The sequence below is a fragment of the Borostomias antarcticus genome (assembly GCF_949987555.1).
Source record: "Borostomias antarcticus genome assembly, chromosome: 6".
Taxonomy (NCBI): domain Eukaryota; kingdom Metazoa; phylum Chordata; class Actinopteri; order Stomiiformes; family Stomiidae; genus Borostomias; species Borostomias antarcticus.
In genome coordinates this window covers 10,022,264-10,149,763 of record NC_140239.1, presented here as the reverse complement: position 1 = coordinate 10,149,763, position 127,500 = coordinate 10,022,264, and the positions used below count along the sequence as shown (strand labels likewise).

The window sequence follows — 127,500 nt, the reverse complement described above, 5'->3', positions numbered from 1 at the left end:
AAAAACAACTCAACTATGAAGCAGAATCCCAGAGAAAGTATGAAGCTCATCCCTAACCCTAAAACCTATCCTTAACCCTAACCCATCCCAACCTTAAAGAAGTAGTAAAGGGAAAATGCATGTTTATCCCTGTTTTAAGGTTACTTATGATCATATACAATGGTTCAGAACAAAACGTTGACAAAACTAGCACTTTTGAGAAAGTCTGATAATTGCTCTACCACCGTTTAGGTCATACAATGGATGTGGGTGGGCGCCTTGAAAAATCATTCAAAAACATGTTAAACTCTTGATTTCAAAGACAAGAAGCTCACCGAGGGGGTAATTGGTGTCCGTTGGTGTTCTGACATCAAATTTGCCGCAAAGTATGAATCCTGTAGGGTTTTATTGATCATTTTATGAAATCCATTGACTTGTATTGAAGCGACCGTTGTATATGTGTAGATCAATCCGCAGAGGGGATTCAGGAAGCGGAACTACTTACGGTAGCTATTGTTATTGTTTATGTTGCTAGGCTGCCTAGTTTGCGGATGTTTACACACGTATGTGCTGCGACTAAATAGTTCTATGCTAAAAATTAAAAAAAAAACTTTCCAGATGAACTAGAATCTTACTTTGGTAACACTTTATAATAATGATCTGTTAATTATTAGCTCATTATTATTAAATGTTTTATAAATCATCTACAGATCATTTGTGAATGTTTAACTAGTATATTTACAAAATATGTATGAATCATTTACACATGTTTATAAATGATCTGTTAATGATAAGTTAATTCTTAACGAATGTTTTATAAATGCCTTATAACTGATCATTAATATAAAGTGTTACCCTTACTTTATGGCGAATTATATGTCAGAACGCCAACTAACACCTTGGTGAGTTTCTTGTCTTTGAAATCGAGAGTTTAACATGTTTTTTGAATGATTTTTCAAGGTGCCCACCCACATCCATTGTATGACCAAAATGGTGGTAGAGCAATTATCAGACTTACTCAAAAGTGCTAGTTTTGTCAATGTTTTGATCTGAACCATTGTATATGATCATAAGTAACCTTAAAACAGGGCTAAACATGCATTTCCCCTTTACTACTCCTTTAACCTAACCCCCGACAGTTAACAGGTTAGGGTTACGTTTGGGATGGGTGAGGGTTAAGTTTAAGGTTAGGCAGTTAAAAACTGCCTAAATCTGATGTGATAAACAGTAGCAGTAGCAGTAGCAGACAGACACACCTCTCTGATAGGGAAAAGTTTATTCCAGTCATTCTGTCTGTAAACCCATTGTTGTCAGATGTGCTGTAGTTGCCATGGCGAAATTTGAATTGTAGTGGACCCACCTGGCCCCAAATTACATCACATTAGATCCTCTATCACAACTAACCATACTGTAGGAGATGGAGAATTATTCCTTCACAATGGGTTTGATGTTGAGTGTACATGTGCAAAAAAAACATGATTATTCTCACTTAAGGAGAACATAGAAGATGAAGAGCATTTTTATCTCCAGGGGACAATTAAGATGGAACATCGTCTCCCTGAAGATTTGGGTCTGTGTGTCGTGTGGTCACAAAGAGAAATTGAATCTGTCACAGAGAGATTAATTGCGTTCTTTTGGAGAACAGTTAAAGAGTGTGTGTATGGTCCATTTTTATCTCATGCACTCTCTATGAGAAATAGAATGACTATTCTTGGGTCATCTTCATCTAAGCAGCCATTTATGAACCATTGATTAATGGTTATATCCTATATTTAGTGTCAGAGATGTACTGACGTAAAGATGTAGGCCTATGCCTATACTGATCTCTTTAGGGTCTCGTTCTTGGCATGTTCTGCAGGTTAAACACTTATACCTGGAGATCCTGCTTGTTGTCTGCTAACAACATACGCTGCAAGTCTGAGGCCAGGCAGAGACGTAGGAATCACTAAAGACTAGGGTTTTCTAAGAATATTCATGGGAATTAACGTGAATTTATGGGAATGATGGGAATTAACGTGAATAAACGGGACATTTATTTACGTTTTTCAGTTTATTCCTGTTAATTCCCTTTACATTCTCATTCATTCCCATGGGAAGTTTGTGAATATTCCCTGAATTTTCCTACCCTACAACAGATGCTCCACATTTTACGGCAACTTCACATAAAGCTACAAGACATTGTAATGGGAACAGAGCAAAACATTTGTGTGCAACGATCGAACTTCATCGCCATGGTCTTTTATCAATAAAGTTTTAACGCGACAGAGCACACGATGAACGGTTGTGGGAGCTTTTAGAGAGAGCTTCTCCCTCCTGGAGCGGGAGGAGATGCAGCAGATTCTCACCGAGGGCCTGCAAGAGAGCACTCTGTAAGACTGACAGATGGACCTGGACCCAGGTGTTCACTAGCCAGCGAATGAAATCGCGTGATTCGCGTGCTCCCCGCGCTCCCCGCGTCTGATTGGCTTGTGGGCATTCCACTCGGCTTCACTCTCCTTTCCCGCCGACATTTGTAGAAGACTCATTGTGCCTGTAGGACTGCTAATGTGTGACAAGTTTTAATGTAATTTCAGGCGACAAAGTAACCCTGTAGATTCCTAATATGTGGTCAGTTTACCGAAATAAGGCCTGTTTTTAAATGTTTGTGGAGATTCCTGGCCAGGGTCTGTTTTCCACTTTCACTTTTAACCTCTCCAGTTTGGACACCGCCACGCGACGTTCGCCTGGAATCTGCATGGAATCACCGCAGTCCATTTTATGCAAATTAACTGCAAATCCGTGTCGCCTTGCCTGAGCGATTCCCCCGCCACCAGAAGATCATTCATTTCGCCTTCCGGCACCCGCTCTCCATTGGTCTGGAATTGGAGGCGATATTTTTGTCCAGACATCGCTGGCTAGTGGACACGGTCTGTTAGACAAAGGCTTCAGCGTGGGCCTGTAGTCGAGCGCTCGGTATGGTGAGAGACCCAGGTGTTGGGGTTAGACGGCTCTGTGGGGAGGACGGGCGGGAGAGCGCTCTCTCGGCTAGACGCAGGTGCGGACACAGGTCCTGTTATTGTATAAACAGGTCTGCAGCCGCTGATGGGAGAATACGTTTCTGGAGGCTTTCGATAACTCAAACTGTAGCTCCAATAAATCGCAGAGATGAGGAAGGGGGTGATAAATAACTGTGGAGAAAAAATGTCCTTCCTGTCACACTGTAATCCATTGTAATACATGATGGAAAAGCGCCGGGGCCACCTGGCTCTCAATCTTCATCTGTGCGTCTGAATGAAATCGCCAGTTTCTCGAAGCCCTGGCACCATGTCATGTAGCCTACAGAATGAAGCGCACACACACACACACCATGGCATTACTGATACTCCCCACATTCTGGTTTCTATCAGTATTTGTCATAAGATGTCAGACGTGTTTTCAGTCCAAGTCTAAGCTATGGCTATTCACTCCTGACACACCGCTAAATCACTGACTCAGGGGGGCGGGGGGGAGTAGCAGCATAAAAAAGGGACATCAGGGAGTGCAAGATATATATGTACCTGCATACATTCAATATGTACAAATATATACAGTATAACTATACAAGTATATAAGTCAAGAAGTATACATACATACATACATGCAGGGGCGGCGCATGCACTTGGCATACAAGGCAATTGCCTAGGGCGCCGAGGCACTAGGGGCGCACAAATCCCCCCCCCCCTGCTCAACAACAAATCTTGAATCGGAATTGTCTGTTATTGTCCTATTTTGCCTAGGGCGGCCAATCGCCTTCCGCCGGGCCTGCATACATACATACATACATACAGGCTATCTAGGTATAGGCCTACCTACAGTAGTAATACACATGTGATCTAATCCTTTATCATCCACTGGAGATACTGTACATCTAGTAGGTACTGTATATTTACACATAGTAGGTACTGTATATTTACACCTAGTAGGTAATGTATATTTACATCTAGTAGGTATTGTATATTGACACCTACAGTACTAGGTACTGTATATTTAATCTTAGTAGGTACTGTATGTTTAGACCTAGGGGGTAATGTATATTTACACCTAGTAGGTACTGTATATTTACACCTACTAGGTACTGTTCGCTTATACCTAGTATGTACTGTATATGTACTGTATATTTACACCTAGTAGGTATTGTACTGTATATTTACACCTAGTAGTTATTGTACTGTATATTTATACCTAGTAGGTACTGTAGGCCTATATTTACACCTAGTAGGTATTGTACTATATATTTACACCTAGTAGGTACTGTATATTTACACATAGTAGGTATTGTACTGTATATTTACAACTAGTAGGTATTGTATATTTAAACCTGGTAGATACTGTATATTTACACCTAGTAGGTATTGTACTGTATATTTACATCTAGTAGGTACTGTATATTTACACCTAGTAGGTACTGTTTATTTTCACGTAGTAGATATTGTACATTTACACCTAGTAGGTATTGTACTGTATATTTACATTAGTATGTATTGCATATTTACACCTATTATGTACTTTTTATGTACACCTAGTAGGTACTGTATATTTACTCCTAGTAGGTTCTGTATATTTACCCCTAGTAGGTATTGTCAATTTAAACCTAGTAGGTATTGTACATTTACACCTAGTAGGTATTGTACTGTATATTTACACCTAGTAGGTACTGTTTATGTACACCTAGTAGGTACTGTATATTTACACCTAGTAGGTATTGTACTGTATATTTACACCTAGTAGGTACTGTTTATGTACACCTAGTAGGTACTGTATATTTACACCTAGTAGGTACTGTTTATGTACATCTAGTAGGTACTGTATATTTACACCTAGTAGGTATTGTAAATTTAAACCTAGTAGGTATTGTATATTTAAACCTAGTAGGTATTGTATATTTACACCTAGTAGGAACTGTTTACGTACACCTAGTAGGTACTGTATATTTACTCCTAGTAGGTACTGTATATTTACCCCTAGTAGGTATTGTCAATTTAAACCTAGTAGGTATTGTAGCCTACATTTACACCTAGTAGGTATTGTACTGTGTATTTACACCTAGTAGGTACTGTTTACGTACACCTAGTAGGTACTGTATATTTACACCTAGTACGTACTGTATATTTACACCTAGTAGGTATTGTATATTTACTCCTAGTAGGTATTGTATATTTACACCTAGTAGGTACTGTTTATGTACACCTAGTAGGTATATTTGCACATAGAAGGTACTGTATATTTTCCACTAGTAGGTGTTGTACTGCATATTTACACCTAGTAGGTACTGTAGCTACTGTATATTTACACCTAGTAGGTATTGTACTGTATATTTACTCCTAGTTGGTACTGTATATGTACACATAGTAGGTACTCTATATTTACACCTAGTAAATACTGTATATATACACCTAGTATGTACTGTAAAGTACATCTAGTAGGTACTGTATATTTACACCTAGTATGTACTGTATATGTACATCTAGTAGGTACTGTATATTTACATACTAGAATGTAAACTACAGTGTAATCTATACTATATTCTATAATGTAAATAGTGTAAAACATAGTGTAATCTGTAATACAATCTATAATGTAAACTATAGTGTAATCTATAATGTAAACTATAATTAATTCTCCCAGGTCTCATAACATGAATCTAACAGTGTACATGCCAGTTTTAGACAGACAGACAGACAGACAGACAGACAGACAGACAGACAGACGACAGACAGACAGACAGACACAGTAGTAGATTATTTTACTGATATATTCTGACAGGTCTCACTCAGAGAAGCATGATAGAGGTTGTATCTGACCAGCTGTGTCCCAGAGACAGGAATCAGTCTCTCCTACATCACAGTCCTTCTAATCAGGTACCTCATACTGTTACAAGTGCAATTTTTCAGACAAGTGGAAAATTACAAATGACCTGTTAATGATCTACACATTTTAATGAGGGGTCACAAGGAGAATGTACAAATCTCTTCTTGTGTGTGTGTGTGTGCAGAGATCCGTGAGGCCTTCAAGGTGTTTGACCGGGATGGGAACGGCTTCATCTCGAAGCAGGAGCTGGGCATGGCCATGCGCTCCCTGGGGTACATGCCCAACGAGGTGGAGCTGGAGGTCATTATACAGAGACTGGACATGGACGGTGAGACACACACACACACACACACACACACACACACACACACACACACACACACACACACACACAAACAAACAAACAAACAAACAAACAAACAAACACACACACACACACACACACACGCAAACACAGAAGCATCCCCCACCCATACCTATAGTCAGATACAGCCGCCTCATTGGTCAACCCCTCCTTCCTGTCCTGACCGCCAGGCGATGGCCTGGTGGACTTCGAGGAGTTCGTCACTCTGCTGGGGCCCAAGCTGACGGCCGCTGGCGTGCCTGACAAGTTCAACGGCACCGACTTCGACTCCGTCTTCTGGAAGGTAATCATTAGGCTGCTTTCTGCTCGGAAGCTGTCAGAGTTTACCCTGGACGCCGCGGGCCTGTCAGTCACCGAGGCGATTACGTGCACGGCCTTTTGTGGCCTTAAAAAAGGGAAAATAAACTAACAAATGTAATTGCCAGATTCGGGCCGATCGTTAACGCTACCATGTAACCACCTGCTGGGCTGGCTCCTGAAGCCGTCGCTACGACAACGACGAAGTTACTTAGCATGCGTCTGTCAGAACCGGATCCTTCTAGGCTTTTAATAAATACCCACCTGGTGTGGGCCGTTGCTATTATCTCAGCAATTACAGTCAATTTAGATCTGGAGAGGGATCCGTTTCGTGACAGTTTTAGATAATGACTCTCTCTCCCGCGCGCACGTGTGTGTGTGTGTGTGTGTGTGTCCAGTGTGACATGCAGAAGCTGACGGTGGAGGAGCTGAAGAGGCTGTTGTACGACACGTTCTGCGACCACCTGTCCATGAAGGACATCGAGAACATCATCATGACGGAGGAGAACCACATAGAGAACCCTGAGGACTGCCAGGTGGACATAGACAGTAAGGAGACGTTACACTCTGGAGAACATGCATACAGTACACACACACACACACGTACACACATACTCATACATACACACACACACACACACACTCACTCACTCACTCACTCACTCACTCACTCACTCACTCACTCACTCACTCACTCACTCACTCACTCACTCACTCAAACACACACTCACTCACACACACACATACACACACACATTCTACTTTTATCTGCTTCTCAGTTTTCTGATTTGTTCGTTTCTGATTTGTTAGATAATTCATCTGGTTTTGAACCCAAAATCAACGCTCATCATCTAGGCGCAATCATGTGGCATGCGTCTCCTAGCAGTGTTCCTCCTGAGTGATTGTGCTCAAACTCTTGCGCTCCTGCTGATGAGATTTCATCATTCGGAAATTACAATATAAATTCCATTTGGCTCAAATATCTGAAGTGCACTGAGCACTATGATGAGATTTTCCCCGCCACTGCCATTGTTGCTCTCGACACGAAGTGAGGCGAAGTACAGTATTTGAGTGTGAATGACTGTAGCTGATTTCCCTCTTCTTCTCCCTCCACGGTTTCTCTCCTGGTCTCTCTCCTGGTCTCTCTTCCAGCCTCCAGCCCGACTCAGCAGGTCAAGCAAACCTGCGTGCGCAAGAGCCTGATCTGTGCGTTTGCCATCGCCTTCATCATAAGCGTCATGCTCATCGCAGCCAACCAGGTGCTGCGAAGTGGCATGAAGTAGGCGGGGGCGGACGGACTACAGAAAACACAGCTGGAGCCCACCTGGACACCAGACTGAGAACAGACAGATAAACAACAACGACGATGACAACAACAACAACAGACAATCAATATCTACAGTACCACACCGCCAGATCACGTAAAGGCCGGGGTCAGTGTGACTTGGCCTCTTGGGGCATATTTCCCAACATGCTCTGCTCTCTGAGTGGGAGCCAATGAGAAGTGTCGGTGTCCAGGAGGACGGGGGTCCTGTGTGCATGAAGTGCATGGATATATCAGTCGTCTTGACACATTTGTAAAAGTTCTTGTCAGTGTATATCCATGTGACTGTGTGTACCAGGGCGTGTCAAATACTTATACACAACTGTGACTCATTTTGTGTTTTTGGGGATGTGCTGCAACAACTTAAAATGTCAGTCTTTCAACTGCATGAATTGAAGGGCTGTTTAGCAGGCGACACACGCTCGTAAACATAGCTTTGGAGACGCACTGTAATCAATTTGCTGTGAGCTCTATCCTCCCTGACCATCCCCTACCCCTCACATCTCCCTGCCACAACCAGCCAGCAGCTACAACACAACAGACCTGAAAAACTCATTCAAAATAGTCCTTTCACATTCCTAGTGTGCTTGCACTTGATAATATCCTACTAGCTCTACTGGGCAAGCCCCCGCCGTCGGTAAATATCAAACTACTGACTTAAAATTCAAATGGTCGTAGAAAATAGTTTAAAGCAGAGAGTAGTTATTTCTTTAGCATATACCTTAAAAAAATGACAATGTAAAATGAATTTGTCTCAACTACTGGTATTTAAAGGAATAGTGTTTCCATCTTGTTTTGGTGCCTGCTGAAAGCAAGACAATTTAAGGCTGTACAAACAGTGTTTAAACAACGCTATACAGCTGAAGGATTTGATTAGTTACTCTTTCACACTGGTCTGATTTGTATAATAGTCCATAACACTAAACAACTAACTAAACAGCATACATAGTATGCATACAGATGTTATATTACTGCACAGTTATGTGTTAACGCTGGGGTATGTGAGTGTGATGGAATGTATTTGTGCTCTTCTGTGGTCAGTCCAAATACATTGCTGTATAGAGCAATAAAATACAAGTATACTGTACTGTGCATGTCCCAATTGAATAATCAGACATGACATAGTTATGTTATGATCTGTTAGGACATGTTCATTGGGAAGTTATGCTCTCTGTCAATCGGCATGACTGGTACAAAACTAGCCAAGCTATGACAAATGGACAGCACCATAGCAATATCTTTTCAAAAAGGGACAATTTTTACATACCTTATGAGTTATATAAAACAGGCATGAAGTGCACTATCATCTCAAAGACACTGCTGATAACATTGTTTTCTACAGCTCTCCTTCCCAGACTTAGACAGTAACCCTAACCCTAACCTCCGATTCCCAGACTCAGACAGTAACCCTAACCCTAACCTCTGATTCCCAGACTCATACAGCGAACGTCTGCAATAAAACGATGTCTGGATATCACCTTAGTTATCACGGTGTTCTGTAGTGTTGTGCATGCCGTTGAATAGTGTCTGTGATACCCTAACCTTAACTCTAACCCTAACGCTAACCCTGCCCTAACACTAACCTAATTATAATGTGCCAATTTCAACCAAAGTTGACCACTGAATGCAGACATGTCTTTTAAGACAGAATGATATGTTACTGTATGTTGGTGGAAGCACAGTCACCTGTAATGGTGTGTGTTGGGGTCTGGTCATACCATGTCCTAACACATCAAACTAAACCACTACTATACAGAGGTCCATCTGTGTGGTTGAAGGCGTTTATATTGCGGTCCTTGTGGGCAGTTCAAGACTTTCATACGTTGATTTTTACTTTTTTCTGTGCTCTCTTTGGCAGCCTGCCAACATGTGGGTCTAACAAACGCAGCAGTTCACAGAGAAACTGGGATTAGGATTATCGGTCCAGTCGGGGGCCAGACGGGATGATAATTATCAAACGTGTCTAGGCCATTTGTCAGTGTCAACGCTGCAAAATGTAGAGAGAATAAAGTAGGCGCCCTGCTTCAGTAGAGAATAAAAAAACAAATAAAGTTCTGTGTTCCAGCGTTGGAGCTTTAATAGAGAGTTGTGCAATGGTACAAGAATGGTTTACTGACATGAGTGGGCTCCGTTCCAATCTTAAGAGTCCCCCCCCCCCCCCTCCCCCCCTTGTTTGACCATAAGAGTGAAATGGTATCGTACGCTGAGTGACAGACACAATGTCATCTTGTAGGAGATTTGAAGGGTCACTGGGAAATGTAGTTATATGATTTGATTCTTTGCCTTATCCTCTGAGAACCTTTGGCATCGTACGTTTACATAAATGTTTCCCATGAAACATAGTTTATTAGCAAAGTGTATAAAGTATAAACCGATCAAATATTTATTTTCTTTTTACAGATGAAAACAATGATAATGTACAGTAATGTAACAATGTTGATAGTCTACTACTGAATGTTAAAGATTCATTAACTGTAATTTGATACTGCTGTGTCTCTGGATCTAAATATGTTATCAAACTTGTGACTTTACGTTCATTGGTCACGTCATATGTTCTTACCTGTCTGTGGAACGATATTTCACATGAATAAAACCATATCAACCAACCATCCCTAGTTGCACAACGATCCTTGTCGATTCATACAATCTACTATCACAGACAACATTGCTTTGGGATGGCAGGTTGCAGAGCAGCGTAGTTTGACAGGGTGACACTTCTCAGGATCAGTGGATTCATGGATGGCTGATCCACCTCTTGTCTGGCCAGAGTCAGAGGCTCTCTGCTCCATCTGTCATCTGGGATTTATTTTTTCTTTGATGACACACACACACACAGCACAACATTTCTACACACACAAACACACACACACACATACACACACACACAGCACAACATTTCTACACACACACACATACACACACATCACAACATTTCTACACACACACAAACACACACACACACACACACACACACATACACAGCACAACATTTCTACACACACAAACACACACACACACACACACACAGCACTTCTAGGCTGTGTGTGTGTGTGTGTGTGAGAGAGAGAGAGTGTGAGGCCGTGATCTATCCATTGATGCACAGTTGAATGTGAGCCTCAGACTGTGAGTCCAGTGAAAAGGGGAGCCGTTTGAATCTCTCCTCAAGTATTAACACTGCTCCCTAGGCTGCGTCGAACCTGCATCTTTCCCTCGGGAGCTGTTGGTTGGAGCTCAGCCAACCCTGAAGGCCGTTGGGGAGGTTATAAACTGAACTAACAAGCTGGGTGCTGAGTCTATGATGTGTTTCTCAGAGCCAGATTAAGTCCAATACCACCATACAAGGTCAATGCTTCAACAGAGAATCTCAATGGAATTGGCATTATCTGACTGTTTCAGTCTTATCGGCCATTTGAGAAAGCCGTCTATCTCGGAGGCATTGTGGTGCTTGTGGTCACACCCCTATTTATTTATTTATTTAGCCTTTATTTAACCATAGTAAAATCACACCGAGATGTCTTTTTCAGGTGAGCCCTGGCCAGGAAAGCAGCACATAATTCCAAAACAGATAAAACACACATCACAACAGATAAACAGAAAATAAAAACACCAGCTCAGAACAGCCTAATGTCATCTCCATGCACCATGTACAAGGCCACTTAAAACATACATATCGTTGACAGCAGCTCCGAAATCTGAGTTTTAAAACGGTCAATGGATATGAAGTGATCTAGTTTCAGGTCCTTTTGCACCGTGTTCCAAGATGAGGGGGCAGCATATCGAAAAGCCCTTTTACCGAGGTCAGACTTTAAGTGTGTAATGTTGTACAATATGTGGCTTTGTGATCGGAAGCTGTAGTGACTGTGATTCTGTAATGTGAGTAACGTGCCTAGATATGTTGGTAGCTGACCCAAGATCACCTTATACAGGAATAAGTAGAAATGGATTTGTCTCCTAACTGTAAGTGATGTCCAACCTGCTAACTGATACAAGGAACAATGGTGTGTGAGGTATGTAGAGTTTGTTACAAACCTCAAAGCTCCATGGTACAGTGTGTCTAAAGAATGTAGGCAAGACTTCGAGGCATGCATATAAAGGATATCACCATAGTCTAGCAGTGGTAAAAAAGTGGCTGAGACAAGGCTTTTTCTAGCATAAAAAAAAACAGGCCTTGTTTCTAAAGAAAAACCCAAGCTTCAGGTTAAGCTTTTTAAAAAGCTGTTGGATGTGGGACTTTCATCAAGAATGAACCCTAAGTACTTGTATAATGACACTCTCTCTAACTGCTTGTTTTGCAAAATGACCAACTTTGGCAAAGAGTGATTATCCTTGAGTGTTGAACGTGTAAATGACATTAATTTGGTTTTCTCAGCATTTAGGACCAATCTCAGCTGAGAAAGGTTTTCCTGAACCACATTGAAAGCTGTTTGTCGAGAGCATCATATTGTGACTCACATGTCTCTGCCCCTCTAGGTCTGGGTACGGTTTGGATTCATAGTCCATTAGGTCTGGGTATGGTCGTGATTCATGGTCCGTTAGGTCTGGGTACGGTCGTGATTCATGGTCCGTTAGGTCTGGGTATGGTCGTGATTCATGGTCCGTTAGGTCTGGGTATGGTCGTGATTCATGGTCCGTTAGGTCTGGGTATGGTCGTGATTCATGGTCCGTTAGGTCTGGGTATGGTCGTGATTCATGGTCCGTTAGGTCTGGGTATGGTTGTGATTCATGGTCCGTTAGGTCTGGGTATGGTCGTGATTCATGGTCCATTAGGTGTGGGTACGGTCGTGATTCATGGTCCATTAGGTCTGGGTATGGTCGTGATTCATGGTCCATTAGGTTTGGGTATGGTCGTGATTCATGGTCCATTAGGTCTGGGTACGGTTGTGATTCATGGTGCAATCCCGTCTCTTCTCGTCTCTCGCTCAACTCTTCCCAACACATCAAATAAAAGGGTCTTTGTTTTAACAGCACAAAATCAAAGTAGATATAAGAAAATTAGACCTTTCCAGTATATATTCCCTCAATCTGTGATCTGTCAAATTACCAGATTGAGAGTATTCTTGTCGCCAACAACAGCTGTGTCATCAATCAATCAATCAATCAATCAATCAAAGCTTTATTTGTATAGCGCATTTCACACCCAGAGGCAACACAATGTGCTTTACAGAGAACAAGGGAGGTGGGCATACGACCCACTCTCTACATATTCCAGAGGGAAGCAAAAAAACAGTAATCACCCGGGGGCCAGATAAGTGAGCTGTAAAAATTCTTCCCTGACCCCTCTCAACAAGGCGATCGAGCAAGCTCCAGGAGTATGTTTGTCTACCGGCTAAGAACATTTATAAAGCAATACATTGCATTAAATTACATTTCAGAGTGAGAGAGGCTAAAAGCATCATAGGAGAGAGAATATTGTAAGGACATGCTACATCATCCACAGCAGACACAGGGGTATCTATCGGACTTCGGGAGGTCTGCTGGTGACAGTGGGGCATCCACTGGACCTGGTTAGAAGATAGGAGGGAGAGAGAGAGGCACTAGGGAGAGGGAAGGCAGAGCAGGGTTAGTAGCACATAGAGCCATACAGACCACACAGATATTGAAACAGGCAACCTGGGGCAAGCTCCTGGAATATAATGGCTAAGTACATTTAAAGAACAATAAATAACATTAAATTAAATTTTCGGAGCAAGAAAGGCTAAGAGCATCAGGTCCAGGCTTAAGCCGGATGTGGACTGATGTGTGTCTGTGTGTACGTGTGTGTGTGTGTGTGTACTTAATACTACGATATCCACAGCTCCGCAGCTGGCACTGGACCTGGTTAGAGGATAGGAGGGAGAGAGAGAGGCACTAGGGGAGGCAGAAAACGGTTAGTAGCACACTGAGTCATTGAAGCAACACAACAGTCAGAACAAGCCTGTTTCAGGATAACCAGCTTCTGTACACTACTTGATATACATACATTGCATAGCAGGATGAATACCAATGTATACAGAGGATTCACAGGTAGGTTTGAGGCTGCCTTTCTGTGTCTCAAGGTCCTAGCTAGTGATTGTAGGCTAGGTCGAAAAGGTACGTCTTGAGGTCTCGCTTGAAGACCGTTGTTTCGGCCCTTCTTAGGCACTCCGGTAGGGTGTTCCAGAGGTTGGGGGCATAGAAACTAAAAGCTGCCTCTCCATGTTTCTTGGTCCTGGCTTTTGGAACTGTTAAAAGTTCAGTGCCTGAGGATCTAAGTGGTCTGTTTGGCATGTACTAAACAAGCATGTCTGAAATATATTCTGGTGAGTGACTGTGGAGAGATTTATAGACTAGTAATAGTATTTTAAAGTCTATTCTAGAGTTGACTGGTAACCAGTGTAGTGATTTTAACGCTGGTGTGATGTGTGCCCTTCGTCTAGTCTTAGTGAGGACTCTTGCTGCAGCATTCTGTATTATTTGTAGCTTAGAGATTGCTTTCTTTGGTAGGCCTGATAGTAGAGCATTGCAGTAGTCCAGCCTGCTTGTGATGAAAGCATGCATTAGTCCTTCGGTGTCAGCCTGAGAGAGAAAGGGTTGCACCTTGGCAATGTTCCTTAGGTGGTAAAAGGATGTCTTTGTAATATTCTTGATGTGGTTTTCGAAATTAAGATCTGAGTCAAATATGACACCTAGGTTTTTAGCCTGGCAATTTGTGTCAATTTCCAGAGTTTTTAAGTGTGCAGCTAATTTCTCCCTTTCAGCTTTTTCTCCAATGATCAGTACTTCTGTTTTGTCCTGGTTTAGTTGGAGGAAATTATGTGACATCCATACATTTATATCTGTAATACACTTGACAAGGCAGTCAACCAAGCTGTAGTTACTGGGTGTTACGGAAATATAGAGTTGAGTATCATCTGCGTAGCTATGGTAGCTAATATTGTGCCTCCTGATGACACTGCCAAGGGGCAGCATGTACAGGCTGAAGAGTAGAGGTCCTAGGATTGATCCTTGGGGCACCCCACAGGTCATAGGGATCTTTCCTGAGCTATATTCACCGAGGGCAACGAAGAAATCACGACCGGTTTGATAGGTCTTAAGCCAATTTAGGACTGGACCAGAGAGGCCAACCCACTTTTCCAGTCTTTCGATGAGGATTGCATGATCTATAGTATCAAAGGCTGCACTCAAGTCCAGGAGGACGAGAACAGAAAGCTCTTTGGAGTCAGCATTAATTCTGAGGTCATTTACAACTTTGACTAATGCCGTCTCTATGCTATGGTGGGCACGGAAGCCGGACTGGAAAAGGTCAAGGGTACAACTTGTAGCTAGGAAATCATTAATCTGTTTGAAAACAATTTTTCCCAGAATTTTACTCAAAAAGGGAAGGTTGGAGATTGGTCTAAAATTGCTAAAAACTGAAGTGTCTAAGTTGTTTTTCTTCAGTACGGGTCTCACCAGAGCAGTCTTAAGTATTGGTGGGAAGACACCTGTAGATAGGGAGTCATTAACAATGGATAAAATGTCATAGGATACAGAGTCAAAAATAGTTTTGAAAAAATCGGTGGGGATGGGATCCAGCAGGCATGTGGAGGTTTTGAGTTTGGATACTACTTTTCTCAACATTTCTGTGTCCATCAGTGTAAACAGGCTCATATGTCCATTACATGGAGGGAGAGGATCTGTGAACGGGTTGCATGGCCTTTCCTGAGTGATATTCCTCCTAATATTCATAATCTTATCTCTGAAGTAAGCTGCAAATTCCTCACATTTGGAGGTAGAGAGCAGGTTATCAGGTGTTTTTACGGCAGGGTTTATTAGGCTATCAATTGTTGAGAAGTATCAACTCTTGAATTATTTCGGTTGATAGATATCAATTTTGAGAAGTGGTCTTTCCTTGCATTTCTTATTGCTTTATTAAAAGCAGAGAGATGTTCTTTGAAAACATCATGGTGGACCTGTAGCTTGGTTTTTCGCCATATACGCTCAGAACTTCTGCAGGTTCTCTTTAGTTGATATGTTTCCTCATTTCGCCATGTGGCTTTATTATTGGTTGTGATCCTTTTCAGTTTAATAGGTGCTACAGAATCCAAGGCTGCCCTCACTCTGGTGTTAAAGGTGGTTGCCAGGTCTTCAATAGTTCCTAAGGGCCCCACTTCTGGAGTTGATAAATTGTTTGTGGTCATTATTTCTCTAAAACTATCGGCTACTGCGGAGGTAAGATAACGTTTCTTGATAAAGCGCTCAGTACTATTTTTGACTTTAGGAACCAATGCAGTGAAGAAGATACAGAAATGGTCGGAGAGGGCGAGGTCACTAATAGAGGAAACAGTGATAGTCAGGCCCTTAGTAATCACTAGATCAAGGGTGTGGCCGCGGTTGTGAGTTGGCTCAGAGATATGTTGGGTAAAATCCATGGAGTTTAGGAGGTTGATAAAGTCCCTAGCTTTCGAGTCCGCCTCAGTGTCTACGTGTATGTTGAAATCTCCAATGATGATAATCTTATCATAATTTGTATGGATGATGGACAGGAGTTCTGAAAATTCTGTAGAGAAGGCAGGGCATTGTTTGGGAGGCCTATACACGGTTACTGCCAGAACTGGGGGCTGGCATTTTAGGATAATAGCGTGGTATTCAAAAGAGGCGAAATCATCAAAGGAGATGGTCCTGCAGCTGAGGGCATCTGTAGCTATGGTGGCTGTTCCTCCACCTTTTTTCCCACTTCTGATAGATTGAAAAAAGCTGTAGTTAGGAGGAGAGGCTTCAATGAGGGCTGCTGATCCATTTATATTTAGCCAGGTTTCAGTTAGGAACATACAGTCTAGTTTACGTTCACATATAAGATCATTAATGAGAAAAGTTTTGCTTGGTAGGGACCTGACATTTAGAATCGCCATTGAAATAGCTTCCGGAGAAAAGGGCTGGCTCGCCTGACTAGTAGGCCTGGATGGTATATTCACTGGAACGGATATCAGGTTTTTTATATTAGATCCACCTGACTGTTTCATGATGGTAATAGGGGTGCGGTGGGAGATAATTCGCTGAATGGCATATTCAGGTGGGCAGAATTAGTTTATAAAAATATAGACGTCGCTATGCCAGGTCTCAGTGAGGGGCAGGGAATCAAGGTCTATGGTGATGGGGCGCTGGTGAGATGGAGCTGGTGTAGCCAGACCCGCGGGTACAGGAGGTTTATGTTTGGCAGTAGGGTGGTTGAGACGGGTCGGGCTAACCCCACATCAGACGCTGGAAGATCTCAGCGTCAGGTCCATATTCATACTGAGCAGACGGGCACCTGACCTACTAGGATGAAGGCCGTCCCTGGCGAAGAGGTCCGAGCGGTTCAAGAAAGTGGTGAAATTATCTATGAAGGGAAGCTTCAACTGGCAGCAGTAGCCTTTCAGCCAGATGTGGAGCTGACGGATCCTACTATATTTGGCATCACCATACCGGGGGGAGGAGAACGGGCCAGAGATGATGCAGGTCTTCCTGACGCCTGAGCAGTGGAGATCAGGGCCTTGAAATCCTCCTTCAGCCGCTCAGACTGCTGGAGCTTGATGTCATTTGTTCCGACATGGATGATAATGGATGAGGCCAGGGGATAATCTGCGAGGAGTGATGGGACAACAGTCCTGATGTCCGAGACCTTAGCTCCTGGGAAGCAGCAGGTCCGGGCTTTCGGGACCACTACATGGCGCACCATGGAAGATCCAATGACGAGCACAGATGGGGGGGCGGGATCAGTGGCGGGCCCACTGGGCTTAGGGGACTTCCTTTGCTGCCTCACACCTGAAGGCCAAGTGGTAGAGGGTGGGGGCCGGGGGTCCCCTCGGTGGACTGGGCTATGCTCAGGCCGGGGAGCAGGCTTATTAGCCTGGCTATTATGCCGCTCACCAACCAGAGAGGTATGGGTGGGCTGCGGAGTATGGGTATGGTACTGAGTAGGGCAGGGTGTGAAATGAGCCCCAGTAGCAGGGAGCCAGGACGAGGAGCTGATGCTAGTATCCTTGGACCTCTTGGGTACAGGCTCGGCCAGTAAAGCAAAGCTATTCCTCAGTTGGAGGGTGTCGTCGTCGGAGGGTTGGGAGGGGACCCTGGAGGTTTCCCTTCCTCGTTTCCTCCTAACAGTGGTCCAAGGGGTGGGGCTTGAATGCTTGGGTCTGGCTCTGAGTCTGGGCCAGGATTTCTCACTCAGGAGGAAACTAAAATCCACATCCCCACCCCTGGATGCCGCCGACGGTGGAACAGTGGGAGGCTGGACGCCGACATCTGGGTCGGGTAGCAGTGAGTCCAGGAGATGTTCGACTTGATGTATAGAGTGTAGAGTAGAGATCCTACCTTCCAACTCTGAGATTTTTAGGCTACGCTGGAGGCAACCCGAGCAGTTAGGGGCGGTAGGGTGTGGAGCCATCGCAAGACTCGTTAAAATAATTGCGGAATTAAAATAAGAGGATAAAACCGCCAATCTATTTGCTAAAAGCAGGGCTCAGCTGCTGGCTTGAGCAAAACAACGCTCAGCAAGCTGTAAGACCAACGAAAACCAGAGGACAACCAACCCAATCTACTTGCTAAAAGCAAGGTTCAGCTGCTGGCTTGTAAATCCCGCTCAGCAAACTGTAAAACGAACGAAAACCAGAGGACAACAACCTTAGTCTACTTGCTAACGCAAGGCTCAGCTGCTGGCTTGTAAATCCCGCTCAGCAAACTGAAGAACAAACGAAAACCAAGACAACAGACCTCGAGATCCAGACGTCGGACTCTCAGGTACCACCAATATTAATGCGCGATTTTGAGAACGGAGGTATGGTATGCAGGTGGATAAAACTGGAAAAAAGCAATGAACCTGCGATGCTAGCGGGGAGAGGGAGTGCTATTTATGTAGTAATGCTAACGGGGAGGTAGGGCTACTTACTTAGCTGTGCTAGCAGGGGGAGTGGGGGCTGCTAACTAGCAGTGCTAGCCGGGAGAGTGGGGGCTACTTACCTAGTAGTGCTGGTAATACTCACGCGATCTACTGGGAGCAAGGCACGGCCTCCGGTGTGTTGGGTTGGTACTGGAAAGGCAGGGGACGGCTGTCCCCTGTTGGCTAATGGGCTATCCCAGTCAGGAGCTGGTTAGGGTTGGCTAGCCGCGGTCTTGGCCTGGCTAGCCGTTTGATCTAGACTTGGGGCTCGATGTCCAAGCGTTGGATCCAAAAAATCGAATTATTGTGTACCGCCAATGTTAGTGCGCAGTTTTAAACGCGGAGATATGGTATACAAGTGAAGAAAACTGTATAAAACAATACACTTTGGGAGAGCTGGCGAGCGCAGCAAACTTAGACTACTTCCTGGTATGGAAGTACCCAGCTGAGTGGATTTGATTTGAACAGCTGTGTCATGTAACCTCTTCTCCCAGTCCTTTAAAGCAATGTGACATAAGTCCCAGCATGCCACGCGTCAAGGTAAATAACTGGTTTCCTCTTTCCCACAGGGGGAGAACACAGACATCCCTATGTCCTCCATGTCAACATTCATTAATTGTTTCCCAGCGTAAATGCTGCCAGGTGAACACTAGTGTTGACTTTTGTTGTCTTTTATTATTGTCCTTATTAAGCTCTGCGTTGTGTTTTGATTTCAATAAAAGACGACCCCCAATCTCACAGAATACCACACAGTCCAGTGTATCCTTTCTCAGGTGTACACGGGACACGGGATTTGAGTCCAGACAGCATACAGAGAGGTCAACTGTACATTAGACTATATGCCATCGTCTTTTGTATGTCAAACCTTCTGGAATAAACAGCTTTTGATGTCGCTCAAATCCTGTGTTGGAGAGATTCATTTGGAATACAACAATTGGTGCCGTGACAACCCGGATCGGACATCAAACCCTGAGAAAGTCCAAGACTGGTCGTTAGCCAAAGCAGACAGCTACAGCCACGGGAGACGCCTGGCAGTGCAGCTGTGACCTGAACGACACGGACAGAGAATCAGACCCAACAGGGTGAGTGGGTTCGGTATCCCGATCATAAAAACGAATCAGTAAATCTCAAATATACCACTCATAGTCTCTCAACACGTAAAACGAACCAGTGCTGGATGTAAATGTATTTCTACATGTATAGCTACATGTCTTATGTTTGTAATGCCAAGGTATATGCCAAGCCGCGCGCATTGTTTTGTCTTGGGAAGCATTTCCCTATATGTATGCTGTCGTGCACAACAGCAGCTGTCCACGTGAAATAGGGTGGATGGTGTTTTTCTACTAAGGACCAGGTGGCTCCTTATGAAGGCCCGTGAGAGATCAGGGTAGTGTTAAAGGTAAACCTGTGCGGGACACAGGGGAATTGCCTTAAAATTTGACCCGCAGGACTTTCACATCTTGGGGTGCCTTCCACATGAAAGACTGTGGAAGGAATATGTTGCCCTTAAGACCTTCTTAAGGTAGACCTGCAGGACTTCCACATCTTGGGGTGCCTTCCACATGAAAGACTGTGGAAGGAATATGTTGCCCTTAGGACTTTCCTAAGGTAGACCTACAGGACTTCCACATCTTGAGGTGCCTTCCACATGAAAGACTGTGGAAGGAATATGTTGCCCTTAGGACTTTCCTAAGGTAGACCTGCAGGACTTCCACATCTTGAAGTGCCTTCCACATGAAAGACTGTGGAAGGAATATGTTGCCCTTAGGACCAGTGTTAATTTCGTTGACGAGAACTATGACGAAAACTATTCGTCAACGACATTTTTTGGGTTATCGTCACGAGACGATAACTAAATAAAAATGAATGTATGATGACAAAAACTATGACTATATCTATTCACATTTTCGTCAACAAATAAAAACTAGACTAAATGGTTATGGAGGGACGTATGGGAAAAGTTCAAATCAGAATGTCGAGGTTCGGGATGTGCGCAGTTGGATCATGGATGTATTAATAGAACGAGTTGGATGCAACCTACAGGTAGCCTGTGTGTATTTAGCCTACATTTGAATAGTACCGTTGCTACATCGGCCGGCGGGAAGTCAACTAACAGCACGACTGCTGCGCCTGAACTGTTCAGTAAATGACCACAGTTCAGAAATGTCTTTGTCAACGTTCGCACACACCGGGAGAAAGAGGAGAGCAGACATCTGGATAAACTTCATATTTGATGCAAAGGAAAACAAAACCATTTGTAAACCGTGTGGGGTGAAAATGACGGGCAAAAATAGAACAAACTTAAAGCGACATTTGGAGAACAGTCATCCCGAAATTCACGAGAAGGTAAGCACCCCCCCACCCCCGGCTAACGTTACTGTATTAGCTAAACCCAAGCTGGTGTGTTTCTGAAATACTTCAAATACAATACAAGCTAAAAGAAACCAGTGTTTCACGTAGGTTTGTGGCGGGGGAGAACTGAAGTGTCTGATCATTGCAACGCTAACGTTAGTGGCTAGCTAATGTTAGGCACAGGTTAGCTAGCAACAAGTGGGGCTATGCTTGTGGCGGCTGGCGGGGGTATCTAGCGTTAGCTAGTCTGGGTAAGCTAGCTAAGCAACTACTGCTGCTGTCTAATGTTATACTGTAGCTAGATGGACACGAACAGTTAGCTACCTGGCGCCGCCATAGCCCCTCTCCTCCGGTGACGTTAGTTAGTGATGTTAGCTAGCCTGACTAGCCAACTAGTGCTGACATGATAATGTTATAGCTTGCTATATCAGGCACAAACACAGTTAGCATCAGACTTGGGGAGAGGAATGCTTCATTATGAAACTGTCTGACAGAAGCAGCCACGCTTCTGTCAGTCTGCCCCAGGGCAGCTGTGGCTACAGATGTATCTTACCACCACCGGTATGACTGTCTGAATGAATACTGGACTCTGTAAAGCGCTCTGGGTTTCATGAAGGGCGCTATATAAATCCAACTTGATTGATTGATTGAACTAAGCCTGTTAAATTTGAGTTGTCTAAATCTATGGTAGATTTTGTCGACTAAAATCGTAATGATATTTAGTCAACTAAAACTAGACTAAAACTAAAACAAGTCAGATGACTAAAATATGACTAAAACTAAATGACATTTTAGTCAAAAGACTATGACTAAAACAAAATCATAATTTGCTGTCAAAATTAACACTGCTTAGGACTTTCTTAACGTAGACCCGCAGGGTTTCCACACCCTGGGGTTGCCCACCGACGCGACATGATCCGTGGGTGGTTCACTTCTAGGGACCGGCGTATCCTTGAGAAGGCCCCCGTGAAAGACCGGGGTTTTGGATAAGTTTGTGATTTATTTTTATTGTTGTATATGGAAGCTAGATGTGTATGTATGTATGCATAAGGCCTGTGTGTATATATATACAGTCTAGGGAAGCGTGTTGGTTAGGTCACTGTGATAAAATCATACTGTGTGTGACCCAAACCTTATCTGCTCAGCAGAAGTGCTGGAGCCGTTTCTTCTCACTCACCGACTCAGCCCCTCCCTTACACAGCCACAGAGCCAAACTACAGTAAGCCAGTCGCTTGACTATCAGCGAGAGCAGAGTAGGCTTAGGGAGGAGAGTTGGAGGAGGAGATAGAACACCCGTCAATGACGGTCCGAGGTCTGTCTCATCTTACCAAAGAGCGCCTGCCCCACTGACGGGGGCGGGGCTGACAATGCCGTCAGATGAGGACAGAAATGACGAGAGGTTAAAGGAGGAGCCCGAGTGACACCCTAACTAAAGCAATCACCACCAAGGTCAAGAGAGTTGAGGAGAAAGCCAGAGCTCCAGAGAACCCATTCAGAGCTAGGGATGACAAACAAGAGCGTTGTCATCTTTGTGGGAGCTGAAGCTCAGAGAACAGCTTTCGCCCTCACACGGCTCCCCCATTATTCAGCAGCTGATGCCGCTCCGTGTCTGAGGCCGCTCTGTTACAAAAGCCAGAAGGCCTGTGTGTAACAACCACCTTGAATGGACGCCAAAACATGTAGAGTTCCTCCTTGATGCGAGGGGGGGGGGGGGGGGGGGGGGTGGCTACCGTCACTCCTCATTGCTGCCTAGAGGGAACATACACCATGATGAGAGAGCAAGGCATGCATGCATTGGTGAAGAGGGGGGGGGGGGTATTTTGGATGAGGAAAAACCAGGCCATTCCTGCTGGAATTGGGATCTGGGTCTCTCACGACCTCTGTGTGTGTGGGACCGGTAGGATAACCCCTTCTGGGCCTTGATGATTCATCCCCTCAGTTCCCACAAGGGAAAGTTAAATGGAGTTCGAGTTGGGTAAACAAACCTGACTTAGCAGAGTTGCCAATCTTGGTAAAGGACAGAAGTGATAGAAGGTTTCTGAAGAAAACTCACAGGGCCTCCAAAAGCCCAGCGTGGCCTGTGTTGAAACCTTCAGGTGAATAGCGCCTCTGCAAAAGGTTGAAGTCTGGAAACGCAGCGGCTCTTTTAAGAAATGAAACAATAAGGATTTTGCAAAACCATAATCTCTAAATCTGGTCTGAGTGAGAGAGAGAGAGTGAGAGAGAGAGTGAGAGATATGCTATCACAATCAGAGTCGTGGAATTAATGACTGTCGCAGTTTTCTTGTGTTTTTCTGTGCTAACAGGTGGAGTTGGAGAGAAGGAATTCCGGGTTGACTTGGGACACGAGTGATCAACGTGTGCCGGAGTTCAACAGGGAAGACTAAACTACTCCGGGTGGAGACGTCAACGACCAAGACGGGACTTTTGAACTTTCACACCACACAGTAACCACATCTTCCATTCACAGCTTGCTGGTCAGGGACAGGACGTCGATGCCAGTGATTGTGGAGGGTGTAGGTTATTGTCATACTGTGAATAAAAACTCCAGGTTGCACTTGAGATATACTAATTAAAACGGGGACAGGGGTATTGTGAAGGGTATTTTGTTAAAAAGGTTCTGTATCTCTGGGCCGGGGACACTCGGATTTGGAGTAATTTTCCTTTCACAGCAGAGATACACACAGCAACTAAAGAACGTCTCTTAGGGAGAAGACACGTCGATTTCGAACTCACAGACTTGTGTTGGGTGGTTTCAAGTTGCTATCATGAAGGGTTTGTGTCTTATCATCCTGTGGTTTTCCATGGTTAGACCAACACGTCAGCCGTGGAAAACCTCGCTTTGAAATTGGGCTTATGAGGTAGCTACGTCAGTCAAGAATGTGTCATCATGTTTTGTGTGTAGGCAGATGCCAGACTCCCAAGCAAGCGGAGTGCCTCAAATGGCACACCCCTTTAACTCTACTTTAATGCTACGATACATCAACTGTTCCAGGGAAGTAGCAGATGCTGAATTAGAAAGAGGGATTGATGAATATTGATGAATTTGGTTGATTTTCTGAGAAATGTTGGTTTAATCTGATCCTGTTAGCTGTTCCTAATTATAATGATTGACCTCTGAGTATGGCTGTAGCTGGAGCTTTCTGTAAGGAATGGTGTCCCTCTTCCATAGACTTATGAGATAAAGATGACATTCCATGGCTGGTACACTCTGTGCCAAACAGCAATTGTTGTGGTTAGCGCCAAGGCGGCGTAGGTTAACTTGACAAAACAAGGCCACATAAGAGACCAGAAAGACAGTTCAGACACACATGTTCAGGCAGGCCTTCGGCCATCTATAACGCCTTGCTGCTCGCAATGTTGTTGTTTTATCTGTTCTGTGTTGTTTTAATCTTGTCTCGTGTTGTATTGCCATTTTAATTTATTACTGTAAAGCACTCTGTGCATCCGTGCTGTGAAGAGTGCTATATAAATAAAGCTTACTTACTTACTTACTTACAGTCTTATCGGAGAAGAGACAAGGGGGGGGACACTCAAACCACATAAGAACGTTGCAACGAGACCAATGCTTTGATTTGAGTCCAGACAGCATACAGAGAGGTCAACTGTACATTAGACTATATGCCATCGTCTTTTGTATGTCAAACCTTCTGGAATAAAGCTTTTGATGTCGCTCAAATCCTGTGTTGGAGAGATTCATTTGGAATACACCTGAGAAAGGAGACACTGGACTGTGTGGTATTCTGTGAGATTGGGGGTCGTCTTTCATTGAAATCAAAACACAACGCAGAGCTTAATAAGGACAATAATAAAAGACAACGAAAGTCAACACTAGTAATCGAAGGGTAATAACTAACAGAACAGAACAGAATCTTTTCTGGTCTTGGAGAGCGAGGCAATCGCACACCCAGCAAACAGCCATGCAACAAAAAGGATGGTAGTAAGGAGGCGAGTCCCTGTTTGATCACTCAGACCCAGAGGCGTTTGAAGGGAAGAGAAATGAGAGAGGGAGTCTCTCATAGAAAAGTTAAAAATGAACATGTGTGGGCTGCGAGGAGAGAAAATGTGAAATACCAGAGGGACAGGTGGACAGATGTTCCTCTGAAGACAAGCCCCGCCCGGATACGTCCTTGATCTCTGCAGATCCAGTGACTCAGCGTTCCTCGGCAGTACTGCGTCAGGCAGCAGAAGTCTACAGCTGTCCCTGGAGCTTCTCTTAGCCTGGCAAGCCATGGCTGATCAGCCTCCTACAAAAGTCTTTATCTAATTTTTAAAAGAACAACTCAAGATTTGACGTGTGTAGCCAGAGATCAGGATATTTGAGTCCCTGGGAATGAATGTACTGTAGGATCAGTTTCCTACTTAAAGGTATTTTCTGTGTTATCTTTCAAGTTATTCTCTGTTGAGCTCATCATAGACTGTGTCTAATGTCAAGATGGAGAATGTTTCTCCTGGAACACGGTTGATGACTAATCACAGAAATGTCATGAGTTTGCTTGTACAGATGGTGTTCAAACAACCGACAGCAGTAGCTCTCCTTCTGCCGATTGTGTTTGATTACAGAAACATGCCCAGCGGCTCTGCCTCATATCTCCACAGGAGATGCTGAATAAATGTTGATAATCTGGATTACTCCTACACCTCCTCCAAGTCTGCTTTGTTTACTGAGTGGTAAGAAAGCAAACTCAGCAGATTAAAGGACTTCCTCAGTTGAATTCATGTGGTACATCACAGCTACATTACAGCTTCTGGGATTGTGTGCAGAGCAGGTACGACTGGGATGGTAGTGGAAATAAATCTGATCGAAAGTAAAAGGATTTGCCAAGGTCACTCAAAAAGGTTACGAATTTTATTAAGAAAACATATGAGCGCAAGGACTTCAGGATAACGCACATGAGTGGTTCATCCGACAGAAGTGTCCGACTGGTGTTGCGTGGTCTTACATTAAAGCAATACACGGATATGACGCTTCCAGAGATTTGATTGGCTAACCCATCTGTACACGTCATAATAAATGGCGGACATCATCAACAGTGGTCAAGAGTTCAGTCATGTGATATTAGAAAGTGCAGTACATCTTTAATAGGTTTCAGGTAGGGACAATAGAACAATGGAAGGTTACTGTGTGCCCCCCCCCCCCCCCCCCCCCCCGGGATGCCTTCCTGTTATAATGATAAAACCACAGCAGGGGTGTTTGGAATTGCAAAAGGTAGAGGACAGGGGTGTTTGGAATAGCAAAAGGTAGAGAACGGTGAGCAGGATGCTACAACAATAGGTTTAGGAAAGGAAGGACAAAAAGGCTGAAATCTGAAAAGCCAAGGCCAGTTGTCTCTAGAAATTCCATGACAGATGTGAGATCCATACTGGAGGTTAGGCTGTTGACTTTGTAGCAGATTATGGACATGACAAATGTTCTACAGACCATATTGTGAGACCATCTCACTGATTGGAATGTTGGTGATACCTGATAAAGATCTTGCAGGCCAGGGACATCCTGCTCTCCCCATCCCCTGTGGTAATAAACCCAGGCCACACATTCCAAGGAAGACCTCTCAACAGCAGGCTCACACAGTGAGAAAAAGGAATGACATTCTCTTTCTTGTTTCTTTAATAACGTGAAATTATTTTCTTTAACTATATGATGCAACCACCACGAGAATAAGCCCTGGGCTTATTAAGATATGGACATTGATGCATTGTATTTGTAACCAAGTATTACTGTGTGTTGTAGATAACTGGTTATATGCTGCAGATAACTGGTTATATGCTGCTAAATCAACCTAGCAAAGTTTGGTATTAATCTGAAGCTAAAATCATGAATCAGTTGAATATGCATGTTGGGGAAATGTAATATCATTGAAACCATAACAGGGATATTTGATGATTCCAGACTCCTAAGAGAATCTTGGCTCCCCTTTCATGACGGGAGCAGGGGTCACTCTGTGTGACCAAGTGACCAATTGGTGCTCTTTATGCAAACAGGACATGCCTCATTTTCTGGCCCTTTTTAAGTAGGGACCAGACAGATGATCTCTCTCTCAAAGTCTCTCTCTCTCTCTCTCTCTCTCTCTCTCTCTCTCTCTCTCTCTCAAGTCTCAAGTGTTTCTCAAGTCTCTCAGGGTCTGTGTTCTCCAAGTAACACTTAACTCCAGGATCCAAGCTTGTGCCTGAATGATGAAAATCAATCTGTATCCGTGGAATTGCTGAACTGCTAGCTAAGATCTCTGTAGTCGACACCAGGGTCTTTCCCGACACCAGGGAATTTCCACAAACTCTTCAAACAATCTACCTCTGGCGAGAGCAGATGTTTTGATTGAGACATGTGCAACTTTTGAACTCTGAAACTGAACTCTAACCTCCGCGAACATCAACATTCACAACAGTCTACCATCACTGTGTCAACGGGATCGCAGGCACGCTACACCCTGCATCAAACCGAGTGACCGACCATCAGTCACTATCTATCTATCTACCTATCTATCCATCCATCCATCTCACTGCTAACCTCTCCTCTCCTGCAGTGGTCATGAGCTAGTTCGCTCCCCAGTGACTCCAGTCATATAGTCTGTAGCTTTTACTACAGATGTTTTATTAACTACCCTGCAGTCTTTCATCCCATTTTTGACCGCTAAAACTTTTAAACACCATGACACTGCAGGGAGCTGAATGAATACCAAGCAGTAACTGCACAAGTTAGAAGGAATGCAGTGATTGAATATAACTATTGAATAGAATACATCATTGAATAGAACTAACAGGTGCAGTGCCTCTGAGCTTAACTCATCACTTGATATTCTCCTACCATTGGTGTATGAAATGCCGCCCAGTTATAATAGCATTTCCTCTTTCCTTGTCGAGCTGTTGGTCGGGTGAATTTGGCTTTTCTAGTCTCTCTCCTGAATTGTGTTTTAACAAGTTTGAACCTGTTGGGAGAGAGAGGGAGACCAATGATTGAAAAAAAGAAAAAAAAGGGATTGTCCTTGGAGGACTGAGCCCGTCTGAGTCTGGCCTTGTGTGATTGACTCTCGTCGGTGGAGTGTGTTATATAATAGAGGGGAAGAGATGGGGATGCTCTGCTTCCTATCTCACCATTCTGCTTTTAACTTCCTTTGAGAATGGCGTGTCTCTCTACCCAGGGTTGGTTGTATCTCTACCCACGGATGGTCTCTCTCTACCCAGGTTTGGTTGTATCTTTACCCAGGGTTGGTCTCTCTCTACCCAGGGTTGGTTTATCTCTCTCTCTCTAACCAGGGTTGGTCTCTCTCTACCTAGAGTTGGTCTCTCTCTCTCTCTAACCAGGGTGCTACAACTCTCTCTCTGTCTCTCTCTCTCTCTCTCTCTCTCTCTTTCTACCAAGGGTTGGAGTCTCTCTAACCAGGGTTGGTCTCTCTCTCTAACCAGGGTTGGTATCTCTCTACCCAGGGTTGGTTGACTCTCTACCCAGGGTGGGTTGGTCTCTCTACCCAGTGTTAATTATCTCTCTACCAAGGGTTGGTATCTCTCTACCAAGGGTTGGTGTCTCTACGCTGGGTCAGTCGTTTCTCTGGGTGCAGCCGTTCGGCGCTCCTGCGCTCACGTCTGCTTGTTAGTTCTGATTGGTTGCAGCTTTGGAGGCAACCCCACACCTGTGAGCCCTGATGAGACACACCATCCATACATTTCACTTGTTCTAGTGGAGTGATTGTAGTCATGTTTTTATTAAATAAAAAGAAAAGATAAGCCAATAATAATAATAAAAAAAAACATAATTAAATTTTAAGGATGTTTTTTATTGGCCTATTTATTTTTATTTTTTTTATTACAAGATTGATATTTTATTCTATTTTGATTAACCATGTCCTCTGGAAATAATTGAACAATTATTAATTATGTGTGTTGACCAGTAGGCTATATCTCACGGCATCCATGATTACTAGTATGCCGTTGATACAGTCACTGGCAGCTTGACCTCTGCCTATAGGCCATTCACATGCTTATCTCGGTCATTGTGGTTTTTACTGTGGAAATGTAATCAGTCTGACATGATAGAGGATACTAGTGGCAAACGTTTCTCTCTGTTTCTCTCTCTCTTTTCTCGCTCTCTCTTTTCTCTCTCTCTTACTCCTGCTGCTTTACTGCCCCGGTCTAGACAAGCTTGACTGCCCCAGTCTAGAGAAGCTTTACTGCCCCAGTCTAGAAAAGCTTTACTGCCCCAGTCTAGAGAGGCTTTATTGCACCATTGAACTTATGAGTAAGATTCTTTTCAAAGGCGAGCTGAATAAGCTGAGTGTCTGTGCAATATACTGTACTGCCGATACTCAGAGAAAACATCTGGAAGTGTTGTAAAGCAGTTTTCACACATTGTGGAAGATGTCCTCAAAGTTAGGGCAAGGGTAAATTATTTTCCTCAATTTATAAGGAATATAAAGCTAGTATTTTTCTGTTAAATTAAAAAGACTATAATTAAATGAACATTTTAATTAATTTTCAAACTATAGGCGCCAGTGGGGGGGCACTAGCACCTTTGGGGGCTTGCCTGGGCCCCTAAGGCCTGCCCTTAGAGACGGCTATAATCCAACATAGGTAGTGAAGTGTACTACTACAGTACTTGCCAGAACTCATAAGTCCATCTCCTTTCTAAACAAGCGTCTACTGTAAGAGCTTATAGTGCTGAAATAAAAGTATGAGAACAGCTAAACAGAAATCCAATAAGTGCTAAGAGAAAGGGTCAGGAAACTACTTCTGGAAGAGGTGAGTTTTCAGCCTGTGGTGAAAGATGGGCAGCGACTCTCCTGACGTCAGTGGGCAGTTCATTCCACCACTGCGGGGCCAGGACAGAAGTGGAGTGGCCTTGGAGTGATGGGGCAAACAATTACCTTGAGGCAGCAGAGCCAAGTGGTCGGGCGGGGGCTTGACCATGGCCTGGATTTGTTCTTTTCATTAGCCTGTAGGCTAGTCTTAAACTGGATGGGCGCTGCTACAGGGAGCCAGTGTAGAGAACGGAGAAGAAGTTATTGGGGGGATTTGGGGCAATTGAATCTCAGGTGAGCTGCAGCTTTCTGGACAAGCTCCAGAGGTCTGATGGCTGACGCCGGGGCCCCAGCAAGGACAGAGTTGTAGTAGTCCAGGCGGGAGATGACAAGAGCCTGGATGAGCACCTGTGCTGTTTCGTCAGTGAGGGAAGGGTGAATCCTTGAATATAGTATGCATTACTATAGATCGTGATTTTTGATATGTAGCCTAGGCTATTATCTTATTTCTACACTGCTTTACGGTTTTTCGTGTTCTATTTTTTCTTTCATTTTCTTTATTTGGATTGTGCATATTCTCATTTCACGGTTTTGCTGTATGTGCAGAATAGTCAACATGTTTTCATGTCTGCTCCTTTTAGTCAGCTGATGTTCACGCCCATGTGTCCCTCTCCACTCAGCGCACCCATGGGTGCTTCACAGGTGTTTTGCATTCTCCAATTATTACTGTGTATATTGATTGGTGCCCTTTTTTGAGCCTTGTTGTATATATATGTCCACGTTTCTCACACACCTCATTGCTGACGAAGGCTCCACACCGAAACATTCTTTCTATCTGGCCATTAAAGGGACCCCGAGGAGTTTATTTTTGGTTACGAAAAAGTCTCATTTTAATGTGGGTGAATCTACATTACCTACACTTGTTTATGTGTCCATTTTCGACAAATGTCGTTTCTTGTATGTGGTTTATTTTTTGATTATTATTTCGTGGTCGGGTCGTCCAGAACTTCCTTGGAATGACGAAACGATTTACTGCAGTAGCCTACGCCGCCGACAAGACGAAGAATAATTTAAATATGACCGTTATATATTGTCAAAAGTAACGTTACTAGTAAGACCTATGTAATTACCTCGTCGGTGGCCATCATTCCATCTTCAAAACACCCGGCTCAGGTAGCTAAGGTTTACTACAGTGCGCGGGGAGGCTCATGGGAAATGTGGTCTTTTTGGGCGGAAAACACTTCCGCTTCCCGAAACTCCTCGTAGGGCCTTTAAATGGCATTGTAATATAGCCTACCATGAGTGCCGGTCTCTTTTTTCATTGGAAGGATGAATCCTCCTGATGTTGTAGAGTAGGAATCTGCCAGAGTGTGTAACCGATGCAATGTTTGTCGAGAACGACAATCAGGTTGTTCATGGTCACGCCTTGATTCTTCGCGGTTCGAGTTGGCGTCACCACGGTATCGTCAGTGGCGCTGGATAGGTCATGACGCGGGCAACCCTTCCCCGGGAGAAACAGCAGCTCAGTTGTGTCCAGACGGAGATTGAGGTGGTGTGTCGCCATCCACTCCGAGATGTGAGCCAGGCACATAGCATGTCTCCATGGGGGAAAAAAAGATGAGGACCCGGGAATGACCCTTGTGGAACTCCCATACACTGGATGAAAAGAGGGATTTTCAATCCTGGGAATGCATGAACACTTCACTAATTCCGGCATTTAACAGCTGTTCTACAGCCTGTGAACTTCGTGTTTGTCTGTCCCGTAAACTGTTGAGATCATACCATTCCTCCACCTCCACCTCTCGCAGTGTTAAACAATTCTAGTTAGCATCTGAACAGCAGAACTGCCTGGCTAGAACAATTTAGCCTTTTCAAAAGAAAAAGCACACATGATTGGTTGGCAGATCTGTCAGGCTAGAATTCCATTGGGTGAAAACAGAGCCTTTTAAAACTTGTGATTGGTTAGCAGACCTGTCTGACGGCCATCGAATGAACTTCCACAGCAATGTACAGTGCTGCTTACTGATAAAAAAACAAACACATTTCATGTAGTGGTAGTCAGACTGTGTGGTTCTGACACGTACCCTTTTCATGTCACCTGGTAGGAGTGACCCATCAGGTAGGACAAGGAGAGTCCAGAGTCTGAGATGCCTTTCTCCTCGAGGGTGGAGAGGAGGATCTGGTGGGCCACAGGGTCAAACACTGCTGACAGGTCCAGTGGCATCAGGACAGGGGAGAGTTCCCTCTGCCATCTCACTCCTCAACAAGACACCACGATAATAACCCCTCAATCATCATACGCGATGTGTAGAAATGTATGCACATGGGTGTGTGTGTATGTGTAAATATGGTGGGTGATTATATGTAAATGTGAGACTATATGGTAAATGTGGGGATTGTATGATAATTGGTTTGTATTATGTGTAGCACTGTACAGACATGAAAATGAATTTCCTTTAAAGGCCAATAAAGAATCTGTCACTACAAGGAGGGCCGTCACAGTTGAGTGCCTTGGGAGGGGGGGTGCAAGACCAAAACCAACAGGATCCTGAAAGACCCCAGCTATCCAGGAAATGGACACGGCGAGAAGGCTCAGGAAGAGTTTCTCCCAGCAAGCTAATCAGCACCTGAATGACTATCTAGAACACTCCTGATGTGAGAGATGTGTTGAAGAGTTGGATTGGGAAGGGAAGGTGTTCAGGAACAATAGACTGAAGGAGAAGGGAGTGAACCAGGTCAACGGAGCACATGGTGGGGCGGCTAGATGTGACAAGGTTGAGGACCTCGTTAGGGGAGAGGGGGGCAGCTCTCTGCATTTTGTTTCTCACTTCTACTTCCCTGATGATGGGTCCACACTCATCCTTCTTGGGGACTTCAACATCCAGAGTGAGAAATTGGAACCTCTCCTCTCCTTCCTCTCCTCCTTCGATCTTCACCTCTCTTCTTCTCCTCCTACTCACAAAGCTGGCAACCAGCTAGATCTCATCTTCACTAGACACTGTTCCACCTCTAACCTGTCTGTCCTGCCCCTCCATCTCTCTGACCACTATTTCATGTCCTACTCCCTCTCCATCCCCTCTTCCCCTGTAACTACTCCTCTTACCCACATGGTTACCGCCCGTAGCCATCTCCGCTCGCTCTCCCCTACTGACCTTTCCTCTGCTGTCACCTCCGCCCTCCCCGCCCCTGAATCCTTCTCTCTCCTACCCTCTGATACTGCCACTGATCTTCTCCTCTCTACTCTTTCCTCTTCTCTGGACAATCTCTGTCCCCTCACCTCCAGGCCTGCACGCCCAACTCCACCTGCCCCATGGCTGTCGGACTCAGTGCGTACTGATAGACGGAACCTGAGAATAGCTGAGCGTAAATGGAGGAAAGGCAAGCTCCCAGAGGACCTTCTTAATTTCCAATCTCTTCTTTCCACATTCTCCTCCTCTCTGTCTGCTGCTAAAGCTGCTTTCTTCTGCTCTAAAGTCCTAACCTCTGCTTCCAATTCTAAAAAACTCTTTGAAACCTTCTCTTCACTACTCCAGCCCCCACCTCCTACTCCCAACTCCTCCCTTCTCCCTGATGATTTCGCCAACTTCTTTGACAAGAAAGTTAACGATATCAGATCCTCTTTCCCCCCTCCCCCGGTCAATGCTCCGTGCATGAAACTCACCCCCCCACCCTCTCTCCCCTCCCTGCTCCCCCCCTCCTCTCCACGCCCCACCTTATCCCACTTTTCTCCTCTCCCCCAACGAGGCCCTCAACCTTGTAACATCTAACCGCCCCACCACGTGCTCCCTAGACCCTGTTCCCTCGACTCTCCTTCAGTCTGTTGCACCCGAACTCCTTCCCTTCCTAACCCACCTCATCAATGCATCTCTTGTATCAGGATGCTTTCCCTCTGCTTTCAAGACTGTCAGAGTCACCCCCCTCCTAAAGAGACCATCTCTCGACCCCTCTGATGTCAAAAACTACAGACCGGTTTCCCTTCTATCCTTTCTATCCAAAACACTTGAACGTGCTATCTTTAACCAACTGTCTTCGTACCTCCACCAGAACGACCTCCTAGATCCCCACCAATCCGGGTTCAAGGCTGGCCGATCGACAGAGACCGCCATCCTTGCAGTAACGGAGTCACTCCATGCCGCAAGAGCGAATTCTCTCTCTGTCCTGATACTGCTAGACCTGTCAGCAGCATTTGATACGGTAGACCACCAGATCCTCCTCTCCACCCTCGAGGAGAAAGGCATCGCTGGCTCTGCACACTCCCTGTTTGCATCATACCTGACGGGCCGCTCCTACCAGGTGACATGGAGAGGGTCGACGTCGGAACCGCGTAGTCTGACTACGGGGGTTCCACAAGGGTCTGTCCTGGGTCCTCTCCTGTTTTCCCTCTACACTACATCTCTGGGCTCTGTCATTTGCTCGCATGGCTTCTCCTATCACTGCTATGCCGATGACACCCAACTGGTTCTGTCATTTCCCCCTTCTGATACAAAAGTGGAGACACGCATAGCTGGGTGCTTGGCTGACATCTCGGAGTGGATGACGACACATCACCTCAAGCTCAATCTGGACAAGACTGAGCTGCTGTTCCTTCCGGGGAAGGGCTGTCCGCACAGGGACCTGGCCATCACCATTGAAGACACAGTGGTGACCCCGACTCGGACTGCGAGGAATCTGGGTGTGACCCTGGATGACCAACTGTCATTTTCCTCACATGTCCCAGCCGTCACACGTTCCTGCAGATTCATGCTCTACAACATCAGGAGGATTCGCCCTTTCCTCACTAATGAAACGGCGCAGGTACTCATCCAGGCCCTGGTCATCTCCCGCCTGGACTACTGCAACTCCCTCCTCGCTGGGGCACCGGCGTCAGCCATTAAACCTCTGGAACTTGTCCAGAAAGCTGCTGCTCGCCTGGTGTTCAACCACCCCAAATTCTCCCACACAACTTCCCTCCTCCGTTCCCTACACTGGCTCCCTGTAGCGGCTCGCATCCAGTTTAAAACTCTGGCGCTAACCAACAGGGCAATGAAAGGAACAGCCCCCTCCTGCCTCCAGGCCATGGTCAAACCCTACACCCCCTCCCGACCGCTACGCTCTGCTACCTCAGGGCGACTGGTTGCCCCGTCACTCCGAGGCTCCTGCGGTCGATCGACACGGTAAGTAATAGTACATTGGCTCTTCCTCCGTTAAATGCAATTATTGTTAGTCGCTTTGGATAAAAGCGTCTGCTAAATGACTGTAATGTAATGTAATGTACTTAGCTACTATGCCTAGTTTATTCGTATATGCTAGTGCTCCCCTTCTCTTTGTAAAGCACATTGTGTCGCCTCTGTGTATGAAATGCACTAAATAGAGTTGAATTTAGGGTAAGGGGGGGGGGTAAGGGAAGGAAGATAGGGTAAGATGGGACAACGTGGGGAGGGGAGGGAGATGCTGATGATTATCTCTTACTCCAGGGCTGATGATTGGGTCACTCCAGGCCCAGGGCTGATCATTGGCTCTTACTCTAGGCCAAGGGTAGATGATTGGCTCTTATTCCAGGCCCAGAGCTGATGATTGGCTCGTACAAGGAGGCCCAGGGCTGATGATTGGCTTGTACTCTAGGCCCAGCGCTGATGACTGGGTCTCTGAGGAAATGTTACACCACACTGGCAAGGCCACATAATGAAATTCAGGAGAAAATGTGTGTCTGCAACGTTTTCAATTTGTCAGTGATTGCCTGAGGTTAGGGGAATGGCAGGCCAATTCACCCGCAGTCATTTAAATGGCCCCTCTCAATACGGAGGCGGGACCGCTGTCTATCTCCGCTTGCCGAAACACACGTGGTGTTCCTCTCCATCAGCCTAATCTGCTGACTGGGAGACAATCATTTTATTTAAATTATTTAAATTGTTTTACATCAGAGTGGTTCTGAATGCAGGTGAACTGCTGGGCTAATGGCTCGTCTGGGGTCTTCCTGTCGGCTGACTTTGTTGTTTTCTATGTTGGGGTTAGGGATTTCTGTGTTGGGATTAGGGATAAGGTTAATGTTTTTCTGTGTTGAGGCTGGTGTGTGGGAGAGGGGGGGTGGGGTAGGGTTAGGGCTAGGCTTAAGGGTCAGGGTAAGGCTTTAGGGTTAGGGTTAAGGGTCAGGGTTAGGGTTTAGGGTCAGGGTTAGGGCTAGGGTTTAAAATATCATCTTTTCATCTGTAAAATTTTAGCTTGGCCTGGCCGAAGCAATTCCTGGCTGTGAATCAAACTGATACTGATTGAAACGGAGAACCTTATTTTTTAATGATTTCATAATTGTATTATTAGGAGTCAGGAGCAGAAGACGCTCTGACCTCTGATGCTGTAGGTGTTTGAACACTCAGCGGTCTGAGTCAGACGGTTGTCCTGACGTTCCGTCGCCCTGACGACCCACCCCCCTCCCCCACCCCCAGTTTGAACGCTGTGATACGCTGTGAAACCAAGGCCTGTCACGGTCGTCTGCTCAACAATCCACAGCTTGCGAACGAAAACACAACTAAACTCAGCTTTATTTGTCCCCGAGGGGCTTCTGGTTCTGTGGCAAGCAAACAAAACAAGAAAATACAATACAGTACATAAATACACACTGTACAGATAAAAACCTACAGAGGCAGAACTAAACGTCCAAATGATTCTATCATCATCATCATCATTATCATCACCACCACCATCAACATCGCTCCCTCTGTGAGAGCCCAGTGGTAAAAACTATCCACCACCCTGTGAGTTCAGAAGAGATGTGGTGATGGGAATGAAAGAGTGCCTGTACCTACTGCTCTCCACCGCCTTACAGATAAGATGTGTCATCATCAGTCACCCTGACATGCACACAACAGCTATCAAAGTCACCTTTAACGTCTCCCTCAGTGACTTTTTAAATCACTGTTCGAACAGACTGGTGTGCTGTGCTAATCTGATGAAAGTATCATACGAACACATCCAAGTCCAGAGGTCACGGCCCCCCGGGGGACGGGACAGAACAGCCTCTGTCGGATCAAACCAGAAAGTTGTGAAGCTCCCGATCCAGTGGTGTTGGCATGATCACTTCCTGCCGTGGGGGCCGGAGTCACACATCCTGCCAGGCGAAGTTCCCACCAGTCAGACAGACAAACAAATGAACGAACGAACAAACAGAGCCTTCATTAAAATGTATCACACTGTAAATAATTAAAGAGACGTGCGACCAAACGTATATGTCAGTTGGTGAGAGTGCCCGTTTGTTTTGCAGGCTTGCCTGATGACAACCCGGTGTGAATCGAAATACAGAGTGACTGTGAAGTCATACGACTGCACGTCTAATTTACTTCAGGAAGTAATTACCGACGACGTCCTTAATGTTTCTGTGTGTTATTCATCTTCATGTGACATTAAGCAGACAGAAATACAATCCGGCATGATCCTATCTTCTATTGATTGACAGACTCGTTACAAAAGCTTTAAAGGACGCACAGATGCATTAACATTGCTGTGACATCTGATGCAAGCAAACATGCATATATCAAAACTCTGTCTTCTCTGGTGTGTGTGTGTGTTTGTGTATGAGAGAGAGAGAGGGAGAAAGAGAGAGGGAGAGAGAGAGGGTGTGTATGTGTGTGTGTGAGAGAGAGTGTGTGTGTGCGTAATATGTGTAAGTGCAGATGTGTGTATCTGAATTACTGCACTGCTTTTACTGTCAACATGCAAAATCATACAAATAGCCTACAGCAGTCGCACTGCGCTCATCAGCATCCATCTGTGTGCTCTACCGCATCTGTGTACAGAGAACCACGGTCTAATACTGCACTCAGACATAGCAGCTGAGCGCCACCAAGTGGGTATAAATATTATAACAAGTTACAGTTTATTAGTACAACGCCCACAGAACAACACTGAATCACCTACCCAAAAAGGTACATAAAAAAAAAAAAAAAAAAAATCAAGATTAATCAATTCTTCACTTTTTCTGAGTCCTGTCATCTTCCCCGTCCAATTCTCCAGGCCAGGCCAGCCGTCATCGAAGACCAGCGTTGTTGTTGTTGTTGTTGTTGGCAGGTGGCATCGGCAGCACACTCCTACTGTAGGGCGGACCATAGACAGGACTCAGGCCCAGAGGGCGGAGGCTCTCCAGCTCTCCAAACTGGCGCAGGTGGAAGCGCAGGCTGAGCTGGCGCGTCATGTGGCGGAGCGCCAGGAAGGCGGTGAAGATCTGGGCGAGGAGGAAGGCGAGGAAGACGGCGTGGACAGCCCTCTCCAGGGGGAGGATGACGATGCCCTCGTCGGTGAGGAAGAAGAGGAGGATGGGCAGCTGGAACAGGAAGGAGAGGAGCCAGAAGCCGGCCAGCTCTGGCACCTGATCACACCACGCAGGATCACACACGGCAGACGGTTAGAGACGGGCGTACACACACACACACACACGCACATACACACGCACATACACACACATACACACACAGGTGCACCACACACAAGCCTACACACGCATGCACACAAACACACGATTGATGTCCTCCTTGGGGGATCAAAAGCATCTATCTATCTATCTATCTATCTATCTGTCTGTCTGTCTGTCTGTCTGTCTGTCTGTCTGTCTGTCTGTCTGTCTGTCTGTCTGTCTGTCTGTCTGTCTGTCTGTCTGTCTGTCTGTCTGTCTGTCTCAGCAGGTCTCAGCGAGGTGTTGATCATTGAGTATGTAAGGGAGAGAGAGCGCTTTCCTAGTGTATTTCCAGAGAGGAAGTGGGACCGGTTACCTTTTCTCCCAGGTTTCCAACGTAGCCCAGATAAAGCCGGACCACTTCAAACACGGTCAGCAGAACCATCCCTGCCACCAGCAGAGCCTGGTAGTACCCTGCCAGATAGGGATACTGACACACACACACACACACACACACACGCACACACACACAGGGAAAAATACAAAGATAGGTACAGACACAGACACAAACACAGACAGGCACAGAACAGTATTCCATGAAACAAACAGTATTCCATGAAATAGTTTTTCAGACAGTTGGCATTGGGGAGGGAGAGGTCTTGTGTTGGGGAGGGACAGGTCTTGTGTTGGGGAGGGACAGGTCTTGTCTTGGGGAGGGAGAAGTCTTGGTCTTGTGGAGGGAGAGGTCTTGTGTTGGGGAGGGACAGGTCTTGTCTTGGGGAGGGGGAGGTCTTGGTCTTGTGGAGGGAGAGGTCTTGTGTTGGGGAGGGACAGGTCTTGTCTTGGGGAGGGGGAGGTCTTGTCTTGGGGAGGGAGAAGTCTTGGTCTTGTGGAGGGAGAGGTCTTGTGTTGGGGAGGGACAGGTCTTGTGTTGGGGAGGGACAGGTCTTGTCTTGGGGAGGGAGAAGTCTTGGTCTTGTGGAGGGAGAGGTCTTGTGTTGGGGAGGGACAGGTCTTGTCTTGGGGAGGGGGAGGTCTTGTGCCAGACCCCTGATGTCGTAGACTGCAATAGAGAAACTATACTGTAAGAGCAAGACCCCTGATGTCGTACACTGTAATAGAGAAGCTATAAGAGCCAGACACCTGATGTCGTAGACTGTATGTATATGACCAGGAGCAGCCAGCTCAGACAGATCCCTGATGTTGTAGACTGACCGTATGCAGAGAATCTCATACCTTCAGATGCAGCATGCAGACTGCCGACAGCCACCAGCAGGGGAAGTAGAACATGTTGAAGTAGAGCAGCATCTGCAGGGGCAGGTGGGACGCCAGCTCATTGACTGGAGGAGGACAACATGGCAGTCACTCAACAACATTTATTTTAAACAATATATATAACAATTATTATTATTTTATTTTTTTGCATTATACGTATTTGCAAATTTATATTAATCTAGTAGTAGGCTTATCCAGTAGTAGGCTATCCACAAAGATAGACTACTATAGCCTATATCTCAAACTCGTAAATCACTTGTTTGATTGTAACAATGTGAAGTGAACAGTGACCCCATTTACACTTGGTTTTAGAATGTGTTTTGGATGATCAGATCACAAGTGGACAGTGAGACACATCATCATTTACTTAAGCAATTGACCACTCGAGGCAGTAGGTTACATGGGATTTTACAACAGCTACGGGGGTTTTAGGCCCGCTGCGATCGATTGCTTTTCTACAACGGCTACTACACATATATTCATTAAAAAAACACACACAGTAGTAACATTCAAGCATTTATTTACCGATCATTCTTATCATTTTAGTTTTTACATAATATTCTGCGGTAGGCTATAGTTCTGAATTAAAGGGACTGATGAATATTCAACTCTTATTTTCCTTTCCCAGGAGAATGCAGCAAGTCTGCATTGGATTCTTCTCCCAGTATGGGAACCTGGACACTAGACAATATGTCTACATTTTGCCTTTATTTGTTACTGAAAAACAAAGTTGCTCATTGGTGATCATCATCATTGCGAGAATTACAAGGCTATGTTTCATTAACTACTACATTTTACTACATTTTTTTCAACTTGAAAGTCATGTGTTTGAACGTTGCATGTCAATCTGTCTGTTCATATTTGAACATTTACCAGATACTGAGGCCCCAAGCTACAGTAGGGAGATTTTTTTTCTAGATCCCCTCTGTGACTGACTGGAGAGATGAGAGTCGCACCCAACTATTCAGGTTTTTAGGGCACCCGGTTTCAACCCATCTGGATAGTGGTAGTTCTGTTTTAGACCACTGGGCCTTTTCTTTTCTTTCTTTAAAAAAATCAATGGTTCAGTTTTATTTTAACTGAAATATGTATGTAGGCTGCCTACATGTATGATGCATGATGTCCAATTTGGTGCATTAAACAGATATGAACAGAACCATAGATAACATTTATCAGTGGGGCAGTTCTCTTTGAACCCATAATGACAAGATTTGTTTTGGAGCTCTGAGTCTCAGGGCTAATTCAGTTCCAGTTGTGTTCAAAGCTGTTATGCATGTTGGAGTATAAAAAATGTGTACTTTTGTCTTTACTTGCACATACTTGTTCACAGAAACATTGCCACCACCACTACTGCAACTCCCTACCCAGATAGCAAGCGGATCAAGGCCCTATACAGGCCAGATCTGGCCCTTGTGACTTAGTTCCGGCCCATATATGGCCCAGATCCGCTTGCTATCTGGGATATTTGCTGACATCCTGCGGCATTGGCCATCAGACTCCTGGAGAAAGCTGCTGCTCACCTGGTGTTCAACGGCCCCATGCTCTTCCACACAACCTCCCTTCTCCGTTCTCTGCACTGGCTCCCTGTAACAGCCCCATCCAGTTTAAGACTCTGGTGCTAGCCTACAGGGCAAATTAAATGAACAGCTCCTTCCTACCTGCAGGCCATGGTAAAACCCTACACCCCCGCCCAACCACTTTTCTCTGCTGCCTGTGATCGGTTCCCCTGTCATTTGTTTAAGTGTGTAATATTGAAGGCACACAGCCTAAAAAACACAAGCCCCTTCCTTTCCAGAAAAGTTTTAACAAGTGTTGTATTGATTCCACCCTACTTGCCCACACTGGGTTCAAACTCAGGTCCTCTGACTTAGGAACGCACATGGCCACCTTTCTTGAGCACTGCTACCAGCTACCCCTATGAAAAGATAACGATTCAATTGTGCACATGGGCAGTATTAATACTGAGGATAGAGTTTTAAAAGTTGATCTTTTTTAGATTGATCTCTGATGCTGAATGATACCCAGAAAAAAAAAGTTTTCCTCTGCTCGCCCTATATTATAATCTATTTCTAGTAGAAATACGCCTTTTGGGCCACATTCTGTCACATGACTTGCAATACTGAGCTTGGCCTCTAAGCCCATGGCGGCGTCAATATTCCAAGCTTAGCGACTTTGTCGCTAGATTTAGCGACTTTCCAGACCCCTATGGCGGTGAGGAGAATAATAATAATAAAGAAAGAAATAGTGGGAATATCACAAGTTGTAAAAGCTAGCCCACCTAATTAATTAATGATTTTTCACCGGCTTGCATAAACGTTTAGCTGTGCTAGAGGCGTGCATTAGTCCTGCGACAATCCGAGGTCAGTGTTGCCAACTCTTCAGTAAGGGAAGTAGCTATTGGCTGTCCCAGAAGTCGCTAGAAGTAGCTAGATGGGGGGGGTGGGGGGGGGGCATTAGCTTTTTTTCTTCTTTTTTTTTACAGTGCAACCCTAGCCTACATCATACCTGTGATGATGATGGGCATGGAAAAACAATCAAACTATTTACTTATTTACAAACTTGTTTTTTGTTGCTGTATAACATTAGCTTTTTTTCTTTTAAACAACATAGGTCTGTAAACCTAAAGAATAACGTAAAGATAATATAGCCTACAGGGCTTAATTAAAACTTAACCTAACGTCGCAGTATCTTGGTAAACTAGCTGTTTCTGACAATACGATTGGTTGTTGCAGGAGGGATCCCAGCGCGTGTGGTGTGTGTGTGGGCGAGCGAGGGAGAGAGGTGGTGAAGGCATCTAAAAAGGTCTCGTCGTGACTCGTGAGCTGAGCTCGCTTCCTTGTCCACACAATAATTCCCCAAATTACCAGAAAAAGTAGCTAGATTTGTCGCTAATCGCTTTTCATGAAATAATGCCGCGTTCCAGGCAACCCGTAACTTGTGTTTTTCCGACCTCAAAACCGTAACTTCCCACCCGTGAACTCGTACAGCTCGATGTACTACCAGTTGCCGGGTGGGAAGTTACGGGTTTGACTGCCATTCCAGAGCATTTTCACGTGTAGGAGTGTCACAACCCATGCCTCTCTGCCTGCCCCTAACCCTATCTCCGAGAACGAGTCCCCTGGCACCTCCCAGAGGGCGCAGAGGGAACTGCGGGCTCGTCGGCGTGAGCAGCTGCCGGTCATTCCGGTGATTGCACCCCATCCTGGCCAGCCACCACCTGCAGCCCATCAGCCCAGGAGGTTAAGAAGCCACTCCACACAGCATGTGGCGCCAGATCGTTGAATTCCCATGTGGTAACCTCACGGCTCTAGCTCCCTTTACCTTGCCTGTTTTTGACCTTGCCTGTTTTTGACCTTGCTACTGTAACCACCGTTTTTGTCCCCTGAGCTTTTTATTTACCTGTCTTGTTTTTGGTTTACCCTTCCAGGACTCCTGCCATTGCCTGAACCCAGCCTGCCTGACTACCCTGCCCGTCTACCAAACCCAGCCTGTCCGACTACCCTGCCTGTGTAACAAACCCAGCCTGCCTGACTACCCTGCCCGTGTACCGTACCCTGCCTGGATTATTGACTATTCTCTGCCCAACCCTGGACTGTACCTTGAACCAATTAAACGCGCCATCTTGGCTTCTCCCCCTTATCCTGCCGTCGTGTCTGCTCTTGGGTTCACCTCCTGACCCCGTAACAGAACGATCTGGCCAAGACATGGACCCAGCGGACGTCGACGCCATACGCACTGCCATCGCCAGCCAAGGTACGCTGATTGGGAGACACGACTCTGACCTCCAACATGCGGCCAGTGCCATGCAGGGCCTCTCCACCAGCGTGAACGCGCTCGCCACCCAGGCAGCCCAAACCGACCAGGGCCTGCAGGCTCTCACCCAGGAGTTCCGGAACCTGATCGCCCACCTTACCCCTCTCCAGGCCCCAGCACCACCCCAGGACCCAGCACCACCCCAGGACCAGCCCGCCGCTCCAGCTCCTGGCGAGGCCGCTTCCCCCGCTCTGCCCCGGAGAGAGCCCAAGCTCTCCAACCCCAGGCCATTCGACGGCGACCTGGCTGAGTGCGGGTCCTTCCTGATGCAGTGCAAATTCATTTTCGCTCACCAGCCTAGCCGGTATTCTGGGGACGCGGAGAGGATTGCCTTCGTCTCCAACCTGTTAACTGGCCAACCCCTCCGCTGGTTTGAAGCAGTCTGGGAGTCAGGGGCGGCCTGTTTCGGGTCCTTCGAGACTTTCTGTGTGGAGTTTAGAAAAGTTTTCGACCATCCAGCCCACGGCCGCGACTCCGCCTCACGCCTGCTCCATCTCCAGCAGGGCACCCGGAGTGTGGCAGAATTCTCTGTGGAGTTCCGCATCCTGGCTGCGGGGAGCGGGTGGAACGATGCCGCCCTCCAGACCGCTTTCCGCTCAGGCCTCACAGAGACTATTAAGGATGAGCTGGCGCTCAGGGAAGATGCCACCTCCCTGGACAACCTCATCTCGCTCGCCGTGAAGATGGACAACAGGCTCCGGGAGCGCAGGAGAGAAAGAGCCACCCGTCCCTCTGGCTCTGTCCGGCCCCCCAGTCACCGTCCCCCAGGCCAGCCGGCCCCCTTCTCGTCTCGCCCCGACTCCGCCCCCCTGCGCTCCTCTGCTCTGTCTGCCTCTCCATCCCCTGAGGACGAGCCCATGGTATTGGGCGGGGCTCATCTGACCGCTGAGGAGCGCCTCCGGAGGGTTACAGAGGGGCTCTGTTTCTATTGTGGCGGCCCTGGACACACCCGGAACACCTGCCCGAACCGCCCAAAAGCTCCAGCCCGTCGGTGAGAGGGGTGTCACTGATGGGCGGCGTACTCACCCCCAGCCACCAGGGGCGCCTGCACTTGGAAGCCGTGGTCACATCTAACAACCGGCCATTCCCCGTACCTGCTCTGATTGACTCGGGCGCGGACGACTGCTTCATCGATGCCACGCTCGTCCGTCAGGCCGGCATCCCCACACAACCCCGGGACACACCCCTTGCCGTTCACGACCTCAGCGGGAGACTGCTGGCCGAGGTCACCCAGGTCACAAAGCCCTTGGAGATCCGTCTGTCTGGCAACCACCACGAGACCCTCTCCCTGCTGGTGATCTCATCACCCCAGAGTCCCCTCGTCCTGGGGCAGACCTGGCTCCGGCGCCACAACCCCCACATCGACTGGGAGACCAACAGGGTGATTGGCTGGAGTCATCACTGCCACAGGACCTGTCTCACCTCTGCCACCCCGCCTACAGAGGGCGTCAGCGCCTCACTGGAGCCACCTGACCTGTCCACGGTTCCCTCCATCTACCATGACCTCGGAGAGGCGTTCAGCAAACAGAGGGCCCTCTCCCTGCCTCCTCACCGCCCCTACGACTGTGCCATTGAACTGCTTTCAGGAGCGCCCCTGCCCTCCGGCCGTCTGTTCAACTTGTCTCGTCCTGAGAGAGAGGCCATGGAGAAATACATCCACGAGTCCCTGAACGCCGGCCTCATCAAGCCCTCCAGCTCACCCGTAGGAGCGGGCTTCTTCTTCGTGGGCAAGAAAGACGGCACCCTACGCCCGTGCATCGACTACCGGCGATTGAACGACATTACAGTCAAGAACCGCTACCCCCTGCCGCTCATCGCCTCCGCCTTCGAACCGCTCCAGGGCGCCACAGTGTTCTCCAAGCTCGACCTCAGGAACGCTTACCACCTAGTGCGCATCAGGAAAGGAGACGAGTGGAAGACGGCCTTTAACACCCCCCTCGGACACTTTGAGTACCGCGTCATGCCCTTCGGCCTAACCAACGCCCCGGCCGTGTTCCAAGCCCTAGTGAACGACGTCCTCAGAGACCTCCTCAACCACAACGTCTTTGTCTACCTGGATGACATCCTCGTCTTCTCGCGCACCATGGAGGAGCACACCGGGCACGTCAGGCAGGTCCTCCAGAGGCTCATGGAGAACAGGCTCTACCTCAAGGCGGAGAAATGCGAGTTTCACGTGCCCACGATCCAGTTCCTGGGTTTCGTCATTGAGGCCGGGAGGGTGAGGGCTTCCCCAGAGAAGATCAGGGCGGTGGTTGAGTGGCCGGTCCCCACCACCCGCAAGGAGCTCCAACGGTTCCTGGGGTTCGCTAACTTTTACCGGAGGTTTATCCGGAACTACAGCCGGGTGGCGAGCCCCATGACAGCGCTGACATCCACGGCCATCCCCTTCGCCTGGACCCCTGCGGCGGACGTGGCCTTCAAGGCCCTCAAGGCCCTGTTCACCTCCGCACCTGTCCTCATCCAACCGGACCCCTCACTCCAATTCATCCTGGAGGTTGACGCCTCCGACACGGGGGTCGGGGCGGTCCTGTCCCAGAGGGCCGTGACGGACGGCAAGCTCCACCCCTGCGCCTTCTTCTCCCGCCGCTTGGAGCCGGCCGAGAGGAACTACGACGTAGGAAACAGGGAGCTTCTCGCGGTCCAACTCGCACTGCAGGAGTGGAGGCACTGGCTGGAGGGGACGGAGCAGCCGATCATCGTGTGGACTGACCACAAGAACCTGATCTACATCCGGGACGCAAAGAGGCTGAATCCCCGGCAGGCCAGGTGGGCTCTGTTTTTCGGCCGCTTCAATTTCACCCTGACCTACCGACCAGGGTCCCGCAATGTGAAGCCAGATGCTCTCTCACGCCAGTTCTCGCCCCCGGAGCGGAGTGCAGAGCTGGACACTATTCTGCCCTCCTCCTGTGTGGTGGGTGCTCTCACTTGGGAGGTAGAGGGGATCGTGAGGGAGGCCCAGAGGACTCAGCCAGACCCAGGCGGTGGTCTGGCAAACCGCCTCTTTGTGCCTGACCGGGTCCGTACCCAGGTCCTCCAGTGGGCCCACACGTCCCAGTTCGCCTGTCACCCAGGAGCCAGCCGCACGCTAACCCTGCTTAGGCGCCGGTTCTGGTGGCCCACCATGGCCGTCGACACCACCAAGTACGTCCAGGCCTGTACGGTGTGTGCCCGGAGTAAGTCCTCCCACCAGCCCCCTTCAGGACTTCTGCGTCCCCTGCCTGTTCCCGGCTGACCCTGAGCCACATTGGGTTGGACTTCGTCACCGGTCTCCCCCCATTCCAGGGAAACACGGTGATCCTGACCATCATTGACCGTTTCTCGAAGGCTGCCCACTTCGTGCCGCTGCCTAAGCTCCCCTCTGCCTCTGAGACTGCGGACCTGCTGGTGACTCACGTGGTCCGTCTCCATGGCATCCCCCTCGACATTGTGTCAGACAGGGGGCCGCAGTTCACCTCTCGGGTCTGGAGGGAGTTCTGTCGGGCTATGGGGGCCACTGTCAGCCTGTCCTCGGGCTTCCACCCCCAGACCAACGGGCAGGCGGAACGGGCCAACCAGTACCTGGGCACTGCCCTGCGGTGCATCACGGGCCGGAGCCCGGCCTCTTGGAGCGAGCGCATCTCCTGGGTCGAGTACGCCCACAACACCCTGCCCAACGCCTCCTCAGGTCAGTCCCCGTTTGAGTGCTCCCTGGGTTACCAACCGCCCCTTTTTCCTGAGCAGGAGGAGGAGCTGGCTGTCCCGTCAGTCCAGGCCCACATTGACCGCTGCCGCAGGATCTGGAGGACCGCCCGCTCGGCCCTGCTCCGCTCCACCCGCAGAAGCCAGCGGTATGCCGACCAGCGTCGGACCCCGGCCCCCAACTATGTGCCTGGCCAGGAGGTCTGGCTCTCCTCCAGGGACATTCCGCTGCAGGCAGGTTGCAGGAAGCTGGTCCCCCGCTTCCTCGGCCCCTACGTCATTGAGAGCGTGGTCAACCCTGTGGCGGTCAAGCTCAGGTTGCCCCCTGCCATGAGGATCCACCCGGTCTTCCACGTCTCCAGGATCAAACCTGTGCAGGTCAGTCCCCTTTGCCCCCCAGGCGATGCTCCTCCCCCCGTCCGCCTCATCGACGACCATCCGGCCTGGACTGTCCGGCGGTTGCTGAGGGTCCGTCGCCGGGGCCGGGGTCTGCAATACCTTGTCGATTGGGAGGGTTATGGGCCTGAGGAGCAAAGCTGGGTGCCCCGCAGGCACATCCTGGACCCCTCTCTTGTCCGGGATTTCCACCGGGCCCACCCTGGCCTGCCTGGTCGGTCGCCGGGAGTCGCCCGTAGAGGGGGGGGTCCTGTCACAACCCATGCCTCTAACCCTGCCTCTCTGCCTGCCCCTAACCCTATCTCCGAGAACGAGTCCCCTGGCACCTCCCAGAGGGCGCAGAGGGAACTGCGGGCTCGTCGGCGTGAGCAGCTGCCGGTCATTCCGGTGATTGCACCCCATCCTGGCCAGCCACCACCTGCAGCCCATCAGCCCAGGAGGTTAAGAAGCCACTCCACACAGCATGCGGCGCCAGATCGTTGAATTCCCATGTGGTAACCTCACGGCTCTAGCTCCCTTTACCTTGCCTGTTTTTGACCTTGCCTGTTTTTGACCTTGCTACTGTAACCACCGTTTTTGTCCCCTGAGCTTTTTATTTACCTGTCTTGTTTTTGGTTTACCCTTCCAGGACTCCCGCCATTGCCTGAACCCAGCCTGCCTGACTACCCTGCCCGTCTACCAAACCCAGCCTGTCCGACTACCCTGCCTGTGTAACAAACCCAGCCTGCCTGACTACCCTGCCCGTGTACCGTACCCTGCCTGGATTATTGACTATTCTCTGCCCAACCCTGGACTGTACCTTGAACCAATTAAACGCGCCATCTTGGCTTCTCCCCCTTATCCTGCCGTCGTGTCTGCTCTTGGGTTCACCTCCTAGGAAAAACACGAGTTACGGGTTGCATGGAACGCACCATTAGTCGCCAGGGGGGTCTGGAAAGTCGCTAAATTGGCATCACTACTCCAGCCAATCTGCGCGCCTGCCTATGCCGTAGCCTGACGTGCACCTCGTAGCTAACGTGACCGGATATAGTGGAACTGTCGTGTTCAGACGGCTCTAGCTCAAAAAGTATTTATGTCATCTTAGATATTTAGATGGCTAGAATCAAGACAAATAGACGAACAGTTTTGATGTATAATATGTCCCTTTACTTTCGAATGTATTATATTATGGAGCTACGAACACACAAAAAGTCTCCAATGGCACAGGGAAGAGAAACACAGACATGAACGCCGACCCAATCGGCCTTCATTGTGGTGAATCTGGAATGTGATTGGACTAACAAAATGTCAATATCTGAATCCTGTTCAGACAGGGCCGGAGTACTGTCCTCCCTTGCGGTAATTTTTCAGCGTTTTGGCCAATCTCAGAAAAAAGGCATTACATTGATTTAAGAGAAAAGAACCCGCCCTAAGGGAGGCTAGCCTCCCTTCCATAGATATCTATGGGTCCTCCAGCTGCATTTTATAGATGTCACTGTTGGAGCTTTATAATTTCAATAATGGGTTTTTATCCATAGGGAAAACCTGCTTTATGAACAAAACTGAGATAATATTAATTATGAATAAATACATTAATATATTTATATTTTAATCCCTCTCTTCTCTCCAAAAACTGAGGAGGACTGTCCTCCCCTGCCTCAATGGACGAGCCTCCACTGGTGGACATACATATTGTGTGTGAATATATAAGTTGCACATTGTTTGTTTCTAGGTCCTTGAGTAGCCTACCTAGCCAGCCAAAAATTCCTCGCACCCGTGTTTGTAAAATAGCTACTAGACCTGACAATCTGGAGCAGAGCTAAGGTCTTTTTTAGATGGCCAGATTGTTAGCTAATTGTTATAGCATGTGAAAGATACCCGTGCCACCTATGTGCGTCAGATGTGTAATTCCCATAACCCCGTTTTCTTACCCCCTTAGCTGGATGAGACTCTGACGGAGAGGCTATGGGGTTTGACTGAGATGTTTCCAGAAACACTGCGCTCTGCCGCCGAGGTGTCAGCCGGCTGCTCAGTGTCTGTGGTCAAGAAGCTGTACAGGTATGCTAGCATCCCCTAAAGTACAGAGGGGAAGCAACTATGAGTGACTATCAAAAATAGACCCTTTCCCCATTATGACCCTGGCAATGTTCTAGGCTTGTTAATCCCAAGAAGTAGTATGATTTAGGCATGACACTGGAGATTAGATTCTTTACTGTATTTAAACATTTGTTTATTATATTTAGGTGGAATTCATTATATAGGTTTGGCTCTGCATATGGTGTGTGTGGAGCATTAAACAGTGAGCCAGACCAGATACTAATGGACATGCAATGCCTTTGATAAGCTTCTCTGGAATCCAGGGACTACTATCCTACTCAGCTGTTTTAGCCAAGCCCTCTCAGTCCAGGGCAAGCCACCTCTGTTATCAGCATCTATTTGAAGGTCTTTCTTCACTTCATGTTGTCCTAAGTTGTTGTTGGTATCTCTCTCCGTATACCTCCTGTCCTCTAGTTTCTCCCGCACAGTCCTGTGGGTCGGCACTACCTCCTTCATGATCCTGGTACTTCCTGTAGTATTTGAGACTGAGCGGCTACAGCTGGAACAGCTACAGCAGCAAAGACAGGTAGGTCTTTGTAACAGAGGTGGTTTGATGACCACAATGTGAGTAATGCCACATAATCACTCTTATGTCCTTGATGCAATAATAATTTTGTGTTTTCATGGCTCACCATATGACACTCCAAGTCTTTGCTGCTGTGTACTTCCTTTTAGTGCTGGTGCTTATGCTGTGGTGTTAGAATTCATACTAGTTTTGAAGTGATTCGCTTCATATGCTCAATGGAAGCACTTGAAGTGCACACTTCAAGTGTTTGTTTTAACTGTATAGCTATGGAATAGGGATACCTGATAGACTTACAACCAGTGTTTACAATGTACTTGGTACATGCATGTGATTTATTTTACATATCCTATTGAGACCCAACACTGGGATGTCAGGTGGCATGCCAGGGATGATGCCCCCTGCTCCGGGGAAGATATGACAAAGATGTCCCTCTGTTAGCGAGCTGCAACTAGTGAGGGAGAGGGGAGGCTCAGAAGGAACGAAAGGGAGACAAAGGAGAGGGAGGAAGAAAGAGAAGAAGACCAGAAAATAAAGCTGCATCCAGTCAGCACAAGTGCTCATTCCAACATCCAGGATTGGCATTTGAGAGTACCGGCGGTTAGAGGAGGATAATGATGTCACGTCCTGGGTGTTGCAATAACGAACGTATCCCTCTCGCTGTCTCTTTTTCTAAACATCCTGCAGAGACTGACTTCTGAGCACAGTCCTATTACTTCTTATTTATATTTAGCGATATAAATATATATGTTCCTGAGAGGGGGGTGATTGGTGTGGATAATAGAGGGATGTTCTTAGGTTAATTGGCCTACTCTGTGTATGATTGTGGTCTGAAGAATCTTCATGTGTGTGCAAAGCTACATTTTGGCTTCTAACGGTTCAGACTCCAGTGTCCAGTTATGCTCATATTCAAGTCCTATGTGGATAACCATGGTAGAGTTGATAGTGACATATACAACAATACACCTGTTCTATACCACACAGCTAGTTCGAGAGATTATCTGGGTCTGCTAGTTTTCTTTGCTACCTCTCCTACACCTGTCTTACACTGTACCTGAAAAGGTGACCTTGACAGTCCGGTTGATGACAATGGCTGATGGCCTCCTGAGACAGCAAAGACCAGCAGGCCATGTGGCCCTCCAGGGAGGAAGCCATACATGGTTGAAACCAAACCGACTTTGTCGCTAGATTTAGCGACTTTCCAGACCCCCCTGGCGACTTATTTCATGAAAAGCGACTAGCGACAAATCTAGCTACTTTTTCTGGTAATTTGGGGGAATTATTGTGTTGACAAGGAAGCGAGCTCAGCTCACGAGTCACGACTAGAGAACTTTTTTTTGCAGCCTTCACATCCTGTCTCCCTCGCTCGCCCACACACACACCACACGCGCTGGGATCCCTCCCGCAACAACCAATCGTATTGTCAGAAACGGCTAGTTTACCTAGATACTGCGACGTTAGGTTAAGTTTTAATTAAGCCCTGTAGGCTATATTATTTTTCCATTATTCTTTAGGTTTACAGACCTACGTTGTTTAAAAGAAAAAAGCTAATGTTATACAGCCACAAAAAAACAAGTTTCTAAATAAGTCAATAGTTTGATTGTTTGTTCCATGCCCATCATCATCACATGGCTGATGTAGGCTAGGGTTGCACTTAAAAAAAAAAAAAAATGAAACTAATGTTATACATCAAAAAAAAAAAAAAAAGTTTGTAAATATGTAAATACAGTAGGACCCCACTTATCCGAACCCAACGGGACCGAAGGTCGTTCGTATCTCTGAAATGTCCGGATGACTGAAACTTATGTTAAAATGCACCAATTCAATAAGTGGTATACTTGTTTCATATAGGCGTCATCAAATAGCCAACTCAACTCATACAGCCTAGCCTATAATAGACCTACAGTAGCCTATAATAAAATAACCGAATTTCCACTTGAGTGCGTGCTTTCAAATACAGTACTTTATTCTCAAATGAGGCATAGGCTACGCTGCATCGATAGGCTACTGTATTCGCAGAACAAAATGGTATAGCCTAAAAACAACCCAACATTGGAACAATTAGAGCAAATGATAATCAATAAATAAATAAATGAAATGACAGACAAGTTGTCGTGTCTTAGGCTATTAATAGCCTTTTACATAACATAGCCTTTTATTAATAGCCTTTTACAATTAATAGCCTTATTTTATTGTAGCCTAAAAGAAAGTCTCTAAAACAACCGATGTAGGCTAACGTGGCCTAGGCTGTAGGCTATTATTTAACAAATACAGTAGGTCTAGGAGACTAATCTACATGCCCACAACACGTCTGTGTTCCTGAAGTCCATTAACTGGAAACGAAAAATGACTCGATGCTGCTTCAGATTGCTGACGCGCTTTCTGGCTACCAAGGAATGCAGCTCTCGCGCAGCAGACTCGTTTGCGTTCTGCGCTCGACATTAGAGTAACAGAAATGAAACGTGACAGTAGGCTACAGCCTACAGGCAACATAGGTCTACATACAGTTCTGTTTTTATTCACAGTAGGATACAGTACTGTAATGAAAATCCCACCAGTAACCAGATAGCAGGCTAAAAAAACGTTTTTTAAGCCTGTCCGGTAGACCGGGAGGTTAGGATCTCTGAAGTTCGGATGAGTGGGGTCCTACTGTAGCCTAGTTCGTTTGTCGCCATCTAGCTACTTCTAGCGACTTCTGGGACAGCCACTTCCCTTACTGAAGAGTTGGCAACACTGGCTTCAATATGCCAAGCTCCTGGGGGCTTGAGAAAAGGCCGAAAAACGCAGTAGTGTAATCCAGGTTTATGTCATCTTTTACTGTGACTTCCATCAACTGTGGAAACTCTAGTGCTTTTCAGAAACCCTGTGTGATATGAAGCCGTATACCGGCAGGCAACGTTGTAAGTGTAACAGATGGCGACAAACGCGTCAGTCAAAGAGACTGAGGGGAGAGATAACGCCTAGCCTACTACGCGAGAGAAGTATTCGTTTAAACTAGTGGTCGCGCTCACTTGGTCCGTCGTCATGGTCCCTGTTGAAGTCGCTGCTGTCTGCGGTCCTGTTGTTGTTGAACACCGATCCACCGATGTAAACCAGACCCGGTCTTAGGTTCTGGGGAACCGGGGAGTAGAACACTGGCATGCCTGGCCACCCGCCACAACCCTGCCCTCTTCCACGCTCTCAAGTGTGTTTTGGCCCAGACCGGCCCACAGGACTGGACTGGGTGAATATTTCCTACCGGGAAATGTCGGCCCACTAGCCGAGCCGACGCGTGAAATGGAACACCTTCAGTTTCGTTTTGTTGACGGGGGGGGGGGGGGGGGGGGTGCTGCTGCGCGATTAGTTGACGGGGGGGGGGGGGGGGGGGGGGGGGTGCTGCTGAGGCTCTCTAGCGGCCCACGCAAATGACACCTGAAACTAACAGAGGGAGGGGTGGGGCCTACATATGATTGGGCCAGCCCAGTGTCAGTATAGAAAATGGACCAATGGGCCGCTGTCCCTGCTCTATGGGCCGTTCGTTAGCTCGTTTTTTTAGATCGGCCCACAAGTAGGTCCGGCCCACCGGGCATTTGCCCGGTACGCCACATGGCCAGTCCGGCCCTGGTGAAGACGGACTGTGTGTGTGTGTGTCTGTGTCCAGACTAGAGGGATTAGTAGAACAGACAGCAGTTGTAGGCTAATCAGATTATAACAGGGTCTGTCAGAGAAGGGGATTAGGCAGCCTCTCTCAACACTCAGCACCGTATCAGGGTTCTCATTAGAACACACACATAATCTATGATGACTGTTTAAAAGCCTCCAATGCCCAATTAGAACTGATGGAAATAGACTATGTATGCATAGTCTATTTGTATGCATGTCTGCATGCGCATTCAAATGAGGAGCCTGTTGCTGTTTGAAGGTTGAAGGTTAGAACAGGTAATACACACTATACTGGTATATTTGGCACAATTGTCTGTTAGAATCTAGGACTTAATACATTACATTACAGGCATTTGGCAGATGCTTTTATCCAAAGCAACTTACAATAATTGCATTTAACATAAGAAATGTCAGTGGAACCTACTTCTACTCAGAACTCTCCTTTTGACTAAGAGCATAATCTAGTGCTGAACCCTAAGTGCAAGAGTAGCAAACTAAAAATATTATAGGTGCTTAAGAAGGAGGATCCTGGTAGTAGGCTACTTCTTGAAGAGGTGAATTTTGAGCCTGCGGCGAAAGATGGGCAGCGACTCTGCTGTCCTGACGTCATTGGGCAGTTAATTCCACCACTGCGGGGCCAGGACAGAAAAGAGCCGTGACCGTGTCGATCGACCGCAGGGGCCTCTGCAACCACTTGCTCCGAGGTAGCAGAGCGTAGTGGTCGGGACGGCGTGTAGGGCTTGACCATGGCCTGGAGGTAGGAGGGAGCTGTTCCTTTCATTGCCCTTGAGCCAGTGTAGAAAAAGGAGACGGGAAGTTGTGTTGGGAGAACTTAGGGCCGTTGAACACCAGGCGAGCGTCAGCTTTCTGGACAAGCTAGGGGTTTAATTAATAATGAATAAATAATGTCTGTGCAGCAGTTTTCTCATTCAATATCGCTGACCAGGCCACGACTTTTGAGATTGAAGCAAGTCAAGAGAAGCATTATACAGTCTCATAACATCATTTTTATTGACAAACGGGTGTTTTTAAATTGAGGTTGTGGTTTAAAGTGAGGTGGAGAACTCTGCCCAGCTGCGCTGAGTCGCCCGTGATCGGACCGGGACCTGGCGCATGTGGCAGCCTTGGGGTCCCGCTCGTCATTATGCGACCGATGTGCAGTGGCAGAGTCCGGCCACACGGGGGGGGGGGGCCTCACAGCTCATCCCGCGGAGCGCGCAGCGGAAAGTGCTGGAACTCCTCAGGCACCTCCTCCCCCTTCGCAGACCTCTTGTAGAAGCCCAGAGAGTCCAACAGGCTGCTGATCTCATCTGCAGTCATCTTCTTCACAGGGACAGTCTAACACACACACACACACACACACACACACACACACACACACACACACACACACACCATTGTCTAACAGATCCCTTACAGCTTGTATCTCTAACCTGACATATGTTCCGAAGTTTGCAGCCCACAGTAATACTCCTGGCGCTGAAGTGCTGAGACAGCGATAAAACGGTCCACGTTACCTTGACAACCTCGTCCTTATCATCGTAGAATATCAGACGAGGTTTCTTCTCCTCTGAAGAATCGTATTCCAGGTTGTGACTTTGATGGAGAGATGGATGAAGGAAGAAGGCTGCACCACAGCACGACACATTTCTAGAACCAGACTCATCATCACATTTAAAGCAAACACCATTCAGACACAGGCATGACCGACTCTTGTGTAATTCTAGACAGATATTTATCTTTTTGAAGTGCAACCAACACATGGCTCAGATTAACACATAGTTTCACATAGTCTAGGACCCACTGGGCTGGTTTGGTGGGCTGGTGTCAAGTAGTTGTGCTGGCACAAGACTGGGTCTGTGGCCACAGATGGAACTATGGAATGATGTTAAGTTTATGTGAAAGATCATGAGAAAAGTCTACAGTCTCTGCATGGTGAGTACCAGATGAGACACACATTGGACACTGAGGACACTACAGTGTGAAGACACAACAATATGAGGACACTAAAATGTGAGGATACTACAAAGTCCCTTAGAAAGCAAGGATCACTGGCCTCAACGACTACAGACCCGTCACCCTGACCCCTGTAGCAATGAAGGTTTTTGAGCATCTTGTTCTGCGGCATCTCAAATCCATCACAGACCCTCTCCTGGACCCCATACAGTTCGCCTACAGAGCCAACATGTCAGTGGACGACGCAGTAAACAAGGCCCTTCACTTCATTCTCCAGTACCTGGAGTCCGGGGGCACCTACGCCAGGATCCTGCTTGTGGACTTCAGCTCTGCTTTCAACACTATCCTCCCACCCACTCTGGAGGGTGTGCTCTCCCAGCTGTGTGTTCCCGACCCCACCTGCAGGTGGATCACAGACTTCCTGTCTCACAGGAAGCAGCACATGAAACTGGGCAAGCATCTATCTGATTTTAAGGCCATCAGCACAGGCTCCTCCCCCCAAAGCTGTGTTCTTTCCCCTCTACTCTTCTCCCTGTACACCAACATCTGCACCCCCAGTCACCAGCCGGTCAAGGTCCTGAAGTTCGCTGATGACACCACCCTTATTGAGCTCATCTCCAAGGGCGCCGAGTCCGCCTACAGGTGGGAGATCGACCAGCTTCTATCCTGGTGCGGCCAAAACAACTTGGAGCTCAATGCTTTCAAGACAGTGGAGATGATTGTAGACCAGCCCCCCTCCCCCTCATCACACTGAATGGCACCCCAGTGATCATTGTTGACTCCTTCCACTTCCTGGGCACAACCATCTCCTGGGACCTCAAGTGGGAGCTATACATCAGCTCCCTCACCAAAAAAGCACAGCAGAGGATGTACTTCCTGAGGCAGCTGAAGAAATTACACATTTAAGGATACTACAACATAAGGACACTAAGATGTGAGGATACTAGTGTAAGGGAACTAAAATGTGAGGATACTACAGTGTAAGGATACTACAAAGCCCAGCGCTCCATTAGGAAGTGGTGCAGCTCTGGCATTTTCTTTATGGATCATCCAACCACACTGGGAGCCTGCAAGAGGTCAGAGGTCATGCATAAATCTACAGGCTAGAGGTCACTCATTAAACTACAGGTACACACTATACCAGCATGAAAAGTTGGAACAGTGAAATCAAAGGTTCTGTACGTAGGAGTCATATCATAGAACAAAGGAAGATAATAATAACAACAACAACAGCACCACACTATTACTATATGTATGTATGTATGTATGTACTGTATGTATGTATGTACTGTATGTGTATTATTAGACATATTTATACAGCCTGGATGTATGTATGCACATATTTTTATTCTATTCTATACTATACTGTACACATGCTGTACATCTATCTATCTATCTATCTATCTATCTATCTATCTATCTATCTATCTATCTATCGATCTATCTAATAACAATAATAATAACAATATAATGATAATACTAATACTAATAATAATAATACATTGTATTTACAATATTTAACACCTTTCCAGCTCAAATCGCTATTAGAGGTCATTAATTTCATTATACATGAATACATGTGTGGAGGCACAGCATAATGGTTAGCCTACAGCCTACAGCTAAACCACATTAAACTCACCATCAGTTTGCCCCTGGCGATGACCGGTGTCTGTGCCACCTCCGTGGTGTTATCGGCCCCTCTTCCAGAGGCTGAGAGAGCCAGCGTGAGCACCAAGACAGGCCACATGTCTTCAGACCCGCGACGTGTCCTCATCTGTCTTCAACAGCGCAGAGCAGGCCTGCTATCTACCTCTGACTGGGACTGCTATCTACCTCTGACTGGGACCGCTATCTACTCCAGAGTAGGACTGGTACCTCGGATTGGGACTGGTATCTCTCCAGGCACCTGCTCTGGGAGGACTGTACCATTTGTCACCCCGACGGGGGGAACATCTGCTGGCACTGTGACACTTTCTTTCTCATGGATTTTTCCCTCCACCGGTCATTCAGACGTCTTCAGAACAGAGGATGGCCATGGTGCTGCCGCCTCTGCTGCCTGGGTTAGATGTTTCTCACAGGATGTTTAAAAAACACATTTGACCCAACTTTGACCCCCCACCTCCGACCAACTTTTGAGAGTTTCTCCCAGTTCCTCTGTATCTACAGAGCTCCACGCCATCCTAAGCAGCACCTGCATCCTTATCACTGATTCCCACAGTGCAGCGCTGGTGGACAGGCCAGCCACTCACAGCACACCACATACTAGACACAGCCAATACACCACAACCAATCACAATGAACCAGCTAGCCTGCTAACGTTGTGCAAAAATACATAGCCTATACTTTTGTTAAGAATTATACTTCTAGTAGCTTCTAGGATCCATTTCTGTCCAGAGGTTATGTCCAGCTCATATGAACTGTGCCACACTGTGAAAGGGATTGGCGTACTCTGTTGTAGACCATTAGCTAAGTAATTATTTTGTAGAGCAGAAAGCTTTGGAGAGCAGGGTGGGATTCAATTAAACATTCCATAGCACTAGAATAACACCACACTTCTCTCCAGAAAAAAAAGAAGAAGAAAAAGCTGAGCATGCTGTCCAAGTTTTAGAACTCAATTCAGTGTTTTGGAAAGCGCATTTACACCGGGTCACCCCTAGAGGGCGATAATGGCCGCGTCTACAGTTTCCTGGCAGATTGGCGGGTAAAATGTACTTCCAAAGCCTAGCCACAGACAATTATGTTTCCAACAAAAATAAACCCATTCTGGATTGGAATGCCGAAGCAAACCCATCTCCTCTATCTTCCCCAGGCAGAGCAGAATGCTACAGCCTCAGTCCGCCAGCTCTCCTTCTCCCTCTCCGCGGCAGAGAGAGAGAGAGAGCGAGAGAGAGAGAGCAGTCCCCATTTTAACAGGGTTTCCTCCCCTTGGCAGCTCTCGTAAATCTGCAGCGCCAAACAGAACAGGACCTCCATTTGGAAAAGAGTTTTACTCTCGCGTCTTTATTTGTGTGTATAAAGCTCAACTGTGTTTCTCACAATGTAAATGCCTCTTGCCAAGACTGGGAGACGAATAATCGCACACTGCAATTTGTTTCAAAACACAGGGAGGAAGAATGATAGAGAGACAGGGAGTTGATCGATAGACGGAGTGAGAGGAGGGGGGGTGGATAGAAAAGGGAGAGAACGAGGGAAACAGAGAGAGAGGGAGAGTGAAAGAATGACGAAAAGGGATAGAGACGTAGAGAAAAGAGGGGGAGAGAGAAAGAGAGGGGGTAGGAGAGAGGGAGAGGATGAGGGAAACAGAGAGGGGGAGAGTGAAAGAGTGACAAAACGGGATAGAGAGAGGGAAAGAGAGAAAGAGAGGGGGGGGGGGGGGGGGTTGGCATGCCTGGCATCTGTTTGGCACGCGTGGCATCTCTGTGTGTGAGCTAAAGGGTATAGTGGGTACGGTATAGTGGATGTATAGCCTACCATATTAATATTCCCACTGAGGGCCTGAGCCTTGCCAAAGAGAAGCTCACATCTCTGACCTGCTGACCAAGCAGAAACAGACCATCATTATGATTCTGTTGCATGTGTGCGTGTGTGTGTGTGTGTGTGTGTGGGGGGGGCTAGGTTATGTGTTACTTCATTTTCAATAACATATAAATACACCCTTAGTAGGGTGCACATGTATAGTAGACACCAGCAGTAGCGCACGTCTTGATACACACAGTACATACAACTGCTTCACCCTGATCAAACGCTTCACCTAGGTTGTGCAGTGTGAGTGTGTGTGTGTGTGTGTGTGTGTGCATGCGTGTATATTTGTGTGTATGGATCAAACGCTTCACATAGGTTTTGTTTGAATGTGTTTGTGTGTGTATGTGTGCGTGTGTGTGTGCGTTCGTGTGTGTGTGTATGTTTGTGTATATGTATGTGTGTGTGTGTCTGGATCAAACACTTCACCTAGGTTGTGCGTGTGTGTGTGTGCGTGTGTGTGTATGTATGTGTGTGTGTGCGTATGTATGTGTGTGTGTGTATATCAAACGCTGCACAGTCTCTTCTCCTTTCATGCTCTGTGCCGTATCCATCCTGACTGACTGGGAGCACTCCCAGCATGCCCTTCTCTCTGCATGTGTAATGAGGAGACAGGAAGTCCCTCAGTCGGACGGACGCCGGTCCCTCCTGCCTCTTTCCTCACACTCAGCAGTCAGGACTCATTATAGCCACGCGCACTTCCTGCGCCTTCTAATGTGGTGGCAACTTCACAAAGAGGGAGCCTGTGTGTGTGGGTATGCTTGAGTGTATGTTCATGTGCATGTGTCTGTGTGTGTGTATGTTGGTGTGTGCTTGAGTGTATGTGCATGTGTCTGTGTGTGTTGGTGTGTGCCTGAATGTATGTGCGTGTGTGTGTTTGTCTGTATGTGTGTGTGTGTGTGTGTGTGTGTGTGTGTGTGTGTGTGTGTGTGTGTAAGAGAGAGAGTGTTTGATCCTTACTGTCTGGACCCTCAGGGTCACATGGGATGGGGGGGTGGAGGTGGGGGTGGGGGCTGTCTGATCTGTAAAAGCTGCCTGTGGAGACAGGAGATGGGAACTGTCAACCTGTAGTACAAAGCTGGCTAGATTAAAGGAACTAGACCTATATGACAACACTGCCCTAGATTAAATAAACTAGACCTATATGACAACACTGCCCTAGATTAAATGTGCTGTCACCATTTCAAAAAATGTTATATATCCAACAATTATTAAGATCAGTATAATCTGAATGAGAGCACTGAAGTGGCTTCTCACAACCTTGTCTCTAAGAACAGATCCTCCATCGTGTGCTCTTGTCACAGAGGACCAATGCAAACACATTATATATAGAGTCCCAGTGCGTGGAGGGAGGGGTTCCAAACCAATGTTTACATATTTAGATTTGGGGAGGAGGGGGTGGGGGTGGGGGGGTATGATGACCTCACAGCGGATGTGGGAGGTGTGCAGTGAAGGATGACCAGGCGCTGACCACATGAGAGAGGCTTCGGGGGAAACACTCTCCCCTCGCCGGGCCTAACCACAAACACATGGCTCCTGGAACGGCCCAGTGAGGGCCTATAGACCCAGTGGGTTACACACACACACACACACACACACACACACACACACACATACACATACAAACATATACACACACACAAACACACACAAACATTATATATATACTATATATTATACACACACACACACACACAAACACACACATACACACACACAGAAGATAACAGTATATTTCACATGAACACACACACACACACACACACACACACACACACATACACACACTTATGAAACCCAGGAGTGTGTGTGTTGGGGGCAGCGTGTCGCCTGGATAACCAGGAGCATGAATAAGCAGGACTACCGGCGACAAGGAGGAACTGACTAGGGTTTCCAACGAGGGAGAGCTGGAGTCCACAGTCTACAGTCATCATGGTGGATGTTTGTGTTGGATGGAGGCTGGGAGGGTGGAGGCTGGGTTTGAGGCTGTGAGGGTGGAGGCAGTGCTGGAGGATGGGAGGATGGAGGCTAGGAGGAGGGAGACTGGGAGGAGGGAGGCTGGGAGGGTGGAGGCTGGGTAGATGGATGCTAGGAGGAGGGAGACTGGGAGGAGGGAGGCTGGGAGGAGGGAGACTAGATTGGAGGCTGGGAGGAGGGAGACTAGATTGGAGGCTGGGAGGAACTGAAGGAAAAAGGGCTATTGAATGAAAAAGAGAGAGGGGAAGAGATGAGGGTGAGATAAACAGAGATGGGGATGAGAGGACGAGAGAGAGAAAGAAAGAATGAACAAGAAAGTAAGACAGAGGGGAGAGGGGGGAGAGAGGCAGAGAGAGAGAGAGTGTATGTGTGTCAGAGAGTCTGACTGACCTGTTTTCTATTAGGCCCAGATCCTCTCTTTAATACCCTCCTCTGAATAATGCTGACAATGGGGAAAACAGAGTCCCAGACAGCCGTCAGCACTCCCTCTCCACAACACCATGTCTGGGTGGGGAGGAACTCCGGACCTATTAGCTTATTAGTCATACTGTACTTTGTTGATAATGCCATGTTTACAGTAGACGGCTAACTAGACCAGATGCTAACTCATTAATCATTTGACCATGGATAGTAAGTGTTGGAGGTCGAGTAGTACTTGTTGCTGTGGTAGTCCCCTCCACAGCGAAGCGAACCCTGCTGTCCTGGCTCTCATCTGAACGGAGGAAGTCTATTAAAGCCTCGCTTGAGCCACTGTTTGGGAGTGTATGGCTGTCCACCGTCAAGGATGTCACTACAAGCCAAATATTCTAGTTTGGTGCCTTTGCAAAGGGGTTGGGGGCTTTTAAATGTACTTACTTCTATAGTTATATTTAGACATATATATCTTATTCCATTCTATACAGCACAGTTACTGTACATATAGATGTTTATAGCCCCAGTTATTCCTCTTTTATGCTACTACCCCCTTATCTACTGTCTTTTTACAATACTCTGTATCTAGTGTCCTTTTTTCTATCTCTCTATCTCTAATGATGCTCCTAAATCATGGAGTGAGTAAATCGATGCGAGGAGATGCCAGGCGAGCCCAGGAGCTCTCTTCATTTGAATACCACTCAGCCAAGAGCTGTTCTTCTCTGGTTGAACACTGAGCTGTTCCTCTCTGGTTGAACACTGAGCTGTTCCTCTCTGGTTGAACACTGAGCTGTTCCTCTCTGGTTGAACACTCAGATGTTCCTCTCTGGTTAGCAATGAGCTGTTCCTCTCTGGTTGAACACTGAGCTGTTCCTCTGGTTGAGCAATGAGTTGTTCCTCTCTGGTTGAACACTGAGCTGTTCCTCTGGTTGAACACTAAGCTCAGAGCTGTTACTCTCTGGTTGAACACCGAGCTGTTCCTCTGATTGAACAATGAGTTGTTCTTCTCTGGTTGAACACAGCTCAGCTCAGAGTTGTTCTTCTCTAGTTGAACACAGCTCAGCTCAGAGCTTTTCTTCTCTGGTTGAACACTGAGTGGTTGCTCTCTGGTTGAACACTGAGCTGTTCCTCTGGTTGAACACTAAGCTGTTCCTCTCTGGTTGACCACTGAGCTGTTATTTGCTGATTGAACACCGAGCTGTTCCTCTCTGATTTAACACTGAGCTGTTATTCGCTGATTGAACACCGAGCTGTTCCTCTCTGGTTGAACACCGAGCTGTTCCTCTGGTTGAACACTGAGTTGTTCCTGTCTGATTTAACACTGAGCTGTTCCTCTAGTTGAACACTGAGCTGTTCCTCTCTGGTTGAACACTGAGCTGTTCCTCTCTGGTTGAACACTGAGTTGTTCCTGTCTGATTTAACACTGAGCTGTTCCTCTGGTTGAACACTGAGTTGTTCCTGTCTGATTTAACACTGAGCTGTTCCTCTAGTTGAACACTGAGCTGTTCCTCTCTGGTTGAACACTGAGCTGTTCCTCTGATTGAACACTGAGCTGTTCCTCTCTGGTTGAACACTGAGCTGTTCCTCTCTGGTTGAACACTGAGCTGTTCCTCTGGTTGAACACTGAGCTGTTCCTCTCTGATTGAACACAGAGCTGTTCCTCTCTGATTGAACACTGAGCTGTTCCTCTCTGGTTGAACACTGAGCTGTTCCTCTCTGGTTGAACACTGAGCTATTCCTCTGATTGAACACTGAGCTGTTCCTCTCTGATTGAACACAGAGCTGTTCCTCTCTGATTGAACACTGAGCTGTTCCTCTCTGATTGAACACTGAGCTGTTCCTCTCTGATTGAACACTGAGCTGTTCCTCTCTGATTGAACACTGAGCTGTTCCTCTCTGATTGAACACAGAGCTGTTCCTCTCTGGTTAAACACTGAGCTGTTCCTCTGATTGAACACTGAGCTGTTCCTCTCTGATTGAACACTGAGCTGTTCCTCTCTGATTGAACACTGAGTGGTTCCTCGGCTTGAACACTGAGTTATTCCTCTCTGGCTGAACACTGAGCTCAGAGCTGTTACGCTCTAGTTGAACATCACACTGTTTCTCTGGTTGAATACTGAGCTGTTCTTCTCTGGCTGAACACTGAGCTGTTCCTCTCTGGTTGAACACTGAGCTGTTACTCTCTGGTTGAACACTGAGCCGTTCTTCTCTGGCTGAACACTGAGCTGTTCCTCTCTGGTTGAACACTGAGCTGTTCCTCTCTGGTTGAACACTGAGCTGCTACTCTCTGGTTGAACACTGAGCCATTCTTCTCTGGCTGAACACTGAGCTGTTCCTATCTGGTTGAACACTGAGCTGTTCCTTTCTGGTTGAACACTGGGTGGCTCCTTTGATTGAACACTGAGCTGTTCCTCTCGTGTTGAACACTGAGCTGTTACTCTCTGGTTGAACACTGAGCTGTTCCTCTCGTGTTGAACACTGAGCAGCTCCTCTGGTTGAACACTGAGCTGTTCCTCTGGTTGAACACTGAGCTGTTCCTATCTTGTTGAACACTGAGCTGTTCCTCTGGTTGAACACTGAGCTCAGAGCTGTTCCTCTCTGGTTAAACACTGAGCTGCTCCTCTGGTTGAACACTGAGCTCAGTGCTGTTCCTCTGGTTGAACACTGAGCTATTCCTCTGGTTGAACACTGAGCTCAGCTCAGAGTGGTTCTTCTCTGGTTGAACACTGAGCTCAGTGCTTGGTGGTTTAGGGCAGGAAAAACGCCAAGCACCATTTCAAGTAAATGTCATTTCATAGTCGCTGCATTTCCACAGGGCTGAGAAATGACACTGACAAAGCTCTGTAATTAAACAGTGATTTTCTTACAGACGGTTAATCTGACAGGAAAAGCATAAAGTATAACATAAAGTGTAATGAGCATTAAAGGAACCAAAGGGAACACAAGGCCCTCTAGATTCATACATTTAGTACATGAAGTATGAGATGATTTTTTAACTTTGAGGGAATATTATTTTATTTCATGATACCTTGCATTGTTGTATATTGATACTTAGAGCTTGTAGCTTTGCCGAAGACTAACAAAGGCTAGCCAAACATGTCAAACATGCCAAACATGTCTGACACTGAGGCCTAATCAAAAACTCATAACTAGCAGCAATATAAAAAAGTTTCTCCAACTCTGGCCACAGAATAATTAATATTTTCGACCCCTTTTCAAGTGTAACTCTACTCCGCTTTCTTTCTGCTTTGCATTGCAGAAAATATTTGTCTTTTTTTCCCCCTGCTCATAAATTTCTTTCTTCCTCTGCTGGCACGGCTGGAATAGCTACCAGATGTGGCTTCAATCTGTTCCTGTTGCCGTAGCAACCGAGGGGATCTGAATATGTTTCTAGGTCTCTGGGTTTTGGCTGACTCACTGGGCTGAGTTTTAGGGCCTGGTGGTTTCTATAGGCTTGGCACACTGTTGTAGTGGTATCTATAAGCTTGGCACCGCTGTAGTACCGCTGTCCTGGTTTCTATAGGCTTGGCCCACCATTGTGGTCTGAAACTCCTTATCGGTCCCGTTTAAACTGGCACTCGACACGTCTTATAACCCCTGGCAGCATCCACATACTCTTACAGTAGTTACGCTGTACCTGGGAAGCGCAACACGGTGGCTGGCCATCAATGTTTTTTTTAATAGTTCATCATTCTCACGTCATTTCTGATCTCTTCGATAGAGACGGGACGAATATTACTGTGACTGTGGAAGGCAAGAAGAGGGGAAGGAAAAAAAGAGTTTTAATGTGCGTGTGGAACGCGCTGTACAGCATGTTGACCTGTACAGTACACCAACGCACGCTGGTCTCAAGAAACAGAAGTACACTTCTCTCTAGGGGTAAGCTATTCTGAGAGATATCGATGGCACGAAGATACTCTTTGCATTCTTATTCTAAGTTGTCTCAGTCACAGAACAACCGCACAACATGTGTTTGTGAGCTACCCGAAGAATCCAGCATCTGTGGGGTTGAGGACAGGGAGTCTGACTGAGGCATTAATGCTGACGTTCTCCTGTCTGTTCTCAGGGCCTGGTACAGTCAACATTGTCTGTTCTCAGGGCCTTGTACAGTCAACATTGTCTGTTCTCAGGGCCTAGTACAGTCAACATTGTCTGTTCTCAGGGCCTAGTAGAGTCAATACTGTCTGTTCTCAGGGTCTAGTATAGTCAATGCAGTCTGTTCTCAGGGCCTAGTACAGTCAACACACACTATCTGTAGGCCAGCTGAACTCTAAAAGGGCAGTTCATTCACAATTTGTCTATCTGGTGTCTATAATGTCTATATCGAGTTAACTATTATTTTAACGTGCATTGACTGGGTTGTGGTGGGTGACTGATTCTATAGTTTGTGAAACCAGGACATATTCTGAAACTTCACTGCCTGTTCAAATACAGTGTTGTAGAAATACTATCTGTCAGTCAAGATAAATAGCACCCTGTCACTGGAGCTGATTGGCTCAGTGTGTCTCCGTGGTCACACTGTGGTCGACCCCACGGTCACGTCTGGACCAGGCACTCCTATCAGGAGACACACAGAGCGGTGCGCTCGTTGTTTAGTCTACACACACACACACACACACACACACACACACACACACACACACACACACAGTACAGTATATGCACACACACACACACACACACATATGCACACACACACACACGCATATGTACACACCCACACCAGTACAGTATATGCACACACAAACACACACACACACACGCATGCCACACACACACACACACACACACAAACACACACACACACACACACACACACACACAGAGTACACACATGCATGCACACTGTCTCTCTCACACCCACAGAATACACACATACAGTATACACACACATACAGAATACACACACATACAGAATACACACACATACAGTATACACACACATACAGAATACACACACATACAGTATACACACACACATACAGAATACACACACACACAGTATACACACACATACACTGAACAAAACCCATGTATGTGGAACAGCATGTCAGCAGAGAGGACCCGAGCCAAAGCTCCAGTCTTCTGGATTCAATTATAGACCACATGACCGTACGCTCCGCGCTCCTCCGTGGCCTCCTGCTCCAGCTCCTGGCTATATACCCCTCCCCTCTCCCTCCCTCTCTCCTCCCTCCCTCTCTCCTCCCTCCCTCTCCTCTCCCTCGGAAGACTACAAGTATGCAGCGCATGATGCATTAACTCCGGGGTCCTTAGCACAGGCTTCCCACTGTTTGCCCCAATGAAAGGAGCCCTTGTCCCCCGGTCCCAAAAGACGACCCCGGCGGAGGGGTCCCAGCGGACGACCTCAGCGGCAGAGGGTCCCAGCGGAGGGGCCCGGCGGACGACCCTAGGTTCCCAGCACCCCCTGCAGCCTCTGCTGATGTGCTGTGACCATGCGAACGTTTGCTCCAGAACCACCCCCCCCTTTCTTCTGTCCAGGTCGGAGAGGTAGGAGGACTCGGAGGACATAAATATCATCACCGTGAGGAAGGTTCGACCAGCTGAGAGAGGAGGACAGAGGGATCCATACTGTCGTGTCAGAGGTTGATGAGTGGTTGTCTAAACAGAACTGTATGTTGTTATAGAGTACAGTACATATACGTAATGTTGATGGTATTGTAGCAGAAATGATCACAATATTCAATATTATCGTAATACGTACTGTGATGATAATCCATCAGAAATGATTACAATATTCAATATTATTGTAATACGTACTGTGATGATAATCCATCAGAAATGATCACAATATTCAACATTGTCATAATACAGAGCAGTGAGAGCACAAAGCAGGACGCTGACAGAGATGACGATGAATAGGGCGGTACATGCTGCTCAAAGCTACATGTAAGCATCACTTTTTATTTCAAACAAGTACATGAAAAACACTCAATAGCCATAAACAAATGGAAATCAAAGTAGCTAGCAGACAGAAAATAAAAAAAGACAATTATAGTGTATCATTGCTAATTGTGTTGGAGCTTTTTGAGGCCCTGGTTTACAAATATGTACTGTTGCCTGGAGAAGCAGGCTTGGGCCAGTCAGATACAACAAAGACGTGTTCTCTGCCTGCTTAAACAGGCATTTTATAATCACACAACGTACTGGTTAGCTATATGGGCTCTTAATAACAGTGGTATTAGAACAAGGCGTGTACTGTACTATCCTAAAAACATCTGTAATTGTTGTTTTTCCTGGATGGAATTAACACTGACCTGAAAAGTGATAGGATAGAGAAGGGAATGCTATTATGTAGCTATCTGCCATATAATCTCTGTGTCATGCAGTTAAGTGTTCGACAAACAATAACATCAACAGAGAACAATTACAAGCCAAGGAAAACTGTACTCCTATACTGGCCTCTGACATTAGCAATGACAAAAGCAAATACACATTTTACATGAAAGCCAGTTCATCGACACGAGTAAAAAACGGAGAAGCAACACGTTATATAAGCACAGCTTACAAACATATACAATAAAACCAACACACACACAAAGATCACATGTAGAAAGTGTAGAAAAATAAGGCAGAGGATGAAACTGGTTGTACCTTAATACTGTAGACCAAACAAACAAAAATGCAAAAACAAATACAAACAAATTATGCAACGGTAATAGGTGTAATAAAGTCTTAATCCAGAGTACAAACCAATGTCACTTCTTCGCCATCTTACCTACTACTGCAGGCAGGGTTGGCTTCTCCTGCTCAACCAGAAGATGTGTGTCTAGTTTTACCTATGTAGTACTCTAGTGGTTTTCAAGAGTGCTCTCTTTCAGTAATTATTTTTCATCAAAATTCACAATACGAAATATGCATAGCCAATACACAGCTTTGGAGAATGACTGTTTGGACTCAATTAATCTGTTTTTGACTTTGTATAATGCTCATAGCTCAATCTGACTATTTTATTAGCCATATTTTTAATTCAAGTTGAAAAATACCTCACAGGAAAAAAAAGATGTAACACTGTAGACTTTCCATCAAGTAAGTTGTGTAGGCCAATGTCCACAGGTTCAGAATGGGTTGAGTCAAACCCAACATGTTACATCATCATCTAGTCCTGCAACGATATGGCTGGTACCATTAGTGGCGTAAGGTCATTTCAAGCAAACAAGACATTTACACAAGGGCATGAGATGAGGCTTTAGCTTAGCATCACAGCTTTTACATACAGCTGATGATTGTACAAGACATTAAAGCATATTTTGGTAGGGTGTGGAACACCAAATCAGCCATAACCAGACAGCCATAACCAGCTCTGCTAGCCATAACCAGTTATCCATAACCATGTCAGCCATATCCAGCTCAGTTAGCATAACCAAATATGCTACCCATAACCAGATCTGCTATCCATAGCTCAGTTAGTCATGACTAGCTCAGTTAGCCATAACCAGATATGCTACCCATAACCAGATCTGCTATCCATAATAGCCATAACCATCTCAGTTAGTCATAACTATCTCAGTTAGCCATAACCAGCTCAGTTATCCATAACTAGCTCAGCTAGCCATAACCAGCTCAGTTAGTCATAGCTAGATCAGTTAGCCATAACTAGCTCAGTTAGCTATAACCAGCTCAGTTATCCATAACTAGCTCAGCTAGCCATAACCAGCTCAGTTAGCCATAGCTAGCTCAGTTAGCCATAACCAGCTCAGTTAGTCATAGCTAGCTCAGTTAGCCATAACCAGCTCAGTTAGCCATAGCTAGCTCAGTTAGCCATAACCAGCTCAGTTAGTCATAGCTAGCTCAGTTAGCCATAACCAGCTCAGTTAGTCATAGCTAGCTCAGTTAGACATAACTAGCTCAGTTAGCTATAGCCAGCTCAGTTTGCCATAACTAGCTCAGTTATCTATAGCCAGCTCAGTTAGCCATAAATAGCTCAGTTAGCCATAGCCAGCTGTGGCCAGCAGAATGAGGATCTGAATGAGGGTAAATAAACCCTCTGTGATTAAAGAAGGACGTTCTCTTTGAAGTCAGCCTAAAGAGGAATTAGAGAGGACAACTAAGACGGGGTACTGAAGTTGAGATAATAAAAAAAAAAATAAGAAAGTCGCACACTCAAAGGCTCATGGCTGAGACGTTGTCATCTATTAAAAAGTCACAGCAGAGGAGATTTGAGTAGGAGACTATCTTTTATTTTTTCCTAAAATAGAATCAAAGACGACTAACAGACTACTGTAATGTGTATTATAGTACCTTGCCCCGAGACCTCCTCTATTTTGCATAGGTTATTAGATTCCTGTTGTATAGGCTATACAGTAAAATTGAATGATACATGTTTGTCATAGATTCATACATAAATATAGTGGCCAGCATTATAGAAATATAGATGAACAAATAAAAAAACAAAAAACATGATTGTCTTCCGCTTTCAAAACTTTCCCAAAGACGGAAAGTCTCGCACAGTTATGTCCGGCTTGCTTAACTCGTTCATATCACTTCAGTTCATGTAATACTAGCTGGTATGCAGTGAATTGGGGAATAAACTGGTGCCACTGAACCCATGAACCATAGTTACTCACCTGCTACCGGTCCTGATCACAACCCACGCACACACACACAAACGCACGCGCACACACCCGCACACACCCGCACACACACACGCACACACACACACACACACACACACACACACACACACACACACACACACACACACACACACACACACACACACACACAATAATAAACTCATTTAATGAAAAACCACCAAGTCTTTTTGAATGTCTTTTCATCAAAAAGTCAACATTGTCCAGTGGTGGTCGTCCAATAAGAAACCCTGCTTGCTGGGGGAATTCGTGGAGGATGTCCAATAGAAACCCTGCTTACTGGGGAGTTCTAAGTGTCTATTTCACTATGTGTGGTGGCATCATGGCTGTCTTTGGCTGCTGGGGCTTGGTCTCCTTGCTCTCCGCATCCACTGTCCCCTCCTTACCTTTCTTCCGTGGAGGCTTCTTAATGGGGGTCTTCTTGGGCGTGGGGTCCACCACCGCGTCCCCCGCCCTGGACACGTTGAAGTCCTGCTTCTCCGGGCTCCTGGCCTCGGGCGTCCCGGCGGGCGCCACCATCTTGTGGAGGCCGGCGGTGGTGGGCAGCAGGGGTTTGGCCGAGCCCTGGTGGTGGTGTCCCGGCGCGGCGGTCCGCTTGGCCTTCTGCGGAGGGGTGGGCTTCTCCCGCTGGGCCTGGGGGGCGACCAGGCCGTTGGTGGTCTTGGCCAGGCCATTTCCCTCGTTCCTGTTGATGCTCTGGGTCTTCTCCTTCAGCTGCGCCGCCAGCAGGGTGGCCGCCTCCGAGTTCCTGTCCGGGTGGATCACCGTCGGGCTCTTGGGAGGCTCCCTGCTGGTGCCGTCGGACCCTGCGGCCTTCCTCTCCGGGGAGCCGTGGAAGTTGCTGATCTTCTTGAGGGCGTTCTGGACCACGCCGTTGATGTGCTCCAGGTGGTTGCTGCCGCCGCTGCCGCTGTGCTCGCTCCCCCGCTGGGGCTTGTGTTTGCTGGGGGAGCCGTTGAGCCCGGCGCCCCTCCCCTCCTGGCTCCTCTTCTCCCTGGCCTGCTCCCTCAGCCTCTGACGCTCCTCGCTCTTGACCGAGCCGTCACTGGAGCTCCTCTTTTTCTCCCTGGGCGCCACCGGCCCCCGCCCCTGCGGATCGAGCTGGGGAGACCCCGTGGCGTTGTTGCCGTGGATCCACGACACCTTTGGCTTGGTGGAAGGGTCTGGCGGGCGGGGCTTGATCTTCCCCGGAGAGGGCGGGGGCTTTCCGTTACCCCTGACCTCGGGGGTGGCAGCGGCGGCGTTGACCCCGTCGCCCTCGTCCTCTTTGGAGTGCTTGGAGAGGCGCCCGATGCGGGCGTAGAGAGCCCCGATGGCGGGCTCGGAGCCGCTGGTGGAGCCCTCGCTGTCGGACGACTTCAGCAGGGGCTGCTCGCTCCCGTCAGCGGTGGGGGCGGGGGCGGCGCCAGCGGTCGGGTTGCCAGGTTTGGCGGTGTCCTTCAGGGAGGTGTACTCTCCGGCGTCGTCCTCGCTGGCGACTGGCTGCTCAGTCACGAGGGCGGGGCTGCTCTTCCCCTTGCTCTCAGACAGCGACTCTGTGGAACGAGAGAGAGAGAGAGCGAGAGAGAGAGAGAGAGAGAGAGAGAGAGACCAGTAGCAGAGTAACGTTAGTCAGGTGTTGTATACAACTATACTACTATACTGCTGTCAATGTTGTCTGATGCACCATTGACCGAAGCAGATTCCTAGTATGTTGTAAGCAGCCTGACAATAAACGGATTCTGATCCTGATCTAACTACACTCTGAATACTGTATACTCATCTCAGCCAAACCAAATCTGTTTGTACTGTTGGTCTAGCCTGGCTCCACCGCCGCCGGAATCGCACGCACACTCTAATTTTTGGAATGCGATTCAGGGTCTGGAAAAGCTTTCGTCCAGAGTGATTTCTCGGTTAGAATTCCAATCAGGGCAATCAGTGTCCTTTGAATGCGATGACTCCTATGACGGAATTAAAACTGTGTTTGGATAGGACTTAAACTAATCGCTGAGGACCCCCACTTCAGCAATGAGTGTCCAGCTGTGAGTCCGGCTACTGTTGATCTGCTGTCATTTAGTACAGTACGTCATCATATTGTATTGCCTTTGTTTTATTACTGTGAAGCACTTTGAATTGCGTTCGCGTGTATGAAACTGTGCTATATAAATAAACTTGATTTGATCATCATCAATTTTCTCAACTTGAAACGCTGAAGACCATGAGATGCTGAGAAGCCACTCTTCTGCTTTTCACAATAATTCTGAGAAGTGAGTCATGCGTTGAACATGAGCCATGTGCTGACATTAGCCTTCCATTTCCTGTTTATGTTTCAACATCCACCACAGCAGCTGAGGCGCGGGGCTAGGTGTAGCTCAGAAGATGCTTATCTCCCCTCTAACGGTGTACGAATCATCCTGGGCCTGACCACCTCTCTAAACACTCCAGTTTGTGTACAGTTTGTGTGTATGTGTGTGTGTGTATGTGCATGCCTATGTTCTTAGTGTGTGTCTACGTATGTGTGTGTATATATATATATATAGAGAGAGAGAGAGAGAGAGAGAGAGAGAGAGAGAGAGAGATAGAGAGATAGAGAGATAGAGAGATAGATAGATACTTTATTAACCCCCCAGGGGGAAATTTGAAGTTTCAGCAGTTGAAATTACAGCAAGGTTGGAAAGAAAAGGACACTAGATACAGAGTAACGAAAATGACACTAGATAAGGGTTAGCATAAAAAGAGGAAAAACTGGGACTATATACAGTATATGTATATACTGTATATAGTCCCAGTAACAGTAACTGTACAGTATAAAATAATATTTGCATGTACATTTTTATGGTTCTAGTCCAAACCTACATTAGTGGTTATGACTATATTATTGGACATGACTTTGAATAGAATATAATGTTTATTTTGCCATATATAACCAGAACTGGTACATTGGAATTCTGGGTATCGCTTGTCATTAGAATATCTCATCAGCACTAATGAATTCCTCGTTCCAGCTCCTAGGTACGCAACTAGACATAAGGTTCCCAATCTGTCAGTTTACTATCTGTAGTCGAGCAGTCTGGACTACAAATTGACCCTCAACTACTTATTGCATTTGTTGTGACCGTGTCCTGCTGACCGACCGACCTTCATGAGGGACGCAGTAGACCGGCCCGTCGTCTCCGCTCTCGAAGGAGGAGAAGGATTCCTGGGAGGACCAGGACGAGGGCGATGGCTGCTCCGCCGCCGAGGGCGGCTCGATGAAGCTGCAGTTGAAGGTGTTCTCGGGGTCGTGGTGGGCTACTGGGGGTGGGGGTTCGGGAAGGGGGTGGGGGGGCAGAAGAGCAGAGCAGTCAGCGGGGGGGGGAGGGGAGCACATTACAAGAACAACAGCCCTGAGAAATCAGGGAGTCCCAGGGTCACAGGACACTGACTTGGAGGAAGATGAATTAGGCTTTATAAAGAACAGTTTGACAGTCAAGTAAAGCGCCTGATTTAGTGCTGGGAACTGTGATATTCCTGAACTCGCTGGGTATTCCCAGACAGCATTAGATTAAATCAAAGGATTCTCTTTCTGGATGGAGACGTCTCCCTCTTTGCTGAATGTAGGTCAGTTCTCCGTCTCTCCCTCCATCCATCCCTCCTCTTTGCATGTGGCTCTGCTCTGACCCAGCGTCCGAGGACAGCTGTGGGTTTGCAGAATGTTTGTGGTACGGTAGCTCTTCCTATCCGTCCCGATGAGGAGAGGACGTGCCTGGGGCGTTAACTGAACACTGACACTACTGAACACATAAGATACACATGTTGACACCCCCCCCACCCCCCCTCCCGTGACACATAACCCCACTCAACCCTCAGCTAAACTCTCGTTATGAGATTATCTGTACTGTCAGCACTTTCAGAAGTTTTCCAGAGAACATGGATCTCTGTCTGCTCATGCTGCATCTCTGTGGAACTCCCCAAAATCCCCCAACTGTAAATCTGACTAGCGCTGACATCAGCCCACACCATGAGACGATGAGACACCAGGAAGAAGCCCTACCGGAGGGGACTGAACGCTCTGGGAGAGCCGGACGCCGGTCGGGCCGGCGGTTTCGCTTCATCGCGGCTCTTAAGTACACTGACCATTTGTTGTTGATTTGTTTACGATGACTTTCACCAGAATCGCGAGGCGTGCTGTATTTCTGAGAAATTAATTTGGCGTGGATCAGTCGGACCGCGCAGCTGGTAGGAACCATAGACTGTGTACAGTATACAAACCCAAATATTTATCTTCAGAGACAGAAAAGTCACAGAAATTCACTTCACAGCTGCTTCACTTTCGTCCCGATGATATTTTGCTCAGATATGACTGAAGACTGAATGGCCTGTGAGATGAGCTCATCTTCTAGCCTGTCTGACAGGAGCTCCAGACTGGACCAATACGGTTCCGCTAGCCAGCAAATTGACACAGGCATCTCAAGCCACAGCTTCAATCAATGAACACAGAACAACTGCTGGCCTTGAATGCTCACTCCAGACTTGTAGTCTGATGGTGGGGGTGGTGGTGGTGGTAGGGGGGGTGTTCTCAGAGGACTGCAGGCACGTTAGAACCCCCCTGCCCCCTACTCACACACTCTAGTATGTTCTATTTGGCTCAAATGACTGACTGGACTAACAGGCTAACTCTCCTCATAGGCTTATAGGTTTAGGGTTATCGGTCTCTCTGACGGGACCGCCGCTCGACTAGACTGGACCAGTGCGGTTCAGCTATGGCCAACAAACTGACACCGCCATCTCAGGCCGCAGCTTCAATGAGCACAGAACAACAACTGTTGGCCTTGAATGCGGACTCCAGACTACAAGTCTGGTGGGGGAAGCGGGGGAAGGGTCTCAGCGGACTGCAGGCGAGTTAGAACCACCCCCTATCTCTACGCTACAGTGGCCAGAGGACAGCGGGGCATTGCTGACAGGCCCCAGCTGCGTAGCCCCAGCACAGCTGTCCCGGCCAAGCAGGTGGGCCCACTCTGAGGCACTTTCTGGGGGGCTTTAAGACATGGAGGAGGGGGGGGGGGGGGTACATAGGGATGTAGGGTGCGGAGTAAATACGGAATGACAAACTATAAGCAGAGCAGTGTGTGTGAGAGCTACGGGCCGTGTGGAAGTGGCAGAGGGGGGATGGGTGGGAGAGTGTGTTCAGAGATGTTGGGAGAGTAAGAGTGAGCGAAGGTTTTCTTCTTCTTCCCCGTCTCCCTCCGTCTCTCTCTCTCTCTCTCTCTCCCTCTCTCTCTCTCTGTCTCTCTCTCTCCCTCCGTCTCTCTCTCTCTCTCTCTCTCCCTCTCTCTCTCTGTCTCTCTCTCTCTGTCTCTCTCTCTCAGTCTCTCTCTCTCTCTCTCTCTCTCTCTCTCTGTCTCTCTCTCTCTCTGTCTCTCTCTCTCTCTCTCCCTCCTCCGATCCCAATTCCTCTTTCCTCTTTTGTGTGCCACATCTGTTGCCACTGACCCCAGAGGGGGGTAAATCACAGGTCTGACACGGCTGGGGTAACTTTGACCACTTCCTGTCCCGGGCCAAGCGGGCCCCCTCTGGAATGCGCGCGAGAGAGAGAGAGAGATAGAGTGAGAGAGTGAGTGTGTGTGTCAGAAAGAGGAGAGAGAGAGTGACAGGGACAGAGAGAGTGACAGAGACAGAGAGAGAACGACAGAGAGGAGAGACAGACAGATAAAAAGAGAGAGAGAGAGAGAGAAAGAAAGAGAGAGCGAAATGGAGCGACTAGCCTCTCTACTGAAGTAAAAGAGGGGTTTATCTGCATGGGTCCTGAAGTCTGTTTTTTAACACAGAGAAGAAAAATCTTGAAGACAGCTTTGTTTAGACAGAGAGCAACCTAGACTGTATCCCTGTGAAGGCAAGGATGAAAGGGTGGTTTGTTTGTAGGCGAATCCTGACCTCTGGCCAAAATGTCCTCTTCACAGCCTCTGGTGGACTGTTTGTGAAGGGGTGTTGGTGAAGAAGACGGCCGTCGCTAATGTGCCGTGACTTGAAGCGACAAAGACGATAGTGTTTCTGCCTCGTTTTTACACAGGCATGATGGAGACAGCTGCTCGCTTCAATGATCAGCTGAATAACTGGGGAGCCACATGCTTCTCTCCTCGGTGGTGGAAAGAAAAAAAATCCAGGTCACCACGCTTTAACTCCTTCAACGCTGCTCGGCTTTGAGATGGCCGGCCTTCAGTGTCGTATTTCACTGCGGCGCTACGAAAGCCTACGAATAGTTAAACGATTCCTCAATACTACAGGGTATACTTGAGACCTCTTCTGTGCACGCAAATGCAGTCACGCTACTCATGGTTCAACTGCTATGCCAATTGGCCGAGCGGTTAGCATTGTCGCTAACACGCTAACACAATAACAAAACGTTGTTTCGAACATATAGGCTTCTGTAAAGGACAAAGCGAATGCCTTGAGAGTTCATAACCTTCCTCCTTAAGAAACTGCCCAGCGTCTCTCTCTCTCTCACACTCACACACACACACACACACACACAGACACACACACACACAACCATGAGACCTCCAGACAGAGGTTTTCCACGTTGAGACAAACAGAGGCCCCTTTGATAGAATGTCACTCAGCAGCGCTAACCTGGCCCAACACCACTGGCTGCTGCTAATAACAGAGACTCCAAGAGGAACTTTGTGAGGGTAGGAGCTTTGTGAGGTTAGGAGCTTTCTGGGGGTAGGAGCTTAGTGAGGGTAGGAGCTTTTTGGGGGTAGGATCTTTCTGGGGGTAGGATCTTTCTGAGGGTAGGAGCTTTGTGAAGGTAGGAGCTTTGTGAGGGTAGGATCTTTCTGAGGGTAGGATCTTTCTGGGGGTAGGATCTTTGTGAGGGTAGGATCTTTCTGGGGGTAGGAGCTTTGTGAGGGTAGGATCTTTCTGGGGGGTAGGATCTTTCTGGGGGTAGGAGCTTTGTGAGGGTAGGATCTTTCTGAGGGTAGGATCTTTCTGGGGGTAGGAGCTTTGTGAGGGTAGGATCTTTCTGAGGGTAGGATCTTTCTGGGGGTAGGATCTTTGTGAGGGTAGGATCTTTCTGGGGGTAGGAGCTTTGTGAGGGTAGGATCTTTCTGGGGGTAGGATCTTTCTGAGGGTAGGAGCTTTGTGAGGGTAGGAGCTTTCTGGGGGTAGGAGCTTTCTGAGGTTAGGATCTTTCTGTGGGTAGGAGCTTTCTGAGGTTAGGATCTTTCTGGAGGTAGGAGCTTTGTGAGGGTAGGATCTTTCTGGGGGTAGGAGCTTTCTGAGGTTAGGATCTTTCTGTGGGTAGGAGCTTTCTGAGAGTAGGATCTTTCTGGGGGTAGGAGCTTTCTGAGGATAGGGTCTTTCTGGGGGTAGGAGCTTTCTGAGGGTAGAGGGTAGGGTTATAACGAGGAAAGGAGGGAAACAAGCAAAGAAAAGAGAAAAGAGTTGTAATAATATGAACACATGGCATTTAATAGTGCCAAGAATAACAAGGCCCTGCGACCAGAACATTCCTTTGAGATGAAACCTCATACCTTCCTGCTATAACCCCATACCCTCCTGCTATAACCCCATACCCTCCTGGCTCCTCTAACCCCATACCCTCCTGCTATAACCACATACCCTCCTGTTATAACCCCATACCCTCCTGCTATAACCCCATACCCTCCTGCTATAACCCCATGCCCTTCTGCTATAACCTCATAACCTCCTGCTATAACCCCATACCCTCCTGGCTCCTCTAACCCCATACCCTCCTGTTATAACCCCATACCCTCCTGCTATAACCCCATACCCTCCTGCTATAACCCCATGCCCTCCTGCTATAACCCCATACCCTTCTGCTATAACCTCATAACCTCCTGCTATAACCTCATAACCTCCTGCTATAACCCCATACCCTCCTGGCTCCTCTAACCCCATACCCTCCTGTTATAACCTCATACCCTCCCGCTATAACCCCATACCCTCCTGCTATAACCCCATACCCTTCTGCTATAACCTCATAACCTCCTGCTATAACCTCATAACCTCCTGCTATAACCCCATACCCTCCTGGCTCCTCTAACACCATACCCTCCTGTTATAACCTCATACCCTCCCGCTATAACCCCATACCCTCCTGGCTCCTCTAACACCATACCCTCCTGTTATAACCTCATACCCTCCCGCTATAACCCCATACCCTCCTGGCTCCTCTAACCCCATACCCCACTGGCAGATGCTTAAAACGTTTCAAGCCTATTCATTGTCTATCCTACGCAGACCAAAGTTAGCCTTGTGAGACCATCCTGATCTCATATTCTGTTTCTCTCTGCAGATCAGTCTGGAAAAACTCCATAGAGATCTGTTTGGGCCAGAACAGGATTTGTTCGGGCCAATCAGAGTCCTGGGAACTATAGCAGCACTAGATATGGGGACAGTGAGAAGCCCTGACAGATAGTTCATCCTGTATCTTTTTTAAAGTGCCTGCCCTTTTCCAAACAGTTTCCAACTGAGCTTTCCCAGATGGTTGTGCAAAAACTAACCATCTGGCGTGTCACATTAGACAAGGCAGCCCTGAAACAGAATTCTGGCTCCTATTGGCAGTGCCGTTTACAAATACTGACTTGCTTTGAGCTGAAGAGTGGATTTCCACTCACAAGCTGTGAGTTCAGGAGGTGTCTAAAGATGAGTGTTTATATGACAGTGTCCCCAGCATTCTAAGAGGGAAATTAATTTACCATAACTGAATATACTCTGACATCATGAGGACGTTGATAAAGCTGTGTTGGATAAAACCATGCTGCGTTCGGTTCTGAGGAGAGCAGCTCTTGGTTGAGCTGCTCTCAGGCGGGGCTTGGTTTGGGGCTTACCGACTACTTTGGGCAGCTTCTGTCGCCTCAGGGGAATCCGGGGGAGTTTGGTGCTGATTCGGCTAAATCGTCCACACAGGAGGCGCTTGGCTTTTTTGCTGTTGGTAGAGTTGTCTTGGTCAGGACTGGAAAAAGGGGATGACGCCATGGAAAACTCACTGCATTATCCACACCAACACGCTCAAAATGTGGGGTGAGTTTTTATCATATCAATATGTAGAAACTGTCTTCGTACTGTATTTATCTACATATGTACAGTACACTAAGCATGAATGTATTTACAACAAGCAGCATCGGCACCACAGGATAACACGCAATGTCAAATCAATCATTGAGAATTCCATTACACAGCACACACACACTGTCCCAGTTATGCTGTAAAAACAGAACTGAAGAACATCTGGAGTTGCGATGCAGGAGATATTTTTATGACCGGGGCAAACGTCAAACCGTTATGGACTCCATCTCCCAGCATGCACCCCCCGCCGGTCTGTCACTCACTTGTGGTGGTCTTTGTTCCTGCAGAGGCAGCAGCAGCCCAGGAGAACCAGCAGCAGGATGAGCAGGAAGGACACCAGGGTTCCTGCCGCGATCACGCCCATCCTCTGGTTGGGTTCTGGGGAACAGGACAGACGCAGGGGGAGGGGGGGGGGTGGTTGTGGGTGGGCGCCACGCTGGGACTATACACCTCTGCTGGTCAGCTGTTACGTTATCAGAACTCTAATAAAGACTTAGGATTTAGGATTAAACTCCAATTCAACTCCCAAATTAAATTCCCCCAAAAAATTTGTTCAGTCAGTGACTCTCTTGAAAGTGCTTCTGTGCTCGTGAACATAGACGGTCGAAACGCAGGATTTGGGAAATTGTTACTATAACCTCTGAAAAAACCCGAACTGGGACTCGTTGAATCTGACACATTGTGTAGCTACACACTTCAGAAACAGCCTGCAGAATCGCTTCTGCGCCGCGAGAATGGACCTTCAAGAGACGTTTTGAAACAGTAATGAATTCCTCTCTTCCTGCCCTCCCATCCTTCCCTCCATCTCATCCCTCCATCGTATTCATGGATGATTTACTCCGCCCCACCCCCTCTCTGTTTCTGGGCCAGCAGCAGGAGGCCTGACATCAACAGGACTTTATTGCATCACATAGCATTGGGACTACAGTATAATCATAGGAGAGATGTGTGTGTGTGTGTGTGTGTATGTGTGTGTGTGTGTGTGTGTGTCAGGAGGAGAGATGACACAAGCCCTGAGGAAAGCTATTTGTTAGCAGATATGTAGGGCCAGCCAGTGGCCTGGGTGGGGGCGTGGCCTGGGCGTGGCCGGGGCATGGCCTGGGCGGGGCCTGATGGAGGGGCGTACGCCCGCTGGGCTCACAGCTGGACAAAGGAAGGGGACCGGCGAGCCCCCCAGCCTGACCCGATGACATCATCACACCATTTCCCCGTTGACATGTCCATTTACTGAGGCCTCCAGTGACCCTGTTTCCTTAACCCCCCCGCCCCCCCACCCTCTCCACACACACACGCACACACACACACACACACTCACACACACACACACACACACACACACTCCTTTCTCTCTCGTCCTCTCACGATTCCTCTACTGCTCCAATCTTTAACTCTCTTTTCATTCTCCCTTTCTCTTCTGTTTTTCCCTCCTTTTCTCTCTCTCTTCCTCTCTCTCCCTCTCTCTCTTCCTCTCTCTCTCTCTCTTCCTCTCTCTCTCCCTCTCTCTCTCTCCCTCCCCCTCTCTCTCTTCCTCTCTCTCTCCCTCTCTCTTCTCATTCTGAACAGGAATGCTGCCAACAAACACAGCAGTAAAAAGGACACCAGTCTGGCCTGGAAACACTATCCAGTCCCACAATGTTAGCTCCACTACGGTGACCTGAATAGACATGTGTGTTAGCGCTCACGCTGTCCCCAGCCAACACTGGGACATTCTATACAGCCGTGTCACCGCTAGCAACTAGTTATTTAGCCAGACAAACAGTTCAAGTTTTCAGGGCTGGTGTGGACACATTCCGCTCTACGCTGCCATTTGGTTGATGTAGGAAAGTTTGCATTTTGTCACGAATATGTGTTTATATGTTGATATTTTTATGATTATGATTATTATAATATATATATAGGGTATATATTACCCTCCATTCAACTTCCTTCAAATGCATCACCTAAGCAGGCGCCTAAACACAACTTTATTCCAATGAAAGCGACGTGTTTTGGGCGACGCGGTGCTGTTGTCTTACGCAGGTTGCAGTCCCCGGACACGGGGTTGCAGTTCTTGTAGTGGCAGGAGCAGGTTTGGGCGCAGTTCACCCCGTACTGGCCCAGCTGACACGTCATGTTGCAGCTGGCATGTGGGAAAGACAACGACACAGTCACTTTCAGATCACCACCGCACGAGTCTCTGTATGACGACACAGACGTGCTGGACGATCAGATAGCAGCGCGTCAGGCATGCTGGACGATCACAGAGCAGCACATCAGGCAGGCTGGACAATCCAAGAGCAGTACATCCAGCATGCTGGACAATCACAGAGCAGTACATCAGGCATGCTGGACGATCACAGAGCAGCACATCAGGCAGGCTGGACAATCACAGAGCAGCACATCAGACATGCTGAACGATCACAGAGCAGCACATCAGGCAGGCTGGACAATCAGATAGCAGCACATCAGGCATGGTGGACGATCACAGAGCAGCACATCAGGCAGGCTGGACAATCAGATAGCAACACATCAGGCATGGTGGACGATCACAGAGCAGCACATCATGCAGGCAGGACAATCAGATAGCAGCACAACAGGCATGGTGGACGATCACAGAGCAGCACATCAGGCAGGCTGGACAATCACAGAGCAGCACATCAGGCAGGCTGAACGATCACAGAACAGTGCATCAGGCATGCTGGACGATCACAGAGCAGCACATAAGGCATGCTGGAACAGTCTATCAGAGAATCAGACATGCTAACAATATCTTATCAGCAATAATCAATTCCTCAATCCGGTTCCTAGGTACTAGACATATAACTAGACATAATATTAAGGTTCCCAATCTGGCAATTTACTATCTGTAGTCTAGCAGTCTATCATATTGACCCTCATCTACTTATTCCATCCAATCATGGATGACTGTGACTGTAATATAGGCTGTACAATTATTAAAATTCAAGTATACAGCTGTACAGTAAATTGTTATTGTCTGTTGTATAGGGAAGAGTCAATTGTTTTTGTATAGGCCAGGTGTTGTGGGGTGTTGTGCGTGGGGGGCGTGGCTTACTAGGTCCCGTAGAACCCGGGGTCACAGAGACACTCCCCCGTCTCCACGTGACACGCCCCGCTGAAGCAGTGGCCGCAGTCCTTCTCACAGTTCTCACCATAGGTGCCGTTGGGACAGCGTACCTCACACCTACAGCAGACACACATACACACACACACACACACGCACACACACACACACACATACACACACACACACATACACACACACACACACACATACACACACCCACACACACACCAACACATACGCATGCACACACACGCACGCATACACACGCACGCCCCCCACACACACACACACACACACGCACGCACACACACACACACACACATACATACACACACAAACACACACGTGCGCATGTATGACCACACGGACACACACACGCACACACACCACAGGAATTACATGATTACAGTAATTAACATCGGCAGTGAGGAGCACACACTCATCAGGCTGCACATTCATTGCTCCTGGTCATCTTTGAAGTTGTGCCGTCAAGTGGTTGAAATTCTAATAAAGAATGTTCTGGATTCTATGTGGGCATGTTGCGAAACACAAGCGTGTTTGTGTATCTGTTTTGAGTTGTTGCATGTGTGTGTGTTGATGCATGTGTGTGTATAAGAACCTGTGTACGTGTGTGTGTGTGTGTGTGTGTGTATGTATGTATGTATGTATGTATGTATGTATGTATGTATGTATGTGTGTATGTATGTATGTGTGTATGTATGTGTGTGTGTGTGTACTGTATATGTATACTGTATGTATGTGTGTATATGTATGTGTATATGTATGTGTGTGTATGTGTATACTGTATGTTCTGTATGTGTGTGTGTGTGTGCATGTATATGTGTGTATGTGTGTACAGGTATGTGTATGTGTGTGTGTGTGTGTGTGCGTGTGTGTGTGTATACAGTAGGACCCCACTTATCCGAACCCAACGGGACCGAAGGTCGTTCGTATCTCTGAAATGTCCGGATGACTGAAACATATGTTAAAATGCACCAAATTCAATACGTGGTACTTATAATAGGCTACACCGATAAATACCCTTAATTACTTTAAAATGCATCAAAATGTCAATCAAATAGCCAACTAAACTCATACAGCCTAGCCTATAATAGGCCTACAGTAGCCTAGAACAAAATAAACGAATTGCCACTTGAGTGCATGCTTTGATCAAATACAGTACTTTATTCTCAAATGAGACCTACGCTGCATCATAGTCTACTGTATTCGCAGAACAAAATGGTATAGCCTAAAAACAACCCAATATTAGAACAATTAGAGCAAATGATAATCAATAAATAAATAAATGAAATGACAGACAGGTTGTCGTCTCTTAGGCTATTGCAGGCTATTGAAAGTCTCTAAAACAACCGATGTAGGCTAACGGCTATAGGCTGTAGGCTATTATTTAACAAATAGGCCTAGTAAACTAATCTACATGCTTACAACACGTCTGTGTTCCTGAAGTCCATTAACTGGGAACGAAAAATGACTCGATGCTCCTCTGCTACAGGTTGCTGACGCGCTTTCTGGCTAGCAAGGAATGCAGCTCTCGCGCAGCACTCGTTTGCGTTTTGCGCTTGACATTAAAGTAACAAAGAAATTAAACTACAGCCTACAGGCAACATGTAGGTCTACATACAGTTCTGTTTTTATTCACAGTAGGATACAGTAGCCTACATGTTTATTATGACCGATTTAAATGCAAGTAGGCCTACAGTACTGTAATGAAAATCCCACCAGTAACCAGATAGCAGGCTAAAAAAAAAGAAACGTTTTTTAAGCCTGTCCGGTAGACTGGGAGGTTCGGATCTCTGAAGTTCGGATGAGTAGGGTCCTACTGTATATGTATCTGTGTGTATGTATGTGTGTGTGTGTACATGTGTTTGTGTGTGTATGTGTATGTGTGTGTATGTATGTGCGTACATGTGTGTGTGTGTGTGTGTGTATATGCATGTGTATGTGTGTGTGTATGTGTATGTGTGTGTATGTGTGTGTGTATGTGTGTGTGTGTATATGTACAGTATGTGTGTGTATGTATGTATGTATGTATGTGTCTGTGTGTGTGTGCGTGTGTGTGTGTCCTCTCACCGATCCCCGATCCAGCCGGCGTTACAGTGGGAGCACTTCCCGTCGATGCGATTGCAGAAGTGTCCGTCCTTACAGGGGGGGCAGGTGTCCTCACAGTTCTCCCCGAACGACCCCGGGGGGCACATCTGGTCACACTTGGTGCCGTTCCAGCCGCGCTCGCAGGTCACACAGCGGCCCTCCGTCACCTTGCAGGGCTGCTGACCCTTACAGTGGCCACACCTGGGGAGGGACGCCAGAGGTCAGGGGTTACAACCTCTACTCGGGTTTACTGTTCCCTGCACAGGAGTAGGGGGAGGGGCGGCTGTAGCTCGGGAGGTAGAGCGGGTCGTCTAATCATCGTAGGGTCGGCGGTTCGAATCCCGGCTCCACATGTCGAAGTGTCCTTGGCAAGAGGCTGAACCCCAATCGCTCCCAATGAGCAGGTTAGCACCTTGCATGGCAGCTGCCGCCATGTTTGGGTGAATGAGGGGCCTTCATTGTAAAGCCCTTTGTTTAAAAGCGTTATATAAGTGTAGTTAATTTACTGTGGTAAAGGCAGAATTTCTAAACGGTGGTTGAAACTGCCACAATGTGTGAAACCGATTACAGTTTGAGAGCAGCGGGGTGGGAGGTGCTGCGATATTTCTTTCTCGGCGAGATCTTCATATCTCTGCCCTGTCAAACCGCAGAGCTACCGAGCTGTTATCGCACGCCGCAGTTCCACGAACACAAGACGTTCCTGGATGCCTCTTTGTTTTTATAGGGGGAACATCAATACATCATCAGAACGTTAAAGCTAAGGTCCGCCAGGGGGATTTGGCCGCGTAACACCGGCGCAACAGCAGGGAAGCAGAGCAAGGTAAAGCAGTTAACCTGAATGATTCCAGCATGCTGCCTGATTATGGGGTAATGTGAATAGCGACCCTGCTTGGATCGCTCCACCGTGGAACACGTTAAGGGTTATCAGCTGCCACACGTCAAAATCACATTTCCTATCTCAGACCGCGAAATCCACACCGTGACGCAGCTCGTACAACCCGAACTGAACATTAAACCCCAACCGCCCTCTGAACTTGTTTTAATAACGCTATTAAAAACGTGTACTACACATGTTTCAGGCGGATTCCGGAACATTCTGATCTCTCTCTCCCTCTCTCTCCCCTCACCTGTTTCGGCAGTTCTGTCCGTAGAACCCGGCAGGGCACGGCTCCCGGCAGAACTTCCCGCGGTACCCGGGCGTGCACGTGCATGTGCCGTCATTCTGGTTGCACTTGCCCTGCGCACACTGGCAGTAGCGTTCACAGCGCGGGCCCCACAGGCGCTCGCGGCACTGGCACCGGCCCGTGAACTGCTCGCATGGCGAGTTGTTGCAGTTGCACTGGATGGCGCAGTTCCGGCCCGACCAGCCCGGGTTGCACAGGCAGCGGCCGTTGCTCTGGTCGCACACCGAGTTGACGCTGCAGTAGCAGCTGCTGGCGCACGACGGCCCCCAGAAGCCCGGGTGGCAGGAGCACTTGCCCGTCTCCTGGTCGCATTTGCCCTTCTGACACAGGCAGGCGTGCTCGCAGTTGGGGCCCCAACGGTTGTGGTTGCACGAACACTTCCCCGTCACGTCGTCGCACTGGCCGTTGGGGAAGCAGGTGCACTTCCCCTTGCAGTCCGGACCCCAGAACTGGGTGGGGCACTCTGGGAAAAAAACAAGACGATGATGATGTCATCAGCATGTCACAGTATTTAACTGTTTCTCCTCCACCACGACCAGAGACATCAGTCCCCTCCTAACAGAGCTGAGAGTCCTGCAGTAGACACAACCCAGATGGGGACTTAGGCCTGAAAACACAGGCCTCCCCTCCCACCTGACCCCCTGACACAGCGTCCACTTGAGAGAGACGGAACACTTTTAATTCGTCGACGTCGATGAGGTAAGCAGCTTACTGGTGTCACAGGTGGCTCCGAAGTATCCGTGGCGACAACGGCACTCGTTGGGTCGGACGCACACCTCGTTGTCCTTGCAGGTGAAGTTGCCCTCGCAGAGAGCTGCAATGAATGAGACGCTGCATCACAACAGACCCACACACAGGGCGGGGACTACAAGATTACACTGGACAACGGCAAGTATTTTGTAGAAGATCCATACTTTTTTTAACGTTATTTGACATTTATTTAACATGGCTGATTGACTGAGATTCTGTTCTCTTTTACCACAAAGGCCTTGGAAAATATGACAAATGTTCAATAAGTACAGAACAACATACAGTATCAGATGAGCTAGAAGGCAGTCAGGGTGACTGGGTAGGGTATGGTACGTACGTTGCAGACATTCATCTCCTAGCTGCCCCCAGCCACCACAGCAGACCAGACCCGCTGACCTGGAGAGAGAGGCGGGGTTAAACCAGAGTTAGTGGAGCAGTAAAAACAACTCATCCCAGACTCCTCTATCACTCCCTTACACAGCACTGAGTCAATACTCATCCCAGACTCCTCTATCACTCCCTAACACAGCCCACTGAGTCAATACTCATCCCAGACTCCTCTATCACTCCCTAACACAGCACTGAGTCAATACTCATCACAGACTCCTCTATCACTCCCTAACACAGCCCACTGAGTCAATACTCATCCCAGACTCTCCTCTATCACTCCCTAACACATCCCACTGAGTCAATACTCATCCCAGACTCTCCTCTATCACTCCCTTACACAGCACTGAGTCAATACTCATCCCAGACTCCTCTATCACTCCCTAACACATCCCACTGAGTCAATACTCATCCCAGACTCTCCTCTATCACTCCCTAACACAGCCCACTGAGTCAATACTCATCCCAGACTCCTCTATAACTCCCTAACACAGCCCACTGAGTCAATACTCATCCCAGACTCCTCTATAACTCCCTAACACAGCTCACTGAGTCAATACTCATCCCAGACTCCTCTATAACTCCCTAACACAGCCCACTGAGTCATTACTCATCCCAGACTCTCCTCTCACTCCCTAACACAGCCCACTGAGTCAATACTCATCCCAGACTCCTCTATAACTCCCTAACACAGCCCACTGACTCAATACTCATCAAAGACTCCTCTATAACTCCCTAACACAGCCCACTGAGTCGATACTCATCACAGACTCCTCTATAACTCCCTAACACAGCCCACTGAGTCAATACTCATCCCAGACTCCTCTATCACTCCCTAACACAGCCCACTGAGTCAATACTCATCCCAGACTCCTCTATAACTCCCTAACACAGCCCACTGAGTCAATACTCATCCCAGACTCCTCTATAACTCCCTAACACAGCCCACTGAGTCGATACTCATCACAGACTCCTCTATAACTCCCTAACACAGCCCACTGAGTCAATACTCATCCCAGACTCCTCTATCACTCCCTAACACAGCCCACCCTGTCGATGCTTTCATCTCCTCACACTCCTCAGTCATGTGGCGGGTGCTGAATACTTCACATGTCTGTTGGGTATTGTCCCTGGCCCTTGAGCCATGCTCTATAAATATGAATACACCGTACACATCCGTCAACAGAACCCCTTAGCCCCGACCTCGGCCATCCTGTCAGCATCCGACACTCAAAGCAAACGCGCCCCCTTTGATGTGTCAACCCCGAGTGATGAGGCACAGGCGCCGACCGACCACAGCCACACACACACGGCCCAGTCAGAACTGATAAGCCGAGCTAGGATAACTAGCACACCAGGGAGGAGGAAGAGGAGGAGGAAGAGTGTGATTGTTGGGGAGTCACGTCGGTCTAGTTTGAAGTGAGGCCCGGTCTGTAAGGAAACGACATATGCTTCTTCTCTCTCTCTCTCCCCCGCCCTGCCCACGACCTCCGCCTGGCCCCCGCCACACGTCGACTTCCTCTAAAGCGTTCGGGCGGCTTCCCGCCCGCAACCAGGCAGCGCACGCCGCTTCTTATCCCCCCCTAAAACCAGGCGTGTGTTAGAAAACCGCGACCCTAACCCCTCTGCACAGCGTCAAGGCTGGCCTGTCACTGGGGAAAGAAGCTCTGGGATTTACTGGGGCTGATTCACGCCCACGAGTTAACTGAACAGTAACGCTAGAATGAGAACAGCTAAAACCCTTTAGTCCTGTGATATATGGGACTGTCTGTAAGCCATAATATCTTTATCTATACCCTTTGGGATCTTAATGTATCCCATTCATGTATGGATTTGACCCTAATTGACCCTTGACTCACCATGCTATCTATCACAGCTTAGACAGACTGCTGTGAGTCAAAGACGCTTTCACCTTGATCTTTCGTGATCAAAAAATCTACATTTAACAGGCCTTTCTTGCCAAACACTGCCATGAATGAGCAGACAGCCGACACATTATATATGTCAAAGCTGACAAAATCAGATGGAAACATCTTCTCCCTGTGTGATCAAATGTCCGATAGTCCTGTCACAGTTCACATTCTCTGCTACTATGATAAACTGGATACCAATACACAATGAGTGTGGAAGATAAAGAGAAGAAGAGAAGAGAAAAATAAATAAATGCTGATCCAGGTAACAGGCGATACATGCACCTCTATTACAATCAACAAGCTAATTTAGGAAACACAGTAAACACTGGCCGACAGTGATAAAACACACAACTACTTCCTCCCATTCTCCACCAGAGTGAAGGCAGAAGAAGACAGGGCTAAATGGAACGAATGAAAGAAAATGCTACTGGTGGCTCACTGTTCACCAGTACAGCTATGTTACTGTCTCACTGTTAACCAGTAGTCATGTTACTGTCTCACTGTTAACCAGTAGTCATGTTACTGTCTCACTGTTAACCAGTAGTCATGTTACTGGTTCACTGTTCACCAGTACAGCCATGTTACTGTCTCACTGTTCACCAGTAGTCATGTTACTGTCTCACTGTTCACCAGTAGTCATGTTATTGTCTCACTGTTCACCAGTACATTCATGTTACTGTCTCACTGTTCACCAATAGTCATATTACTGTCTCACTGTTCACCAGTACAGTCATGTTACTGTCTCACTGTTTAGACAGTAGTTGTGTTACTGTCTCACTGTTCACCAGTACAGCGATGTTACTGTCTCATTGTTAACCAGTAGTCATGTTACTATCTCACTGTTCACCAGTACAGCCATGTTACTGTCTAACTGTTCACCAGTACAGCCATGTTACTGTCTCACTGTTCACCAGTAGTCATGTTACTGTCTCACTGTTCACCAGTAGTCACGTTGCTCACTGTTCACCAGTACAGTCATGTTACTGTCTCACTGTTAACCAGTAGTCATGTTACTGTCTCTCCGTTCACCAGTACAGTCATGATACTGTCTCACTGTTCACCAGTAGTCATGTGACTGTCTTACTGTTCACCAGTAGTCATGTTACTGCCTTACTTTTCACCAGTAGTCATGTGACTGTCTTACTGTTCACCAGTAGTCATGTCACTGCCTCACTTTTCACCAGTAGTCATGTTACTGTCTCACTGTTAACCAGTAGCCATGTTACTGTCTCTCTGTTCACCAGTACAGTCATGTTACTGTCTCACTGTTCACCAGTAGTCCTGTTACTGTCTCACTGTTCATCAGTAGTCATGTTACTGTCTCACTGTTAACCTGTAGTCCTGTTACTGTCTCACTGTTCACCAGTAGTCCTGTTACTGTCTCACTGTTCATCAGTAGTCATGTTACTGTCTTACTGTTCACCAGTAGTCCTGTTACTGTCTCACTGTTCACCAGTAGTCATGTTACTGTCTCACTGTTCATCAGTAGTCATGTTACTGTCTCACTGTTCACCAGTACAGTCATGTTACTGTCTCACTGTTCACCAGTAGTCCTGTTACTGTCTCACTGTTCATCAGTACTCATGTTACTGTCTCACTGTTAACCAGTAGTCCTGTTACTGTCTCACTGTTCACCAGTAGTCCTGTTACTGTCTCACTGTTCATCAGTAGTCATGTTACTGTCTCACTGTTAACCAGTAGTCATGTTACTGTCTCACTGTTCACCAGTAGTCCTGTTACTGTCTCACTGTTCACCAGTAGTCATGTTACTGTCTTACTGTTCACCAGTAGTCATGTTACTGTCTCACTGTTCACCAGTAAAGTTGTGTTACTGTCTCACTGTTAACCAGTAGTCATGTTACTGTCTCACTGTTCATCAGTAGTCATGTTACTGTCTCACTGTTCACCAGTAACGTTGTGTTACTGTCTCACTGTTAACCAGTAGTCATGTTACTGTCTCACTGTTCACATGTAGCCATGTTACTGGTTCACTGTTCACCAGTACAGTCATGTTACTGTCTCATTGTTCACCAGTACAGCCATGTTACTGGTTCACTGTTCACCAGTACAGCCATCACAACATGACTTTATATTGAGAGTGGTGCCAGAATCACAGAAATCCTCTTATCTCAGTATAAACTTGGAACATTAGGCATAGATGACCAGCAACATATGGAGGGAGAGAGTGTGTGACCACACTGTAAAATGAACTGGAAAGCACCAAACCTTGCGGGTGAGGATGTACCATTCATCTTTAGAGGGGTGTGTGGCAGCAGTGATTTATCTCAGTTTGGCTGTGAGGGTAGGTGGACACCAGCTGACAGCCTCCTCTCTACAGCAGGCCACGAGGGCTCAGATCTTTCAGCTGGATTACCAAGCATACGCAGACACGAAACATGCTTCTCTGTGTTGCTATAGCCATATTGCTCTGTGTCCAGTAGGCTATAGCATTAGATTGATGCATTTTTTTAGTTGATGGATATTCTTTTAGATAACACATATTCTTGCAACTACATTCTAAACATAGTTTGCCATATAAAACCATGGCAGAAGAACCCTCTGCAAATAGCTCCAGACAGAGCCGTACAGTCATAAATGGTTCTTTCTAACCTGAAAATGTTGGATCTCTAACCTTTTCCACTACTGTTAGAAATTGTTAGTTCTTTTTTCCTGAGACTGTGGTTGCCATCAGTCTGGAGGTTCGGGAAACAACTGGTAGAACAATGTTTTCCTGGATCTGCTTTAATGTGTTATGGTGTTTCATGGTGTTCCAATAGTGCCTCTAACCCTGATATCGCTAACTTTATAAAGCATGAAACATTCTAGGGCAAATCCTGCCTGAAGTAAAACACAGAGAGTTTTTTCCTAAAACCACTAAAATGTTGGCAGATAAATGTAATGTTTCCAAATAGTTTCTGAACCACTATGTGGTTATTTGCTATCGTATCAACGGACGCCACGACTTCATCGGTCGCGCCCCTAGGGAGCGCTGTGAGCACACTCAGTTCCAGATGTCCGCATCTGGACGCGGCTCAGAGCGACTCCTCCTCCTGGAAAGAAACGTTATGCATAGGAAAAGCAGACTGGTCTCAAAGTTATATCCACCAAAATGTTTGGTACGTGGAATAAACCGAAAAGAGCACGACTCTGAATTCAAGGTTTCCAATGAACAGTCGTCAAAACCCAAACACAATATATTAAAAACGTAGGCCTATCTAGATGGAATGAAATAATATAAAATACACGACCAATAAGCAACTACACGACGGTTAGTCTGGTAGCTGCATTCCTTTTCTTTTCGACAAAACAATTATTTGTTTAGAGTGTTGATCACAATTAGGCAACTTACCCGGGTAATTTGCATACATTCCTGCCTTTAGCACTGAGCTCTTGACTGAAACTCGAGCAGAAAAATAAACAAACCACCGCAATAAGTGCTAAAGTCTTTTTCAACTCCATTGTACAAGAAACAGCATCCTTCTAGACGCCGCCTGTGCTCCGCATGTCTGCTCTCCAAAACGACAATTTCCCTCTATCTTGTGGTTTCCTAATTGTTTCACGTGAATAATCCACGGTGAGGATAATTACGAGTACTTCAGCAACTTTTTATCCGAATGTAACATCCAAATGAGAAGAAAAGTCTCGCCACCGTCACGCCATCGACGTACCAAGAGTTGAGGGAAAGTGAAGCGACACCAAAATACTCTCAGAGCACAGTTCCAAAGAAGTTATAAAAGCCAAACTAGAACACGCACTGTGTTATCCTCAGTCAGAAGGCTCCCATCGTCGCTGTGGAGCGTAGTTATTATTCATCCCATGCATGAAATAGAAATAGGCCATAATGAAAGATGAGTGGTCGAAAATCATCGCTCGAAAATAAATGTAACTTTTTGTCCCCAACCATCACTTCACCAAAAGAAAATAAAAAAACAAAAGTACTGTAGCCTAAATTTTGTCAAAATGTTGAGTCAGTTATCCATTTTCTTATTTCCTTCTAAAGTGAAGTGTATCCCTTAGCTTTTGTCTTCTCTGACTCTCAGGAGTTGCTTCGTGGAAATGCCTGATTTGTTTCTCTATCCTTGGCCATCGCTGCACAGGGTCGATACTTGGTGCGCCACTAGCAGCGGCCGCCACACTTAAGGGTGTGCGGCAGAGGCCTGGGTCTGGGCCTACGACATCTGTGTGGGTTTATGTCCACCCCCTTGATGACATACTTAGGCTGCGGGGCTGGTGGAAACATGCATGGTGTTGTTGGGGAAATAATAACAAAACTAGCCCGCACTACAGGGTAAACAATCACTACATCTAAATACGAATAGCCTAATGGATATGTTACCGTTCCTAAACGCTGGTGTAAACTGTATATTAATGAAAAAGTAGTATTCCACTAGACTGCCTATAATTCTCTTTAGATGTAGGCTAGGCCTATTCATAAATATACCGGAGGCCCATGAATGTGTATGAAAGTGTCATTGCCTACATAATAGACCGCGAGGGGAAGTCACGGTACCAGATGTTTTATAAGACAACAGCTCCCCCTTCTGTTTTGTAATAAGTACTGCACCATTGAAGCAGTGAGTTTCTCCAATTCCAGATAAATAATAATAATGATGATGATGATGATGATGATGATGATGATGCTGCTGCTGCTGATGATGCTACTACTACTACCAGGCTACTACTATTTCTACTCCTCCTCCTCCTCCTCCTACTACTACTACTACTAATAATAATCCATTATATATTTATAAAGCACTTTTCCTTGAGAGGCTATTTCGATGTGCTGAATGTTCCCAACGTGATATGTCACCATCGTCAAATGTACTCGTACGGGGACAGTATAATATATACAGTATATATAGTCTATTTACGAGACGTCTCAGGTAACGCATTTTCTGGAGTGGAATATCAGATGTGCCGAACGCCTCCTCCCAGTAGCTTTTTACGTAAGTTAAAACACGTCACAGATTTTCCGCCAACCAGTGTATCGACATTTGGCTATTTAAATATGGGCGGTGCGATGTGCATAATGAATACGTGAGTGACAGTTGCTTCTTCAAGTATCTCACGAGCGATGGATCGCTGACACGCTCACCTGCAAACTCAAATCAACGGAAGACCTCAGTCCAAACATGTCTTATGTTAAGAGTGTGCCTGCCTTTGCGCGGGCCGGAGTTGATTTTAATTTCAGAAGATTACATGTCCGCTCCAACCGAAGGTTACTGTCTACAGTGGCTTCAGCTCAAGCGGACCAGGACAATGTCGACACTAAAGAAGCTGTCTCACAGTCGGAGTCCTCCTGTCAAAAAGCCTCCAACGAACTCTCCGTAGACTTCGAGCACACCCAGGAGGCTTACAAAAGCAAAGACTCTTTAGAGCTGCTCAGAAGTCTGGTGGTGTTCAAACTTTGTTCATATGACTTCCTGGTGGATAAGAACAAGGAGGTAGGCTAAAGTTGACTGTGTGCAAGTAGTGCAACATATTGTCATTATACTTTAGCCTCTATATTTATGAGTAGGCTAAACTCATAAAGGTGTAGCAGTGGTTTTGGTCAGCAGCCTCTTTCTTCCAGAATTACTGTAGATCACTGAATATCGACTCATATTATGATTCATAATCTCTCTGGGACACAAAACATATTATAATTTAATATTTTGCCCTATGATCCAATAATAGGCTTATAGTAGGCTAGTTTATGTTTGACAGTAGCCTATGGCACAATATTATGTAAACACACAGTTGAATGTGTTTCGGTGTACCCACCTCCCTCAACTCACGTTTCAGGATCAGCCTTGTATGTGAAGATTCATATGTGTTGATCAGGCGCGCAGATTGTCCCCCTGTTGGCCAGATGCGCAAACTTTTCTGCAACGCGTCCAAAACATGTATTCTAGAGACTGGGTTGCGACCGGATCAGAGAAATGCACTGAACGGCTCCTGCTTGCGTGAGAATTGATTGTGCTGATTCCTCATCCAGTTATGGGTGGATGGAAAACTTTCAACTGAATGTTCATATTGTTCTGATAATTGTAGGCTATAGCAACATAAGAGTGGCAGCTTTGACAGCCCAAACATGAGCTAATCCCATAGCTGTAGGCCTACCATTGCTAGCCATGAACGAACTGTTGCATACTGCATATCTGTGCAACGTATCCATTGTCCAGTTGTCAAATCGATTATGTACGCACTATTATTCTTTTGGTGATTATTCTTTGATATAAATGCAGATAGGCTACATGTGAAGAGGCAATTGCTGGATTCTAATACGCTGTTTATAATGACACATCCCGACATTGAAGCATGAAAGGCGTAGCATACATTCCGTTTTAGTTTTTGGAAGAATTTATTGGAAAATATTGTTTGAAGTAGGCCTAGGCTATATTGAAACGAATTCCAAATTTTTGTGCTAATGGACGGCGCAGCGGAGGCGCAGTTGAACGAAACGTGGATATTGGAAATAATAAGCACTATGTTTTGAAATGTTGTGGGTCAATCATGCAGCTGTAACAGAATATGCGCATTCCAATGTCCGTGTTTTTACCACTATAATCCCTATTTGATGGGGGGGGGGGGGGGGGGGGCTGGGACTGACTGCCCCCCCTGATCAAAAAGTCAAACTGCGCGTATGGTGTTGATTCACATTCTGGTTGAGATACAGAGTGACTGATGTAGAAGTCGTACTGTGATCAGTCGTCATGTTCAAGGTACAGCCGGGCCCAAAAACCAACAACACAAGAACCTGCTGATCCCAGAGACCTCTTATGTGTGGCGTCGTTCCTAGCGTTGTCCTTCCTCCCTCTCCAACATCCCTCTGTTCTCCCGACAGCTGATGGACCTGAGTAAGAAGCTGCTCGGTCAGAGGGCCTTCGAGCAGTTCATGAAGATGACGTTCTATGGCCAGTTTGTGGCCGGGGAGGACCACAAAGCCATCAGGCCGCTGATCCAGAAGAACCGGGCGTTTGGAGTGAGCGCGATTCTGGACTACGGCGTGGAGGAGGACATCGGCCAGGGAGAGGCAGAGAACGAGGGAATAGAGTAAGTACGTTGTTTATTATTCTAGAAAGGACTACTGAACTGAATGACGCAACACGCACGGCACTGTAGCTGCACTGGGTGGAATTATTCAAATGCATGTAGAGTGGTAAAATCAAGGACCTTAATCAGACAATCAGCACACTGATAAAATGGGGGGATTTTAAAAGTATAATTTGACTCGTTAAGTCTTTTATACACAAATATTGCTGCTCTATATGGTTGAGTACACAATTTTATACTCTATAACAAGCAATGTCCTCCTACAAGCAATTTCCTCCTGCAATCAAATCTATTTTCTCCTATGACCATGTTGAGCCAGAGTGTGTACTGTAACCTCCAGTATGATTTCCTGCCCTGTTTGATAGCAGGAACAGGCTATAATTCGATATGCCTTCCTACCAGGAAGTAAACATTTCATCCCCCACGTGATTGGTCTTGTGCACGCCGTCCCCCATGTGTGTGATTGGCTAGCCTGTTTTGGAACGCTCACCGTTGAGGAATCCGGTCATCTGAGCGGCAGCAGTGGGCGGAGCCAGTGTGATCTCTGACAGTGGGCGGAGCCAGTGTGATCTCTGACAGTGGGCGGAGCCAGTGTGATCTCTGACAGTGGGCGGAGCCGGTCGGATCGCCGATGGCAGCCTGTGCGACAGGCCAGAAACATGTGACACATCGAACAGTCTCAGCCTTAGTAATGCTGCCGTGTTTTCACGCTAACTCCAGGGACATTAAAGGTACCCAACGAAACGTGAATAAAAACAATCCGTTCTTTGTTTATTTTTGAAATTCCTCGATTATATGGTTCCTTGTAGTCTAATAAACATGTTGAATCACTTGAATGTCTTTCCTACCTTTTAATTTCTTTGCAAAATGATATTTAGCTAATGTTTTGAAAACAACAAAGATGTGTGAAACGTCACTATGATGTGCTCCACGTATTGACACAATGACGTAGTACGCGATTTTCGGGGACCACCTTCTCAAATTTGCTCTAGAGCGCATACTAGTGGTCAAAAACTACATTGGTTACCTTTAATCATTTGGTCTGAATTCATACTGTATTTATACATTATCCTGTTAAAGAAAGGTGTTGTGTTGTACCAAGTTAAGCCTTTTAAAAAGTTTTAAAATCATGTATTCACTTACCCTTTACATCCACATACTTATACAGTAAGTTGAGAGTATGAAGACACTCTGTGTCTCCATTTTGAATTATTCATCGTGTTACCATGAATACTAGCCTGCCGTCTAGATCCTCGCCCACTCCGCTGAAGTTGACTGATCCTTGACGAGTGTAATTATCGAGTTGACAAAGACACATTATTCTGTCGGATATCAGGCTACATGCATACAGTATGACACTGGAACAACACAGGCAGCTACCGGTGGGGTTGTCTGTGTAGAAAAACAAGAACTGCACCAGCCTGGTGAACCCAGACAGCTGGGTGTATTATTGAGCCCGGGAGAGGAGCAGGTCACTGTCTGCATAGCACAGCCGTGTTTGACAGGCTGTCCGCTCACCGGGTCAGCGGCGCGGCTTGTAGCTGTCAGAGAGACCGTTACAACACAAACACACGAGAGACGCACCGAGAGAGACGAGCAGAGAGCGTTCCTGACCTCCCGCTGGAGGGGAAATGTTTGGCACTTCGAGCCCAGTGACTGACTGATCTTCACTGGGGGGCGGAGGGGGAGGGCGGGGGGTGGGGTGTATCTGCCACTACCGCAGCTCCCCAGCGTGGTGTGTGTTTGTGTGTGTGTGTGTGGTGAGGGAGGGTGTGGGAACGGGTCCAGCTGGACAGAGCGCCTGGGTGCCCCTCTTCCTGGAAGGGCAGCTGGCTTGGCAGAGACCTGACTGGTCGGTTCCGGCGCAGCCTGTGGATCCGGGACCGTTGGCAGACTCTCCCAGACGGGCCTGGCGGCCCACGGGCACCGCGGGTCACAGCACGGATCTATTTATAGGACTGGAATGGGGCATGGCGTGCCAGCTCCTCTTCAAGAGCTAGATGGGAATGTTTGTGTTGTGAAGCATAGTATTGCTAAGAGACTGATAACATCTAAATCTACAGTATAAGTGATTTCTTTTGTCTTTATATTAATATTTCTGCTCCTTCCGTCATGTTTCAGCTCGTGTGTGTCTGCGGCAGACAAAGAAAGCTTAGGTGAGTTGACTCGTCTTGTTCCCAATTGGGGCTTTTGGTGAGGTAGCAGATTGTAACGGGGAGCGAATGTGCTCATGACCCCCCCCCGCCCAGGTGTGGACCGGCGAGGGGGCGTGACTGGCGCCCGCACATACCAGTACTTCTACACCGACGAGGCCAAGTGTGACCAACACATGGAGACCTTCCTCAAGTGCATCAGAGCTTCTGGTACAGCCGCCCCCCGCCCACACACACACACACATCAGAGAACCAGTAGCGACTGTCACTTCTCATAGGAGGAACGCTTCGTCAGTTAAAAAAAGGCTTAAACCTGTTCATTTATTTCCTCGTGTCATTAGGACGGAGTAATGAAATGTGCGTAGTTCAATTTGCTTTATTCAAGGACAAACTGATGTGTTGTATCGCGCAGTGGACGCTCTCCAAGCGTGCGTGACGGCAAGCCAACTCGTTCCTCCAACCCACTGCTCAGTCACACTCACTACTGCTACGCCTCCAGACCTTTAGATTCACACTCACTACTACAGCACAGCTCCAGACTTTTAGACTGGTGTTAGCGAGGATTGACATGAAACCTTTGAGCTTGTTTGACCCTTCAGGTGGGAGTTCTGTGGACGGCTTCTCCGCCATCAAGATGACGGCACTGGGACGACCCCGCTTTCTGGTAACGACGTTGACCGAGGGATCAGTCTGTCATTTTAGCTGATGTTAAGTACACAGGGTTGACCGAGGGATCAGTCTGTCAGTTTAGCTGATGTTAAGTAAACAGGGTTGACTGAGGGATGAGTCTGTCAGTTTAGCTGATGTTAGGTAAACAGGGTTGACCGAAGGATCAGTCTGTCAGTTAAGCTGATGTTAAGTAAACAGGGTTGACCGAGGGATCAGTCTGTCAGTTTAGCTGATGTTAGGTACACAGGGTTGACCGAGGGATCAGTCTGTCAGTTTAGCTGATGTTAGTGTAGAAGAATTATTTCATCTAAAGTCAAAAAGGATTTGCCAAGGTTCGCTCAAAGAGGTTAAGTCTGGTTTATTAAGAAAACATACGGGCGCAAGGACTTCAGGACAACGCACATGAGTGGCATCCAGCAGAAGTGGAGTAGGCTTGTCATGCGCCGCTTTATATTCAAGCAATACACAGGTATGACGCTTCCAGGGATGTGATTGGCTAAACCATCTGTACACGTCATAATAAATGGCAGGCATCATCAACAATGGTCAAGAGTTGAGACACGTGATATGAGAAAAGGCGGTAGATCTTGCAGGGACAATGGAACAAAGAATGGTTATTCTGGAGCAGACAACCTCTAGGTGTCTCGACCTCCTGGAGAGGTTATCCTCTCATAAATGAGGTTAGCACAGCTATGTGAAAGGTTGAGGGAGGTGGTGAAACTGAAACTACAATTTCTATGACATTAGGTACACAGGGTTGACGGAGGGATCAGTCTGTCAGTTTAGCTGATGGAGAAGGTGGTTAAGTGCTGGTGTGTTTGACCTTGGTGCTCTCTCTCTCTCTTCTCTCTCTCTCTCTCTCTCTCTCTCTCTCCCTCTTTGTTGGTACAGCTCCAGTTCTCAGAAGTGCTGGTGAAATGGCGGCGTTTCTTCAGCTTCCTGGCGATGCAGCAGGGTAAAGAGGGGCTGGAGGCCCTGGAGCAGAGGCTGGAGCTGGGACAGCTGCAGGTAGACATCACACACGTCTTCAGGGGTCGCCGGTGGTCCCTGTATTTATCCCATCCAGGCCGTCCTCGTCCAGGGGCAGCCAGGAGCAGTGGGCAGCCATCGTTCATGGCGCCCGGGGACCAAGTCCAAGTGCTCAGTCCAAGTCCTGGTCAGGGACCGGACTGAAGAGCATCTGTTCTTTTGCATGTTTTTTGTATTGGGTTCTTTGGGAGGAAACCCTTGTAAACACTGGGAGGACATGCAAACTCCACACAGAAAGGCCCGGAGACCTTCTTGCTGTGAGGTGACAGTACTAGGTACTGCGCCACCGTGCCGCACGTGAGCGATTTTGGGGTTCAGCTCAAGGACACTTCGGTACAATGCTGGGAGCTGGGATCGAACCTTGAGATCCCCAGCCGGCCGCTCTACCTCCTGGGCTACGTGCCACCCCTACTGTATGCACCGAGTACTTTTTTGGGCTTGTGATTTACTTTTAAAATGACCAGCTCATCAAGATCTACTGCCCACCCCACGCCCCCGGAAACCCCGAACCTACTTCATACCCAGAGGCAACACAATGCGCTTTACAGAGAACAAGGGAGGTGGGCATACGACCCACTCTCTACATATTCCAGAGGGAAGCAAAAAAACAGTAATCACCCGGGGGCCAGATAAGTGAGCTGTAAAAATTCTTCCCTGACCCCTCTCAACAAGGCGATCGAGCAAGCTCCAGGAGTATGTTTGTCTACCGGCTAAGAACATTTATGAAGCAATACATTGCATTGAATTACATTTCAGAGTGAGAGAGGCTAAAAACATCATAGGGGAGAGAATATTCTACGGACATGCTACATCATCCACAGTAGACACAGAGGGTATCTATCGGACTTCGTGAGGTCTGCTGGTGACAGTGGGGCATCCACTGAACCTGGTTAGAAGATAGGAGGGAGAGAGAGAGGCACCAGGGAGAGGGAAGGCAGAGCAGGGTTAGTAGCACATAGTCATTCAGACCACACAGATATTGAAACAGGCGACCTGGGGCAGGCTCCTGGAATATATTTGTCTAATGGCTAAGAACATTTAAAGAACAATAAATAATAGTAAATTAAGTTTAAATTAAGTTTTCGGAGCAAGAAAGGCTAAGAGCAAGAAAGGCTAAGAGCATCAGGTCCAGGCCAAAGCCGGATGTGGACTGATGTGTGTCTTGTGTGTACATGTGTGTGTGTGTACTAAATACTACGATATCCACAGCTCCGCAGCTGACACTGGACCTGGTTAGAGGATAGGAGGGAGAGAGAGAGACACTAGGGGAGACAGAAAAACGGTTAGTAGCACACTGAGTCATTGAAGCAACACAACAGTCAGAACAAGCCTGTTTCAGGATAACCAGCTTCTGTACACTACATGATATACATACATTGCATAGCAGGACAAGTATCAATGTATACAGAGGGTTCACAGGTAGGTTTGAGGCTGCCTTTCTGACTCTCAGGGTCTTAGCTAGTGATTGTAGGCTAGGTCGAAAAGGTACGTCTTGAGGTCTCGCTTGAAGACCTCCGTTGTTTCAGCCCTTCTTAGGCACTCCGGTAGGGTGTTCCAGAGGTTGGGGGCATAGAAACTAAAAGCTGCCTCTCCATGTTTCTTGGTCCTGGCTTTTGGAACTGTTAAAAGTTCAGTGCCTGAGGATCTAAGTGGTCTGTTTGGCATGTACTTAACAAGCATGTCTGAAATATATTCTGGTGAGTGACTGTGGAGAGATTTATAGACTAGTAATAGTATTTTAAAGTCTATTCTAGAGTTGACTGGTAACCAGTGTAGTGATTTTAACGCTGGTGTGATGTGTGCCCTTCGTCTAGTCTTAGTGAGGACTCTTGCTGCAGCATTCTGTATTATTTGTAGCTTAGAGATTGCTTTCTTTGGTAGGCCTGATAGTAGAGCATTGCAGTAGTCCAGCCTGCTTGTGATGAAAGCATGCATTAATCTTTCGGTGTCAGCCTGAGAGAGAAAGGGTTGCACCTTGGCAATGTTCCTTAGGTGGTAAAAGGATGTCTTTGTAATATTCTTGATGTGGTTTTCGAAGTTAAGATCTGAGTCAAGTATGACACCTAAGTTTTTAGCCTGGCAATTGGTGTCAATTTCCAGAGTTTTTAGGTGTGCAGCTAGTTTCTCTCTTTCAGCTTTTTCTCCAATGATCAGTACTTCTGTTTTGTCCTGGTTTAGTTGGAGGAAATTATGTGACATCCATACATTTATATCTATAATACACTTGACAAGGCAGTCAACCAAACTGTAGTTACTGGGTGTTACGGAAATATAAAGTTGAGTATCATCTGCGTAGCTATGGTAGCTAATATTGTGCCTCCTGATGACACTGCCAAGGGGCAGCATGTACAGGCTGAAGAGTAGAGGTCCTAGGATCGATCCTTGGGGCACCCCACAGGTCATAGGGATCTTTCTTGAGCTATATTCACCGAGGGCAACGAAGAAATCACGACCGGTTAGATAGGTCTTAAGCCAATTTAGGACTGGACCAGAGAGGCCAACCCACTTTTCCAGTCTTTCGATGAGGATTGCATGATCTATAGTATCAAAGGCTGCACTCAGGTCCAGGAGGACAAGAACAGAAAGCTCTTTGGAGTCAGCATTAATTCTGAGGTCATTTACAACTTTGACTAATGCCGTCTCTGTGCTATGGTGGGCACGGAAGCCGGACTGGAAAAGGTCAAGGATACAACTTGTAGCTAGGAAATCATTAATCTGTGCGAAAACAATTTTTTCCAGAATTTTACTCAAAAATGGAAGGTTGGAGATTGGTCTAAAATTGCTAAAAACTGAAGTGTCTAAGTTGTTTTTCTTTAGTACGGGTCTCACCAGAGCAGTTTTAAGTATTGGTGGGAAGACACCTGTAGATAGGGAGTCATTAACAATGGATAAAATGTCATAGGATACAGAGTCAAAAATAGTTTTGAAAAAATCGGTGGGGATGGGATCCAGCAGGCATGTGGAGGTTTTGAGTTTGGATACTACTTTTCTCAACATTTCTGTGTCCATCAGTGTAAACAGGCTCATATGTCCATTACATGGAGGGAGAGGATCTGTGAACGGGATGCATGGCCTTTCCTGAGTGATATTCCTTCTAATATTCATAATCTTATCTCTGAAGTAAGCTGCAAATTCCTCACATTTGGAGGTAGAGAGCAGGTTATCAGGTGTTTTTACGGCAGGGTTTATTAGGCTATCGATTGTTGAGAAGAGCACTCTTGAATTATTTCGGTTGATAGATATCAATTTTGAGAAGTGGTCTTTCCTTGCATTTCTTATTGCTTTATTAAAAGCAGAGAGATGATCTTTGAGAATATCATGGTGGACCTGTAACTTGGTTTTTCGCCATATACGCTCAGAACTTCTGCAGGTTCTCTTTAGTTGATATGTTTCCTCATTTCGCCATGGGGCTTTATTATTGGTTGTGATCCTTTTCAGTTTAATAGGTGCTACAGAATCCAAGGCTGCCCTTACTCTGGTGTTAAAGGTGGTTGCCAGGTCTTCAATAGTTCCTAATGGCCCCACTTCTGGAGTTGATAAATAGTTTGTGGTCATTATTTCTCTAAAACTATCGGCTACTGCGGAGGTAAGATAACGTTTCTTTATAAAGCGCTCAGTATTATTTTTGACTTTAGGAACTAATGCAGTGAAGAAGATACAGAAATGGTCGGAAAGGGCGAGGTCGCTAATAGAGGAAACAGTGATAGTCAGGCCCTTAGTAATCACTAGATCAAGGGTGTGGCCACGGTTGTGAGTTGGCTCAGAGATATGTTGGGTAAAATCCATGGAGTTTAGGAGGTTGATAAAGTCCCTAGCTTTCGAGTCCGCCTCAGTGTCTACGTGTATGTTGAAATCTCCAATGATGATAATCTTATCATAATTTGTATGGATGATGGACAGGAGTTCTGAAAATTCTGTAGAGAAGGCAAGGCATTGTTTGGGAGGCCTATACACGGTTACTGCCAGAACTGGGGGCTGGCATTTTAGGACAATAGCGTGGTATTCAAAAGAGGCGAAATCATCAAAGGAGATGGTCCTGCAGCTGAGGGCATCTTTAGCTATGGTGGCTGTTCCTCCACCTTTTTTCCCACTTCTGATAGATTGAAAAAAGCTGTAGTTAGGGGGAGAGGCTTCAATGAGGGCTGCTGATCCATTTATATTTAGCCAGGTTTCAGTTAGGAACATACAGTCTAGTTTGCGTTCACATATAAGATCATTAATGAGAAAAGTTTTGCTTGGTAGGGACCTGACATTTAGAATCGCCATTGAAATAGCTTCCGGAAAAAAGGGCTGGCTCGCCTGACTAGTAGGCCTGGATGGTATATTCACTGGAACTGATATCAGGTTTTTTATATTAGATCCACCTGACTGTTTCATTATGGTACTAGGGGTGCGGTGGGAGATAATTCGCTGAATGGCATATTCAGGTGGGCAGAATTTGTTTATAAAAATATAGACGTCACTATGCCAGGTCTCAGTGAGGGGCAGGGAATCAAGGTCTATGGTGATGGGGCGCTGGTGAGATGGAGCTGGTGTAGCCCGACCCGCGGGTACAGGAGGTTTATGTTTGGCAGTAGGGTGGTTGAGACGGGTCGGGCTAACCCCACATCAGACGCTGAAAGATCTCAGCGTCAGGTCCATATTCATACTGAGCAGATGGGCACCTGACCTACTAGGATGAAGGCCGTCCCTGGCGAAGAGGTCCGAGCGGTTTAAGAAAGTGGTGAAATTATCTATGAAGGGAAGCTTCAACTGGCAGCAGTAGCCTTTCAGCCAGATGTGGAGCTGACGGATCCTACTATATTTGGCATCACCATATCGGGGGGAGGAGAACGGGCCAGAGATGATGCAGGTCTTTCCTGACGCCTGAGCAGTGGAGATCAGGTCCTTGAAATCCTCCTTCAGCCGCTCAGACTGCTGGAGCTTGATGTCATTTGTTCCGACATGGATGATAATGGATGAGGCCAGGGGATTTTCTGCGAGGAGTGATGGGACAACAGTCCTGATGTCCGAGACCTTAGCTCCTGGGAAGCAGCAGGTCTGGGCTTTCGGGATCACTACATGGCGCACCATGGAGGATCCGATGACGAGCACAGATGGGGGGGCGGGATCAGTGGCGGGCCCACTGGGCTTAGGGGACTTCCTTTGCTGCCTCACACCTGAAGGCCAAGTGGTAGAGGGTGGGGGCCGTGGGTCCCCATGGTGGACTGGGCTATGCTTAGGCCGGGGAGCAGGCTTATAAGCCTGGCTATTTTGCCGCTCACCAACCAGAGAGGTGTGGGTGGGCTGCGGAGTATGGGTACGGTACTGAGTAGGGCAGGGTGTGAGATGGGCCCCAGTAGCAGAGAGCCTGGACGAGGAGCTGATGCTAGTATCCTTGGACCTCTTGGATACAGGCTCGGCCAATAAAGCAAAGCTATTCCTCAGTAGGAGGGTGTCGTCGTCAGAGGGTTGGGAGGGGACCCTGGAGGTTTCCCTTTCTCGTTTCCGCCTAACAACGGTCCAAGGGGTGGGGCTTGAATGCTTGGGTCTGGCTCCGAGTCTGGGCCAGGATTTCTCACTCAGGAGGAAACTAAAATCCACATCTCCACCCCCGGATGTCGCCGACGGTGGAACAGTGGGAGGCTGGACGTCGACATCTGGGTCGGGTAGCACTGAGTTCAGGTAATGTTCGACTTGATTTACAGAGTGTAGAGTAGAGATCCTACCTTCCAACTCTGAGATTATTTGGCTACGCTGGAGGCAACCCGAGCAGTTAGGGGCGGGAGGGTGTGGAGCCATCGCAAGACTCGTTAAAATAATTGCGGAATTAAAATAAGAGGATAAAACCGCCAATCTATTTGCTAAGAGCAGGGCTCAGCTGCTGGCTTGAGCAAAACAACGCTCAGCAAGCTGTAAGACCGACGAAAACCAGAGGACAACCAACCCAATCTACTTGCTAAAAGCAAGGTTCAGCTGCTGGCTTGTAAATCCCGCTCAGCAAACTGTAAACAAACAAAACCAGAAGACAACAAACTAAATCTACTTGCTAAAAGCAAGGCTCAGCTGCTGGCTTGTAAATCCCGCTCAGCAAACTGTGGAACGAACGAAAACCAGAGGACAACAACCTTAGTCTACTTGCTAACGCAAGGCTCAGCTGCTGGCTTGTAAATCCCGCTCAGCAAACTGTGGAACGAACGAAAACCAGAGGACAACAACCTTAGTCTACTTGCTAACACAAGGCTCAGCTGCTGGCTTGTAAATCCCGCTCAGCAAACTGGAACGAACGAAAGCCAGAGGACAACAACCTTAGTCTACTTGCTAACACAAGGCTCAGCTGCTGGCTTGTAAATCCCGCTCAGCAAACTGTGGAACGAACGAAAACCAGAGGACAACAACCTTAGTCTACTTGCTAACACAAGGCTCAGCTGCTGGCTTGTAAATCCCGCTCAGCAAACTGTGGAACGAACGAGAACCAGAGGACAACAACCTTAGTCTACTTGCTAACACAAGGCTCAGCTGCTGGCTTGTAAATCCCGCTCAGCAAACTGTGGAACGAACGAAAACCAGAGGACAACAACCTTAGTCTACTTGCTAACACAAGGCTCAGCTGCTGGCTTGTAAATCCCGCTCAGCAAACTGTGGAACGAACGAAAACCAGAGGACAACAACCTTAGTCTACTTGCTAACACAAGGCTCAGCTGCTGGCTTGTAAATCCCGCTCAGCAAACTGTGGAACGAACGAAAACCAGAGGACAACAGACCTCGAGATCCGGACGTCAGACTCTCAGGTACCACCAATATTAATGCGCGACTTTGAGAACGGAGGTATAGTATGCAGGTGGATAAACTCAATTGCTAGCGGGGAGAGGGAGTGCTATTTATGTAGTAATGCTAACGGGGAGGTAGGGCTATTTACTTAGCCGTGCTAGCAGGGGGAGTGGGGCTGCTAACTAGCAGTGCTAGCCGGGAGAGTGGGGGCTACTTACCTAGTAGTGCTGGTAATACTCACGCGATCTACTGGGAGCAAGGCACGGCCTCCGGTGTGTTGGGTTGGTACTGGAGAGGCAGGGGACGGCTGTCCCCTGTTGGCTAATGGGCTAGCCCAGTCAGGAGCTGGTTAGGGCTGGCGAGCCGCGGCTAGCTGCGGCAGCGTAGCTGTTTGATCTAGACTTGGGGCTCGATGTCCAAGCGTCGGATCCAAAAAGAAATCGAATTATTGTGTACCACCAATGTTAGTGCGCAGTTTTAAACGCGGAGATATGGTATACAAGTGAGGAAAACTGTATAAAACAATACACTTTGGGAGAGCTGGCGAGCGCAGCAAACTTAGACTACTTCCGCGTGCGTCTAGACCATTTGATAACTTTACAATAATGAATCTACCTACTGGTTTGGTCTGATAAACTTGGAAATAGCAAATGACCTGGATGACCACAGAGACCAGACATCGGGGGTTGTTTATAAGTTCCAATGCTGCCTTTTAAGGCTGCCTTCAATCATGACACCGGTCTATACCGTACCTGGTCTAGGCGCTCTCGCATAGGCTATGGTTTTGTTATTTCTCGTATCATTCCAAGCATGTGAAGATGTAGTGTATGTTATATGTATGCTATATCCATTAGAGTGGGGTGTGCACGAATATACAGGACAAGTTCTTGTCATTTCAATTCACAGCTATTTCAGTGGCATGACTAGCTTCTATCCTACCAGTCCTGAACAGAAACAAGCCAGCCACGCACATAAGCCAGGCTGGACCAGGCCTGGTCTTTGTACGGCTTTTCTTTTTTCACACCACCCTGACGAAGGTCGAAACGCGTAGGTGATTAACATGGTGCATTCAATTATTTATACTCAAGGAGACCTAGAGTGTGCAGCTTTTTTTCTTTCTTTTAATGGCTCGAGATCTACCAGCATAGCCTCTGTCATCTATTGGTCGGTCGCGATCGACGTATTGGGCACTGCTGGTGTAGCAGATCATCAAGATCACGTTAATTCAGAGCTTTGTGTGTCTATCTGGACTGAGCACCTCCCCGTGTCTCTGTGTGCTGTGCTGGACACTGAGACCACGGTGCTTCCGTCTGTGTCCCCCAGGACTGTCTGACCAGGCTGGGGGCCAGAGGGGACTTCCACGGCTGGTTCGCTGGACGGAAGCCGGCCTCCGACGGGTAAAAACACAAGCCTGCTGTAGAGGAACTCTGAAACCAGAGGCGCCTCAGGGTCCATCTCTGTTGGATACATCACGGCTCTGTATTACCCATAACTCCCTCTGTCTCCGTCCAGAAGCGTGGACCTGCTGGACTGGAACAGTGTAATGGAGAACAGAACCGAGGCGTCGGACCTGCTGGTCGTCCCGAACCTGGAGGTGAGTAGGCCAAGGAGAATGGATCATATATCATCCAACAACAAAGTTAAGTGCTGAAGGATTGGTAGTGTTCGCTTCAGTGGATTTAACTAGGAAGGAAGTTGAGAAGATTGAGCACCTCAGATCTTTTAGTTGAACCACAACTAAGCAGGTAAAAACTTGAAGAAGAATGGATGTTTCGATGTTCTGTCCATTACAACTCAGTGTACTTACTGAAACATATTGTGTGTGTGTGTGTGTGTGTGTATGTGTGTGTGTGTGTGTGTGTGTACAGACAGGTCAGCTAGAACCTCTTCTCAACAAGTTCACAGAGGAAGAGGAGAACCAGATGAAGAGGATGCTGCAGAGGCTAGACGTCTTGGCCAAGGTAAGGACTAGGAGACAAGCTAGGGACTAGGAGACAAGCTAGGGACTAGGAGACAGGGTAGGGACTAGGAGACAAGCTAGGGACTAGGAGACAAGGACTAGGAGACAAGCTAGGGACAAGGAGACAGGGTAGGGACTAGGAGACAGGGTAGGGACTAGGAGACAAGCTAGGGACTAGGAGACAAGGTAGGTACTAGGAAACAAGGTAGGGACAAGGAGACAAGGCCAAGGTAGGGACTAGGAAACAAGGTAGGTACTACAATAGGAAACAAGGTAGGGACTAGGAGACAAGGCCATGGTAGGGACTAGGAGACAAGGCCAAGGTAGGGGCCAGGAGACAAGGCCAAGGTAGGGACTAGGAAGCAAGGTAGGTACTACAATAGGAGACAAGGTAGGGACTAGGAGACAAGGCCATGGTAGGGACTAGGAGACAAGGCAAAGGTAGGGACAAGGAGACAACGCAACTAGCGGATTAGGCATGCTGTACGAAACATAATGGATCGTGTGTGTGTGCCTATGCGTGTGTGTGTGTGTGCGCGTGTGTGTGCGCGTGTGTGTGCGCGCGTGTGTGTGTGTGTATGTGTGCGTGCGTGCAGCATGCCCAGGAGCATGGCGTGCGTCTGATGGTGGACGCGGAGCAGACCTACCTCCAGCCCGCCATCAACAGACTGACCCTGGAGACGCAGCGGGCCTTCAACAGGGAGAAGCCCGTCATCTTCAACACCTACCAGTGCTACCTGAGGGTGAGGAGACCAGACCAGCACCAGCTCGCCTCTGCCGCTGCTGACTGGACAGGCTCAGTCTCTCGCTCTCTCTCTCCCACCCCCCTCTCTCTCTTTCTCTTGCTCTCCTTCCATGCCCCCTCCCTTTTTCCCTCTCTTACTCCCTCCCCCTCTCTTTCTCTCTCTCTCTCCCTCTCTCTTTCACCCCCCCTCTCTCTCTCCCCCTCTCTCCTCCTTCTCTCTCCTATCCTCAGGAGGCGTACGATAACGTCAGTACGGACGTGGAGCTGTCTCGACGCGAGGGCTGGCTGTTTGGCGCCAAACTGGTCCGGGGGGCCTACATGTCCCAGGAGCGGAGCCGGGCCGAGGAGATGGGCTACGAGGACCCCATCAACCCCGACTACCAGTCCACCAACGCCATGTACCACCGGTAAGAGACACGGCTGGCGACTCAACACAGCCAGGCCGGGAGACGTTTGACCTCAGTAGATGTGTGGATGTTGACCTCAGTAGATGTGTGGATGTTGACCTCAGTAGATGTGTGGATGTTGACCTCAGTAGATGTGTGGATGTTGACCTCAGTAGATGTTGACCTCAGTAGATGTGTGGATGCTGACCTCAGTAGATGTGTGGATGTTGACCTCAGTAGATGTGTGGATGTTGACCTCAGTAGATGTGTGGATGTTGACCTCAGTAGATGTTGACCTCAGTAGATGTGTGGATGCTGACTCCAGTAGATGTGTGGATGTTGACCTCAGTAGATGTGTGGATGTTGACCTCAGTAGATGTTGACCTCAGTAGATGTGTGGATGTTGACCTCAGTAGATGTGTGGATGTTGACCTCAGTAGATGTTGACTTCAGTAGATGTGTGGATGTTGACCTCAGTAGATGTGTGGATGCTGACCTCAGTAGATGTGTGGATGCTGACCTCAGTAGATGTGTGGATGCTGACCTCAGTAGATGTGTGGATGCTGACCTCAGTAGATGTTGACCTCAGTAGATGTGTGGATGCTGACCTCAGTAGATGTGCGGATGTTGACCTCAGTAGATGTGTGGATGTTGACCTCAGTAGACGTGTGGATGCTGACTTCAGTAGATGCGCGGATGTTGACCTCAGTAGATGTGTGGATGTTGACCTCAGTAGATGTGTGGATGTTGACCTCAGTAGATGTTGACCTCAGTAGATGTGTGGATGTTGACCTCAGTAGATGTGTGGAGGTTGACCTCAGTAGATGTGTGGGTGTTGACCTCAGTAGATGTGTGGATGTTGACCTCAGTAGATGTGTGGATGTTGACCTCAGTAGATGTGTGGATGTTGACCTCAGATGTGTGGATGTTGACCTCAGATGTGTGGATGTTGACCTCAGTAGATGTGTGGATGTTGACCTCAGATGTGTGGATGTTGACCTCAGATGTGTGGATGTTGACCTCAGATGTGTGGATGTTGACCTCAGATGTGTGGATGTTGCTGTGAGTTCTCTTCTCCTTAGGCCATCTCGGTATTTAGATAAGATGAGAGAGATTTACCTTTAATCATCCCCTTTAATCATCCCTTTTAATCATCCCCTTCGGGGGGTTGGGCATTACAGCAACAGGATGATGGAATGGAACAGAAGAGGTACAGAATAGAATCAAGATCAATGGGTCATATAACATAAAATATGAGTATTAAAAACATAAGATCTATGAATAAATGAAACTGCTATGAAAGCCTATAGATATCAATATAAAGCCCAGCCAGAGTCAAGTGACAATTGGTGGGTGCAGGTGGGGGGGGGGGGGGGGCTGCTCACCTGCCACACAGGAGAGAAGGTTAGGGGGAGACACAATGTGTAACTCGTGTGTGTGTGTCTGTGTGTGTGTGTGTGTGTGTGTGTGTCTATGTGTGTGTGCGTGTGCGTGTGTGTGTGTGTGTGTGTGTGTGTGTGTGTGGTAAGGTGTCTAGACTACGTGCTAGATGAGATTGGGCTCAACAACAAGGCCAGCGTCATGGTAGCTTCTCACAATGAGGACACAGTGAAGCACACGCTCAGAAGGTAACCAGCACGGCCTCCTCCTCCTCCTCTCCTCCTCTTCATCCCCTCCTCCTCCTCCCCTCCTCCTCCTTCTCTCCTCCTCCTCCTCTCCTCCTCTTCATTCCCTCCTCCTCCTCTCCTCCTCCTCTCCTCCTCTTCATCCCCTCCTCCTCCTCTTCATCCCCTCCTCCTCCCCTCCTCCTCTCCTACTCTTCATCCCCTCCTCCTCCTCCTCCTCCTCTCCTCCTCTTCATCCCCTCCTCTCCTCCTCCTCTACCTATCCAATATCAATGGATATCCATACAGATGGAATTTTAGAAATGCTATGCCTCATGACCTCCGTCCATTGCTGTGACTGAGGTGATTACCATGGTGACCTTTTGACCCCTGATGTTGGTTGTGATGACCTCCAGGATGAACCAGCTGGACCTCACTCCCACCGACAACAAGGTGTACTTTGGACAGCTGCTGGGCATGTGTGATCAGATCAGCTTCCCACTAGGTGAGACACACACACCGACAGACACACACACACACACACACACACACACACACACAAACAACCGCACACACACACAGATCAGCTTCCCACTGGGTGAGACACACACACACACACACACACACACAGACACACAAACACCCGCGCACACACACACACACACACACACACACACACACACACACACACACACACACACACACACACAGACAGACAGGCACACACATACATGCATGCACACACACACACACACACACACACACACACACACACACACACACACATACACACACACACACACACACACACACACACAGACAGACAGACAGGCACTCACACAGATACACACAGACGCACATACAAACACACATACACTCTCACACACACACACACACATACACTCACACACACACACACATACACACACACAGATACATGTACACACACACACACACACGCGCACACACACACACACACACACACACACACACACAGACAGACAGACAGACAGACACTCACACAGATAGACACAAACACACACACACACATACACACACACTCTCTCACACACACACACAGATACACAAAGCCGCATCCCTGACGCCTGTGGCTCTGCTTCGTTGACAATCCTGTCCGGCCGCTGTGGGATTAGTATTGGCAGATCCCCAATAACAGTCCTGTGTTTGTGTCGACCCGGCAATAACACACGCTCTCAATCCGGCAATAACACACGCTCTCGACCCCTACCGACCCTCTGACCAGACACGTGTCTGCGTGCGTCTTCCCCGTGTGGAGGGTTACGATCTGTCTCCTCCGCATCGACCGGCTGTCAACAACAACAACAACAACCACACAGTCACCGTACCCGAGCGTCAGTCAAACTCACGTCAGCTCCACTGATACTGGTCAGCTGACGCGAGCTGACAGAAGGAATTGATCCCTCCGGAGTAAACGATAGGCCGGCAGATCATTAGAAGGTGCTTGGGTAGACGGTATCACGTCTATTTAAGTCACGGGCGGCCATTGTGTCCCGTGATGTCACGGCGTCATGGCAGTAAGCCGATGCACTGTAGCTTCAGATAGCGTGACGACAGAGAAATGTTCCAGCCCCCAGCATCGTGTGTACAGGATTGTACTGTAGCTTTTGTTGGTGAACGACTCTTGTCAAAATCCCCCCCTCCTTCTTCTCCTCCTGCCTCGTCCTCACCCCTCTTCTTCTTACCCCTCCCCCTCCCCCTCTCCTCTCCCCTTCTCCTCCCCCTCTCTCTTCTCCTTTTCCCTCCCACCTCCTCCTCGCCCCTCCCTCTTCTCCTCACCCCCTTCCACCACCTCCTCCTCCCCCTCCCTTCCCCCCTCCCCCTTACCTCTCTCTTCTCCCCTCCCCTCCTCCCTCTCCTCCCCCACCTCCCCCTCCTCCCTCTCCTCCTTCTCCTCCCCCCTCCCCCTCCTTCCTCTCCTCCCTCTCCTCCCCCTCCTCCCCCCTCCCCCAGGCCAGGCGGGGTTCCCGGTGTATAAGTACGTTCCGTACGGCCCGGTGGGCGCGGTCATCCCCTACCTGTCTCGTCGGGCCCAGGAGAACCGGGGCCTCATGAAGGGCTCCCAGCGGGAGAGGGAGCTGCTGTGGAAGGAGCTGGCGCGCAGGCTGGGTGCCGGGGAGCTCTTCTACAGGCCCGCAGTCTGAGACGCCGCGCGGTCCCGCCACCAGGCGGCGCCGCCGTGCTCCGGAGCTGTGAATACTAACTCTCTGTGGCGCCGCCGTGTGTCTGGTGTCCGTTACTTTGCTCAGTGCCTGGAGGACCCCCTCACTGTGTCCTCTGATAGCTCTCTCTCTCTGGCTCTCCCTTCCTCTCTCTCTGTCTCTCTCTCCATCCCTCTCCCACTCTCTGTCTCCCTCTCTTCTCTCTCTGTCTCTCTCTCTCCCTCTCTCTCTCTGGCTCCCCCTTCCTCTCTCTCTCTCTTATCTCTCTCTGTCTCTCTCTCCCTCCCTGTCCCACTCTCTCTCTGTCTCCCTCTCTTCTCTCTCTGTCTCTCTCCCTCTCTCTTCTCTCTCTCTGGCTCTCCCTTCCTCTCTCTCTTCTCTCTCTCTCGACTCTTCCTCTCTCTTTCACGCTCTCTTAATCACACGGCCCTCATTCATTTCTCTCCTGACGCCCTCATCCCTTCACTTCTCTCGCTCTCCTCCTCCTCCCCCTCATCTCTCTCTCTCGCTCTCTCTCTCTCTCTCTCTCTCTCTTCCTCTGTCTTGTTCCCTTCTTGACCTCCCCGAGAGCGTGGCTTGTTCCTCCCAGCGCCTACAGATCCCAGCATACATCACTGCGGCACCTTTACTGCGCCGTGAGGATTTCCTGTCGGGCCGGCCCAGTCCAGCTCGCTACATCTCTCCATCTTCTGCTGTGACAACACCAATACAGATAACAGGCTTGATTTACATGCTCATAAAGAATACATCAATATTGTTGTCAGGGCATTGTGTTGTTGATTCAGGGGTACTAGCTAGTACCCCCCCCCCCCCCCCGCGAGGAGTTCCTGTAGATTCTGTGCAGGATTATTTTTAATACTATGTATCTTTGCTGTCGTATAGGGCTGTTAAGGAAGTTATTTCCCTGTATAAATCTGAAATAGGAATGAACTGTATACTATATACTTCTGTCACACACGCCCACACACACACACACGCACACACGCTGCTGCTGCTTTTCTGTTTTGAGTGTTTAAAAAGTGGTGCTGTGTTTATTGTCTTTCTTGTTTGATGTGTTGAGAGTTCAACTCGTTGGAAACGATCACAGTTTTGAAGAGGATGATGGGTTCTAGTTTAGACAGCTGTTCTGTTGCAGAAGATGATTTTAGGACAACCTGTCTCCTGTTGGCAAGGGAGACAGCCACTTACGTTTCTGAATTGTTTATAGTGACAGCGCTGTCAGGAAAAGATCTCCAGTCTTCTGTGAAGTCAACTGGTTACTGGTCGGATGTTTTTGCGGTTAGATAGTTTATTGGGATTTAAATAGTCAATCTGTGCCTTTTCTCATTACATTGCAGTCATTTAGCAGACACTTTTATCCAAAGCGATTCACAATAATTACAAATCCAAAGCAACACAATGGGAATGGCAACGGCGCTGTTTATTCTGTATATATATATATACACACACACTGAACAATTTCTAGTTGTGTGGAGCAGAGCTCTGGATGATGTGCACTGTTGTGGTGTGTAACAACAAAATAACTGATTCTTTCCCAGCTCTGTCACGACCGAGGCAGCAGGAAGAACTAGCAGTCAACAAGGTACACCATGAGAACGTTCTAGTATATATCCCAGCATGCATCACCTGCTCCAAGAGAGAGAATCATCTATATATATATACAGACTGTATGTATGTATCCATACTATATTTATGCATACTATATGTATATATTTCTTGTAATTTAATATATTGTGTATATTCTCTACGTATATATTATTTATTCCCCAAATTTCCCTCACTGGGATTAATAAAGTACCTATCTATCTATCTATCTATCTATCTACACCATGTACATTCTAGTCAGAGAGTTTACAGGTACACAGTGAAAACGTTCTTGTGACCAAGTCTACAGGTACGCCATGAGAACATTGTAGTGAGTGAGTAGGTAGCCTACATACACGGTGAGAAAGTTCTAGCGATCACACCTACAGGTACACCTAGAATGTTCTAGTGAGGGTGCATATGTAGCCGGTCTGTCCTGACACTCTGGCTGCTACAAGCTCTGCGTTGTGTCTTGTGTAATATGAAGGGAGTTGAGACGGACAACTGCTTCTTGCCAGCCGGAAGGGGTCTTTAATCTCTCACAGGTCACTGTGGATAACAGAATTTCAGTGGATAACAGAATTTCAGAGCTGTACAGCAATCAACCTGGCTCTCAGACACACCTCTCCTCATCAAGGCTCACAGCCGTCTCTGACTGACGTGTCAATAAAATCATTAAACAAAATACATTGTGGTCATAGTTATACTTAAACAGAATTAGCCCTCTCCGACCAGTGGCAATATTTTAGATATTATACTATAAATGAATGAGCATGGGAACAGCATACTACATAGAAACCTCACATACCTGTGGATAACAGAATTTCAGTGGATAACAGAATTTCAGAGCTGTACAGCAATCAACCTGGCTCTCAGACACACCTTTAAGGAGAAAAGGACAGCAGCAGTCTATAAAAGAAACCATGCATGTGCTCCTAGCTTAAATTGAGTTCGGTAAATTAGCACATTTCTAGAGAGCTGTACACAATTAGAAAAATACGTCCACACTGTGAAATAGTTCCTATGACAACAACCAGTAACATTGGTGACTTGTACAACAGTGTGTGTGCCTCTGTTTTATGGTTATACCCCATTGTAGTATGCTAGCTAGCGGGAGCATTCTCAAACCTTACCTCTCCTCATCAAGGCTCACAGCCGTCTGAAGAAAAGTACCGCGAACGAAACAGGAAGTGACATCGCCAAAGTGTCAAGGGTCACACAACAAAAACACAACTTAATAAATTAAAAGCTCCCAAAATAAATAGTACACACAAAAACGGCGTATACAAAATAATCACAAAAAGGGAAAAGGATTCTTGGTGAAATATAAACTAAATAACACATCAGTTACATACACCCATCCTAGATTACGCCAAAATCCTGACCTACCTCTGAATACCTCTGAATCGACCTGCTAAAACACTGAGACATCTGACACCAAGGCTGAAAGCCGGTCAGGACTCACTAGAAAGCTCTAAGCTTTACCATCGACTGTATAAGCCACCTATTATACAGGTACAGAGGAAGATAAGGGTGATCAAGCCTCAATCCCTCTTAGATCAATACGATGCCTTTTACACCATACAAACTTCCTGCCATATTCAGACACTTAAGGTACCAGTAAAACCCTATACTCGTCTCGATGTCCCTATACCATACATGTTCATAAATTTACAGGTAAAACCAAAAGTATGCCTGGCCTCTTAAAAGAGCGTGAGGAGTGACTGAGACCTTCTGCCAAACGAACTCGCCAAACCCTTGAAATCAAAAGGCTTTTGAATCATGGATTCTATGAGACGATTGACCCTTTTTCTGACTCTACCTCCCCGCGTCCTAACCCCATGCTCTGAGTCTGCTGATGCATGTAATTGGGAGCCTGGGTGACGACCTGTACCTCTAAGTTGCACCTGAGTATCAGTGTTATGAGCTGGGTCTGTGCACTGTGACGGTGTCTCGGTGGTATGAAAGGGGGCTGTCAGTCGTAACTGTGACTCTGTGTCATGAACTGGGTCTGCTGGACGAGACTGAGTGTTAGAGTGCCCTGAATGTACATCTGACATGCATACCGAATCTGAGTCAGGTTCTACAACTAAACTGTCCAGGTCACTGTCTCTGTTTGATTGACTCTGGTCAGTTGGGCGCTGGATATGATCATCCACCGACTGCTCTTCTTCGCCCATCTCCGAAGCACCCTGGCTTGACTGGTCCAAATCAGACTGCCTTTCGCTCAGAATCTCCTGACTCTGGTTGCCTTCTGATCCACTCATTATCCATACACTGGTCCTATCCTCCGTATCCTCTTCCTCCAGAGAGACCAGGGGGTCAGTCACACACAGCCTTTCCTCCGATTCAGCGTCAGATGATTCTTCCTCAGTTGTCATCACGGGCAGGAAGCTGATGTCCAAGACGAGGTTGCGGTGCACCACCTTCGTGTCGCCCTTATTGCCCTCCAGCATGTATGTGTGAGTCTGCAGGTTCCTGCCTTTGACTGTGTACACTGTTGCATTCCATTTGTCGGCCAGTTTCTTCTTTCCTCTCTCTCCTTTATTTGCGATGAGTACTCTGTCTCCTATGTTCAGATGAGTGCCTCTCGCTTTCTTGTTGTAGTCTCTTGCTTGTTTGTCTTGCTCTTTCACAGCATGTCTTTGAGCAATACTGGCTGCCTCATGAAGATGTGACATGAGTGTTTTCACATAACTTCTATGATCGACAACTACTGGGTCGTGCAGGACCTGTTTGAACATCACATCCACAGGGAGCCGTGGAACTCGACCAAACATGAGCCGAAATGGTGCGTATCCCGTCGTCTCGTGTACTGTTACGTTATACGCAAATGTCAATGTCTATCTGTTGAGGCCACTTGTGTTTCTCTTTGAGGGGAAGAGACCGCAGCATGTTTCCTAGCGTCCGATTGAATCGTTCAGTCCCCCCATTCCCCATGGGATGGTATGCTGTGGTGCGCGACTTGTAGACTCCAGAGAGTCTGAGCAGTTCTGCTATAAGCTCACTTTCAAAATTCGCCCCCTGATCGCAATGGACGCGTTCAGGGAACCCATACACACAGAAAACATGATCCCACAGTTTCTTAGCTACTTGTTTAGCTGTCTGATTTGTGCATGGGAAAGCGTGGGCTAGTTTAGTAAAGTGGTCTGTCATAACAAGAACATCCACCGAGTGCTGTTTGCTATTCTCTGCACTCCAGAAATCCAAACACACCAGTTCCATAGGGGCGGAGGTTCTGATGCTCTCAAGTAAGGCTCGAGCAGAGGGCTCAGGTGTCTTGGCCAGAATGCACCTTTGACAGCACTTGACATAGTCCTTGACATCAGACTCCATCTTCGGCCAAAAGAAACGCTCTCTTGCTAGATGTAGAGTCCTTGCCTGCCCCTGGTGTCCGGCAACATCATGTATACCATGCAATGCTTTTTCTTTCAAGCTGTCCGGCAGAACATACTGGTGTCTCTTCTGCTTACTGATGTGATCTTTAGAAACTCTGTAAAGGATACCATTCTGAACCTTGAGTCTCTCCCACTGTTTGATGAGCACCATAGCTTTTGCATCAAATGCGGCCCTTTCACGCCTGGAAGGACGCCTCCTGCGGATGACAAATGGCATGACTGTTGAAATGGTGGGATCAAGTACCTGACTGCGCTGGAGCTCTTCGAGTGTGAACACAGGAAGGGAGTCTTGCCCTGGCGGCAACAGATCTTGAACAGATTGAACCAACTCCACAGCCCTTGTCTCAGCAGCGGCCTCCCACATGTCATGAACATCTAGCAGAGCCTTGACAGCCGCAGCATCACAGTGGCCTTTGAGAGGATCAGGTTGAGGCTTCACGCCACAGCGGGCTGATTTCTTTACCCGGTGACACTGGACTTTTAACCTGAATGTGTCTTGAATGCCATCATGACTCACACCCTCAGATTCAGCAATAAGGTGGTTGTACTGCTCTGTGATGAGCCTATGGCTGACTGTCTTTGTGAATGGGTCTCTGCTGAGCGCATCAGCCACTATATTTTTGGTGCCAGCTATGTGTTTCAGGTCGAATGTGTATGGGGCTAACTTGGAAACCCAACGCTGCTCACAGGCGTCAAGCTTAGGTTTGGTCATGATATAGGTAAGAGGGTTATTGTCGGTCCATACTGTAAAAGTATGACCTCTTAACCAGTGACTAAATTTTTCGCACACACTCCATTTTAAAGCTAAAAATTCTAGTCTGTGAGCAGGGTAGTTCTTCTGAGAGTTGCTCAGCGTCTTACTGGCGAATGCAATGGGGCGTGCTTTTTCTTCACCAGCTGGTATCTGTGACAACACGGCCCCAAGGCCGTCCAGAGAGGCATCAATGGATAGAATGAGAGGCTGGGAGAAGTCTGGGTGTGAAAGGACAACACAGTTTAACAGACTCTCTTTCAAGTCACAGAGTGCTGCATCACACTCGTCTGTCCAATCAGATGGTTTGAGTTTCCGGTAAGAGCCAGCGTTGGTATTTTTTCTGACTTTCCCACGTCTTTTCTGTCCAGCAGTGAGGGCAAACAGTGGTTTGGCTATGGAAGAGCAATTTGGGATAAAATGTTGGTAGTAAAATACCATTCCCAAAAATGATTTTATCCTCTTCACCGATGGCGTGTAGCCATCATCATCCATCAGGTCTGCTTTTGACATCCTTGTTATGACCTCAATCTTTGCCGGGTCCACAGCCACTCCATTGCCATCTATAATGTGACCTAGAAATTTGACTGAGGATCTCATTAGGTGGCATTTCTTGGGGCTCAATTTGAGATTATGTAGTCTAAGCCGCTGGAAAACTGTCTCTAGCCTCTCCAAAGCTTCCTCTTCAGTGGCAGCAAACACAAGTAGATCGTCCAGATAGCACAACAGACTACTGAAATTAAGATCTCCAAAGATGCTGAGCATCATCCGCATGAATGAGGCGGGGCTGTTACAGAGACCTTGTGGCATCCTATTAAACTCATACAGTCCCATAGGAGTCGTAAAGGCAGTGTACCTCTTGTCCTCTTCTGCCATCGGGATGTTATAAAAGCCAGAGGTCAGGTCCATTGTGCTGAAGTATGTGTTCCCGCCTAAAGCAGCCAGACAGTCTGACTGGTGTGGTAGTGGGTGCGCATCTTTGAGGGTCCTCGCATTTAACCATCTGAAATCAGTGCAGAGCCTCAGAGAGCCATCCTTTTTCCAAACTAGCACAAGAGGGGAGGCATAGTCGCTCATTGACTTCCTTATTATCTCCTGCTCTTCCATATCAGACAGGGTCAGCCGCAGTTTCTGATAATGAGCTGGTGGTACCCGCCGGTAGGGGAGGCGGAATGGTCTGTCATCAGTGAGCCGAATGCGATGCATGAAACCGTTTGCCTCACCGCAGTCCAGTGGATGTTTGGAGAAAATATCATTATACTTCTCAAGCAGCTCGACCAACTTCTCTTTCCCCACTTGGTCAGCGTTGCACTTATCAATGTCAACTTCGGTGAGCCCGACCTGCTGTAGTCGTTGTCTGAGGTCTGTAGGCTTGACATTATCTTGTCCCTTCTCAGGCTTGGGCTGTTCAGGTTGGCTGGTACCTTGAAAAACTTCGAAATCTTCAACAGCTAGACAGGGAGACACATCTGCCAGCTTGCTGTTCCTCTTCAAGGTGATGGGCTTGTCTGTTATGTTTGTAACTTTCATGGGGACCCACCTGTCACCCCACAAGGGCGTGATGACGCGGCCGACCATGATGTTACGAGGCATGGATTTGGACGAGGTAGGCTCAACAACCACTGTACTGCCTGGTGACATGGGGACATTATTTGGCAACTTACCCCAGACCAGATGTTCTTGCCTCGCCAACAGGGTGACTGACTGCTGAAGTTTAACAGTCCCAACCCTGTCTGGAAGCTCCTCACCTCTCCACCGGGATGAGTTCGCCATGAGGTCTAGAAACTGCTCACACTCTGGAAGAAGATTGCCACTGGAGACAAGACGCCAATAATCATTGGTTGTTTTGAGCTGATGCATGAGAAATCTGATGACATTTGTGCCTATGATCAAATCGTCACGTTGGCCAGGCACCACAAGAATAGGCGTAATGCAGCTCTCTCCATACAGTTTTATCTCCACCTCGTACATGCACTTGGGTTTGCTTAGTGTCCCTCCACAGCCTACTAGCACGACCTCCTGAGTCAAGGGAATGGGTTCTGAGAGTATCTTCTGCCTCAACATCTTCTGCTCTGCTTGCTCGCTGAGTGTGCACGCCATGGAACCAGAGTCGAGCATCCCCTGCACCTGAAATGTGTTGTTCATGCTAACAGGGGTATAAAACAGTTCATCAAAGGGCCCCACTCTCTGTGTGTTCTGCACTATTACTTGAGCACCCACTGGTGCTGCCGCACAGGCCTTTATATAGTGCTGCTCAATAGCACAATTATTGAAGGTTTCTTCCTTTGTGCCCACACATCCCCTCACCATATGCGGGCCGGCTAGTTTAAAGGCTGGGTGCTTTGTGATGGGGAGACTCTGGGACCTTGGCTAGATTGGCGCTTAGGACAGTTCCTCTTGATATGGTTTGGCTCAAAGCATGCCAAGCATAGGCGGTTCTGCCTGCAGTGTGAGTGGGTGGAATGTTCCAGAGACTGACAGACCCTGCAGGATCGCTGCTGAAACTGATCGGGAGGGAGTGGTCGGTGTGCAGTCGCAGTCTGGTTGTTCTGTGTCAGTGCGCGGTCAAAAAGACTGACTAAAGTTTTCAGACAGTTATCATTACAAGAGGGTCTGGATGCTGCATTATTCTCTCCCTGCACAAGTGACTCTCTTGGTGGTGAAGCTGCCCCTGTTTCATCTAGGGCAGGGGCCTGGGCATGCACTGTTACCGGCTTAGGGTGTTTTGATCTGGAGAGCACCTGTTCTTTTGTTTCAATTTGGTAGCGATCAATATGCTCTTGAATCTCACTGGCTGTCCATTTATCTGGTGCCTTAAATTTGAAGACAGCAGCGAGGGTGGGATCTGGACAGTGTTTAACAAACATCATGGTTACCTCCTGGCAAGGGTCTCCCATATCTCGTCCTAACCTCTTCAGACCCTCCCCTGCAGCATCAACTGCTTTGTTCAGTCGAAGCCAGTACTCCACAGGAGTCTCGCCTGCCACTGGGACTGTGCTGTAAAAATCAGCCATAGGCATACATGAATACACCACATCACCAAAATGTTGTCTGAGTACATCATAGATGATTTTTGGATTTTCTTGGGGTTTCATAGAGGGGCTACTTCTCAGAGTTATCCTCACTACATCCTTAGCTTTGCCCATTAGCTTACACATTATCTCGGCATGCTGCTCTATCAGGGGAGTGGCTCGTTTCCTGAAGTACACTTCCATTAACTCTTCCCACTCACACACAGTGATCTTATCAGACCCATCTCCCCTGAAGACTGGAGGCTCTCTCACATCTGACTGTAGGACTAACTTTGCACCAGTCAAGTTGAGGTAAGTGTTGTCTCTAGGTAACTGACCTACACTGCTCTGAGCTTGTGTGGCCCCACCATCTCTTCCTTCACATTCCTCCCTTAACTGGTCTCTTATGGTCTGCCCCACCTGCTGAGCGATATGTGTTATCAGGATATTTAAGGCTGGGTCAGTCGTGTCTGGAAAGCCTGAAAGTGCAACTCCCTGTCCAGAACTAGGGGCTTCATGACTAGGTGAAGCGACATGACCAGCTACTGCACGAGTGGAACAAAAAGCTGGTGACGCTAAGTCATCTACACCTCGTACTGGAGTACTGAAAAATGATCTCCCCAACCCTCTCCCGATAGTAAAACTAAAACCATCAGGTGACACTTTGTCCTCAGAAAGGGGCTTCCCTTTCCCCATTGCAAAACTAAGACCGTCTGCTGGAACTTTGTCCTCATCCATTTTCCCAATTACATATGCCATTTTTAACCTGTTATATCTCACTTAATTGGACACAGTAAAATGAAATGAAATAGCAAATTTCTCTCAAAACTGGAAAAACTACTTAACAGCACTAAAAGTTCATTAACGTGAATGTGTACTGTATAGCAACCTCCGGTGACCAAACTGTTGTTGATCCCCAGCTCCAGGATCGACGAGGGAGCAGTCTGAAGCGGAGTGGATCCGGGTCACGGCACCACTGTAGCCGGTCTGTCCTGACACTCTGGCTGCTACAAGCTCTGCGTTGTGTCTTGTGTAATATGAAGGGAGTTGAGACGGACAACTGCTTCTTGCCAGCCGGAAGGGGTCTTTAATCTCTCACAGGTCACTGTGGATAACAGAATTTCAGTGGATAACAGAATTTCAGAGCTGTACAGCAATCAACCTGGCTCTCAGACACACCTCTCCTCATCAAGGCTCACAGCCGTCTCTGACTGACGTGTCAATAAAATCATTAAACAAAATACATTGTGGTCATAGTTATACTTAAACAGAATTAGCCCTCTCCGACCAGTGGCAATATTTTAGATATTATACTATAAATGAATGAGCATGGGAACAGCATACTACATAGAAACCTCACATACCTGTGGATAACAGAATTTCAGTGGATAACAGAATTTCAGAGCTGTACAGCAATCAACCTGGCTCTCAGACACACCTTTAAGGAGAAAATGACAGCAGCAGTCTATAAAAGAAACCATGCATGTGCTCCTAGCTTAAATTGAGTTCGGTAAATTAGCACATTTCTAGAGAGCTGTACACAATTAGAAAAATACGTCCACACTGTGAAATAGTTCCTATGACAACAACCAGTAACATTGGTGACTTGTACAACAGTGTGTGTGCCTCTGTTTTATGGTTATACCCCATTGTAGTATGCTAGCTAGCGGGAGCATTCTCAAACCTTACCTCTCCTCATCAAGGCTCACAGCCGTCTGAAGAAAAGTACCGCGAACGAAACAGGAAGTGACATCGCCAAAGTGTCAAGGGTCACACAACAAAAACACAACTTAATAAATTAAAAGCTCCCAAAATAAATAGTACACACAAAAACGGCGTATACAAAATAATCACAAAAAGGGAAAAGGATTCTTGGTGAAATATAAACTAAATAACACATCAGTTACACATACAGGTACACCGTGAGAACGTTTTAGCGAGAGGTCTACAGGTGCACCACGAGAAAGTTCTAGTGATCAAGTCTTCTATGTACTGCATGAGAACATTCTAGTGATCAAGTCCACAGGCATCACGTGAGAAGGTTCCTGCGATCTACACGTACACCGTGAGAACGTCAATCCACTACAGTCATGCTGTACATAAATATTATATTATCAACACACATACTTTGTTTACTCCTCTCACCAGCCAACGGCGTGTCATGAATCCAGATCACATGACATGATCACACGACCACATGGGGCGCCCTGCTGTAGCCCCGCTGTGAGACAGCCAGCTCTGATGGCTCATCTGTTCTTTCATCTCTGTTCCACCTATGGCAGAGTAGGGTTCCCCCCTGTTCTCTTAGAGACCCTGTGAAGCTTCAGAGCTGGCTTCACGCTGTCATAGGGGCTCATATAGGCCTACTAACACCCCTCCCTGCGACATCACACACTGCGCGCACGCGTGTTTGCATGCGTGTGGGTTTGTGTGTGCATGTGTGCATGCATACTGTACGTGTGTTTGTGTGTGTGCATACGTGTGTTTGTGTATGCATGTGCTCGTGTGCGTGCATACGTCTGTGTGTGTGTGTGGATAGTCTCACGCATGGCTGGGCTGAGGTCCAGGCATATATTACGTAGGAAAAGTCCCCTGGCTGGGAAGCTCTGAAATGACTCACCAAATAAACAAATGAGATGAGACATGAACACAGCAGATGGGACAGGAACTGGAACACGTCTGATTGGTCCACAGGAATGTTCTAAGGCAGAGAGAGAGGGAGAGTGAGCGACACATTAGTGTGTGTGTGGATGTATGCGAGGTAGAGAGAGAGTGTCAGAGAGAGGGACACATTAAATCACATCCATCTATGTCATTTTAACCATGAGATAGAATCTTGTGTTTGTCTCCTACAGAACTGCAGGTCTGTCTGTCTACGGTTGTGCTGTTTGGATATGTATGACAGCATGATCAATGAATTGGCGGTCTGGAGATCACTGCAGCAGTGCATCTCAAACCCACACCAAACACCTGGCACGCCTCGCGAATAAATTGCCTATTCTTTCAGACCTTGTCAATCAGCTATTTTCACGATTCTGTCTGACCTGGAGGTGATGATGATGGAACTACTCGCTGATGGAGCTACTCGCATAAAAAATCAGAATGCTCAGCTCGTCTTCTCTGGAAGTCATCGTGAGAAGAATGAATTGTGTCTGATTTCCTGCCGGTCCCAGTGAGGACTGTCATGTTTTATAGATCGTTAAGCCGCTTTCATCTCCTCGCGCCGCTGCTCTGTGGAAGCGACAGGCATGTTGAGGAGGCCCTGGATTAAAGGCTCGGAGAGAGAACCGGACAGCTTGGCTGGGATAAAAGCAGGAGACAATTTCCACCGGCCACCGCTGAAGACGTGTGTGTGTCACAAGGGCAACACATGCGCGCGCACACAAACACACTGTGGTCGCCGGTGGAAATTGTCCTCCCATCCAAGCTGTCCTCCTCCAGGAGCAGTGGGCAGCCATCGTTCATGGCGCCCGGGGACCAAGTCCAAGTGCTCAGTCCAAGTCCTGGTCAGGGACCGGACTGAAGAGTTTTTCTGCATGTTTTTCGTATTGGGTTCTTTGGGAGGAGACCCTTCCGAACACGGGGAGAACATGCAAATTCCACACAGAAAGAGCCCGGAGACCTTGTTGTGAGGCGACAGAACTAGGTACTACGCCACTGTGAGCGATTGATTTTGGGGTTCAGAGTCTTGCTCAAGGACACTTCGGCACAATGCAGGGAGCTGGGATCGAACCGGGGACCTTGCGATCCCCAGCCGACCACTCTACCTCCCAAGCTACGCCCCGCCCCCTAAACCCATCATTTGGGGAAACCCATCATTTGGGGATCCCCCGCCGCCATTAGAGCCTGATGGAACCAAGTCATTGTAGTAATTAACTTTAGTGGCTCCACTGTAGCCATCGCGCCACGTTCAATGGCTCAATCGTTCAATGACCAGAGTTAGAGAATCGCCCCGTTTCATTTCTTGATGGTTGTAGCATGTGTTCATTCCCATAAAATTGAAATGATTTTTTAATGAGAATTCTAGCTGTTTGTTTAACTCCATACAGATGATGAAGTGGGTGTCGTCGGCTGCGTGTCACCCCTGAGCTGATTCATGTCATCACACTGCAGGAAGTGGATACACGCCGCCGGCAGACGGCAGTCAGTGCCCTCCCCTCCTCTCCCTCTCTCCATCCCCTCCCTCCCCTTCTCTCCTCCCTCTCTCCTTCCCCTCCTCTCCCTCCCCCCTCTCCGCAGGTCATCAGTCAGTCAGGGGTTGAGGGATGATCTGGACCAGGCTAATGTTTTGATCATTACTTTGCTCTCCTGCAGGGAGTGTGTGGATGAAAAATGAGCCGGTTATCTCAGGGCCACCTGTTCTTTAATAGAGAATAAGATCGGCTGAGTGTCTGGCTCAGGAAGGGCTCCTTACCTGCCAAGGAGGAGGGGGAGTGGGGGGTGAGGGGGGGTTGTCTGGTGTGGAGGGTGTTGCTGAGGGGGGGGGCAGTGTGTGTGAGGCGCCGCAGGGTCTCTAAAACAACAGAGGTCTAGAGGTCGCCGCGCCGTAAGTGACGCCGAGATGAAAGAACGGTCGAGCGATCAGAGCCGGCTGCCTCACGCGACCCCCGAGACGGGGGGCGGCGGGCGAGGAGGGGGCGTGGTCTGCCGAGAATGGGGCGTGGCCTGCCGAGCGAGGGACCGACCGCGGCGTGTCGGGCGATGACGGCGGCGGAACCCCGGCCCCGCGAAACCTCTCTCCCCCCTCCGAGCCGAGCAGATGTGGACACACCTACATAGCTGGGACGTTAGCACACTGCGGGGGGAGGGGGTTTAACAGTCTTCTGGCTCGCTGGCTCAGTCACAACAGTGGTTTTATCTTTGAGAGGACGCGCCTCCCCAGAGGTTGTGGTGCTGAACCAAAGTCATAAAATTCCAAGTGGAACGCCCAAAGGTAGAAAAAGGCAGCACAGAAACAAATCTTCAGGATAATGTTGTCCTTTCTCAATGATATATGTTGGTTATGGTCAGGTGTCTGGATGAGATCAAGTGTGCATCCATAAGAAGCTCATTGCCCACTGGTGTATAAGGTCATAGTTGGAGAGAACTCTAGCCATTGGACTGAGACTATGTAAAGGTACAGACCACCGACTTTAAAGGTGGGACAAACTCAATACCATGTTGTCTGATCAGGGAACGTTGAATGCTAAAGTGTTTCTCTGTGACTTACCCAGATCCCTATGCTGTTAAACTGAATAAATGTTGAATTTGATCTAGAATTCAGTTCCGGCATTCTACTTTCCTCTTTGGACATTGTCTCTTCAATACCTTACCAGAATCAACATATCACTCAATTTCACCGGTTTATTTTGGCCATGTGTCAAACAAACAGTGCTAATGCTAACGTTTTGGCCCGATGGCCTTCACCAAAGCATGAAAGACAGTCAGCCAGTGCAGTGCCAGCAGGATGAGGGCAGAAAGCAGAGGCATGTCCTTATTATAAACTCCGCTAACAGGATATGAGAAAGAGGGTGTGTGTGTGTGTGTGTGTTCCTGGACAGTGAGTCGGTGTGCACGGGTGGGAGTGCCCACGTTCTCCCTACTCCTCTTGACGGGGGTCAGGCTGTGAAGCAGCTGTGCCCCCCATGCCCCTCTCTGGGGGTCAGGCTGATGAAAGCAGTGTCGGCCATACAGCAGAGCCAGGCCCGGAATAGCTTCATTGATTTTTGTGTTTTGTGTGGGCCTGAGAGATGCCAGAATGTGATCCATGGAAAACAAAATAATGTCCTGCGTCGTGTTTGTGTATTAGTGTTCCTCCCACGCA

The 127,500-nt window shown here is 47.5% G+C and overlaps 5 protein-coding genes across 5 annotated transcripts in view; 2 read left to right on the top strand and 3 right to left on the bottom strand.

The window, feature by feature from the left end:
• The window catches only part of cabp7a (calcium binding protein 7a), a gene marked incomplete at both ends in the record, with an annotated part of 20,413 nt that extends 12,664 nt beyond the window's left edge, over window positions 1-7,749 (top strand). Inside the window, 4 exons of the mRNA XM_084440396.1 lie at window positions 5,990-6,133; window positions 6,340-6,452; window positions 6,865-7,015; window positions 7,619-7,749. Coding sequence (XP_084296522.1) covers window positions 5,990-6,133; window positions 6,340-6,452; window positions 6,865-7,015; window positions 7,619-7,749 — 539 coding nt within the window. The remainder of the gene's footprint in view (window positions 1-5,989; window positions 6,134-6,339; window positions 6,453-6,864; window positions 7,016-7,618) is intronic.
• Window positions 7,750-37,722: 29,973 nt separating this feature from the next.
• LOC311310479 (transmembrane protein 17A) lies at window positions 37,723-52,987 on the bottom strand (the record flags this gene model as incomplete). Its single annotated transcript, XM_084439991.1, has 4 exons — window positions 37,723-38,061; window positions 38,462-38,575; window positions 39,322-39,425; window positions 52,858-52,987. The coding sequence occupies 4 exons, from the start codon at window positions 52,985-52,987 to the stop codon at window positions 37,723-37,725; spliced, it is 687 nt and encodes a 228-aa protein (XP_084296117.1).
• A 1,502-nt stretch (window positions 52,988-54,489) lies between these two features.
• Window positions 54,490-57,287, bottom strand: selenoe (selenoprotein e). The gene is made up of 4 exons (XM_084439987.1): window positions 57,084-57,287; window positions 56,435-56,511; window positions 55,006-55,084; window positions 54,490-54,826 (listed from the first exon to the last, which is right to left on the bottom strand). Exons 1-4 carry the CDS (start codon window positions 57,216-57,218, stop codon window positions 54,683-54,685), a joined length of 435 nt encoding a protein of 144 aa, XP_084296113.1. The 5' UTR covers window positions 57,219-57,287; the 3' UTR covers window positions 54,490-54,682.
• Window positions 57,288-70,260: 12,973 nt separating this feature from the next.
• scarf2 (scavenger receptor class F, member 2) lies at window positions 70,261-91,880 on the bottom strand (the record flags this gene model as incomplete). The annotated part of the gene is made up of 11 exons (XM_084439471.1): window positions 70,261-71,498; window positions 73,081-73,236; window positions 78,777-78,874; window positions 79,278-79,392; window positions 81,030-81,133; window positions 82,067-82,195; window positions 84,170-84,388; window positions 85,315-85,834; window positions 86,084-86,185; window positions 86,459-86,517; window positions 91,771-91,880. 11 exons carry the CDS (start codon window positions 91,878-91,880, stop codon window positions 70,261-70,263), a joined length of 2,850 nt encoding a protein of 949 aa, XP_084295597.1.
• Window positions 91,881-93,553: 1,673 nt separating this feature from the next.
• On the top strand, window positions 93,554-113,550 carry prodhb (proline dehydrogenase (oxidase) 1b; the record flags this gene model as incomplete). The annotated part of the gene is made up of 14 exons (XM_084439403.1): window positions 93,554-93,865; window positions 95,248-95,456; window positions 97,578-97,612; window positions 97,706-97,819; window positions 98,209-98,273; window positions 99,170-99,286; window positions 107,381-107,454; window positions 107,570-107,651; window positions 107,926-108,018; window positions 108,614-108,760; window positions 108,994-109,169; window positions 110,678-110,776; window positions 111,169-111,257; window positions 112,745-113,550. 14 exons carry the CDS (start codon window positions 93,554-93,556, stop codon window positions 112,933-112,935), a joined length of 1,803 nt encoding a protein of 600 aa, XP_084295529.1. The 3' UTR covers window positions 112,936-113,550.
• Window positions 113,551-127,500: the final 13,950 nt, after the last annotated feature.